The sequence below is a fragment of the Dendrobates tinctorius genome, unplaced genomic scaffold, assembly GCF_039654945.1.
Source record: "Dendrobates tinctorius isolate UK_male_01 unplaced genomic scaffold, ASM3965494v1 ptg000008l, whole genome shotgun sequence".
Taxonomy (NCBI): domain Eukaryota; kingdom Metazoa; phylum Chordata; class Amphibia; order Anura; family Dendrobatidae; genus Dendrobates; species Dendrobates tinctorius.
The window spans coordinates 70,117,981-70,262,159 of NW_027361676.1; the positions used below are offsets into that span (position 1 = coordinate 70,117,981).

A 144,179-nucleotide genomic window follows, 5' to 3' on the forward strand; every position below is an offset into this window, starting at 1 on the left:
CACCATTGTCTTAGCCAGTGGTTCGCATCAAGGATCCTGTTCCATCTTTTGGTGCCATGCCTGTCTACTGGAAGGATAAAGAGAAAACTACCTGTGCATCCAGTTCCTTTACTTTCTTGCCCAACTCTTCAAAGTCCTTGCAAATTGTTGGTAGGTCCTTTCTTGCTGTGTCATTGGTTCTAACATGTATCAGAAGAAATGGGTGGACATCCTTGGAACTGATGAGCTTTGGTATCCTATCAGTCACATCCTTGATTTTCGCACCTGGGAGGCAGCAAACTTGTCTTGCGGTTATGTCTGGTCTGCAGATGGCTGCTTCTGTGCCTCTCAGTAGTGAGTCTCCCACAACTACCACTCTTCTTCACTTCTTGGCTGTAATTTTTGTTGTCACTTCTGGGTGTTGCTGTGTGCCCTTTACTTCTTTGCTTGCTGGTAGTGCCTCATCCTTAGATGTGCCATCTTTGTCCTCCACAAGGTCTTGATATCGGTTTCTCAGTTGTGTGGTTGGTGATGTCTCCATGGTCTTCTTGCTTCTTTTGGTCACATGCTTCCACTCGTCTGCTTTTGGAGGTTCTCTAACACTTTCTTCACCTTCTGTGACCAGTAGAGATGCTTCTGTTCTGTCAAGGAAGTCTTCATTTTCTTTTATGATTTTCAAAGTTGCATTTCTTTCTTCCAGACCCCGCACATTTTCTTCTAAAAGGGCCAGTAGTCTACACTTCGGGCAGGTGAAGTTGAATTCTTCTTCTGGTTGATCTGTGAGCATGTAGCACATGTTGCAGCTCACCCTTGTTAAAGAAGTGGCTAATTTCTGTTCTGAATAAAATACAAGAAAATCGTATTGTGAAAGAATGGCCTAGTTATCGTCTGTCTATGTGCAGATTTTTTATAGCCCGATATTCCCAGAAATTGGTCAAGAACATATTGTTGTTTCCAAAATTCTGTAACTCAGTCCAAATTCTCTTGAGAACTTCAACTTTTGAACCAGGTCACTCTGACATATGAAAAGATCTGGAATGTTCCTCCACATTTTCTTGTGTAATCTATCTCGCATTTCAGGATGTGTTTGACAACCAATTGTATAACTCATATTTCTGCCAGATTATTGTGTAATGCCACATTTCCCTTTGATCTTATACTTTAAAAAAAATCACGCTGTCAATAAACTTTAGAGAATATTTGGAAAGACAGCGAACAGTCTGTCTCTATGATTATGCTTCACTGCATGGGTACCCATAAGAAAGAATATACCTGAAGAGAAATAGAAATCCCTTCTCCGGGTTCAATCCCCAGCATCTCGGACACCATGTAGGTTGTCACATCTTCCATGTTGCTCCTAGATCCTGCTGACTTGCTGTGTGTCTTCCTTCTTGTATAATCTGCTGTGTTTTTTCTTCTTGTGTAATCTAATCAATCAACCAAGCTTTCTTGCAATAATGTCCTAGAGGCAAAAAATTTGGTGTGCGGTTTGGCGATGCTTTCCAAGCAGTTGGTCCCGGCTGTACCCAACGATCTTCTTGCTGAGGGAGACTCTTCGCTTTTCCCAGAAGGCACCTGGAATATGCAAATTGGCCTCCTTGAGCTTCAATCCCTGGTTTGGCGATAATGTAATGTAAGAAGTGAAATCTTTGGCATTGTACAATACCTATATTTTTCCACTGTATCTGTGCATCATGAATTGTGGCATGTGTTAAAGGGGCCCACTGAGACTCTTTCGCCCGACGCCCAGAAAAACCTGGAGCCGGCCCTGTATATGAGAAATCTGTATTGATATCAACATTAGAAGTCACATTCTGATGTTCAATGACAAGTATATCTATTAACTAAAATTACTGATTGCTAAAGGGGTTGTCTCACCTTGGGCAACGCCATTAATTGAGTCCAGTTCTCAGCACAGCTACTGCCAGATATTTCACTTCCACAGCTGCTAATACATACATGGCTCTTGTACACCAGAGTGAGAGGTGCTGCTTGTCTGCTCTGGCTCTAATAAGGGGGTCCTGAGCAGTTTAACCCCTCTATGATATGGATATTTTAATGAGACATTCAAAATCCATACAAAAGGCCCATCACATCCACTATACAAGGTGGTCTTCTGATAAACTGATAGAACAAGCAAGTACAGAGTTATTTGTGCCGCTGGCCAAGATATTGTAAAAATGTGCAAACAATATAGATATACATATATATATATATACACACATATATATTTTATGAAAGATAAATATTTGAAAATGCCTTATAATCCTAAAAAAGAAGATCTAAATCCATAGTGTTACAAGTGGGAAGAGAAGAGATAGCACTGTGGGAGGGTTCAGGATACCAGTTTGTGCTCCACTTATTAGCATGCCCTCTACCCTGGACCATGATCCATTGTTAGGTTGTGGATCCATACCAAGAACTTTGCACATTACGTTGTAAACATCGACTGCTCTGATTGGTCGGGATCTAAAGTTCTTTCTAAAATCTGAAAAAGACAATTAAATCATTAACCTCTTTACGAACGTTTGTCTTTGTAAACAACTTAGGAGTCTGATGTCTCTAATATATGTTTCACCAACCAATTATATACAACTATAAAAGACTACTAAAATTGTATGATGAAAATTTATACCACTTTTGTTATACTTTGTGTCGAACCATAGTAAAGATATCTGCTTGTAGTCAATAAGTATTAAAAAATAGCCATTGAATAAATGGAAAATATTTGCCGTTCATTGTGTCATACTATCTGCCCAAAATAGAGACAGTTCCTATTCCTATTGTCATATTCAGAAGAATAAGGGTATATGCGCACGTTGCATATTTGCTGGTGTAAAATTACAGTACAATACTATATATATATATATATATATATATATATATATATATATATATATATATATATATATATATATATTATTCAGCCAGACACCCTCATTAATGAAATGGTACATATAGAGTTAAATAAAAGATGCACGCACACACAAAATTTGCGTGAGACACAATATCTATTTAAATTTTTTTTTTTTTTTATTCTTTATTTAGAGTTTTCAAAATAAAAGAAGTCGCAAATCAACAATGACTTACATCTGCGACAAAGCACAAAAAGGATCAGGAGGCTAGTCATAACCTCCAGAAATTCACGAAACAGCAGATTAGAGTCATACACTGAATGTAACACAAACAGAACAACTGTCAGGTATATAGCGATAGGTAGAGTTGAGTGACTTTGGTCGGATCGGGTTTCGTGAAACCCGAATGAAACAAAATAAGTTTCAGATGAAACTTGTCCGACTAGAGCAAAAAAAGTCGGAGTTTCGTCCGACTTTTATTTCCCATTGACTTGCATTGGGGTCGGGTTTCGGACGAAACTCCGACTTTGTTTTGCTCTAGTCGGACGAGTTTCAGCTGAAACTTATTTTGTTTCATTCGGGTTTCACGAAACCCGATCCGACCAAAGTCGCTCAACTCTAGCGATAGGCAAAAGATCCTTGACCAATGGTTCCGGGGAACCTGACCCCAAAAACCCGAGCAATTTACGGAATCAAGACATAAAAAATATAATGATGGACAAAGGATCTTTGACCAATGGCTCCGGGGAATATGACCTCAAAAACCAGAGCAAATTACAGATACGAGACATAATGAACCAAATAAGGTAGTGGAATCCAAGTTAAAGAACATGCCTAGTAGACAGAGCAACAGGAAAGCTAAGCTGAGAAGCAAATAAAATTAAGCGTTCGGGTCCATCCACCGTGGCCTAGGACAATATGCAAGGGCGTATGTAAACAGATCAATAGGGGAGGCGTGCAGGAATCATGTGGGCGCAGAAGTAATGCGTAGCCAGGGAAGCCATATATTAAGAAATTTGTCATGTGTGCGTGAGTCCCAACTGGACAGTTCTTCCATCCTACGAATATCATTGACTTTAGTTATCCATTTGCTCAATGAAGGAGGGGACGTTTGTCTCCAGTGTAAAGAGATCAGATGTTTGGCTGCGGCCACCAATAGAGGGAGCAAGTCATGTTTCTTAGGGTTATATGATTTAGTGGGAAGAGACAGCAGAACTTCTTGAGGAGTTAAGTTTTTTTTTATTAAACTAAACTGATGAAGGTATTGAAATATTTCGGCTCAATAAAGAGCAATTTTTGGGCACTGCCAGAAGATGTGGAAAAAGGAACCCACCGAACCCAAACATCTCCAACAGAGAGGGGAAGCAGCAAGGCCTAAGTGATAGAGTCTTTCAGGGGTTCTATACCAGCGTGAGAGAATTTTAAAAGCGTTTTCCTGTAGTAAAACACACCTGGAAAAACCGTGTGAATTACCCAGAACCTGCCCTGTCTCATGAGAAGACAAAGACAGTTTAAGTTCTGTTTCCCATGAAGATAGATAAATTGGTTTAAATTGCGCAGGGGGAGAAATAAGGTTGACGTATAATTTAGAGATAAATTTAGGGGGTATGGATTTTAACCTAAGGAGAAGCTCAAGCCAGAGCCACTCAGTGTTATGTATGACTTCGGACTTGAACTTTGAGACAACATGTCGTACGTGATATTTTTGTAAAAAGTCACACAGTCGTTTATTGGCCTCTCCTGGCCACATATCCTCGTACTGAATTTGATTAGAGAGGAGATGCGAGATAGGCACATTAGGTAAGGTTTCCCACAAACCATATGCATCAACATAGCTCGAGTCCGTAAGCCAAGGGATGATTTTTAAAGGGATGTTATCCAGAAACAGGCACTGCGGTAATCCATTGGGGATTAGATCTCTTCTAATAGCTAGAGTGTTACTTGTTATAGCTTCTATAGAGTGGGGCGGGGGGACACAAGAGGTCCATAGATAGATCTCCGCATTCTTACCCAACAGAGTAAGTTCGAGATTAGAAGTTTTGCGGTCAGGTCTAGGCTTAACCAAGTTCAACCACCGAGCCATGTGAATAGCGTGGTAGTATGCCCTGAAGTTGGGAAGGCCAAGGCCCCCGGCATTTTTTGGTAGGGAGAGTATTTTAAAGGGAAGTCTAACTCTCTTAGCTCTCCATACGAATTTGGATACCAGTCTATTCAGAAAGGAGAAAAATGATTTAGGGAGAGATATTGGGATCATGTTCATAAGGTGGAAAATTTTGGGGAGAAAATAGGATTTGATTATATTAATCCTGCCTATTCAAGAAAGGTAGGGCAAATCATATGATTTGAGTAGGGATTGCAATCTATCAGAGGAGGGAAATTATATTTGTAAAGCATGGAGGGATCTTTTGTTAGGAAGACCCCAAGATATTTTAGTTTCTCAGAAGGCCATTTAAAAGGAGTAATTTGTTTAAGTCTAGAAATAACCGAAATAACCCTCTCCGGAGCCGAGACATTTAAAGCTTCGGATTTGTCCATATTGACCTTAAAATTGGAAACCATTCCAAACTCATCAAGTAATGTCAGAAGTCTGGGAAAGGCCGTCTCAGGGTTCGAGACAAGGAGCAAGAGGTCATCAGCAAAGGCTGCCGTCTTAAATTCGGATTGTTCTATTATGAGGCCTCTAACCTCCGCCTCCTGTCTTAGTCTCTGAATTAGGGTCTCCATCACCAGCACGAAAAGGGTAGGGGAGAGAGGGCAACCCTGCCTGGTGCCATTTCCAATCGCGAAGGGGCCTGACAGCAAACCATTCACTCTGACCTAGCAGTCGGGGCAGAGTGCAGAGTCATAATGGCATCGACAAATGGAGGGGGAAAATCAAACTTTCTTAAGGTGCAAACCATATAATGCCAACTGATTCTATCAAAGGCCTTCTCGGCATCAGTTGATAGGATAGTCAGAGGAAGACCCGAGCGCTTCGCATAGGAAATGGCTAAGAGAATTTTCGTGGCATTGTCCTTACCCTCGCGGCCTTTAACAAAGCCAGCTTGATCAGTGTGGATCAGAGAGTCTAGAACAGTGTTGATTCTGGAGGCAAGGATTTTTGCCCATAATTTTATATCCGTATTAAGCAGCGAGATAGGTCTATAATTTCCACAAAAGCAGCCATCTCTCCTCTCCTTAGGGATAACAGTGATGTGAGCCTCTAAAGTCTGCTTAGATGGGGTGTCTCCTGTAAGAAATGCATTGAAGAGAGAAACTAGATGAGGGAGGAGCTAGTCCAAAAATTTCTTGTAGTAACCCACAGAGAAGCCATCTGGGCCTGGAGTTTTATTATTCGCCATTGATTGTAAGATATCCTTAATCTCTTGAGGAGTGATTTGGGAAAGTAGAGCTGTGTAATCTTCGGGTTGAACTTTTGGGAGGGAGAGGGGGGACAAAAATTTCTGAATCCTTTCCTCCGCGGTTGATTGGTCCTTCATAGGTTCAGGCGAGTCTAAATTATAAAGGGATTCATAATAAAGTCTGAAAGCCTCCGCAATCTTGTCAGACCTGTCCACCCTTGCATTAGAATTTGTATGTATGTGTTTTATAAATTTATTACCATTTTGGTTTTTGAGTAATCGGGAAGTGAACTTACTGCTCTTGTTCCCATGAACGTAGAATCTATGTTTACAGTGCAAAAACATTTTTGCAGAATTGGCATTGAGGAGATCTTTTTAGCTTACTGCGGAGGGAGTAGAGGTCTTGCTGAAACTTTTGGGCGCCAGACTTTTTGTGGAGTCGTTCTGCGATACCAATTTGGTGTAAAAGGGACATAATTTCTTTATCTCTTTGTTTTTTATTAAAAGAACCAATAGAGAGGAGTTCACCTCTAAGAACCGCCTTATGTGCTTCCCATATATTGGGTGTGAGCGTGCCCTCTAACATTCTCTGCGAAATAGTGAGATGATGGATTTTATTTTTTCGAATTTCTGTGGGGTGTCTAATAAAGATTCATTTAATCTCCAGGACGTTGCTGGGCGGGGTAAGGTATTAATGGTGATATCAATAAAGATCGGGGCATGGTCGGAGATTGTGATTGATCCTATATCGGCAGACCTAATTAATCGCAGAGCTTGGGATTGAACTAAGAGGAGATCAATTCGGTGATAAGAAGAGTGCGGAGCGGAAAAGAAAGTGTAATCCTTAGTAGTGGGGTGAAGAATACGCCAGGGATCAATAAGATGTAAAGAAGTCAATTTGTGTAGGAGACTCCTTCTTAAACCTTGGGAAATGGGTGATGAACCGCTAGAAGAATCTAATTCAGGGTTGAGAGTAAGATTAAAATCGCCTCCCACAATCAGTAGGCCCTCCCTAAATAACTGCAGTACTTCTAGCGTTTTGGTAATCCAATGGACCTGGTGACTGTTAGGAGCATATAAGTTAGCAAAAGTAACAGTTGTGTTAGCTAATGTCCCTTTAACAAATATATATCTACACTCATGGTCACATAAGCTATGCTTAAGCGAGAAAGGAAGGCCTTTCCTCACTGCTATACTAACACCCCTAGAGGAGGACGTACCACAACTATTAAACAAAGTGGGGTATGAGGAGAAAGATGTGTTAGGGACTCTCCCAATTTTGAAATGGGTTTCCTGGAGGAAAACAATTTTTGCGTGTTGTTTTTTTTTAAAAGTGAAAGAATCTGATTTCGTTTAGCAGGCGAGTTAAGCCCTTTGACGTTAAAAGAAGCCACAGTGATGGACCCCGAACTCATCTGTCTACTCCCACCCGACATGCTCTGTGAGTAAATCTGTCTCGACCAAATACCTGTTAAAAGAAAAGAACAGCAAAACTATCAAACTTTTTACAAACAGTAGCTCGCCTAACGCAGGGGGGGACATGTTAAACCCAAACATAGGCGAGGTAGTCCAAGTTGTGAATCAAAATTGGAAATAACGAATAAAGATCATGACATTGTAAAATAGACCAGCATAATGAGAATATGGTCCACAGAGATGAAGGATTTAAAAAAAAAAAAAAAAAAAAAAAAAAAAAAAGCAAGAACACGAGAAAAAAAATCAGTCAGTTAAGGTGAGATCAAGAAGACCAATTCTTCATGGAGGGTGTTTCTTGGAATCATATTTCTTGACTTTCGGCGATGTATGCTTTTTCTCCAGAGACCATTCCTGTGGTTTGGTAAGCGACGGAGGTTTACAGTCGGTGTCAACAGGCATCCACGATGGGATCTCAATTAGGGAGATATCGAGCGACTCCCGTTGACCGCAAGACCAAAAGGGAAAAGCCATTTATACGCCAAGCTCTTGGCTTTTAGGGCTGAGAGAAGGGGGCGTAGGATCCGTCTTATCGTTAAGGTGGAGGCAGCCAGATCTTGGAACAGCTGAATTTGAGAATTATCGTACATAATCTTTTCTTGGTCTCTGGCACTTGCTAGAATGGCTGCCGTATCAACATAGCTTAGAATGCCGCAAATTACATCTCTAGGCGGCTCATCTATTTTTGGCTTTGGTCTCAGCGCACGGTGGACTCTTTCAATTGTGATTGTCGATGCTCTTTCTAGGCTTTAGAGATTAGCAAAGATTTCTCTGGATACTTTCTCTAGGGTTTCATATGCGAAGGACTCCGGAATGCCTCTTATGCGAATGTTCTTCCTCCTACTCCTATTTTCCTGATCCTCCGCCGCTAAGAGAGCAAGATTAAGATGGCGTTGTTGGTTAAGGACTTGTTCTTGAAGACCAGTTAACGCTTCAACTGTTTCTGTGGTGGATGACTCTAGGACCTCCATTCTTTGCCCTAATTGTTGGAGATCCACACGCACATCGGACAACTCATCCAGAAGAGTTTTTATATTCTGGGCCATTAATTTCTTCATAAAGGCTCTGGAAATAGGCGCTGCATCCTCCAGAGCGGAATCGCTATCAGAATCTGCCACGCTGAGATCTGAATCGTCAATATTGTCAAGAGAGATAGACTTTTTAAGGGCACGTTAGAATCAATCTTCTTCTTTAGATACTTGTAAAGTTCTCCATGGGTATTCTTTTTCTGTTCGTCTACAATAGCTTTATTTGCTAATTTTTCACGTTCTTTTTGTGATTTAACCATGATGAGGCTTCTTGTAACGTGAATAGCTGTATTCACAACTTGGACAGAATAAGGATCGCTTATATGAACATACTGTGTAATTAGAACAAGCTATAAGGAATGGACACTAGGTGTCGCTGCAGGATCATTAATGAAAAATAAATGAATACTGAGCACCTTCCATGTTTGTTCTGAAGTAAGAAAAAATTGTTTAGTCTCAGATGATTTTGTTGTAATCACTAAACGAGAGAAGTTAAGCAGAAAGAGTAGGCAGTCCAGGCGGTAATTGAGGGGTTATAAATAATATAACTTCACTGCTTAATTAAACCGTATTCCGGTGTCACCGCAGACCCCCTATATTGTTTCTATGTCCACTTGTTTAAATGAATAGATCTTGCAGATAAGACTGGGTATGGGGCAACAGGAGGCAGCAGGGAGAAAGCTGTGGATAAAGGATGACAGGAGGGGGAATTGCGCAGTCTCAGCCCACTTTCCGACCAGACACAGACCTCCAGCCGCAGGAGAGGACCTAAAATGGCGCCGGCACTGGCGGTAAATCTTCAGCATCACCGCTACTCCACAGAGGCACCCCGGGCTGAAATCCACCACCGGAACCAGGGAGCCGCCAAGCGCCGCCGCAGACAAGGCGGCCGGTCTCTACACTGCGCCCGACTGCAGGCCCCCGTCTCCACCAAAGTGTTTAAATTTTTTTAATCGTTATATGGTAAATATAGACACAACCAGAATAAATTCCTTTATATGAAATAATCACACAGACTCCTTTATTGAATCTTAATTTACCATACTTACTGCATTGCCTAATCCTCGAATCTCTTGATCTCCTGCAACAAAACTAAAATAATAAATCAACAAAAATACTCTGTGTCCGACGTAGTCCATTTACTGAGAGTCCTACGACAATCTCACATGTAGAGCAGTCACATTGGAAGATGTGACCGTGCTACCTGGCCTCCGGTGATACATTGATAGGAGGTCACTGAGAGTTCCCCGGAGTTTGTGCTCTCACTTACGGCACTGCCGCTGTGTGAGAATTTTCTCACACAGCGGTGCCGCAAGTGACGGCATGACTCCGGTCACCTCTCACAGCGACGCAGTGATACAATGACAGGAGAATCTCCTGATGTGACTGTACTACACGTGAGATCGCCGTGGGACACTCGTTATTAAATGGACTATGGCAGAAAGGTAATTATATGTTGGTTTATTATTTTATTTTTGTAGCAGGAGATTGAGGGCATAGGGGATTAGGTGTTTGGTATGAACTTTTTTGTTTTAACAATTGAACACAGTCGCCGGATGATGGGACTACTACTGTCCCATCATCAGCTCATGCTGTCATGCCGGATGGGAGTAGTAGTCCCATCAAACGATGTCTGGCTACACACAGACACCCGCAGACAGACAGACATGCACATATTCTCCGATCACATACATATTTTCCGCTCACACACTTTTCCTCCTTCCTTTCTGAAGTGTTTTTGGCACGCAAATCTGCAGCTAATCCGCCAACCTTTTTACACCTGCGGTTTAGCTGCAGATTTTACTGACTTAATGTAAGTTAATGGGTGTAGAAACACGGCAGATCCGCAAAGAGAATTGACATGCTGCAGAAAATAAAATGCTGAGAATCAGTGCAGGATTTTTCGCAGCATGTGCACACCAATTCTGGGTTCCCATTGATTAACCCCTTAACCCCCAAGGGTGGTTTGCACGTTCATGACCGGGCCAATTTTTACAATTCTGACCACTGTCCTTTTATGAGGTAATAACTCTGGAACGCTTCCATGGATCCTGGTGATTCTGACAATGTTTTCTCGTGACATATTGTACTTCATGCTAGTGGTAAAATTTAATTCATATAACTTGCGTTTATTTGTGAATTTTCCAACTTTGAATTTTTATGCCCTTAAATCACAGAGATACGGCACACAAAAAACTTAATAAGTAACATTTCCCACATGTTTAGTTTACATCAGCACAATTTTGGAACCCAAATTTTTTTTTCTTAGGAAGTTATAAGGGTTAAAAATTTGACCAGCGATTTCTCATTTTTGCAACACCATTTTATTTTTACGGGCCACATCACATTTGAAGCCACTTTGAGGGGTCTATATGATAGAAAATACCCAAAAGTGACATCATTCTAAAAACTGCACCCCTTAAGGTGCTCAAAACCACATTCAAGAAGTTTATTAACCCTTCAGGTGCTTCACAGGAATTTTTTGAATATTTAAAAAAAAAAATGAACATTTAACTTTTTTTCACAAAAAAAATACTTCAGGTTCAATTTTTTTTATTTTACCAAGGGTAACAGGAGAAGTTGGACTGCAAAATTTATTGTGCAGTTTGTCCTGAGTACGCTGATACCTGATATGTGGGGAGGAACCACTGTTTCGGAGCATGGCAGAGCTCAGAAGGGAAGGAGCGCCGTTTAACTTTTTCAATGCAAAATTGGCTAGAATTCAGATCGGACGCCATGTCAGGTTTGGAGAGCCCCTGATGTACCTAAACAGTGGAAACACCCCACAAGTGACCCCATTTTGGAAACTAGACCCCCTAAGGAGCTTATCTAGATATGTGGTGAGAACTTTGAACCAACAAGGGCTTCACAGAAGTTTATAACGTACAGCGGTACAATTAAAAAATCATATTTTTTCCACAAAAATGATCTTTTCACCCCCAATTTTTATTTTCCCAAAGGTAACAGGACCCTAACAGTTATTGTGCAATTTGTCCTGAGTATGCTGATACCCCATATGTGGGTGTAAACGACTATTTGGGCGCATGGCAGAGCTCGGAAGGGAAGCAGCACCATTTGACGCTTTTGGCTGGAATTGAGATCGGACAACATGTCGCGTTTGGAAAGCCTCTGATGTGCCAAAACAGTGAAAACCCCCCACAAATTACACCATTTTGGAAACTAGGTCCCCCAAGGAACTTATCTAGATGTGTGGTGAGCACTTTGAACCCCCCAGTGCTTCACAGAAGTTTATAACGCCCGGGCGTAAAAATAAAAAAAATCATTTTTTTCCACAAAAATGATATTTTTGCCCCCAATTTTTTATTTTCCTAAGGGTGACAGGAGAAATTGGACCCCAAAAGTTGTTTTGCAATTTGTCCTGAGTATGCTGATACCCTATATGTGGGGGTAAAACAATGTTTGGGCGCATGGCAGAGCTTGGAAGGGAAGGAGCACCATTTGACTTTTTCAACGCAGAATTGGCTGGAATTGAGATCAGACGGCATGTTGCGCTTGGAGAGCACCTGATGTGCCCAAACAGTGGAAACCCCCCAATTCTAACTCCAACCCTAACCCCAACACACCCCTAACCCTAATCTCAGCCCTAGCCATAACCCTAGCCCTAATGGGAAAATGGAAATAAATACATTTTTTTATTTTATTATTTTTCCCTAACTAAGGGGGTGATAACGGGGTTTGATTTACTATTTATGGCGGTTTTTATATTTGGCAGCTGTCATAGGCTAATAGACGCTTTTTATTGTAAAAATAGTTTTTGCATCACCACATATTGAGAGCTATAATTTTTCCATATTTTGACCCACTGAGTCATGTGAGGTCTTATTTTTTGAGGGACAAGTTGACGCTTTTATTGGTATCATGTTCGGGCACGTGACATCTTTTGATCGCTTTTTATTCCGATTTTTGGGACACAGAATGAACAAAAACCAGCGTTTCATGAATTTCTTTTGGGGGGTGCGTTTACACCGTTCCGCCTGCGGTAAAATTGATAAAGCCCTTTTATTCTTCGGGTCAGCACGGTTACAGCGATACCTCACTTAGGTCTTTTTTTAATGTTTTGGCACTTTTATGCAATGAAAAAAATTTTATATAAAAAATAATTATTTTTGCATCACTTTATTCTGCGAGCTATAACTTTTTTATTTTTTCACTGATGACGCTGTATGGCGGCTCGTTTTTAGTGGTACCATGCATATTTATATGCGTCTTTTTGATCGCGCGTTATTGCACATTTTGTTCGGCGGTATGATAAATCATTTTTTGCTTCGTTTTTTATTTTTAATTTTTAAGGGGTTCGCTAGAGGGGTTAACTAATGGGACAGTTTTATAGGGCGGGTCATTACAGACGTGGCGATACCAAATATGTGTACTTTTGTTTTGTTTTTTTTATTTCCAAAAAATGAATTTATTAGGGAATTTTTTTTTTTTTTTTTTAATTTATTTAGCGACTTATAAAAAATTATTTTTACACTTTTCTTTTTTAACTTTATTAGGTTGTCCCAGGGGGGACATCACTGTCCTGTGACAGATCAGCGATCTGTCACAGGCACTGCTGCAGGTTTCCTCCTTGCCTGCGCTTTGCAGGCACTGAGGAAGCCAGCTCCCTGCAGGCCTCCGAAGGTCCCCGTCGCCATCTTGGATCCGGGAACCTGCAGGGAAAGAGCCCCCCACAGCAGTGCTGCACATTGCGCAGCTGTGGGGGGCTCAGGGAAGCACGGAGGGAGCCCCCTCCCTGCCGATGCTTCCCTTTAACCCCCGGTACACCGCAATCGTGTTTGATCATGGTGTGCAAGGGGTTAACGTGTCGGGGCGATCCGTGACCGCCCCTGACACATTGTGCCGGGTGTCAGCTGTGATAATCAGCTGACACCCGGCCGCGATCAGCGGCGCTCACCACGTGGGGAGCCGCTGATCGCTGTGATGTACTACCCTGTCCCTGGGAATTAAGTCCCAGGGCACATGGACGGGATAGTACGTCACATGGCAGTAAGGGGTTAACATTGCTTGAGCTACCCTTTATGGATTTGGTGCAATTCCGCGCGGAAAAAACACTGTGGATCCGAAACAAAATCTGCAACGTGTGCACATAGCCTGAGAGTTGTTCTGCAGTACCCAGCAGCCGCCACAAAACACGGAACGGAGCTGCGCTTTGCAGCTACATTCAAAAAGCATCAATTCCTCAAAGTTTTTATGCCATAAACTGTTGTAAAAAGCTTTGAAAATTTGCAACTGACTGATCGATATGCAAATTGTCTCTTCAGAGAGGAAGAGGACTAGAACTCTAGTGCCACCTATTGGAAGTAGCAATCCTAAAAGTCAATGTCGACCCTTTAACGAGCCTTGTCACATGACTTAGGATAAAAGCCAAACCAGAGTCTCAATTTGCAGACACTTTGTTTCGGGGTACCGCCCCTCATCAGCGCAAAGTGTGAGATCTGGCTTGGCTGTGTGAGAGGCGTCTGACCGATAATCAACTATCATTTCTCCTTGCGGAGATTGACATGCTAAGCATGCCGAGGTGAGGAGACTTATATCTGCAGTGCTCCTCTGGGAAATATGCATGTCAATCTCTGCAAGGAGAAACAATACTTCTTGTACAACTGACTGATCAAAATTTTGCAATTTTTGGTATTTTCATGTAATTTGCGCCCAGCTCCAACAAGCTGGGTGGGGCTGGGAAGCACAAGGGGCCGTTGTGACCCCGCTGATCAAAGTAAATCAAGCTGATCAGTAGGGGTGTTGGTATTTTACCCCCAATTATTTCATATTGATGACCTATGCTGTGGAAAGCTTTTCAATATGTCATGACTTCACAACCACATTAATCATTTGAGATGTTCAGAGTGGAAATGTGGACTCCACATGCACTGACAGCAAAGCTAATTTTAATGCGCACAACACAGTTGTACTATTCTGCTATATTGTGAAATAGAGAAACACAATTTAACAGGAAAAACAGCTACATGAATAGCTACCTGGGCCAGATGCCAAAAAGAATCCTCTCATATCTATCAACTCATTGTCATATCCATGCCACCCATGCTGCCAACCTTGATTAGTGGCTGTGCCATTATTCCAGTAGGGAAGTTTCTCTTTACTCTAAAGAAAACATAATTATTAGGAGCTACATAAAAAGTTCCATTATAAAGTAGAATCGCCCGCTTCATGCCCACCTGTGTTATGAACCAACCCTGTTCAGCTGTCAGAGTTATTGGTGGCACAAATCTTCCCTTCTTGTAATAAAATCGATCTGGTATCTGGTCCTTTTCACAGACATCCATGTGCTGCACGTTTTTCAACTGGTTGTACACCTGTCAAAAGGGACAAGATACCGTAAGATGGTGTCACACTAAACAATTGTCATTTGGACAGACAACAAACCCTTTTTTTTATTATTTTTTTCTTTCCACTTCAATAAGCTGCTGTAATTTCCTCCTATTTTAGGGTTTCTTAAGGGCTATGGTTCATGAGACACATTTTCAAACAGTATCAGAGAATTGTTAGCAGCGTCATAGGGATCGCGGTCGCAGAGGGATGAGATCAGTCATGGAAGTGAAGAGTGCCTGGTACCATTTTTAAATGTATCCACGTTTTCCAGACATCACACTGAATTATGCCACATGCGTCCGGCATGGGGACAAAACTATTCTAATGAAGCAAAAAGGAGACATAAATTGTACGTAGGCACAAAAAGGGGCAAAATAATTGTATAGGTCATAATTATGTACAGGGGGCCACAAATTGGGATCATTCTGATAGTTCAGAGGCATGTGGGAATCTAAATATATTACATGGGCAGAAAAAGGGAGTTTATTGTACAGGGATATAACGAGGGCGTTATGTTTAACTGTGATATTACAAGGAGTGCACTATTACTTTCGGGGGACACAAAACTGGTATATTGCAAAGAGAGTGAAATTATTACCATGTAGGAAATTAAGAAGTTTGTTTAGAGATGGGTAAAAATGAGGAGGTAGTAAAATAGCGATGAGCCAAAGATTTCTGCGTGTTACATTCTTCAGAAACAAGAAGAATTTGTCATGGCATTCTGGGCCAAATGGAGAACAAGGGAAATCGAGTATAGAGAGAAAGTCACTTTAACTGTACAGTATAGACATATAGGGTATACAGAGCGCCGGTGTACAACTGGTATCTACCACCTAGAAATATATAACTGTTAAATTATGTGTTTCCCCGCTTAATTGTAAAGTGCTGCAGAAAATGTTGTTGCAATACGAATAAAATAAAATATTTTAACAGCTTCTGCCACTGCTGAAGTTATCAGGGGAGTGATAGCAAAGTATTGCCATCAGGGGGCGTAGCCAAGACGCTAAGGAGAGAGGTCGCATACTACTGCGCTCCTGTCAGTAACGGCACAAAATAGCTCTCCTGACCGCTAAACGGAGCACTAAAGGCAGGCAGTGGTGAGGGAGCATACCGGAGGACCACCGGGAGAAGTTGGGACCCTGTCTGGCTCGTGATACAGAGCGCAGACAGAGCTGTGGCAGAGGCGCGTTGGACGTGCTGAAGCAGGCAAACATCAGCTCTGCGTGCCTCATGACTCACCTGCTGGCTGGCTTCCCGGTGAGTTGACAAGAGTGGAGGGGCTGCGGAGAGCGTCGGGAGGCTGAGCGCTGGTATCGGACCCCCCTGAAGTTGTGGAGCACCAGTGGCGGGAATGGAGCTGAGGGATGGTGGCCATCTTGGGGAACCCCCCCCAACACGTGGGTGAGGTGGTGAAACTTACCCCTGCTGTTGGTCACTGAAGGCAGGATGAGGATCATGGCCATTGTGTGAGGAACTACTTGTTTTGCAGATCACAGCTCTCTGCTGCCACCCTGTGTTCTTCTTATGTACTTTGTTTGTGGCACATAAGTATACACCACTGAATCAAACAGAATTATGACTCTGCAGCCCGTTTGAAATTAATTTCCGGACCACCAAAATATTCTGCAAAGGCATGCCACATTATTACTAATAAGTTGATCTTGGACCACGTACATATCTTGGAAGTGCATTATAGGCCCTCATAAATCACAATCTGCAGTTGACAAGTTGAAAACCTATGCTAGAGGGGCCAGCTCAACAACCAAAAAATCCTTAAATAAATCAAATCAAGAGGAAACATCGCTGTTACAGGAGCCAGAAGACATGGATTCGGAACCCACCCTGAAACAGGTCTCCGCACAGCTACTGGTCGCCATTCAGAATAGTACAGCCTCACTGACTGGGAAAATCGGCGAGGTAAAGACTGACTTGGGTCTCCTCCGCAATGACATGTCCAATTTGGGAGAGAAAGTCAGACAGGCGGAGGACAGAATTTCAAATTTGGAGGATCAAACAGCACCTTTACCAGAACGTCTCAGACTCATAGAACAAAAATTAGAGTTGTGTATCCAGAAACACGTCGATTTGGAGAATAGATCGAGGAGGAACAATATTCGTATAATTGGATTACCGGAGAGAGCAGAAGCTAATAATCCAAGCAGCTTCATGGAAAAATGGATGCGTGATCTATTCCTGGAGGCCATCTTCTCTGCTGCGTTCGCCGTGGAGCGAGCACATCGGGTGCTGTTGTGAATTCACTTTCTGGTCTACCTCTGGTTGCTGGTGAGGGTGTTGGAGCTGGTTGTATTGACAGAGGAGTCGTGAGTTCTCTTTCCAGGCTCCCTCTGGTGGTTGCAGGAGGTAATGAAGCTGATCTAGTTAACAGAGACCTGCTGTCATGGTCACGCGTGGCTGGACACAGCGCCTCCAGCAGGGCGGATTTAGATGACACGCGTGACCCTGGATACACCGCCTCCAGTTGGGCGAATTTAAATGATAAAACGTGCAGCTGGATACGCCGCCTCCAAAAGGCAAATTTCGGAAATACATGAATATCTGGAAACCCCGCCTCCAGTAAGGCGAATTTAAGCAATAAGGGGAAAACCTGGGTAACAATAACAATGGTGGACCTGCGATAGAGAACGGGGAAGTGGAGACCTCCTGCACTCCCCTGAGTCAGTGTCTCTACACTCCTAACGTTCCCTAGGCCGGTTCCGCACCAGGCGACGATCAGGAACCTTAAAACCCTGACTCGCCCTGCACCTAAACCCTCACTAGTGAAGTGGACGGTGCGGAAACTAATCCCACCACTGCACTAAAACACACATAAGGAAAAGAGACAAAACAGGGAAACACCACTTAGCTTTGCTCTGTTGCTTACGCTCCCAGCAACAGAGCCCACCACCTGCGTGCATCTTTTCCTCCGACTGGATCCAACACCATAGTGCAGCCTTGGAGCAAACAGAGTCCACCACCTGCGTGCAGCTGTCCAGCATATGAGTCCAGCTTTCCAGCAAAAGAGTCCAGCATCATGAGTGCAGCTCTACACCATAGCTGCCACTCCACCAAGCCATGCAAGAACTCCTTGCTGACACCATAGCTGCAACTCCACCAAGCCATGCCAGCCCTCCTCGCATACACCATAGCTGCCACTCCAGTACTCTCACTGAGCTGCCCAGGACTCTCCTTCAGCTCCATCCTTCACCCAGGCTTGCTTGTAACTGAGGATTATCACCACCCGTGATTATCACACCTGACACTTTTATAGAGCAATCACACCTGTTTTATAATTAAGTGCACAAAACTAAAGTAACCAAAGTGCAATGACCCTAATGGCCATCGGGGGAAACTAGAACTGAAACCACCACAGTGCAATGACCCTAATGGCCACCAGGGGGGAAAATAGAACTGAAACCACCACAGTGCAATGACCCTAATGGCCACCGGGGGCAAAAACCAAATTTTAGCACACAGCTAAAGGAAAAAAAAGGTTACTTGTGCATTTTCTCTGTCATATCCAACCTTGTTGTGAGTTAATTTTCCCCTTCACCATTGAGGTCTGATGAACTCCCTCTTCTGGTGAAAGAAGGTAGTGAGGCTGATTACAAAGCACCTGAGCAGAATGATGATGACTGGGTGACTGGGATTGCTGACTGGATATAAGGCAGCCGACGCCCTTCTGCCTTGCGGGTGATTACTCTGAGGGATTCTTGGAGACCAGTCTGATTCCTGCTCCTCAAAAGCTAAGTTTTCTGCTCTACTTTTTGCATTTGTGTTTTGGTTTTGCCTTGTTTTTCTGGAGTCCTGCCTTTCCCTGCTGGGTGAGTTGATTTCCTTTTTGCTCTGTCTTCAGATAATACCTGAGTACTGATATAGTCTTTTGAAGCCTAGCGTCTTCAGGGCCTTTTTCCCTATCAGTCTGTTGGCTCTTGTTTTTGAGAGGGTTTTGGCGGATTGCAGACAGCAGCTTTTCTATTCTGTCCTATTTAGTTAGCTTGGGCCCCATCATTTGCTCAGCCTATCTTTATATCTGTGTGAGTGTTTTTTCATCTGCTTCACCGTCATTATATGTTGGGGGCTGCCTATTGCTTTTGGGTCTGCTCTGGGGTAGTTTAGATTTCCCTTTCTGTCTTTAGGCTATGTAGTTCTCCGGCTGTGATCGAGGGGTCTAGGGCACGGTAGGAACCCCCCACGGCTACTGCTAGTTGTTGTTGTTGTTAGGTTCAGGGGTCTGCAATCCGATAGCTGCCAACTTCTCTGGTTTTCTGGACTTTGCTAGTATTTCTGTTTTTGCCTCCTACTGTGACTCATTCATAACAGAATCACCCGCCATACCGCAGATCCTAGGGTACTCAATAGCAGGAAAGAATTGTAAAAAAAAAAAAAAAAAAAAGTGTATATTTTTTCCTCTATATCTCTGAGGCCGTAAGGGGAATTTTTTTTTTCTCTCAATGGAGATAAAGCAATTGTCTGATCGTGTGGAGCAGCTCGCTGTGGAAGTGCGGGGAATTTCCGCCTACCTTGCTCATTCACATGCTGCTGAACCAAAGAACCCTACCCCTGATGTGTTTTTTGGGGATCAGTCTAAATTTTTGAATTTCAAAAATAATTGTAAATTATTTTTTGCCTTGAAGCCTAACTCGTCCGGGAGCTCCGCACAGAGGGTTAAAATTGTCATCTCTTTGCTGCATGGCGATCCCCAGGATTGGGCGTTTTCTTTGAAACCAGATGATCCTATTCTGACTAATGTGAACACATTTTTTCAAGCCTTGGGGTTGTTGTATGACGAACCTAATGCTATTGATCAGGCTGAAAAGACCCTGTTGGCATTGAGCCAGGGTCGAGATTCTGCAGAATTGTACTGTCAAAAATTCAGAAAGTGGGCGGTCCTTACTGCCTGGAATGATAATGCCTTGGCAGCTCTCTTTCGGAAGGGTTTGTCAGAAGCCGTAAAAGATACTATGGTGGGATTTCCTGTTCCCTCTGGTCTTGACGATTCTATGTCATTAGCCACTCAGGTTGATCGACGTTTACGTGAACGCAGGACTGCATGAGAGGTGTTGCCACCTGTTGAACAAGTGTCTGAACCTATGCAATGTGATAGAGTTTTGTCCAGGGAGCAACGTCAGGAGTTCAGAAGGCGTAATAAGCTGTGTTTTTTTGTGGAGATGCCTCACATATTATTTCTGTCTGTCCTAAACGAGAGAAACGTTTTGCACACACGTTTTCTGTGGGTGGTGTTCAACCTAAGTTTCTTCTGGCAATTACTCTGATCTGCTCCCTGTCCACATTTTCCGCCAAGGCTTTTGTGGATTCGGGAGCAGCCCTGAATCTAATGGACATGGATTTTGCTAAACGTTGTGGATTTCCGATGACACCTCTGCGGACGCCTATCCCTTTGAGGGGAATTGATGCTACTCCTTTGGCGAAAAATAAACCTCAGTTTTGGACCCAGGTGGTAATGCGGGTCGCCCCAGACCATCAAGAAAATTGCAGATTTTTGGTGTTGCATAATTTGCATGATACCATTGTTCTGGGGTTTCCCTGGTTGCAAATTCATAATCCAGTTTTGGATTGGAAATCTGTGTCTGTGGTGAGTTGGGGTTGTCGGTGTGCCCTTAGTGAGACTCCGGTTTTTTCCACCTCTCCTCAGTCGCATGATGTTCCTGACTATTTGGCGGACTTTTATGATGTATTTAGTGAGAATGAGTCTGCGTCTTTGCGTCTTCATAGGAGTTATGACTGTGCAATTGAACTGAGCCCGGGGTGTAAATTTCCTAAGGGTCGGCTCTTCAATTTATCTGTACCCGAGCATGAGGCTATGCGATCCTATATTAAGGAGGCGTTGGAGATGGGTCATATTAGACCATCCTCTTCACCCTTAGGTGCCGGGTTTTTTTTCGTGGCCAAAAAGGATGGTTCATTAAGGCCTTGCATTGATTATCGTGCCCTCAACAAAATTACTATTAAATATCAGTATCCGTTACCCCTGATTTCGGATCTATTCTCCAGAGTTAAAGGTGCTTGCTGGTTTACCAAGCTTGACCTCAGGGGGGCGTATAATCTTATCCGCATTAAGCATGGGGATGAATGGAAGACGGCGTTTAATACTCTGGAGGGACATTTTGAGTACCTGGTGATGCCTTTTGGGCTCACTAATGCCCCTTCTGTCTTCCAGTGCTTCATGAACGACATTTTCCGAGACTTTGTGGATACATTTTTGATTATCTATCTGGATGATATTTTGATCTTCTCCAAGGATTGGGATTCTCATATGGAACATGTTCGGACTGTGTTCCGGATCTTGAGGGAGAATTCCCTGTATGTCAAAGGATCGAAATGCCTTTTTGGGGTACAGAGGATTTCATTTTTGGGATTTATTTTGTCTCCGTCAACTATTGAAATGGACCCGGCCAAGGTACAGGCCATTTATGATTGGGTTCAGCCCACCACTTTGAAGGCCCTCCAGAAGTTTTTGGGTTTTGCTAATTTTTATCGGAAATTTATAGCAAAATTTTCTAGTATTGCCAAGCCATTGACTGATCTGACTAAAAAGGGTGCTGATGTGTTGAATTGCTCTCCGGAGGCTGTTTCTTCCTTTCAGGAGCTGAAGCGAAGATTCACTTCTGCCCCGGTTTTGCGGCAACCTGATGTCTCACTCCCGTTCCAGGTAGAGGTGGACGCTTCTGAGATTGGTGCAGGAGCTGTTCTGTCCCAAAAGGATCCTGTAACATCTAGAATGAATCCCTGTGCTTTCTTTTCCCGAAAGTTCTCTCCATCTGAACGTAACTATGATGTGGGGAATCGGGAACTGTTAGCCATGAAATGGGCATTTGAGGAGTGGAGACATTGGTTGGAGGGAGCTAAACACCAAGTCGTGGTCCTCACTGACCACAAGAATTTGATTTACCTGGAGTCGGCCAAACGCTTGAACCCTAGACAGGCTAGGTGGGCCTTGTTTTTTACAAGTTTTGATTTTGTGGTCTCTTTTCTTCCTGGCACTAAGAATGTCAAGGCAGACGCCCTCTCTAGGAGCTTCTTTGCTGATTCTCTTGTGGTGACCAAGCCTGCTACCATCTTAGGCGAAGGGGTAGTTCTTTCTGCCATCTCACCCGATTTGAGACATGCTCTGGAAGAGTTCCAGGAGGACAAACCTGAGCGTTGTCCCAGTGGAAAGTTGTATGTTCCTGACCAGTGGAAGAAGAGAGTGATGTCTGAAGTTCATTGCTCTGCATTGGCTGGTCATCCAGGTATTTTTGGTACTAGAGATCTGGTGAGTCGGTCTTTTTGGTGGCCCGCCTTGTCTCGTGATGTCAGGAATTTTGTGCAGTCCTGTGGGACTTGCTCCCGGTCTAAACCTTGTTCTCTCTCTAGTGGGTTGTTGATGCCTTTGCCGGTCCCCAGGAGGCCATGGACCCATATTTCAATGGATTTCATCTCTGATATGCCTGTCTCTCAGAGAATGACTGTTATTTGGGTGATTTGTGATAGGTTCTCTAAGATGGTTCATCTTGTACCACTCCCTAAGTTGCCATCTTCCTCTGAGTTGGTGCCCCTGTTTTTGCAACAGGTGGTTCGCTTGCACGGGATTCCTGAGAACATTGTATCTGACAGAGGAGTTCAATTTGTGTCTAGATTTTGGAGGACTTTCTGTTCCAAGCTGGGAATTCAGTTGTCCTTCTCCTCTGCTTTTCACCCTCAGACCAATGGGCAGACTGAGAGAACAAACCAGACCTTGGAGTCGTATTTGAGATGTTTTATTTCCACTGATCAGGATGATTGGGTTTCATTTTTGCCCTTGGCCGAATTTGCTTTAAATAATAGAGCTAGTTCTGCCACTTTGATGTCTCCTTTTTTTGTAACTTTGGGTTTCATCCTCGATTTTCTTCAGGGCAGGTGGAGCCTTCTGCCTGCCCAGGTGTTGACACTGTGGTGGAGAGAATGCACCAGATATGGGACCAAGTGGTGGATAAGTTATCTCTCTCCCAGGAAAAGGCCCAGCGGTTTTCCAACCGACATAGGACCATTGGTCCCCAGTTTAAGGTTGGTGATATGGTTTGGTTATCATCAAAAAATATATCGCTATGAAGGTGGCTTCTCCTAAGTTTAAGCCTAGATTTATTGGACCTTACAAGATTTTGGAGATTATTAATCCGGTCTCTTTTCGTTTGGCTCTTCCTGTCACATTTAAAATTCATAATGGGTTTCATAAGTCCTTGTTGAAGAGGTTTGTTGAACCAGTTGTTCCTGGGGTGGCACCTCCGGACCCTGTATTAGTTGAAGGTAACATGGAATATGAGGTAGAAAAGATACTGGATTCCGGTCTGGCTAGACGGAGACTCCAGTATTTGGTTAAGTGGAAGGGTTATGGTCAGGAGGATAATTCCTGGGTCTCTGCCTCTGATATTCATGCCAAAAGATTGGTGCGTGCCTTTCATCAGGCTCACCCTGATCGCCCTGGTGGCGTGGATGAGGGTTTGGTGACCCCTCCTCAAGATGGAGGTACTGTTGTGAGTTCATTTTCCCCTTCACCATTGAGGTCTGATGAACTCCCTCTTCTGGTGAAGGAAGGTAGTGAGGCTGATTACAAAGCACCTGAGCAGAATGATGATGACTGGGTGACTGGGATTGCTGACTGGATATAAGGCAGCCGACGCCCTTCTGCCTTGCGTGTGATTACTCTGAGGGATTCTTGGAGACCAGTCTGATTCCTGCTCCTCAAAAGCTAAGTTTTCTGCTCTACTTTTTGCATTTGTGTTTTGGTTTTGTTTTGCCTTGTTTTTCTGGATTTCTGCCTTTCCCTGCTGGGTGAGCTGATTTCCTTTTTGCTCTGTCTTCAGATAATACCTGAGTACTGATATAGTCTTTTGAAGCCTAGCGTCTTCAGGGCCTTTTTCCCTATCAGTCTGTTGGCTCTTGTTTTTGAAAGGGTTTTGGCGGATTGCAGACAGCAGCTTTTCTATTCTGTCCTATTTAGTCAGCTTGGGCCCCATCATTTGCTCAGCCTATCTTTCTATCTGTGTGTTTTTTCATCTGCTTCACCGTCATTATATGTTGGGGGCTGCCTATTGCTTTGGGGTCTGCTCTGGGGCAGTTTAGATTTCCTTTTCTGTCTTTAGGCTATGTAGTTCTCCAGCTGTGATCGAGGGGTCTAGGGCACGGTAGGAACCGCCCACGGCTACTGCTAGTTGTTGTTGTTAGGTTCAGGGGTCTGCAATCCGATAGCTGCCAACTTCTCTGGTTTTCTGGACTTAGCTAGCATTTCTGTTTTTGCCTCCTACGGTGACTCATTCATAACACAACCTGGATCATGCCACCTGCCACCTGATGAGGACGACAATTGGACATCTGGAGTCTCTGACTGGATTTGAGACAGCTGACTCCCTCTATCCCTGCTGGTGATTTTTCCTGCCTCCTGAGGTCTTAGTTTCCAGTTCAGTCCCTGCATTCTCAAGCTAAGTGTTCTTTGCTATTGCTCACATTTGATCTGGTTTTGCCTATTCAGTTTTTGTGGTCAGCCAGCCCCGGCTGGGGCTGTGCTGAATTTCCATCCTTATGTTACTGTTTGTGCCAGTTTGCTTTTTGTCCCTTATTAGATTGGCCTCTTTTTGCTCTGTTTTCAGAATATGCCAGAGTGCTGATATAGTGGGTGAAGTCTAGTGACTTCAGGGTTTTTTTGCTATCAGAAGTGTTGGACATTTTTGCAGGGTTTTTTGGCATGATTGCAGACAGTATCTTTCCTTTCCTGTCCTTTCTAGTTAGTGTGGGCCCCATCGTTTGCTCAGCCTATTTTCCTACCTGTGTTTGTGTTTTCATCTTGTCTCACCGACAATATATGTTTGGGGGCTATCTATTCCTTTGGGGTCTGCTCTGGGGCAGTTTAGATTTCCCCTTTTCTTGCTTTAGTGCCATTTAGTCCTCCGGCTGTGTCGGTGTCTAGAATCATCGTAGGTACACTCCACGGCTACTGCTAGTTGTGTGGATAGGATCAGGGGTCTGCAATCTGCTTAGTTACCGACCTCTCTGGTTTTCTGTGGCTTAGCTTGGTTTTGTTTTCCTCCTCGGTGACCCAATCATAACAGGGTGCCTGGAAAACCAAATCCTCCGGGGACTCCTCCTAGACCTCTAAACGCCAGATTCTTTAACTGGAAGGACAGAGATTATATTCTGCAGTTGGCAAGAAAGGCCCAAACAATCAAGTTCGAAAGTACTACTGTGATGTTATTCCCGGACTTTTTGGCAGATTTACATTTCTGTTAAGAGACGTTAGAAGAGCTCAAATATCTATTCAATGGCGTACCCAGCTAGACAGAGTGGTGGATGGGGATAAGGTAACTTTCTTCCAGACCCAGGCGGAGGCGGAGGAATGGATCTCCTTGAGAGAAAAACGCCGAAAGTGGTGATAATACAAGTTAATCTTGCCGAGTCTTTTGTTCTAAACCTTTCGCAATACCTGTGTTTCACACTTGTGTACGTGTAAGGGTTTGATAATTGTAATGGTAGCTTAATGCAATTCTGACAATAACTGCTCCCATATAGTTTTGTTTAAAAAAATTTAAGTTTACTGATTGGTTAGATGTTGACATATCTCCTCTTCTCTAAATGTTTATCTATGTATGCAGACATTTGGCTCCCGTTCCTTGGGGGATAATAACGATTGTTGAGAATTCAAATGGGGATGTGGCGGGGCGCTCATTTCTGCGGGCGTTTGTGCCGCATTTCGCGGTCCGGTGGCTCGGTTACCCTATGAGTTTAGTTAAAACTGAGTGGCCGGATCAACAGTCCTGGGGGTGTCTTCCTGGAAGGGGGATGGTGGAAGCTACTTTAGGAATATGCACTAAATCCGTTATATCTATTAATGGTGGTTCGGGTAAATGAAGAATACAACGACTATACTTATACTTCAGTTCGGAGAAGCTTATGGGCATCCCTTGTCTTGTTTTTGTGACCACTGTTGGTCAATAGTTATTAGTTTAATTGGAATTCCAGATAAGACGCAGCATTGCATCTATAATTTAGTGCGCATGAGTGATTTGTACTTGATGGAGCTGAATGAATCAAAAGTGAATACTGACCTGAGTAAAGATTTTCTATGCAATCTAAATGACATCACTTAAAGTCCTATCGTGGAACATTAGAGGGTTGGGGAGTGCTAGGAAACGAAATATGGTATTCTCTCATATACGTAGAACGCAAGCGCAGATAATATGCCTTCAGGAAACTCATTTGACACCAGAGACTATATCCAGGACGAATAAGCATTGGATACAATGGCAGAAACATTCTACACATACGTCCTATTCCCGGGGGGTGGTTGTTATGGTGCACAGGTCTTTGAGATGGTCAGTACAGGCAGCTAGGAGGGACTCAGAGGGAAGATATATCTTTCGATATGCATTTATAGATATGGTCCCTTATGTACTCCTTAATATTTATAGCTCCTCTTCGGCCAGGATGGACATACTCCATCAAGCTGCGATCTTTGTATCACAGCATCCAGATGCTAAGATATTGTGCCTCGGAGATTTTAACATGATTCTCAATCCTTATCTGGATAAAATGAGTGCCGCAAATCTCAGACCTGGCGGCCAGGGCACTACTGTGCTGGGTGCTTTTATAGAGGAGATGGGCTGGATTGATCTATGGAGACAGCAGCATCCCTTTAAGGAAGAATTCTCCTGTTACATGCCAGCTGCTCGCTGTTTATCCAGAATCGATCATGCATTTGGAAATAGTGCTGTATTGCCGGATCTGCGTGACAGAGTACTTTCCTGGGGCAATATCAGATCATTCTCCACTGGTGGTGTCCCTTCATCTGGATGGCCCTGGTAGACAAAAGAGATTCCATATACATCCATTTTGGCTATCCCTTATTGGGGAGCAAGATCAAGATAGAATAATAGACCAACTCAATGTCTTTATAACCGAACATGATGATTTCCCTGATAGGTTAGTGATGTGGGACACACTCAAAGCATATTTGAGGGGGATGTGTTAAATCCACAATTGCATACATTAAAAGGGAGTCATATACTGGGGAGCAGAGCTTGCAGAGGAATGTAAATCATTGGAAGACGATTATGTTAATAGCCCCTCTGAAAACTCTCTGCATAAAGTGGCTTGGGAAAGGGAGGGAATATATGTTATGCTTACAAGAAAAAGCCCAGAAAAAACTTTTTTTTACTAAACAAACCTATTTTGAACTTGGCAACCAATCAAGTAAATTTTTGACATATATAGTCCAGCAAAATCAAATGTCCCCATCCATTCTGTCCATCAATACAAAAGAGGGAACCCCATTACTCAAATCTGACCAAATTGCAAACAGATTTGAGGAGCACTTTTAAGAATTGTATGGTTCTCAATCGAATCATACTGTGGAAGAAATTGATGTGTATCTGGACAAGATTGAATTTCCAAAACTTTCTTTTGAGGAGAGGGCATTCTTGGACAGGAACATCACTTTGGAGGAAATCCGGGAGGCCACTATGTCCCTGTCAAATGGGAAAATTCCTGGCCCTGACGGTATGCCCGCAGAGCTATATAAAAGACACAGATCAGTTGGGACTGGTCCTGTTGCAGACCCTTTCTGAGGCACTTGCAGGACATTCACTCCCCCAGTTCTTTTATGATGCCACTATTGTGGTGATTCCAATGCCTGATAAGCCTACTGAGGAGTGTGGATCCTATCGTCCCATATCCTTGCTCAATACTGATTATAAAATTCTTATGAAACTTATTGCTAATAGATTAAAAGCTGTAATATTGGGCATTGTACATGAGGATCAAACTGGCTTTATGCCAGGAAGATCCACCTCCTCGAGTATTAGAAGAGTGCAGGTTCTGACGCAGATAGGCCATAAATATAAAAGATCTTGGGCGATAGCCTCTTTAGATACTGCAAAGGCCTTTGATTCCTTGGAGTGGAAGTTCTTACAGCGGGTGCTTCTGAGGTTTGGCTTCTCAGTTCAATTTTGTAGATGGATCGAATTGCTAATATACTGGTGAATGACGTGCTGTCGGAATATTTCAACTTGAGTAGGGGGACCAGACAGGGCTGCCCACTGTCTCCGATGCTCTTTGCGCTGGTGATTGAAACAATTGCACTTAAGATTAGACAGGACCATTTGGTGAAGGGAATCAATATTAATTCTAGAGTGGATAAGGTAGGATTGTATGCGGATGACCTAGTGCTCTTCTTGGATGGGATTGAACAGTCCCTTCCTAGAGCAATTGACCTTATTGATGGCTTTGGGAAATTTTCGGGTCTTAAAATTAATTGGAGTAAGTCGATGGTCATGCCAATATTGCATAATATAGCAGTAACCGTGTTGTTTGGTTTGCAGGTAATACCAAGATTTATTGTAAGTATTTGGGCATAGTGAATAAGCGGAATCCGATTAAAGACCTTGAAGACAATATATACCCCCTTGAGGATATGATGAAAAAATTTTTTTAACTATGGTCCCGACTCCCACTGTCTGTAGCAGGCAGAATTGGATTAATTAAAATGATAATCCTTCCAAAGTGTCTATATATGCTGGAACACATGTCAATTAAAGTCCCCAAGGGTTACTTTAAGAAAATGCATAGCTTGATAGCAGCATATATATGGGGCTCATCTAGGCCTAAAGTAGGTATTGGTACCATGCAGAGGCCCAAGAGGCAGGGTGGATATGCGGTACCTGATCTTTTTTTGTACTATCTGGCTGGCCAGTTACGATATTTAAGATATGGGTTGTTCCCTGACAGGCTTAATAACGTAGAGGCTCATCTCATTCATTTTCTGGGAGGATGTACACCATGGGCGGTATTAGAAGGTTCATACAGACCACCTCGAGGCCTGCTGTTTGCACATAGTTTGGCAATACAGGTTTGGCGGGAAGGTAAACAAACTTTAAAGTTTTCTGATCAGATTGTGGAGATTCAGATATGGGATAATCCTGAATTTTCCCATCTTCAGAATTTGCAGGATATAGGTTTCTGGAAGCAAAATGGTATAACAACACTCGATCAGATTTTTGAAAATCAAATTTTATCATTTGAACAATTTCATATAAAATTTGGAATCCCTCATAGAGAGTTTTATAGATATCTGCAGCTGAGGCATGCCATAGCATCTCAATTCCCGCTTCCCAGGATGCAAATATCTAAATATCCACTAATAGGAATATTGTCCACTCAAGGACCTACGGGTGTGATTTCCTCTCTGTACACCTTTCTGTTAAATTCCAAGATTGCTTCCACCCAATTGGCTGTGGAAGATAAATGGAGGCACCTAATCCCTTCCATCACCGATGACCAGTGGAGTGACGCACTGGAGGCGCATACGACGGTGTCTCCAGCAGCAAATAAATTGATTCAGTTACATATGCTACACCAATCCTATTTAGCCCCGAGTAAACTACATAAATTCGGCGGAAGAGTAAGTGATGAATGTCATAGATGCGGGGAGGTGGGAGCAGATTTTTGGCATCTCATTTGGGATTGTAGAATTATAAGAAGATACTGGAAAGATGTAATTTTTGCTCTAGAAAGGATAATTGAGATACCAATTGAATGTACTCCAGAGATGTGTGTGTTGGGTGCTGTGGATGAAGAAATGTGGACTCATTATGACAGAATATTTCTCGGGGAGGTTTTTTTCTCGCTAGGAAAGCGATTGCATTGAGGTGAATGGGGGGAAGGTCCCCTTCGGTTAATCTGTGGAAAAAATTGGTGAACAATGTAATTCCTTATGAGAACATACTATACAAATTTGGTAAAATTTGGGAAAAGTGGTGTGACTCGCCCCTGACACAACTAGCTCCTGATGCCATAAATTCCTCAAATGTGAGATATAATCCTTTAAGTGTTTATTTTTCAGTGCAAAATGTGATGCTTTACGTGGACTTAGGAATATTTGCTTACTATAACCCGACTTGTTGTTAACTCAGAATCCTGATTTAGAACTCTTTAATGATGCAACGTTACGGAAAACAGAATACACTATGTTTAATGTTCTATTTTATTTGTGCGGTTTGTCTACTTTATTATTGAAAGTATGCTTTTATAGCTGAGGTTGTGGATGACGACTAGATGGATTACTCTGTTTTCCTTCTACTGCAATGTCACATGTTTAATATGTTATTTTGTGGAATATTTCAATAAAGAGTTTAAAAAAAAAAAAAAAAGTATTGCCATCAGAAGGAGGTGATAGAAGCCGGGTGAGTGACAACAGCGTGGCCCTCAGATGATAATTTATTTGAGAAGCGATGCTGCTGTCACTCAGCCTGCATCAGAAGCAGGAATTGTGGTGGCGGTGAACAAAGATGCGAGGACAAAAACGTGGCGGTGGCCATTGAAGCTGGGGACAGCAGCCGTAAAAGAAGTCTGGCAGTGGGAACTGAAACTGCACTCACTTTTTCATTACCCCCTAAAACAGTACATGGCAGTGACAGAAGCTGTGCTAACTGACTGCAGTGCCACTCCCTTATGAAGTCCTGTTACAGCAGGGGTTGATAAAATCTGCAGAGAAGGGGTTGCAGGGCCATCCTCTGTGACTTCCAATTTGAGACTCAAATGAAACGTAACTGGAAGAAAAAAAAAACCACTCAAAAAGTGAACCTGTCATGCAGATTAATCGCATTCTGACACCATGAGTCTGCCACACTGCTGCTGGCAACCTTGCTCTTTCAGACACATGGGTGCTGCTGGTGAAGGGGGGCCATGGCATGGTGCTGTGGGACGGTTTTGGCTTCCCTTCACCCTAAAACCCCTCTTCTAAATAGGAACTTGAAATATGTGTGTTGTGCTGTGGGATTCGCACAGTACTCACTTGTTATTCAAGAAACCTTGTTACTTCTTATCTTTGGGCCAGGAAACAGCTGCACATGCAACAGGAGATATTTGGTCTTTTTCAACAAGTTCAGCTTTACAGTGTGATTTGGATACATATGGCTGCAGCATACACAAGGAGACATGAAAATTAGTCCCCTCCGGTTTGTGTTACCATTGCCCAGTATGCTACCAGATCTTGCCTCCATTTTGCCCTAACAGCCCCCACCTCATCATCTTCTGTTGGGGCTTCCTATCAGGCATTACAGTTTCCATGAGGCTCCCACCATCTTTCTCTCTCACTGTGACTCAACCAATTTCTTCCACTTAGGAGAGAAAGAGCTATGGAAACCGGTGCCTCTTCTGGGCTCTAGGCCGACCCGGGTTCTGCGCAAAACTTCATATATGACCTCATGCTGTTTGGGAGACTTGAAACTGATATGACACTTCGCGGCCTATGCATCCGCTGACCTTGAACCTGTCACTCCTAACATTGTGCTTCCCCTTTTTATCTGATCTAAAACTTCACAATGCGTGAAGCGGTTAGATCACCCTCTTACACTGGCACGGTTTCAGTCACGACTCAGCGCATAGAGCGTGCGCTGGTGCCACCCCTGTGACTGAAAGAGTAAGGGCCCCGTCACACATAGCGACTCACCAGCGATCCCGACAACGATATCAACTTGTCAGGATCGCAGGTGAGTCGCTACATGATCGCTGGTGAGCTGTCAAACAGACAGCTTCACCAGCGATCAGCACCAGCAACGCTGTGTACTTTAGTTACCAGCGCGCTAATGCAGGGAGCTGGTAACTAAGGTACACATCGGGTTTCTAAGGGGTGTGCGTCACTTAGAAACCCGATGTGTACCTTGGTTACCAGTTCCCTGCATCAGCGCGCTGGTAACTAAGGTACACATTGGGTTTCTAAGCACCACGCACTGCTTAGAAACCCTGCGTTTACCTTAGTTACCAGCGCGCTGATCGCTGGTCTCCCGCCTGTCACACGCAGCGATGCGTGCTGGCCAGCGGGAGACCAGCGATCAAAAAAATGTACAGGGCTTTCCAACAACGATCAGCGATACCGGCAGGGGGGCTGGTCGCTGATAGGTGTCACACACAGCGATCTCGCTGGTGAGATGGCTGTTGCGTCACAAAACTTGTGACTCAGCAGCGATCTCGCTAGCGAGATCGCTATGTGTGACGGGGGCTTAAATGTGCTTTTTTTCTTCACTTTGTGATGCTTCCTTTGTGTCTCAAATTGAACACCACAGGAGGATGGCCTTGCAGTCATTCTTCTTATTTTACATGATGGGTTCCCTTTAATAGCTTTACAGGGATAATTCTAAGATTTCTTTGTAATTAAGCAAATTACACAAGGGGTTAGGGCTTAAAGACAGATATTTATAAAGGTTAGTATGTTAGTTCGTATGATTAGTGTAGTGATATTAATTGGTTAATATGTGTTGATAAAATGTGATCATGATGTGGCAGTATTATTTGATTTGTTTAGTGGTATTGTTGGTTGTTTGCTCAGTTTTCTTTGGTGGCATTTGTTACTTGTATAACTGCATAGAACAAAAAACCTGACCTGCACCTCCATATAGTGTGAACAGATGCCTACTGCAATGAATACATAACCTGCAAAAAGGAGGAACACAGCAGCACTCTGTACTGTAGAGACAAATATATATATGCAAACACAAAATCTATCATAATTGCTGAGTAAACTGGGATAAAAAGTAAAAAAATTAAAAAATAAGAAAAAAATTACTTACAAAACTAAAGGTTCTTAGCACACAAATTGGCCAGTTCATGTGAGCCCATCAACTGCGACAAGGTGACACTTCTCTGATGGGTCCTATCATCTAATAAATGCCTCTCTTGTGCTTTAAACCGTTCATGACCCAGCCTCTTTGATCTTAATGACCAGGCCATTTTTTGCAATTATGACCAGTGTCCCTTTATGAGGCAATAACTCAGGAACGCTTCAACGCATCCTAGCGATTCTGAGATTGTTTTTTTCGTGACATATTGGGCTTCATGTTAGTGGTAAAGTTAGGTTGATAATTATTGTGTTTATTTGTGAAAAAAATGGAAATTTGGCAAAAATTTTGAAAATTTAGCAATTTTCAAATTTTGAATTTTTATACTGTTAAACCAGAAAGATATATGACACAAAATAGTAACTAAATAACATTTCCCACATGTTTACTTTACATCAGCACAATTTTGGAAACTTTTTTTTTGTTAGGAAGTTATAAGGGTTAAAAGTTGACCAGCGATTTCTCATTTTTACAAAAAATTTACAAAACCAATTTTTAGGGACCACCTCACATTTGAAGTCACTATGAGGGGTCTATATGGCAGAAAATACCCAAAAGTGACACCATTCTAAAAACTGCACCCCTCAAGCTACTCAAAACTACATTTAAGAAGATTATTCACCCTTCAGGTGCGTCACAGGAACTAAAGCAACGTGGAAGGAAAAAATGGACATTTTAATTTTTCCAAAAAATATTTTCTTTTAGCCTGTTTTTTCATTTTAACATGGGCAACAGGATAAAATGGATCCTAAATTTTGTTGGGCAATTTCTTCTGCGTACACCGATACCTCATATGTGATCATAAACCACTGTTTGGGCGCACGGCAGGGCCCGGATGGGAAGGAGAGCCATTTGACTTTTTGAATGGAAAATTAGCTCCAATTGTTAGCGGACACCATGTCGTGTTGGAGAGCCCCTGTGTGCCTAAACATTGGAGCTCCCCCACAAGTGACCCCATTTTGGAAACTAGACCCCTGAAGAAACTTATCTAGATGTGTGGTGAGCACTTTGAACCCCCAAGTGCTTCACAGAAGTTTATAAAGCAGAGCAGTGAAAATAAAAAAACAAAAAAATTTCCCTCAAATATGATTTTTTAGCCCGCTATTTTTTATTTTCACAAGGCTAACAGGAGAAATTGGACCATAAAAGTTGTTGTGCAATTTGTCCTGAGTACACCAATACCCCATATGTGGGGGGGACCACTGTTTGGGCACACGTCGGGGCTCGGAAGGGAAGGAACGCCATTTTGTAATGCAGACTTTGATGGAATGCTCTGCGGGCATCATGTTGCGTTTGTAGAGCCCCTGATGTGCCTATACAGTAGAAACCCCCCACAAGTGACCCCATTTTGGAAACTAGAACCCCCAAGGAGCTTATCTATATGTGTAGTGAGCACTTTGAACCCCCAAGTGCTTCACAGAAGTTTATAAATGCAGAGCCATGAAAATAAAGAATTTTTTAGCCCGCTATTTTTTATTTTCCCAAGGATAACAGGATAAATTGGACCCCAAAAGTTGTTGTCCAGTTTGTCCTGAGTATGCTGTACCCTATATGTGGGGGGGAACCACTGTTTGGGCACAGGTCGGGGCTCGGAAGGAAAGTAGTGACGTTTTGAAATGCCGACTTGATGGAATAGTCTGCGGGGCTCATGTTATGTTTGCAGAGCCCCTGATGTGCCTAAACAGTGGAAACCCCCCACAAGTGACCCCATTATGGAATCTTGACCGCCCAAGGAACTTATCTAGATGTGTGGTGAGCACTTTGAACCCCCAAGTGCTTCACAGACGTTTACAACACAGAGCCGAGAAATTAAAAAATCATTTTTTTTTCCACAAAAACAATTTTTTAGCCCCCAATTTTTTATTTTCCCAAGGGTAACATTAGAAGTTACGGTAGACCACCAAAGTTGTTGTGCAATTTTGCCTGAGTATGCTGATACCCCATATGTGGGGGTAAACCACTGTTTGGGCACATGTGGGGATACGGAATGGAGGGAGCACCGTTTGACTTTTTGAATGCAAAATTGGCTGGAATAAATGGTGGCGCCATGTCGCGTTTGGAGACCGCGTGATGTGCCTAAACAGTGGCCTCAATTCTAACGCCAACCCTAACCCCAGCACACCCCTAACCCTAATCATAACCCTAACAACAACCCTAACCCCAACACACCCCTAACCCTAATCCCAACTCTAACCCTAACCACAAGCCTAACCCTAATCCCAACCCACCCCTAACCCTACTCTTAACCCTAATTCCAACCCTAACCCTATTTCTAACCCTATCCCTAATTCCAACCCTAACCCTAATTCCAACCCTAATTCTAACCCTAATGGAAAAATAAAAATATTTTCTTTAATTTTATTATTTGTGTCTGCCTATGGGGGTGATAAGGGGGGGCGGTTTACTTTTTTTTTATTTTGAACACTATGAGAGTTTATCACAGTGATCAAAATAAATGAATGAATCTGCAGCTTTGCAGATTCCTGCGGGCGCACTGCGCATGCGCCCGCCATTTTCCAAGATGACGGCGCCCATGATCCGGGATGGCGGGACATGGGACGGCCAGAGGGACATTGGAGGCACCATGGAGGGTGAGGGGGGTGATCGGAAGGTGGGAGGAGCAGATTATGACGGCGGCGGCTGATCGGCACCATCAGTCGGTGGCGGCGGCTGATCGGTGCCGTCAGTAGTGGGGGGGGGGTCTGATCAGTGTCTCCAGCCATGGCAGATGCTATTGCAGCATCGGCCGTGGCTGGATTGTGATATTTCAAGAAATTTCATTGGTGAAATATTACAATCGTTCTGATTGGCTGTTAAAAGTGAAACAGCCAATCAGAACGATCGTAGCCACGTGGGGGCAAAGCCACCACCCCCCCGAGGTGAACTACAAAGGTTCCTCTGTGTATAGGTCAGGGGACCTTTCAGTGACTCCGGTCACCCGACTCGCAGGGGGGCTATGAATTCATGACACCACATAGGCCTCATGGGTCGGAATGGCACCACTTTTCATGACACCTACGTGGCATCAAAGGTCGGGAAGGGGTTAAAGTAAGCTGGTAGGAATCAGAGTATAGTAGTATTTGTAACTGTAAAACAATTTTGTCTGTATGTATTTGTGCTCTCTTTGCTTTTGATTGAGGAGGAAAGTATATCTTTATGGACCTGGAGCCAAGCAGAGCCACAAGGGTGAACGCATCAGAGCTACAAACTGGTTGTTGTAGGGGGACCCCCCCAAGGATTTTAGTTACACACTTGATAGCTAATCCAGGATTCTTATATATTAGGCCTCATTCAGACATCCATTTTTCTAATGTATGGGAAAAACAGAATGAATATTTTGATGAAATGTCGATCAGAGTTTGATCCGAGTGTCAGTTTTTATGAATGTGGAAGAAAAAAAGTTTCTCCATTGTCTCCCTTCTGACAGTCCATGAAAATCAGATCGCACTCAGATGATTTTTTTTCATGAACCCATAGACTTCTATTGCCAATTTTGATTTGACCCTTGGATCAAAATCGGACATGCCTCATATTTTAAAAGGACCACTCAGTCTAAGGTAAAAGTCGGACATGTGATTAGATTATCATAGGTACACTGGCCGTCCATGAAAGCCACAGATATCACTTGTATGAGAAAAAAAGACACATTAATGAGGCCTTAGCTATAGCGGCTACAAAGACCATCGCTCTCTCTCTGGATACTTGGCGCATTCATGAATTACACAGACAGCCCACCACTTTAAATAAAAATCATGTAATGAATAATTTCACCTGTTGTGGTGCTGTAGGGAAATTAAATAATTGTTGATAGGTTAACAAAAATTACATTCAATCAACATGAATTCTAGTAGCAGAAACCCCACGACCCACTTATTTTTGAGTACTCTAGGGACAAAAACTTATAAATTCATTATGGGGTTGCTACTTTGGTCACATATTTTGCATACAAACTGCTCTTGCTGTGCTTTCTTTACAATATCTGGTTTGTGATTTTATTTGTAAATTTAAAATAAAGTTCTTTTATTCTATAAAGAGACAACTGGGATAATGAAATAAGTCTCAATGTGCTATTCACACCGACGGAAGACTAAATAGCACCAAAATACCTTGAACATCAATGACAACCAGAATATGTGTGGCGCCCCCAGGAGTATGGTCGCCACAGTGGCTTTGCCTTCCTCCAGGGGAGGGTAATGCCAGGCTTGGAGGCAATGATGGGTCTCTCTCGCAGTCAATCCATACATGCAACACAGTTCCACTCCAGGCCAGCAGGGGGAACTCTGAACCAGGATTAAGGGGAGGAATGCCCCCTGAGGGCCAAGAGGAAGGAGTAGTCAGTTAGTCTGCGGAGGGTGAAGCTGGAGGTTGAGCTAGGAAGGAGAGCTCCCTCAGCTTGAGAGCGCATGAACTGGAGCCTGGTCTCCACAGTTGTATGGATACTAACGGTCCTACAACAGATACCAGAGGAATAGGAGGCTGTAAATACTCTACTCCCATCTAAGACTTGAGGCACAACAGCAGCTTGGATAGAGAGCCAGGACTGAGAGAAAGAGAGGCGTCCCCGAGAGAGGCTACAGCTGTCTGCCGTGCAAGTAAGGTTCTTGGGAACATCCGACAGGAGGAACTTCAGTGTAACTCTGTACTTGGAGTACTTCATTCAAATAAGAGCTAGGGAAGGAGACTGCACAGCCCGTCTGCTGAGAGAGAATCCCTGAGTTGCTTCCAGGCTAGCCTGCTCCGTTACCATCTGTAATCAGGACCCTGGTCTGCAGTTATCAAGTAAAGGTACAGAAATTGCACCCCGCTGTGTCTTGTCTGCTTCCTACCCTTTCGACACTGCTACATCACCATGCCATCCACCTCTACACTGCCCTGGAACTATAGCTTCACCTGTGGGGAGCTTTTACACCTTTGCTGCACCCTACCATCATTCCCAGTGGATCTGCATGCAGCGTCGGCTTAACATCTCACTTGCCGAACACCACAGGTGGCGTCACGAACTATTCCATTCCATTAACTACATTTCCCCATTACTTGGGCGCCCAGGGCTACGGACCGGGTCACCGCTGCTGTGACACATTCCCCTGACACCGGCCCGGTACCGAGTACCCCACAGCCCTGGGAGGGCGACCTATATGCCTGAAGTTAAAATGAAAGTAGTAAGGTGACCAAACAGTAATCTTTAATGCAATAGTACAGAGGAGGACCACATACCTTGTCGTATTTACCCTCAGCAGGCCACAGACTCACAACAGGACCTTTGTCTTTTATTTGCAAAATGTCATTAAAGTCAATATATTTTTCAAGTTCTATCACTTTCTCCATCCAGAATATATCAGTCATGCCATGATCAGAGAATAGAATAACATTTACTTTATCCTTTAGTCCACTTTCCTGAAAAAATAATATAACAAAATCATATGTAAGAGTAATTCTTAGAAAATTCTCAGTTGCTTGTCTAAATTCTCAGAATTCTCAGTTGCACATCCAAAAACTTGTGTACCTTGTTTTCATCTTACTGCTATGCAGCTATTTTAGAGGTGGGATTTGCACATTTTGCTTGTGGCCTGCATTGAATAGAATGCAAGTTTTTGCTATGTAATCTGACATGATGTTGCGGCAGAGCAGGGGCGTATCTAGGGGGGGGGGGCAGCCAGGGCAGTTGCCCTGGGCGCAGCCGGCAGGGGGCGCAGTCCGGGCCGCCTAATGCAGCGGTCCGCAGTGTCCTCCCTGGCGGCTGCGTTCTGCCGCCCCCCCCTGGCCTGAGAGTCGGCGGTTCTCTGTGTCAGCTGTCAAGCTGACAGCTGGCGCAGAGAAGGTGCGCGTGCCGGCTCCCAGGGAACAATTGTTCTGGCGTCTGTATAGACGCCAGTACAATTGCAGCTCTGACCGCCGGGCCAGAGCGACGTCAGCAGCGTGACATGTCATGTGATCACGCTGCTGACGTCACTCCCCGGCGCCCAGAGTGAACGCTCAGCGCTGGTGGTAAGTGTGCTCCATGTGGAGCTGAAGAAACCACTGAAGATGGGAGATGGGGTGGTGTTAATGTGTGGCGATGGGGGTTAATGAGTGGGGATGGGGGTTACTGTGTGGGGGGGTTAAAGAGTGGGGATGGGGGTTAATGTGTAGTGGGGTTAATGAGTGGGGATGGGGTTACTGTGTGTGGGGGGTTAAAGAGTGGGAATGGGGATTATGTGTGGGGGGTTAATGTGGGGGGTTAATGAGTGGGGATGGGGGTTAATTTGTGGCGGGTTAATGAGTGGGGATGGGGGGTTAATGAGTGGAGATGGGGGTTATTGAATGGGGATGGAATTAATGTGTGGAGGGTTAATGAGTGGGGATGGAATTATTGTGTGGGGGGTTAATGAGTGGGGATGGGGGTTAATGTGTGGGGGGATTTGGAGTGGGGGGTACATAATGTGTTGGGGGATTTGTGAGTAGGGACGGGGGGGTTAATGAGTGGGGATGGAATTAATGAGTGGGGATGGGGGTTATTGTTTGGGGGGGTTACTGAGTGGGGATGGGGTTAATATGTGGGGGATTTGGAGTGGTGGGTACATAATGTGTGGGGAGGGATTTGGGAGTGGGGATGGGGGTTATTTAATGTGTGGGAGATTTGGAGTGGGGATGGGGGTTAATGAGTGGGGATGGGGTTAATGTGTGGGGGATTTGGAGTGGGGGGTACATAATGTGGGGGGATTTGGGAGTGGGGATGGGGGTTATTTAATGTGTGAGGGATTTGGAGTGTGGATGGGGGGTATTTAATGTGTGAGGGATTTGGAGTGGGAATGGGGGGGATTTAATGTGTGTGGGGAGATTTGAGGACACAGAGTATGTGTGAGGAAACAGTATGGGGGTTGGGTGCAGACAGTATGGGGAGCGAACGGGTTAATGCATGTGGACACAGTATGGGGAGTCAGGGGTATGTGTGAGCAGACAGTATAGAGAGTGAGGGGTTAAATATATGATGAGACAGTATGGTGAACAGGGGGATGTTAGAGGAGGGAGGGGAATAGTGTGAGGCGACAGTATATTGCAGACATTTTTATTAAGGAGCATTATCATGACACTTCCATCTTTAAGGGCATCGTGTGGAGATTTGCTGCAGAGACGGCTGTGGATGAGAAAACTCATCATGGGGTCTGGACAAAAAGAAGAAAAGAAGGAGAAAGACTCCAGAGACATCATCTATAAAAGGTACCTGGATGTAAATATTATTTGTGATACTGACTTATTCTCATGATTTATTTTTTAGGAACATTAAAGGGGTTGTCCAGGTTTGTACGGAGTCTGCAGTCATTCTATGTGACTGCAGACTTCTGAATTCTCACAGTGCTCACTGAAAGCTGTCAGGATTCTCTCGTGCCGGTAATTTACATACATACGGTCACATGCTGACTAGACATGTGTGGCCTCACTCAATGAAAATGAAAGGAGCGAGGCCGGGCACGTCTAGTCGGAATGTGGCCAGAAGTATATAAATCACATACTTGTGCTGACATGACTGTACATCGGCAAGGGAGAATCCTAAAAGTGTGCAGTGCATTCATTGTGAGAATTCAGAAGCTGCAATGTCAGGATTCAGCTCTGCAGGTTCCAGTAGTCATCACACGAACACTTCACTCATATGCGATTTTCATACTTGACAATGAGCTTCTCTTCCTGCTTTCAGTTTTTTACTGAACATTGAGAGCATTAGGGAGAGCAGCTCGTGTGTACATGGCTAAGTGTGCAAGTCGCATATGTACTTGGTGTGGGGGGGCGCCAAACCAAATTCTTGCCCCGGGTGCCAGGAAGCCTAGATACGCCTCTGCGGCAGAGTGTCACAATATAGCAGTTGGATTTCCAGGGACAATGGGCTACTACCCTGTCTTTCAAACTAGGGGAACTCTAGACTATTCCTGAAGGTGGGGGAATGCCAGAGTCTCGTACCTTGCTATGCTCCTACTTGAAAGCTTATTTGTTTCCTTCCCACCCAGGGAAGTATGGGACAGAAGCACAAGGAATGCACATACGGTTAAATAAACAGCGCCAGAACATCTGGAATGTTTTTTTACTACATAATTTATCAAAACATTTTTCCCATAATGCACCAGAAGGACCTAAGATCACTATTATTGACCAAATATCAGATAATGTTTCTAATCGTTACAGGAGTTTAATTAAAAGAGAGAGTTATTGGATATTTAAATTAGGCACACTGGCTCCTGAAGGTTTGAACCTTACTACTGAAAATGTGGTGAAATAATACTATTGTATTTTAATTATTATTTTATCATCTTAACATGTTTTGTTTTTAATTTATTATAACTATTGTTTTTCATTTATTCCAATCATTACTTTTTTAATCACATTTAGTACTCATTGTATCTTATCAGTTTGATTCAATTTTATATTCCTTTGATCGTTTCATTGATTGTTATTGGTAGATTGGTTCTGTATTTTCATTGGTTGATCCAGCCTTAAATACCCCTTCCTGTTGTCATAATTATCTTGCCACCTGATGAAGACGGCGTCTGGCCATTTGACATAGTGTCCTGAGCGCTCCTTTGAACGTGGTCACTTGCAACTTATAGAAGCATATGGAATAACACAAACCAGACAGGGGAAAATAGACAGGGATAAGAGATAACTACTATCACACATATACACTCACAAACTACCAAAGTGAGAAACAAGGGAGGAGTAAGTGAGGATAACCAAATGCGGAAAAAGATTAGGAGAAAACACACACAAGCCAAATCCACGCAGATATCTCCTGAAAACAACTCTTAACCCTGTGCCCCAAACTCTGAACTTGCCTTCAACTCCAAACCAGGAAGTGGTAATCTATCACTGGCAAAGAAAGAAACAAGAAGGAACTTGCATGGAGTAACAAATTCAAAATAGCTGATACAATAAAGACAGAGCACTCCAAGAGTCGAACTAAGCAGTTTAACCCTTGCAGCAATAGAGCAAAGAAAACCAGAACTGCTCATAGAATGGTGAAGCTGATTTAATTGCCGCAAGTGTATGCGTCACTGGATGCTGCGAGCGTCTGACCCCACTCTGTTGCGGTATGCCTGTAACAGTACCCCCCCTCATAAGAGGGGACTCCGGACCCTAAGAACCCAGTTAGTCAGGATGTCAGGTGTGAAAGGCCCGAATCAACCTGGTCGCATGAACATCAGACGCTCGTACCCACATTCTTTCTTCTGGACCGTATCCCTTCCAATGCTCTAAATACTGAACAGACTGGCAAACTAATTGAGACAACAATTTAAGCTACCTGGAATTCCAGATTTCCATCAACAGGGGAAGGTGGTGGTAAGATTGGTGAAATACATTATGGATCTTGAAAGCAGATGGTTGAGCAAGAATGTTATAGGTACCAATGAACCTAGATCAAAAGGTGCCACCACTTTTGGCCATGACTATAGATACAGTGGCATGTAAAATTTTGGGCACTCCTGATCAAAATTACTGTTATTGTGAACAGGTAAAGGGAACCTGTCAGGTCCGCGTGCCTCCCGAACCACCAGGAGTAGAGTATGCATATGTAAATACCCTGCCTAACAGTCCCTTTATTATATTACATACATAAACAGATCTTTATAAAAAGTATTTTTAAAGTCGGTTTACGATATGTAAATGAGGGCTTTGTCTAGTCGATGGGGTGTTAGTCTCCCCAGACTAATCGGCCCACTTAGATGCTATCACGTAGAAGACTTCCGATCATGCGCAGTGTGCCTCTCTGAAACCGGCACACGTACACCCAGCTTCAGAGGATTAATGCATGGAGGGAAAGAAGCAGAGTGCATGCGCAAGGCTATCGACACCATAACTTATAAGCTCCAGCATCACGCCCACAAGAAAAACTATGTTATTGATGAGAAAGTGTGTTTAGCCATAAAATGGGCTGTGGATAAGCTGAAGTATTACCTACTAGGCTGTAGGTATAAACTAGTGTCAGACCAAACACCTCTGAGATGGTTAAGGGAATAGAAGGGTAAGAATGCCTGGGTGACTCGGTGGTCCTAAAGCCTCCAGGACTTTAGTTTCCACATAGAGCATAGACCCGGGAAGTTACACGGTAACTTGGATGCTCTCTCTCAAATTCCAAGTTTGGTGTCTGAAGGTGCCAAAACCCCCAGCTTTGGGCAGAGGGTTGCGGAAATGTGACAGGGGCACTGGCGTTGTATGTGAGGTGATAGAAGCTTCACGAAGGTTACCATCTGTCGTGATGTGAAACCCAGAGTTTCGCTCCAGCATGTTATGTGATGAGGGGTTAATAGGCCAAGACAAGGTTAATTTTTTTGTGGGTGGCTGTAAAGCAAGAGATGGGTGGGATGGTCACTCACTATCTCCTCTGGAAGGGTGTGGTTGGGGAATTTAAATGTGCTGCAGCCACTGTTTTTTTTTTTCTCTGCAGTGTGTTTGGAGACAGGGAAGACTCCAAGGCAGTAGCTCCAGTGAGATCCTGAGTGGGTGAATGCTGTAGATACAGCTCTGGCAAAAATTAAGAGACCACTGCAAAATTTTCAGTTTGTCTGATTTTTCTCTTTATAGGTATACTTTTGAGTAAAATGTAAATTTATCTTTTATTCTATAAACTACTGACAACATGTCTTCGAATTTCCAAGCACTAAAATTTGTATTTATTTTCAGAAAATGAGAAATGGTCAAAAGAGCAAAAAAAATGCAGCGCTTGCAGACCTCAAATAATGCAAAGAAAACAAGTTCATAATAATTTAGAAACAACAATACTAATGTTTTAGCTCGGAAAGAGTTCAGAAATCAATATATTGTGGAACAACCACGATTTTTAATCCCAGGTTTCATGCGTCTTGGCATTCTTCCACCAGTCTTTCACACTGCTTTTGGGTGACCTTGAGCCACTCCTGGTACAAAAATTTAAGCAGTTGTTCTTTGTTTGATGGCTATCCTTCTTACTCTTGATTACATTCCAGAGGTTTTCAATGCGGTTCAGGTCTAGAGGTTGGGCTGGCCATGACAGGGATTTGATGTGGTGGTCCTTCATCCACACATTGATTGACCTAGCTGTGTGGCATGGGGCATTGTCCTGCTGGAAAACCCAGTCCTCAGAGTTGGGGAACATTGCCTGAAGGAATCAACTGTTTTTCCAGGATAACCTTTTATGCGGCTTGATTCATACACCCTTTGCATATATTAACCTGCCCGATTTCCAGCCTTGCTGAAGCATCCCAAGATCAGCACCGATCCTCCACCAAATTTCACAGTGGGTGCAAGACACTGTGCCTTGCACGCCTCTCCAGGTCTCCGTCTAACTATTAGACGACTAGGTGTTGGGCAAAGCTGAAAATTAGACTCATCAGAGAAGATTACCTTACTCCAGTCCTCTATGGTCCAATCTTTATGGTCCAATCTTCATGGTCTTTGGCAAACTTCATCCTGGCTCTCCTTTGCTTCTCATTGATTAAAGGCTTTTTTCTAGCTATACATGACTTGAGCCGGTTCCGAACTGTTCTTACCGTGCACTTCACCCCAGCTGCCATTTGCCATTCCTTTCATAGATCACTTGATGTCATCCTGCAGTTGCTGAGTGACATTCGAATAAGATGATGGTTATCCCGGTCAGTGGAGAGTTGTTTTCGCCCTCTGCCGATGTAGCTTTGTTATTCCCAATGTCTGCTGCTTGACCTTGTTGTAATGGACTGCCATCTTAGAAATTTTAAGAATGGAGGCAACGTGATGCTCACTGTATCCTTCTGCTAGTAAAGCCAGAATTTAGCCCTTCTTTTCCTCACTCAAGACTTTTATTTTCAACTCCTTTGACATGGTTAAACATTATGTTTTAATTTCTATTACTTTTGAGATATTACTAGCACTTGTTTTGCCATCCAGCTTGTACTATTTCACGAGGAACACCACAGCAAGGTTTTTTATGATTTCCTTCGTTAAATAAGATTTGGTTCAGGTGATCACCTAATGAGAAGCACATTAAGTAGAATGAGGTGTACTCTGGTTGGAATTCAACTGGCACTGGAATGGAATGGCTGTCAGACATGTAGAGAGGCTGATTTTTATAAAACTGTGCAGTAGTCTCTTAATTTTTGCAAGAGCTGTGTATGGACTGTGCTATAAGTCAGTCATCTTTTGTTTTGCCGTTATACCAAAAAGACCATGTTTATTTTGTTACATCCTGCAAAAGTTTATGCCATGCTTTAATAAACTAGCAGACGATAAACCCAAGAAGTGTTCCTGTGTCTACCTGAAGCAGCTGAGTGAGTCAACTTATCACACAGTATACAGTATATAAAGAGCATCTAGTTTCAGACACAGTATTCTATGATGGTATGTAAGCAGGTAGCGGGGATGCAGTTGTAAGGGTATGACAAAAATGTTGCTATGGTACTGCTACACATAGTGTATTACCACTCATATTAAGGGTATTACTACACCTACTGGTGTATTACCTTAGAAGTTAAATCTATAATGTGTATATATGTTTTGCTATGTCTATGTATACTGTCTTATATCTTGTTGCTGTCATGTATATAAATTGTGCACTGTGGTTGATAGGGAGAGTGTATTACCTTAATTTGGCCACAAGATGGTGGGCATTTCAGTGCACACCTCTCTCTCTCTCTTCCGGTATCTTTCCTTCCTCATATAAGCATGCCATCATATAGCCATTACTTAAAAAACCATCCCTCAACCAAAACTGTGCCGCTAACTATAGACCTGTCTCTAATTTTCCCTTCATCTCTAAACTCCTGGAACGCCTGGTCCACTCCCGTCTTATTCGCCATCTTTGATAACTCTCTTCTCGACCCTCTCCAATCCAGTTTCCGCTCTTTACTGAAACTGCCCTCACTAAAGTCTCTAATGATCTACTAACAGCTAAATCAAATGGTAATTACTCCAAGCTAATTCTCTTGGATCTCTCTGCAGCATTCGACACTGTGGATCATCAGCTCCTCCTTACTATGCTCCATTCCATTGACCTCAAGGACACCGTTCTCTCCTGGTTCTCCTCCTATCTCTCTGACCGCTCCTTTACTGTATCTCTTGCTGGCTCCTCCTCCTCTCACCTTCCCCTTACTGTTGGGGTTCCTCAAGGATCAGTCCTAGGCCGCCTTCTCTTCGTACACTGCCCCTATTGGTCAAACAATCAGTAGATTTGGTTTACAGTTCCATCTCTATGCTGATGACACCCAATTATACGCTTCTTCTCCTGACATCACGCCTGCCTTTCTAGAAAACACTAGCGATTGTCTAAACGCTGTGTCTAACATCATGTCCTCACTATAGCTGAAACTGAACCTGTCAAAGACTGAACTCCTTGTGTTTCCTCCCGCTACTAATGTACCTATACCCGACATTGCCATTTCCATGTGTGGTTCCACTATTACTCCCCAGCAACATGTCCGCTGTCTCGGGGTCATACTTGACTCAGAGCTTTCCTTTGCCCCCCACATCAGATCACTGGCTCACTCTTGTTGTCTGCACCTCAAAAACATTTCTAGAATTCGACCTTTTCTTACTTTTGACTCCTCAAAAACTCTTACTGTTTCTCTTATTCATTCTCGTCTCGACTATTGCAACTCTCTTCTAATCGGTCTCCCTCTTACCAAACTCTCCCCCTCCAATCTGTCTTGAATGCTGCAGCCAGGATCATATTCCTCGCCAATCGATACACCGATGCCTCTACCTTGTGCCAGCGATTACACTGGCTACCCATCCACTCCAGAATCCAGTACAAACTTATTACCCTCACCCACAAAGCTCTCCATGGCTCAGCACCACCCTACATCTCCTCCCTTGTTTCAGTATACCACCCTACCCGCGCCCTCCGTTCTGCTGATGACCTGAGGTTAGCATCCTCAGTAATCAGAACCTCCCACTCCCATCTCCAAGACCATACACATGCTGCGCCAATTCTTTGGAATGCAGTTCCCAGGTCAATACGATTAGTCCCCAATCCCTACAATTTTAAGCGTGCCCTGAAAACACATTTATTCAGACTGGTCTACCGCCTCAACACATTAACCTAATCTATCCCTGTGTGGCACAGTCAAAAGGTTTACCATAACCAGGTTCCCTGCATCATGTTCCCACATACTTTATCCATCTATTAGCCCTCTGTGTCTGTACTGTTACACACTTAACATTATGGCTGGTCCATACAATCAGGGCAACTGTTACCATCCACCTTTTGTGTCTACCTTTTTTCCTCATAGATTGTAAGCTTGTGAGCAGGGCCCTCATTCCTCTTGGTATCTGTTATGATCTATGTGCTTATTGTTATGCTGTAATGTCTATCGTCTGTACAAGTCCCCTCTGAAATAAAGGGCTGTGGAATATGTCGGCGCCATAGAAATAAAGTTTATTATTATTATTACTACTACACACAGTTCTTAGAATAATAGACATATTAGGATATGTTTAACTTAGGAGGGGCTTGCTGCAAGTTAAGCTGAAGGATTTCCTGAATTGAGTCAGTCGGGCTAGGGAGCTGGAGAAGCTCAGTTGGAGCCAGAGAGCCCCTCACCGTCCAGGGGGCTAATGCCCTGGGGACAACGCAGTGGCCCCATAACGTTTGTAGCTTAAGCCCAGCTATCCAGGGCCAGTGGGAAAAGACTGCAGCAGTGAGAGCAGTGTCAGTGCATGGAGAGACTGGTGCTCTAATTGTGGACACAGCAGAAAGGACAGACAGATCTCCCACCATGTGGCAGATCGCAGACTGGGCACATTCTCTCACACCCAGGGTGAGATGGCTAAGGGAACCACCAGTGAAAGTGTGTCTGGACAGGGAGGACGTTGAGGGGCCGTGTGTCACAGTCCGACCCGGGTACGTGCTGTGCGACAGTGAGAAAAGTACAGGGAAAGTGGAAGATATGTACTGCTTGAAACGTGATGCTAATGCTGTAACAGAACTGGATGTGCTGTGTCCTGATGTCAGTAAAGTTGTTCAGTTGAAAGTTGATATGGACTGTGTCTCAATTCTTGCAAATCTGCCAGGAAAGGGTATCCTGCAGCAGAGGGAAGATCCTGAAGGAGCTGGATCTGGAGACACAGGTATGCTGATTAATGGACATTTTCATGTAAGAGGAGGTCAGGGCACAGAGATGAATAAGTGTGCGGCCATGACTACAGCCCTGGCACTCCCTTACACAGTAACGGACAAAAGGCAGTCCAAGGGTTAACAAAGGGTTTAATTCACAGTAGGATACTCCTCACAGGGAGATATTTAAATAGGGGAGAGTTCTTCCCTAATACAAAGAACACTTCTAAGGGGGTGTTAACTAATAGGGAAAGAAAATGTAAACTATGCACTTATCACTTTGCGCTCCAGTCATAGATGCGCCCCTCACTTTGACTGGGGCCACTTGGAATTAGCCACAACGGGGATCTGTAACAGTCTTGTGGAAAATGGGGGAAGCATTTCTGATGTTGAGCATGTCCTCTTGTGGTCCTGACGGTGTCTTCTTTCCAAGCCTGTCACTGGCGGTGATTGACCGAGGTTCTAGCATGGGCACTGGCCCCAATGGATGCAGGGCAGAAGGGGCAGCATCTTCCCTCAGCGGTGAGAATCCTTGTACTATCGGGGCCTTGGAGAAGGTCCCGAAACCGTTCACGGTAGCCTGTTTGGTCTGCTAAGTTGTACCGTTGAGCACCGTTATCCCTCACACAGACCTTGCCTTCCCCAGTCCCTACCGTCGGCCGGGGCAGTAGTGTCAGCATCGTTGGCCGAGTTCGCAGTCTTGTCAAGGACCTTGATGTAGGCGGGGACAGCAGTACATGCGGCCTGTCAGCGGAACCCCGTCAGTCAGTTCCTGTCAGCGCGTCCTCTCGTCTCTGGCTCCCTTAGCTCCGCCCCCTCTCCTCACAGCTGAAATTACCTCACACCACTGACACGCGCTCAGCGTTCCCGCCTCCAAAACTTGAATTTCTGCACATGCATTTTCTGTCTGCTTAGCCACACCCCCTTTTCTTGAGCACAGGGAACATCCTGTTACTCTAAGCGCTCCCCCTGTAACTGAGGTGACAGATCCGACAGTTCTGGGCCCGTTACAGATGAGACAAGCCTTGTTTGCGTCTTTTTACAGTTATACGCACAAAATGTTAATATGGGGGACACTACACTCTAAACAGGAGTTGTGCTCTGGTCACACAGTAGGTGTTCAGTTACTCCAGGAATGTGCTATGAAAGCATTCAAGTGATTAAATATTTAACAGAGATTCAGTGTAAAATACCAAGTTATTTTCTAATCTTGCACTAGGCCTAATAATTACTTCCTAAATACAACAAATTTCGAACAAAAAAAATAGGGAAGTGTATACTATAGGAATGAAAGACTTTTTATTATGTTAAAACAAACATTAGATAGGTAAATGTTAAAAATAGTACTCGTAAAGTAAATCAGAAACAGAGATACAAAAATGCAAAGAAATGGCTGCCAGCAGTAGGATCACTGAAGACACGACTTTGGGATAAGAATGCAAATAGCTAGGTGCATTCAATATGGATATACATTGTATGTAGAGTAATTGAAAACTCAAATAATTTTAGGTAAATATGCACAATAAAATTATGAATAATTGCTATACTTCCCAAAGTACATGAACATCAATAATAGTAAGTACAGAAACAAGGCAATCTGAGATGAAGCTGTTTAAATTTCAAATGTGTATATATATATATACACACTCACTGGCCACTTTATTAGGTACACCATGCTAGTAAGGGGTTGGACCCCCTTTTGCCTTCAGAACTGCCTCAATTCTTCGTGGCAGAGATTCAACAAGGTGCTGGAAGCATTCCTCAGAGATTTTGGACCATATTGACATGATGGCATCACACAGTTGGCGCAGATTTGTCGGCTGCACATCCCTGATGCGAATCTCCCGTTCCACCACATCCCAAAGATGCTCTATTGGATTGAGATCTGGTGACTGAGGAGGCCATTTGAGCACAGTAAACTCATTGTCATGTTCAAGAAACCAATCTGAGATGATTCGAGCTTTATGACATGGCGCATTATCCTGCTGAAAGTAGCCATCAGATGTTGGGTACATTGTGGTCATAAAGGGATGGACATGGTCAGCAACAATACTCAGGTAGGCTGTGGCGTTGCAACGATGCTCAATTGGTACCAAGGGGCCCAAAGAGTGCCCAGAAAAAATTCCCCACACCATGACACCACCACCAGCCTGAACCGTTGATACAAGGCAGGATGGATCCATGCTTTCATGTTGTTTACGCCAAATTCTGACCCTACCATCCGAATGTCGCAGCAGAAATCGAGACTCATCAGACCAGGCAACGTTTTTCCAATCTTCTACTGTCCAATTTCGATGAGCTTGTGCAAATTGTAGCCTCAGTTTCCTGTTCTTAGCTGAGAGGAGTGGTACCCAGTGTGGTCTTCTGCTGCTGTAGCCCATCTGCCTCAAAGTTCGACGCACTGTGCGTTCAGAGATGCTCTTCTGCCTACCTTGGTTGTAACGGGTGGCAATTTGAGTCACTGTTGCCTTTCTATCAGCTCGAACCAGTCTGCCCATTCTCCTCTGACCTCTGGCATCAACATGGCATTTCCGGCCACAGAACTGCCGCTCACTGGATTTTTTTTCTTTTTCGGACCATTCTCTGTAAACCCTAGAGATGGTTGTGCGTGAAAATCCCAGTAGATCAGCAGTTTCTGAAATTCTCAGACCAGCCCTTCTGGCACCAACAATCATGCCACGTTCAAAGGCACTCAAATCACCTTTCTTCCCCATACTGATGCTCGGTTTGAACTGCAGGAGATTGTCTTGACCATGTCTACATGCCTAAATGCACTGAGTTGCCGCCATGTGATTGGCTGATTAGAAATTAAGTCTTAACACACAGTTGGACAGGTGTACCTAATAAAGTGGCCAGTGAGTGTATATATATATATACATACATACATACACAGTATATATATATATATATATATATATATATATATATATATATATACACACACTGTGTATATATATATATATATATATATATATACACACACTCACTGGCCACTTTATTAGGTACACCTGTCCAACTGTGTGTTAAGACTTAATTTCTAATCAGCCAATCACATGGCGGCAACTCAGTGCATAGAGATTATATATATATATAATCTCTATGAAATGTCTAAAGTGCACAGAAATAGAGACCACATGGCTGCCAAGGAAAAACTGTTAAGTGCAAAGTGCATACAAAATAAATGTCTATTAGCAGGGATAATTAAATCTCCTATTAGCCATGCATAAAAAGATCTCAGTAAAAATATTACCAAATGATAAAATAATGAGCTTTACGACCTGATTTATATTTGGTAAATCTCATAGGTAAGTTAGCATGTGCTTGCTGTGCAAAAAGATAGGCAGGGATAAAATCTGTTTATCAGAAGAGATTGCATAGTTTAAGTAAGCATAACAGCTGACACTCAAATACCTGACCTGCTGGTGGCAAGGGCTCCCCGACGCGCGTTTTGCGTAAGCTTCTTCAATGGGGGGTGTTAGTAGATGGCTTTACTCACAGTCTGGTGCACACAGATGCCCGCTTCTGTACTGAGTCCTCCAGGTGAGGGGTCCAAATAACTTCCAGATAGGTTGGGAAGGTGCATTCCATCCTTCCCTGTCAGTGTGTTCCTTTCCTGGCCGTCTCCAAACAATACGCTGCTTATACTTCTTCCACTTCAGCGCCTCACAATTAGCAGTCCGGGCCAGCAACTGCGAGTCCTGTTCAGGCAACAACTCACTGTTCCTGTGACTCTATATAGCCACCTTTCCAGTTAGACTAACTGTGGATGGTGACTGTGGCCCCTAAAGTGACCACAGCTGTCGGCTTTGCTAGTTAAGTCCTTAGTTCCACTCCACTGGGCTAAGGGGCCGAGTCCCTTCTGCAAACAATGCAGTTTCTTCCTCCACCTGATGACGGTCAGCGTGGAATCAGACTCACGGGATCACTTTCCAACTGTGGCCCTGGAAGAACCGCTCTTCCTACGGGGAATCTGCTGTTTCTGTCCAATCTGTCTGGCACTCCCCATGCAGTTGGGAGCTGCGCAGACCACGTCCTTCTCCTTTCCTCCCTCTCAGGGGCTCACCCAATCTAACCTCAACCTAGGATTCTCCCTCTTTGCTATGCTCCGCCCACCTCCCAGCACACTTCGTGTTTCAAGCAGGGAGCCATGAAGGATGCTCTGCTACACTACTGAGTGTGAAATGTGGGGTGTTGTAGTCTGGTTAGGTGCTTCCACCCTACCTGGTCGTGGGGTACCACACCTCTGGTTGAGGTGCAGTACCTCTGTGGTGTCTGGACCCACAGGGGCACCACACTCCCCCCCGTTAAACCCAGCATGTCTGTGGGCTGCAAGTGAAACAAAGGATGTTACATAAGGAACATACAAAATTTTATTTTAACAATACTGCCAGCAGTAAACATTACTTATATCACTAAATAAACTTCTCCTAAGAGAGGCATTTTTACTTTTAACGTTACCTAAGATAACTTTATATTTACTACTACAACCTGAAGTGCTGCCTTGGTGACAACCGCGAGCTCCTGGTTCATCACCTGAATTCAAATTTTTATTCAAAACTTCACATTTTTATTAAGCATTGCTACTAAGCTAGATTTTGCAAGATATTCACTCCTAATCAGATAGCGAAACATTGCTACCAACATTTTTTTTTATGAGGCACAATATAAAAGACTTCACAGTAAAACAGTAATAATTCTTGAAAGTGCTGGACACTGCTCCCAGCCGGGATTTCTTCCAATGTCCCTGGTGCTGAAGCAGAACTCCAGGTCTGAGGTAGTCCTTTGTTGAGGTTCAAGTAAAACCAAGATAGAGCACCTTAAGAGGTGCAGAACTATATACAAGCAAAGTCTGTGGATCACTCCAAGTTCATGACCACGGAAGTTTTTAAACTTTCAATAAACTGCTGCCAAACGGAGGCAGAACTGAAGGAAAAGCAAACAATGAGGGCACAACGGTGCCCATACCCTCCTAGGTAACAGTTCAGTTACTTGAGAATGTACTTAGTGGTTTCCCCCCCCTGGGGTGGTGGAAGCAGATTTCTTTTGCTTCCAGGGAAGACTTTCAAGGTGACCACTGCTGGGTGGCATCACCCAACGACGGTAGTCCTCCGGTGGTGGTTGGGCGCCTCCTGGTGGTGCAGGAATGATGACTGCCTGAGCTGGTGAGGTTGCAGCCTGCTGAGGAGTTGCAGCTGCCAGTGGGGGCAGCACAGCAGCTACCGGTGGAATGACAGCTGCCCTTGTTTTGGGTCTGACAGCCGGTGGAACTACTGCCTGTTGCACAGCAGGGGCAGCCACGTGGACAGGAGGGTGCTTCACTTCAGTGGATGTGGCCTGCTTTGCCTTGGTGGGTACATACACCACGGTGGGAAGTGCCTCCGCTGGAAGAATGTAAGCCTGCTCTTTTGCATAGGCTGCTATGAACTCCACCGGGATGCGGCGCACATTCAGGGCATACCAGCCGCGCAGCCCCTCATGGCGGATAAATGTCACATAATCCCCCCGGTGTAGATCACGGGCGGGGTGTCCCCTCCGGAGGTGGGACTCTACATCCCTGCGACTCACGAAGAGGTCAGAGATTCTCTGGGGGTCCGAGATGAATCCAAATCCCCTTTCCAAATTGAAATTTAGGACCCGACCCCACCCTGCAGAGTCCCTGGGACCGTATTGCCAGGCACGGGCCTTTTGTTTCTTGTCGAGGTCAGGGCCCAGTACTGCCAGCCTCAGCCTCCTTTGCTCCCTCTCCCGCTGTTCCGCTGCCAGCTTACAGATCTGCTGCTGGCAGTAGGTTTCTTTCTCCTCCTCTTGGGGCCGGCCTCTGCCAACAGCGGACAGAGGCACCACTGCCAGGGGTTCTGGCGTTTCCCCCCAGGGGCTAGTGCAAAACACGGAGACATGTCCGTTTAAACACGGACACACGGCCCGCAACACGTGCTGTACATGTACACTATCCTCCGTGAGCACGGACGGCCGCAGGGGAAGTAGCACTACTGTAAGCCACTGTTCCCCTGCATGTAGTGCTGAACTTGGCTGTTATTCTTCCCTGCTCTGCTGGCAACAGCTTGACCAGGGAAGTATGAATGAAAAAAAGAAACGACGTGGGGTTCCCCTTATTTTTTTAACCAAGCCTGCAAAACTATACTGGTGCGGGTTGCTATTCTCAGGCTGTTAAGGGGCCATGAATATAGGCCCCCCCAGCCTAAAAACAGCTGCCCGCAGCTGCCCAGAAAGGGTGCATATATTAGATGCACCTATTCTGGAGCTTTGTCGGGTTCTTCCCACTTGCCCTGTAGCGGTGGCAAGTGAAGTCATAAGGGGTTAATGTCACCTTTCTGCTCTGGAATTGCAAAAGAAGTGCAATTCCTCAATTGTTTATTTTTTACCATGTTCACTAAATGCTAAAACTGACCTATTATGATTCTCCAGGTCATTATGAGTAGACATGGGTGAACCCGAACAATAAAGTTCGGCGTCCATACCGAACACCTACTGTTCGGGCACAGACACCAGACATGGACTTCACCAGGTAGTCTGTGTTACTGTTCGGGTTCAGCTGCCCAGACACCGGGTGTTTGTCATGAAGTCATGTGCATGAAAGCGCAGCAAACACCACTTCTAATCAGCGGTAAAATCATCACCGCTGATAAGACAGCTGCGATCAGATGTATAAAGTTTACCTCCGGTCACTGGTGTCAGCGGATGGGACTACTGCTCCCATAAGCTGACACCTGCTACCGCTAATAACAGTGAGAGCAGGAGCGGCTGATGGGAGTAATCAGCCAGCTCCTGTGCTGTAAATAATAATTTAAACAAAATGGCATGGGTTACCTTGTATTTTTGATAACCAGTCAGGCAAAACTCACAGCTAGAGGCTGCAACCTTCAACTGTCAGCTTCAGCAAGGCTAGTTATAAAGAATAGGGGGGTCACCACGCACTGTTCTGGTAGCGAACCCGAACTTTTTGCAACTATTTGGCTGAACCAGGCGGACCCAAACATCCAGGTGTCCATCCATCTCTAAATATGGGTTCATAAATACCAAACATGTATAGGTTATTTTTATTTAACCCCCTCTCTGCCATCCGACATATGAACTGGGCCTGTCTGACCATAGTACGTCAACGCTATCGGCGGCGCACAAGGGGGTGACCGCTCCCGGGACTTTAACCCCCGAAATGCTGGGGGTGAAATTGGCAGCGCACACGGGGGGTGACCACTCCCAGCACTTTAACTCCCAAAATGCTGCAATCAAATACAATCGCAGCATTCCAGGAGCAGGCAGAGGGCTGACAGCCCCTCTGCCTTTGGATCAGAGACCCTGCGGCGTGACGCGGGGTCCCGATCGCTGCCATGGTAACATCCAGGTCACCAGAGCTAAGAAACTTCCTGTCATGTGCAGCGCATGATCAGGAGTAACGATGACAAATTCTAGCGCATGTAGATGCTGCTATAGAAGCGATCAGCCTGCAAAAAATGATTGTCCCATAGTGGGACAAAGTAAAATATCAGGAAAATTAAAAAAAAAAAATAATTGTAAAAATATTATTATAATAATAATAAATCAATATATATTTTATCACTAAATAGATATTTGAATGAAAAAAATCTAAACAATGAAAGTTAAAAGTACACATATTTGGTATCACCGCATCAGTAACGACCCGACCTATAAAACTATCCCACTAGTTAACCTCTTTAGTGAACACCATAAAAAAAACAATGCAAAAAACAATTCTTTATAATCATACCGCCGAAAAAAATGTCAAAAAGTGGAATAACATGCGATCAAACAGAGGGATATAAATAAACATGGTACCGCTGAAAACGTCATCTTGTCCCGCAAAAAAAAAAGCCCCCATACAGCTCCATTTTTGTGCACTTCAGACATTTCATAGAGAATATATATATGTACACAACAATATATGCACAACAATAAAATTATGAATAATTTCCATACCTCCCAAAGTACATGAACATCAATAATAGTACAGAAACAAGGCAATTTGAGATGAAGCTGTTTAAATTTCAAGTGTGTGTGTGTGTGTGTGTGTGTGTGTGTGTGTGTGTGTGTGTATGTATGTATGTATGTATGTATGTATGTATGTATATATATATATATATATATATATATATATATATATATACACACACACACACACATACATACATACATACATACATACATACACATTTGAAATTTAAACAGCTTCATCTCAAATTGCCTTGTTTCTGTACTATTATTGATGTTCATGTACTTTGGGAGGTATGGAAATTATTCATAATTTTATTGTTGTGCATATTTACCTAAAATTATTTGAGTTTTCAATTACTCTACATTCAATATGGATACATATTGTTTGCACCTAGCTATTTGCACTCTTATCCCGAAGTCGTGTCTTCAGTGATCGTACTGCTGGCAGCCATTTCTTTGCATTTTTGTATCTCTGTTTCTGATTCTGATGTTTCTAATGTTTGTTTTAACATAATAAAAAGTCTTTTTCATTCCTATGATATACACTTCCCTATTTTTTTTGTTCGAAACAAGTTATTTTCTAGCGAGACACAAAACTTTGACAAAAGATGGTTTGCATTTGATTCTTTTAGAATGTCACAAACATTTAAAAAAAAATCACGATTTTGCAATATTTATCAGGGTGGATGAAACTGATTTTCTGCTTTTTAGGTTAAATAGGTAAAGCAAGATGAACAGCCTAGACGGAAGATAAAACACACATTGTAGCAAACTACCAGAGATTATTTGTGCAGCTGCTGCATTTACAATAGTTGACTGAGCATTGCCTCGCAGGTCTTGATGCTTGTGTCTGCACCCAATTGCCCCCCATGTCTATGAGAGGACCCCAGCTCTGTCACTGATTTATCATAGTTTGGGGCCATATTGGAAGGTTTGCACTGGGGTCCTGAATCTTTATGGTATTTTATGCCTCAGACTATGTTCACGTGTTGCGTTTTTGCTTTTTTTTGCAGTGTTTTTATATCTAAACTAAAGGCTGCTTCTTACCAGCAACAGTTATGGGATATCAGAAATCTCTTGCACGCGCTGGCATTTCTTTCTTGACTGAATTGAAAACTTTTTTTCTTTATTTTTTTAAATCTTCAGCAAGTCAATTAGGTCGGCATTTTTCCACCATAGAAAGCAAAGAGAGCAAAAACATGACAAACAACGCAACCATGTGTTTTTAGTGAATAAAACTAACTTTATTAAACATGTACTGCAGACAAATGACGTGATCTGCACCGAAAAAAATGCAAAAAAAGCGCCAAAATTTTGCTTTGTTTAAGGCTGGTTTCACGTTAGCGTTTTTTAGCGCAGTGCATGGTGCGCGTCCATGTGCCCCTATGTTTAACATGGTGGGCACATGGTCTAGCGTTTGCACGCATTCGTATGCCTTTTCGTGCGCATGCCTTTTTTTGTAGTGTGCGCCTAGGCGTACCAGATGCAGCCTGTTGCATTTTTTGGGTCCGTCCAACGGCGTAAAAAAAACGCATGTGGACGGTTGCACACCGAATACGACAAAATAACACATTACAGTCTATGGGAACGCAGGCGTGTGCATGGACAAGCGCACGCCTGCGTTTGAAATTGCATGCGATTTAAGAGTTAACATGGATAGAAACTGGTTAAAACGCATGCGCCTAAAAAACACAAACGCATGCAAAACGCATGATGCGGTTTTTTGCATGCGTTTCTATTGCGCACGAAGCGCAGCACTAAAAAACGCTAATGGGAAAGTAGCCTAAGCTGTTTCTTTATTGCCAAGAGAGCAGGTTTTGCTTGCAGAAAAAAGCAAATAGCAACATGTGAACATAGCCTAACAGTCATGTGGAGATGTCACATAGTAAAAAGAGCTGTTCTCATCTTTAGTGTCAGTTCATGAATAAACCAATATATACTCATAGTTCTTTCAGTTTTTCCATAAAGATATAAATATAGAAATATAAAGAAAAATAATTACTGTAATTTGTTGGTCCAAGATTTGTAACATTTGATCTACTACTCTAGTGGCATTTTTCCTTTGCTCAGACCAGGGTCCATAGTGATGACCTTCTATATCAATGCGTTCATAATATACGGCAGCTAGTTCAGCATTACTATTCCTGTAAAATAAAGAGTTACATTGTAAGTATAACAAAATTTATTGTGCTTAATTAGCTGATCAATAATACAATTACACCTTCAAGATGATATTCAGTAGATACATGCAATATATACCAGTACATTATCTATCTCTTCACATTTATACCTTTGTTATATGTAATTTCTCTAAATTATATACCAAATATAAATTTTAGAATAGAATGTCCTATTGGGCATGCATCGGAGATTTATTCTTTATCCAGCAAATCGTTCATTTTTTTTTTACTACCATCAAAGCACAACAGTTGAAAATTTATATATATATATATATATATATATATATATATATATATATATATATATATATATATATATATATATATATATATATATATATATATATATATATATATATAGAGTCTTCCCAGCCTGGTGCAGGGCTACAGATTTGCTTCTGGTGTCCTTCGACAGCTCATTGGTCTTCACCATAGTGGAGTTTGCAGTGTGACTGAGGTTGTGGACAGGTGTCTTTTATACTGATAACAAGTTCAAACAGGTGCCTTTACTACAGGTAATGAGTGGAGGACAGAGGAGCATCTTAAAAAAGAAGTTACAGGTCTGTGAGTGCCAGAAATCTTGCATGTTTTTAGGTGCCCAAATACATATTTCCACCATAATTTGAAAAATAAGGTGATTTTCTGGATTTGTTTTCTCACTTAACTCTCATAGTTGTGATCTACCTATGATGTCAATTACACACAGGCCTCTCTCATCTTTTAAGTGGGAGAACGTGCACAATTGGTGGCTGACTAAATAAATTTTTTCCCACTGTATAATAATAATCTTTTTGCTTATATAGCGCCAACATATTCCACAGCGCTTTACAGTTTGCACACATTATCATCGCTGTCCCCGATGGGGCTCACAATCTACATTCCCTAGCAGTATGTCTTTGGAATGTGGGAGGAAACCGGAGAACCCAGAGGAAACCTACGCAAACACAGGGAGAACATACAAACTCCTTGCAGATGTTGTCCTTGGTAGGATTTGAACCCAGAACTCCAGCGCTGCAAGGCTGTAGTGCTAACCACTGAGCCAACGTGCTGCTCATTTACCACACTGTAATAAAATATGAAATGTGTTTTATGGTACCTCAGAGTTTGAACAGCATCATTTACCGCCCTTGTGAAATTAGCATCTGAGGGAAAATTATAATATTCACGGCAGTAATTTGGTCTAACACCAAGAATTTCAACTTCACAGCCTGCAAATAAATGAAAAAAATAATTCTTTTAAATAATATATAACTTCTCACCATTAATAGAGATATGAAAATAATACACAAATCATTATATATACACATGCATTTTATATGGCAGGCGTGGGCAATTAATTTTACCGACGGATCAAATGAGTGACCATCACTGTTGTGGAGGGCTGAACTAATAGCACAAAGTGTTTTGGCCTCACTATTAGTATAAACATATTTTATATTAAAGAGACCCTCCCATGAACTTTTTTCCTCTAAATATGTTCGTATGTAGTGTATTAACATACTCACTTACCCCTGACTTTTCCAGTATTCAGTGCCATTATGCTCTTCGTCTAAGTCTTAACATTGCAAAAAAAAAATTTCTGTGAACTGAAACAGGTAAATACTGTTGCCCTTTTTTGTTATGTTAATTTTTTAATTATTGAGGAATATTAAACAGTGCAGGTTTCTGTTGGCAGTTGCAGGGGTTAAACTGTAACGCTTAGAGTCTCAGAAACTTTCCTGATTGGATAATCTCAGCTGTGCAGTATTGGCCACTCCTCTCTCCTATATATACTTGTCTCTGGCAATCTGGATTGCCAGTATTAGTCTTATACTGCCTGGTGTGGAGTGGAGATGTCTGTTTTCGGTAGAGGAGTTTGGAGGGTTGATCTGTGACTATTGCCTGGTATTTGGTACTCACACTTTTCACATTGCTCAACTGCACAGATCCGTTCAGTCCCACCATCCAACAAAAGAGACGTTCTCACAAATCACTTAACCATCTGCTCACTCTTTCAATCCTCCTTCTCCGAGACTCATGAGATCTCTCTCCCATCCCCGTCCCCTCATGTTATAGCAAGTCGAATCCCCCAACTAGTACACTCAGAAACCCCTCTAATCTTATTAATATTCTCTGCATGCCTTCTGTCTCTTAATTGTGCCCTTTGGAATTCTCGCTCAGTGTGTAATAAACTCTCCTTCATCCATGACTTCTTCCTTTCTGATTCTCTTAACCTTCTGGCTTACTAAAACCTGGATCAAGCAGTTAGACATCACCGCTGCCGCTGCTCTTTCATAGGGTGGACTACACTTCTCTCATACACCAAGATCGGACAACAGAGCAGGTAGAGGTGTTGGTCTGCTTCTATCACCCAAATTTACCTTTCAAGTTATCCCTCAAGTACCCTCACTTATCTTCCCGTCTTTTGAGGTCCATGCGGTCAGACTCTACATCCCCTTCTCCATGCAAGTGGCGGTGGTGTATCGTCTTCTGGGCCCCTCCCATCAGTTCCTAGATCACTTTGCCACCTGGATTCCACATTTTCTCTCCTGTGATATCCCCATCCTTATTCTGGAAAACTTCAACATCCCCATTGCTTTTCCCCTCTCCCCATCTGCTACTCACGTTTTATCGATCTGGTCTTCTCACGGCTTTCATCAGGGGATGATTTCACAAACTACCCTCTCCCACTCTCTGACCACAACCTTCTTTCATTCTCTATCAAGAACTGCCATCCCGCTCAGGTCACCCCCACTTTCCATACTTATAGAAATATACAGGCCATTAACACCCTGAAATTTATGATGGATTTGCAGTCATCATTGGTCCCTCTCATGTCCTGATTCTGCACTGAAGCAATATAATGAAACACTGCAAAGTGCCCTGGATGAAGCTGCACCTCCTATACATAAAACAACTCTAAACAGATGGCGACAACCCTGGCACATGATGCAAACACGTTTCCTACAGCGGTGCTCCAGGTGCGCTGAAAATCCAATCTACCTGAAGATTTCATCCAATATAAGTTTATGCTTAAATCATACAACACTGCCCTTCACCTCTCCAAAGAAACCCATTTCAACACCCTCATCACCTCACTATGCAATAACCCTAAATGTCTCTGACACTTTTCATTTCCTACTCAATCCAAGAGTTTAATATAACCGATACAATAGGTGATAGAAAAATTCCATACTCCCCTAAGGGGATGGGCAACTCCCAGCATAGTCAAAATTCACACATGTAAGGAGCATCCAGCCCTACATTAGCCATAGCACAAAGATATATAGTGTTAAAAATAATTTTTATTCAACATCGCATAAAAACACAATAAACATAGTAATAGATGCAATGGTTGGTTATAGGAGACAAACAGAATTCCCCGGAACCACTCAAAGCTTAGCTACAGTAATGTGCACCGCAGAAGAGACCTACAAAAGGGAGAAAAATGTATATAATACCGCAAGCCACAAGCCTAAGTGTACTATTGCTCATAATCAAAACCTCACCCTGCAGATATATTCAAGTAATACATCGGCTAGACTCCGGTATGAATCAGGGATAAGGGGCCAATACAGAGCAAAGGGGCCCATAAAAGGGTAATGAGTGTGGCTGACCACACGTAAATAACCCTGAGGTAAATCCATGTATGAGGGTAATATCCCTTAATACATAAAGTGACAGTGCAGATTAAAGTGCCCTTTAGTGCTTACCCATGTAGGCGAGTATCCCGGTTCCAGCAACGTGCCCCGACGCACGTTTCGCCTATTGGCTTCCTCGGGGGGCAGTCACCGCAGATCTCCAAGCTGACGATCTGGCCAATTACTTCAAAGAAAACATTGACCATATCCACCATTAAATTTTCTCCCAATCCCCTCATACCATGCACTGTCCTCCCTCCCCCACTGTTAGGCATCGGGTTCCTGTCGCTGAACAGCAGGAATCCCAAGCCTTACCTTCGTCAGTCTCCCATTCCTCTCCGGCCGCAGAGGAGGCTGCTCAGCAGACTGGTCGATCTTGGCGCTCTGCTCAGAGCAGCACTGTGGGTTTGGTTGCTTCTGCCACCTCTGGTCCAGCTATAGCAATGCATGCTGGTCAGCAGCGAGTTACTCCAGGGACTACGGCCTCCTTTCGGTTCACCTGAGGGGTCTTAACGCCATTACCGTTAAGAATAAATATCCTCTGCCACCGATATCGGAAATGTTTGATAGGCTATGGGGAGCAAGAGTATTTACCAAACTTGATCTGCGGGGGGGCTTACAACCTGATTCGCATCCGTGAGGGGGACGAATGAAAGATGGCATTTAATACCAGGGATGGGCACTATGAATACCTGGTGATGCACTTCGGGCTCTGTAATGCCCCGGCTGTCTTCCAAGACTTTGTGAACGATATCTTCCGGGATATGCTTACTACCTCGGTAGTAGTTTATCTGGATATCCTCATCTACTCTCCAGATATTCACTCCCACCGGAGAGATGTTTGCAAAGTTTTCGACCTCCTGCGGGCAAACTCCCTCTATGCCAAGTTGGAGAAAAGTGTGTGTTTGAGCAGGAGTCCTTGCCTTTCCTGGGCTATATCATTTCCACCCAGGGATTGGACATGGATCCTGCCAAGCTACAGGTGGTGATGGATTGGCAAGAACCCCACTCCCTTAAAGCGGTGCAGCGTTTTATGGGGTTCATAAATTACTATCGCCAATTTATCCCCCACTTCTCGACTTTGGTAGCCCCCTTGGTGGCCTTCACCAAGAAGGGTGCAAATCCCAAGTTGTGGTCAGAACCTGTCTCCTTCATTAAGGCCCATTTCGCTAGCGCTCCCATTCTACATTGCCCCGATGTAGATAAACCCTTCTTTCTGGAGGTGGATGCCTCTTCCGTCAGTGCTGGAGCGGTCCTGTTCCAGAAGGAGTCGCAAGGTCGGAAGCACCCATGCTTCTTTTTCTCCAAGACCTTCACACCGGCGGAGAGGAATTATTCCATCAGGGACAGGGAGTTGCTAGCGATGAAGTTGGACTTCTCGGAGTGGAGACACCTCCTGGAGGGGGCTCGCCACCCTTTCCAGGTGTTCACTGCCCACAAGAACTTTGTGTATTTGCAGACGACCCAGCGGCTAAATTCTCGCCGGGCCAGATGGTAATTGTTCTTCTCCCGGCTCTATTTCACCCTCCATTTCCTGTCCGGTGAGAAGAACGTCCGGGCCGATGCGCTCTCCAGCTCCGTGGTGTCATCGGAGGAGGAGGAAGAGCCTCGGTTGATCATCCCGTCTGAAAGCCTGAGGACCGTGGCTCCGGTCGCACTTGAGTCAGTACCTCCGGGCAAGACGTTTGTCCCTGCTCGTCTGTGACCGGAGGTCCCTCTTGGGCTCATTCGTCCAGGGTGGGTGAACATTTCGGGACAAAACAGAACTCTGAGCTTCCGGTGAGGACGTACTGATGGCCGCATATGGCCCGTGACGTCAGGGACTATATTCGGGCGTGCGTCTCTTGTACTCAGAATAGGTCCTCTCGGCTGTGGCCTGCTGGGCTACTTCACCCCCTGCCGGTAGTGGACAGGCCCTGGGAGATGGTCAGTATGGACTTTGTGGTGGGGCTGCCCAAGTCCAGTGGCAGCACGGTCATTTGGGTTGTTACCGAACATTTCTCCAAGATGGTGCACCTGGTACCTCTCTCTCGGTTACCTTCTGCACGGGGCCTGGCAGCGTTATTTATTAAGAACGTTTTCCACATGCACGACATGCCGGACAAGATTGTCAGCGACCATGGTCCCCAGGTTGCGTCTCGGTTCTGGAGAGAGCTCTGTAGCCTGCTCAGCATTGAGCTAAATCTCTCCTCGGCCTATCATCCTGAGACAAACGGATTGGTAGAGAAAGCCAACAAGACCTTGGTCACATATCTATGACATTTTGTCTCGGCCATGCAGGATGGCTGGGCATCTTTGCTGCCGTGGGCGGAATTCGCTATGAACAACGCTGTGGCTGACTCCACCGGTCAGACCCCATTCCTCCTAAATAGGGTGGCAGACTGGGCGGTGGAGGCACGTGACATTTGGGGTCGCACTCAGAATGCTATCCGGGCCTCCAAGGAGAGAATGAGGGTTTCCGCTGATGCACACCGGCGCCCTGCTCCGACCTTTGCTTTCCTGGCGACTTAGTGTGGCTCTCCGCCCGTAACATCAGGCTGTGAGTTGAGTCCACTAAGTTCGCACCTCGCTACATTGGCCCCTTCAAGGTCGTTGAACAGATCAACCCTGTGGTCTACCGTCTGGCCCTTCCACCACACTTGGCTATCACTGACACCTTCCACGTGTCCCTCCTTAAGCCTGTCCAAATGTCCCAGTTCTCCGAGTAATCTGCTGAGACATCAGACCTGTCCTCGGACGAGTTTGAGGTTAATGCCATCGTGGGATGCAGGGTGGTATGTGGAAAAAAGTTTTATTTGGTGGACTGGAAGGGTCATGGTCCAGAGGCTCGGACCTGGGAGTCAGCTTCTCGTTGCGGCATGAGCGCCGCAGTGCTTCCAGCACCTCTCACATGCTAGCGCCAGAGTGCGTCACTCTACCTTAGGCGCTACGCTACTGCAGGTATTGCAGCATCTGTTAGAGCGGCGCTGTGCGCATACTAAGAGCTTTCCAGTCCTGAACTTAGGCTGGTTAGTGGCGCCCGCCAGAGCTGCTCTGTACACATAGTGCGGTACGCTAAGTGCAGCTGCTCCCTGTGACTTCTAACAGGGCACAGCATTCTATTAGTGTCTGTTCATACATCACTGATGCGGTGCTGAGCGCTAGTTGGACTAGAGGGGCTCTAACCCTGTGTCCTTTGGGCAGAGTACTGTGTCTTAGCACTAGCGCTCTCCTGCCGAGTCCTGTGAGGATAATCAGGCTCTCACACTCGTCCCAGCGGCTCAGTGAGGTAACGGAGTTCGCTCCTATACACACACACACCGGGTCAGCAGTTATCCCGCCGGTGTCTAGTTAGTGCTCCGCCATTACTAGGCAGCAGTTAACATCTCTGCACAGTGGACCCCGGGCTGCAAACACTCCTCTATACCATCTTATATTATTTGGTATGTTCCGCAAGCGCATAACACCCACTGCATCTAGCTCACGCTCTGATTTTGAACCAGTGACAAAAGAAGAAGTGATCAGGCTCCTCACATCTTCTCCAGTCCCTTTTCCCCTGCTGTCACCACTCGCCTAACAAAAATATTCAACCTCTCTCTCTTACGGTATCTTTCCCTCCTCATTTAAGCATGCCATCATTCATCCATTACTTAAAAAGCCATCCCTCGACCAAAACTGTGCTGCTAACTATAAACCTGTCTCTAATCTTCCCTTCATCTCTAAACTCCTCGAACGCCTGGTCCACTCCCGTCTTATCTGCCATCTCTCAGATAACTCTCTTCTCGAACCTCTTCAATCCAGTTTCCGCTCTTTACACTCTACTGAAACTGCCCTCAAAGTCTCTAATGATCTACTAACAGCTAAATCTAATGGTCACTATTCCATGCTAATTCTCCTAGATCTCTCTGCAGCATTCGACACTGTGGATCACCAGCTCCTCCTCACTATGCTCCGCTCTATCGGCCTCAAGGACACCGTTCTCTCCTGGTTCTCCTCCTACCTCTCTGACCGCTTCTTCACTGTATCTTTTGCTGGCTCCTCCTCCTCTCATCTTCCCCTTACTTTTGGGGTTCCTCAAGGATCAGTCCTAGGCCCCCTCCTCTTCTATATGTATACTGCCCCTATTGGACAAACAATCAGTAGATTTTGTTTCCAGTACCATCTCTATGCTGATGACACCCAATCATACACCTCCTCTCCTGACATCACGCCTGCCTTTTTATAAAACACCAATGATTGTCTTCCCACTATCTCCAACATCATGTCCTCCCTCTATCTGAAACTGAACCTGTCAAAAACTGAACTCCTTGTGTTTCCTCCCTCTACTAACCTACCTATGCCCGATATTGCTATTTCCATGTGTGGTTCTACCATTACTCCACAGCAACATGCCTGCTGTCTTGATTCAGAGCTTTAATTCACCCCCCACATCCGATCACTGGCTTGCTCTTGTCATCTGCACCTCAAAAACCTTACTTTCAAATCTGCAAAAACTCTTACTATTATTCATTCTTGTCTGGACTATTTTACCTCTCTACAAATCTGTCTCCCCCTTGCCAAACTCTCCCCTTTCCAATCTGTCTTGAATGCTGCAGCCAGGATCATATTCCTCACCAACTGTTATACCGATGCCAGTCATTACACTGGTTACCCAACCACTCCAGAATTCAGTATAAACTTATTACCCTCACCCACAAAGCACTCCACGGCTCAGCACCACCCTACATCTCCTTCGTCTCAGTCTACCACACTACCCGTGCACTCCGCTCTGCTAATGACCTGAGGTTAACATCATCAATAATCAGAACCTCCCACTCCTGTCTCCAAGACTTTCACGTGCTGCGCCAATTTTTTGGAATGCACTACCCAGGTTAATTTGATTAATCCCTAATACCCACAGTTTTAAGCGTGCACTAAAAAAGCAATTCTTCAGACTGGCCTACCGCCTCAACACATTAATCTAACTATCCCTGTGATGCCCATTCAAATTTTTACCATAACCAGGTTCCTTTTATCATGTTCTCATATGCCTTATGCATTTAATAGCCCTTTGTGTCTGTACTTTTACGTATTCTGGCTGATAACCGGTTCATGCAGCATTACATGAACATCTGATTTCCTACATTATGGCTGATCCTAACAACAAAAGCAATTGTTACCATCCACGTTTCGTGTCTCGTCTCCCCTATTTCATCATAGATTGTATACTTGCGAGCAGGGCCCTCATTCCTCTTGGTATCTGTTGATCTATGTGTTTATTGTTATGCTTAATGTCTATTGTCTGTACAAGTCCTGTCTAAAATTTAAAGTGCTGTGGAATATGTTAGCACCATAGAAATAAATTATTATTTCAGTTGCGTGCATAGCCTCTTCCTCTTCTATTTGGTGTTGCTACTTTTTCTTCTCAGTGTTCCTCTCTGTTGTCTGAGAGTGCGTATTTGTATGTTTGGTATTTTCATTTATCTCTTCCCCACTTCTTTGGGTGGCAGAGGGGGACAGATATAGGGCTGATTCGGGAGATCACCATCAGAAGTAATCTGGGGAGTAGGGATAGCTAGGGTGCCCCTAGCATTAGGGACAGGGAAGGAGCCCCTGCCCTGGGAAATTTCCAAAAACATAGATGTGACATCAACCCTGGCTTAACCTATATTTTGATCCATCATGGATCCTATTACTACTCTGGCTGGGCAATTGCAGCCTGGAAGTGGCAGATCTACACAACACTGAAGCTCGACTGGTCTGGGGACCATTACCACCAGCCCCTGGTGGAGCCCAAAATCGCTTTGCCAGACAGGTTCTCTGTGGAGGCAAGACAAGTTTGTCGTGTTCAGAGAGGTCTGTAAGTTATACATTAAGTTATGTCCTCCCTTCTATGGAACTGAGGCGAAACGGATGGGCATTGTAATTTCGCTTCTTCAGGGTGACCCTTAAGCCTGGCCGTTTTCTCTTCCAGCCAATTCTCTGTTGCTTCGGTTGAGGATTTTTTTCAGGCACTGGGTTACATATGCGATGTAGTCTTCACTACATCAGCTTCGGCAGGGAGACCGGCCGGCGGCGTATTGCTCAGAATTTCGGAGGTGGTCCACCGATACTAAGTGGAATTACAGCGCACACTGTAGTCAGTTCTATCAAGGGTCATCTGTAAAGGTAAAGGATGCCTTTGCCCTGCATAAGACAACGGTATCCCTTGAGGCGGCCATGTTTCTGGCCATCCGTGTGGACAGTCGTCTTCGGAGACATAAAGAGACACTCCAATCTGCGGGGGGCCCAGAGTCAAGGTCTACCAAGGGACCCATGTAGTTCGTTGGTGTGGCACGTTCTGTTGGTTCAGCATAAAGTGAAAGTGTTTCTTCTATGGCGGAAAGGGTAATTTTGTGGATGCTTGTTGTCATGGAAAATGTTAAAAATACTTGAAGTCACTCATATCTCCCCCCTGTTTTTCTCCCCTCTCCCATTTGCCATAACAAAACAGGAGCTAGCACTCAAAGCTGCCTGTATGTAAAACGGAAGTGCAGAAAGAGATGTGAAGCAGCTTAAGTAACACGCAAGGAGTCCTCTTTATGCCCAGGTTACTGAAGAGGATGCGTATTGTGCATAGACAAAGAGCTGTACAAAAGATAGGTAACTGAGGCAGGAAACTTCCTTTTCAGGGAGAAGAGAAGCTACTTATATTAATTGTGTTTAGCTATTTACTCTGTTTGAGCTATTTTCTTTATTTCTTATTTGATTGGATGACAAAGTTTGGAAATTGTGTTGAACAATTTTGAATGCAAATGTATGAAACCTGCCATCCAACAATAATAATCACCATTAGATCTAGCTCTCCATAAGTATATAATCTTATATATTGCATATTGTGCCATATAATACAACTCATTGTAAAGCTAAATACCAATAAGATTAATAAAAAAAAAACAGTTACCTGGCCAATAGTACATAAAAACTTTCCTTTCAGCTTTTTCCATTGTGACCCAGAGTGGCTCTGATCCATCCCACCACATTGGTAAAAGACTATCTTTGTTAGCTCCAATATCAAATGACTTGTTTGTCTCCTGATCCCACATATAATTTCCAGTCATGTGATGAACTTCACAGTGTCGTCCTGCAGAAACAAAACTTGTATTGCAGTTAGACAGTGAAGAATGTACTTTTTCTCCTTGTTTTTTCAGTATTTATGTGGCGCTCTAAATACAGTTGAAGTCATAAGTTTCCATACATCAGTCATATTCCTTAAACCTTAGTATTTCACATTTTCTAACCTTTACTGCTAGTACACAATCCCTTTATTAGGTCCGTTGGGATTGCTACTGCTTCAAGAATGTCAAAATAATAACAAAATTAAATGATTTATCTCAGCTTTTGTTTCATCACATCCCAAGAGGGTCAAAAGTTTACTTACACATGGTTAGTATTTGGTAGTATTGCCTTTAAATTGTCTAACTTGGGTAAATAGTTTTGGGAAGCTTCTTCCTCATGGACACTTTCATTTTGCACTATAAATTTTCTACGGGATTGAGGTCAGGACCTTGTGATGTCCACACAGTTACATTCATTTTGTTGTACTTAAGCAATTTTTCCATAACTTTCTAAATTATGCTTGTAATCATTGTCTATTTGGAACATCATAACTGATGTCTTGAGATTTTGTTTCAATACCTGCACATAGGTACTTTTCATTTCTCATAATGCCATATATTTTCTAACGTGGACTAGACCTTACTGGCAGCAAGGCACCCTAACAATATTATGCAGAAATACTCATGCTTCATGCTTGAGATGGTGTTTGTTACGTGTACGCCGCTATTTTCAGATATGGGTGGAACAGGTCTCATGAATTCTTTGGAACTCTGGGGGAACCGCTACTTAGGGCAACCATGTACTGCAGCTTCCTAAGGCACAAAATGGATCCTCTTGCTCACACAGATACAACTAATAGAGTCCTCATGAACAGTGTAGTTTAATGTCACAGCACATTCAGTACAATTCAAGTCTCTTAAGCACAGGCTTTATAACAGTACAGCTGCTTCTTAAGGCACATTGACTAAGTTTCTTTTGTTAGCACAGATCAAGACCCTACAAAGGCACAGCAGTACACAGCATTCCTTCTAGGACAGTGAGATGGAGGAGGGTTTGCTGAGGGAGATTATCCCTGTAACACAATTTATCGTACTTATCTTCCTGTTCCTGATAGACTTTCACCAGTAGCAGTATAGGGATTAGCCCAGCTCCACTCTGTAATGGAATTCTGTGTCCCTTTGGTTCACTTGCCTGAACATATTTTAGAGACAGATCATACACCACTCATCCCTTTCGGCTGCTGCCAGAATGTAAACAAGTCTCCCACAATCCCCATGAGGCTCTGCTAACCACTCCCTGTCTCCTTTGACTGTGTTAATCCCACTAGTTGCTGGATGCTTTTGAAGCAACAGCAGTTAGCACTATTTCTGCATGTCACACTCTTCCCTCCTTTTTGAATGTCGTCCTCGACATTTGCCACAATTGATCGATCTGACCAATTCTAAGACAGTGGTGGAAGTCATGTCACTTCATATACATATTGGCATAACATTCATAAACATTAATAACAACCTATTCTTATGACCTTTTACTTGTCGTACTCCTGTAAGAAACAATTAAAACAAACAGCATCTCTTCAGTTGGAGCTTTTCGTACATCTTCAATCAGCTCTCTCTCATACTACTATAGACCTTAACAGTTCTTTGTTTCTACAAAGCCATTAAAGGAAAATGAGAGCGTGAAAACAAGTCTTTCCATCAGGCAACATCTTCCATACTTCCTCTCGGTGGTGAATACCACTCAAGTGGGCTTACTTGGTCTGTAGGCAGGGATACCTGTTTTTAATTGACAGTCATTGGGACTTGACTAGGTTCACCAAGTGTCTCATGTCAGCATCACGGGCCTCCTCACTTCTCAAGTTGAAATCCTTCTGATGGGTTGTTCCTCAGATACCACAGGTTCTTCTGTTGCAGGAATTTCTTCTGCTGCACTCATATCTCGTACTTCCTCAGATGCTCTTGGAACTGACTCTAAGTTCCTGTACTTCTCCTGAATCATCTGGTTCTGCACAGTCAGGTAATACCGCTCCTTCTGAATGATGATCGGTCTCTGCAGTGATCGGTGTTCGATCATTAGAACTGAATTGGACTTCTTCTGTACTCCTTGGTACAAACTCTGGAGCCTCTGGACTTAGTACATCCCTCTCATTGCCAGTCCACGAGATACAACAATGTGCTCTTCTTCATCAGAACTCTCAAGGTCACTGTCCACCTCTGGAGCTTCAGTCGGGGTAGTCCCGTAGTCGATCTCGATCTATGTTGGTCTACTTCTGGGGAGACTTGTTGTGGTGGGAGATAATCACAGGATAGCAGTAAATTCTGATGAACTATTCTGGTTTTCTTGTCCTCCGTTTCCAATCGGATTTCATACACTGGACTGTCATCTGCTTTCCTCCTTACGACCACATAGACCTTGTTTTTCCAGTATGAACAAAGTTTTCCTGGACCACCTTTTTCATGTACGTTCTTGACTAGCACCTGAATTCTCGGTGTGAATTCTGCTCCAAAACATGTTCGATCATAGTACTCCTTACTCTTGCTCTGCCCTTGGGTAGCCACTTTGGAGGCTATGTTGTATGCCTCTGTCATTCATTCCTTCCATTTCCGAACGTACTCCGGATATGTTCTGTATGTCTCTGACACTGGAGTGTCGAACATGATGTCGATTGGCAGTCTTGACGATGGTCCATACAATAGGAAGAAAGGAGAATAACCCATTGCCTCGCTCTTGGTACAGTTATATGCATGTACCACTTTTAACATAGAACTCTTCCAATCTTTCTTCTCATCAGCTGTTAAAGTGAACAGCACTGACAATGTCCGGTTAAAACGTTCCACTTGTCCATTACCCTCTGGGTGATAGGGTCTTGTATGGGATCTCTGAATTCTACAGTACTTCCCTAATTTGGCAAAGAGCTGGTTCTCAAATTCTCTTCCTTGGTCATGGTGTAGCCTCGTTGGGAACCCAAACTTCAAAGCAAAATCATTGAAGATCTTCTCTGCCACTGGTCGACCAGATTTATTAGTGGTGGTATATGCTTGAGCAAATCGCGTAAAATGGTCCATCATCACCAGGATGTATTTGTAACCTCCCTTGCAAGTCTCGAAATGTAAAAAGTCTATTGAGACCATCTCAAATGGATACGTAGTCTGGATGTTGTCCATAGGTGCCTGGGTTGATTTGTTGGGATGTTTATCTTTCAGGCACCCACACTCACTCACTAGTCACGTATCGCTCTGCATATACTGCCAGAAGAAACATTCATGGATCAAGTTTGTTGTTCAGCGATATCCTTCATGCGTTGCTATGGGTTATCTCAATAATGGGCAGTTCATAAGGCCACGGTGGGGTTCAGCAGGCCTTCATTTTTGTACAGTAATTTGATGGCAGATTTGTTTTTAACACTCATACAAAAGAGCCTTCTTTGGTAAAATGCAAAGAGTATAAAGTTGGTTGTAAGGGGCCAGCCAGGGCCATACTGGCCATCTAGCAATTTTGGCAAATGCCAGAAGGGCCTGTCTGGCCATGGGCCGCCTTGTCTGCGATGTTGTTAACAGAATCGGTGTTCTCAAGACACCCATACTGTTATGAGCTATGAGGAAGCACAATGTTGCTGAAGCCGTCACTTACCCCAGCAGGCCACAGGTATAATTAGAAATATTGGTCTTGTAGTAAATCTTGCTTTCCTCCATCCAGGGTAATAATAATATATCCCATCTGGTGTTTGGGGACAGGGACATGGGCCTGTGTGATTTCAAATGCCAGGGCTGAAGTTCAGTCCCAGTCCGTACCTGTGGTCAGCACAGAGATGGCTGATTGGGCTCATGCATACAATGCATTCCAGGAATTCAATCTAGATCCAGAGAAGCTGGCCAGCCATAAATGTGTTGTCATTTAACTGTGTCTTCTCTATTACATTAGTGGGAATAGCTTATCACTGTTGTCATACCTAGAAAGTTCTGTGCAAGTCTGCAGATTCCAAGCAGTGGAAATACCAGCTGCTTGTATAGTACAGATATGCTGAGGAAATAAACAGATAAACTCTAATAACGTTGTGTGAAATAAGCAGTTCTGTAATGCCCAACATCAGCTAAGTCAATGGTCGTCAAAGTGTGTTCATGCTGCATCAATTTCTGCTTTTTTTGAGCAGGTCTGCTCAAATAAAAAAAAAAATGAAGTTAAAAAAAAAAAGTGCTAACAAAACAGAAGAATGGTCTTGATAAATGGAAAGGGAAAGCCATTTGATATTAAGGTTTTAGAGTGTCTTTTAAACACTTCAGACTTTCAAAGACACCAAGCATTTTAAAAAAAGTGACATATCCTTTTGGCGTTTTCCGCTAGGACGGCATTCAATACTTTACAATAGAAGTCAAAGAAAATTCATTTGAGTGTCTGTTTGAACATACTGTTAGGGTGTGTGCACATGCTGCGGATTCTGGTGTGGAATTTTCTGTGTGGATTTGCCTAAATCGGCAGGTTTATCTGCAGTTTTTCAGCTGTTTAGCCTGCGGGTTTCCCCTGCGGTTTGACACCTGCCATGGAGCAGGTGCCAAACCGCAGCGGAATCCACACAAAGAATTGACATGCTGCGGATTTGAAACCGCAGCAAATCCAGCACCGTGTGCACTGCGGATTTCATTTTCCATTGATTATAATGGTGCTGTTCTGGATCCGCAGGACCAAATCCGCTGCGGATGCGCAGCGTGTGCACACACCCTTAGTGTTTTTACTTAAAAAAAAAAAATGCTGACATCTTCATTGTTTAATGGGAAAAAAAAAAATAGGGAAAATACTGTACAAGTAAAAGCACACCCAAAAGACACTGAAAGAATGCTTCAGAATAAAAGGCCAGCAGAAAAAAAAATCTCTACCTGAAAAGTCCTAAGTTAGGGCCCCTTAAGGACATAGTACGCGATAATACTTCTCATCCATGTGCTGTCCATTTTAAAAGCAGCGCATGGACCCATTTAATTTAATGAAACTATTCCTGCATGTCCTGACTTGATCCATTTTTGTGGATCAGACTCATTTGATGGGTGAGGCTGTGGATATTTTACTATGTGCGCGCTGTCCTTCAAGAAAGAGCAAGGGAGTGAGCGCTACTGGCACAGGGAGAAGAGAGCTGGCAGGGGACCACGCCGCGCAGCCAGGCAGGTGAGTATGTCGTTGGTCCTGCATGGAGGGAGAAAGGGAACCATGCTGGGACGCCAGCATGAGGAACGGCCACCACTATCAGTGTTTGGTCAGTATTTTACCTCAGTATTTGTAAGCCAAAACCAGCTGAGGAACAATCAGAGGAAAAGTATAATAGAAACAAGTCACCACTTCTGCACGTTTGACACATTCCTGGTTTTGGCTTACAAATACTGAGGAAAATTACTGACCAAAAATGGATAGTGGGGCCGTAGTCTCAGTGTTACATAATCCGTGAAAAACACAGAACCTGTACAAGAAAACTGCCATCTGAATGAGTCCTTAGGGTATGAGGGTATGTGCACACTGCGTCTATTTATTGGAGAGGAAATAAAGCATGAAGTCAGGTTTTTGAGGACAATTTGGAGAGTTTCTGCTGAAAAAAATCCTAAAAAACCCCCTGCTAAAATACCCTTAGGCTATGTGTACATGTATGCCGAAAATTTCTGCATAAAAACCGGACTCCTTCCCAGAAAACGCGCGTTTTTGCCGCGATTTTTGCGCATTTTTTCCGCGCGTCCCCTGACACATAGAAAATAGCTAGAAATGCTGAATTTTCCGCGAAATTAATGAGCATGCTGAGTTTTTTACCGCAAAGCGTTTTTTTCGTGGAAAAAAACGCATCAATATGCACAAAAAGTGCAAAATGCATTAAAATGAATGGGAAGCTTCTTTTAAGCGCTTTATGAGTGGATTTTTTGGTAAATCCGCGGGGAAAACGCGAAAAAAAAAACACTGTGTGTGAACACAGCCTTAGGCTATGTGCACACGTTGCGGATTCCGCTGCGGGTTTTTCCGCACGGAAACGCAGGTAAAGTGACCTGCGGTTTTCCTGCGGTTTTGCCCTGCGGTTTCACACCTCTACTATGTTAAAGGTGTGAAACCGCTGCGGAAACCGCCCAAACAATTGACATGCTACGGTTTGTAAACCGAACGGAAAAAACCGCAGCGTGAGCACAGCATTTTTGAAAACCCATAGGCTTTCATTGTACTGTACCATGTCAGCGGAACTGCTGCGTTTCCGCAGGGCCAAAAACGCTGCGGAAACGCAGCAGAATCTGCAACGTGTGCACACAGCCTTAGGATATGTGCACATTGCAGCTATTGAGTTTTTCCAGGCAAAGCCATTTCAGAAAAACACCAGTGGTCAATTTCCCAAAGAATGAGCATTTCCACTCCATGGTTTCCAAACCCCAAAGCAGTTAAAAGTGCCCTAAAATGGAACATTTTCATTTTATGGGTTGCTTCTTAAACACTTTTTCAAGTGGATTCCATGTTGAATCGGCCTGAAAAAGATGCTGTGTGCACACTTATCGCTATGGGTATATTCAGAAGTAGCAGTATTTCCCTGGTAGTCTTAAAACAGAATTTGCCCATGTCTATGTTATGGGCAGTATTTGTGTCAGCCCCAATCAGATGAATGTGAGTTCTGACACAAATCTGTCATGTGATAATATATTCTTACCAAATGATTTTCCATGTTTAGTTTAGCACACAGAAGATATGTTACGACAAATATACAAAAAATACTTTCACACCTGGATATCAATCAGGAATTTCTAGCTGCTTTAAACAGCATCTCTCTAGTTTACAAGAACTTTATCAACCAATGTAAAAAAAAAGCATTGGTTGAGGTCTATTTAAGCAAGTTTTTTACATTTTCTCAGAAGTGAAACAAAATCATCATTTCTTTTTAAAAATATAACAACGGTCGCAAAAAAACATGAATGTGTTGCAAGAAGTAAATTCTGCATTTTCTTAATTTTTACTAAGCTGCAGTTTGGAAATAGGAGAATGGAATGATTAATCATGTTTTTAAAGACTCTGTTTTGCCATGGCATACCCATTAAAACCCATAGCTTTAATAGTCTCCATGTACGTTCTGCTATTGATAACAAGAATAGAGCGGCAGACTGAACTTTTTTCAGTCTGCAGAAAGCCTGAAAGAAACCAAGAAGAAACAGAGCCTTAGGGTGTGTGCACACGTTGAGGATTCTGCTGCGGATCAGCAGTGGAATTGGCCCTGCGGATCCGCAGCAGTTTCTGCTGCGCTGTACAGTACCCTTTTAATCTATGTAAAATGAAAACCGCAGTGCACACGGTGCGGAGTTTTCCACGCAGATTTGCTGCGGTTTCAAATCCGCAGCATGTCACTTCTTTGTGCGGATTCAGCAGCGGTTTGGCACCTGCTCCATGATAGGTGTCAAACCGCAGGGGAAAATCGCAGGCTAATCCGCAGGTCTTTTGACCTGCAGATTTAGACAAATCTGCACAGAAAACTCGGCAGCAGAATCCGCAACGTGTGCACACACGCTTAATTTCCATATTTATTATATTGAAACTAGTATTAATAAAATCAGTAGTCAACACAAATACTACAAGGCGCAGCACTCACCTGTCATGAGAGTGTAGTAGTTGGGATAGGAGAGGCTCGGGAAGTCAGGGGTCATATAATCCACTTTGACTCCACTCTGGACAAACTTTTTGAAGCCAGGAAGGGCTTCAAGTTCTTTCTCATTAATATAATCATATCTGAAGCCGTCGATCAAAAACAGCAAAAGTTTGTTGCTCACTGTGGATGGGGTGGCCAGACTGAGGGTGAGCAGCAGGACAGAGAGGGATCTGTATGGGGCCATGGTTGTAGCTGGATGTTCTCCAATGTCAGTGCTGCTGGTCACTGAATCAGAGAAGAGAGCTACAAGCTGCTCTGCAAAAAGGGATGGGCCTGACTTTGGCTCAGCAGAAGCTCTCACACAAGTCTGATTCTACAATGCGTAACCCTTTGTGATACAGGTGACTGCTGACAAGTTTGTATATCATACAGCATTGTTTCGGGAATTTGTACAATAGACTGAGGAGAATTCCAGAAACTTACATAAAACCGGAATGCCGGGACTTTCATTTCATGAGTTTCCATTGCCGCGCAACTACATGGTAGCCTTATCACCACGCATGATGCCAAGCATCAGATGCAATGGCGTAAAGCAGCCACCTCTGGACCCTGGAACAATAAAATCATTGTATGTGGAGAGATGAAATCACACTTCTCTGACGTGTCCAGACCATACAACCCTTTCCCCTTCTCCTTCTGACACAAAAGAATCACACCTGTATTTTTTTTTTTAAATAGCACAAATTTATTGGAGAGGTAAAAACAACTCTCATCTTCTATATAAAACCCTTTTGTTGGAGGGGTAAGGTCGCAGCTCTCTCTCAATTAACCACCGGAAGTTGTTGGGATATGCCGCCGGACTCCGGGCACATGTTACCCGTCTTGCTCTTCTGCCAAGGAGTAGCTATGACACCTCAGAGCTACGATCCCCCCACGCAAAGCAAACAATGCCTCCTCAATCCCATCTTGCAAACCAGACAAAAATATGTCTAATCCAATGTCTGTCAAATGTACCCCGTCCGGGCGCAACATCCTGGCGTTATTACCTTCCACCTGTTTATGTCTCACAATAATCCCACCCTTAAAATGCACGAACCGAGAAATACGATGGTTGACCGCTCTTCATGCTCGCTCAATACCTGCCCAATCACGCGCACCACGCCACACAACCCTGGGGATAATCTCCAATCAAACAATGTGAGAAAAAACCCGGGAACTTATCAAGATCTGCCCGCATTAACGTGAGGAGCTCAGTCAGCTGTAACGAACCCAAATCATTTCCCCCTACATGAAGAACCAAGATAACAGCCTGGGTCGCCATCCTTGATATTTGAACCACCTCAATCAACACCTGAGACCATGTCAACCCACGGATGCCTCTCCAATTTACAACCACATTGCGGAAACTGAGTGATCTTCCGCCGGGACGCAATTCATCTCTCTGCTCAGCCCAAAACACATAAGAGTGACAAAGGATCCAAACATTCGGCCTGGGACAACCTAAAATGAGAAAAACTGAAATATAAATGCATATCAAGCTATTATGACAAACAATTCAGGTCTGATATAGCGAGAGAAACATGTTGAACGCCACCTACCAATCCTCATGATCTCATCATCCATAAAACCCACTCGAGCAGCCTCGGTAGCTGCACCAATCCTGAAGGAATGAGTACCGAAAACATTAAATTTGCCTTAATAGAGCCAAAAACTGAAATCTGGTCAACAACGATCCATCCATGTGCGCGAAAAAACGAGAAACGAGCGACTATCCGGCCTTATTGCCAAATACTGCTGGGTCGCCCCTCACACCCAGGGCAGCGGGGTACTCAGAACCGGGCCGGTGTCAGGGGGATGAATGTGTCACAGCAGCGGTGACCCGGTCCGTGGCCCTGGGCGCCCAATATCAACGGCGGTGATGTTTGTGCTGTTGTGTCCCAAGTCTATGATGGGAGTAAGGCGTTAGTGGCTCACTACTCCTCCGGTGTCAGTTGCTGGACATAAAGATCCAATCAACCTCGGGGACCGGGCCCCGGCCTTTGCGCTCTGGACTGGAAGGGTTCTCTCTATTTCTCAACCTGCTTCCCACCGTCCTTCTATTCTCCTTCGTTCCGATCTGTTCAATCTCTATTATGGAATCTGTAGTCTCCAGTCTACGTCTCTTTCTCCTTCTCTTCCTTCCCATGCCAGCTGGCACAGTTCACTGGGGCAGCTGCAGCACTCCTTCCTCCATCCCTTATTCCAGGGATCACCACTACTCACCGAGTGTCTGTCCTCTCCTACTCCGCCTGCCTTCTTCTGCGGACTGACCTGTAATCCTACACCTTCCCTCTCTTTTATATCTAACTCCACCTGCCTCCCCAGCACCTCTCGTGTTACGAAGCCAGGGACCACAAAAGGCACTCTGTGACCTTTCCAGCATAAAGCATGGATGGGTCCCTGATGAACTATCCTGTGTGTGGGGTGCAGGTGTTGGAATGTGGAAAGGGAGCTCCCACCCTACCTGGATGGTGGGGTACCACACCTTAGGAGAAGGTGCAGTACCTCTGTGGCGACTGAAGCCTCAGGGGCGCCACACTGCTAGACCAATTTAATGGTGCAAACTGGACCAGTAATGGAAAACAAAGGAAACCATAAGCCATTACCCAAGGCGACTTTTTTTGAACGCCGAATCCGAACACAGATCCCACCATTGCAAAATGAAACGTCATTATGTTGTAAGTCTCCAGGCATGCGTGCTGAAGGAGCTACCAGCTCACTAACCCGCAGTGCCCCAGAAAAGGCGATCCTGAAAGCCGCCGAAAACAATACAGATTCAAAATGAGAGCTGCACACTGAATTTGTGCTAGCAATAATACGAGACAAAAGCGAAAAAGAAATTGGCCGTCTAACAAAGCTCTGATCTCGAGCACTTTTCCAACCCTTTAGGGCCTGGCAAAAAATTAAACTTTTCATAACATTCTCCCATCCTCTCAATTTAAAATGAAAAGACAACCCTGATAACCTATTCCTGGCAACCGCTGCCGAGCAACCACAGGCGTGCAAGTGTTGCAAATAAATCTCCGTTGCCACCAACCTTTCCCCACTAGAAGTATGTACAGGAAGGTTACCCACAAAAACCCACCAGTCCTGCCACACCTTACCATAGGCATTCCAAGTTGACGGAGTCACTGACGCCCGGACCAGCAGCATTAGAAGGTTTCCGGCACTTCCCATAGGTATCCAGGGCACGGAGTTCCCCATTGACTGCCAGCTGGAGCAAGATCCTAGAACTTCTGAAAATCAAAACATGAAAGAGATTCAGCCAACGCATTTTGTAAACCCGGTATATGAAGAGAACGGAACCAAATATTCAAATGCAAGCATTTCAACACTAAAAACCGAATCATCTTAATGACTGGGATCAAAAAAGAGGACAAATGATATAACGCATGAACCACACTTTGTCCGACTAAAACAATTGCGTGAATTACTCAACTGTTCACCCCAAATGACAACTGCCACTACAAAAAGGAATAACTCAAGCAGTGTAAGATTTTTTGTCCATCCATTTGCAACCCAATTTTCTGGCCAAGGCTCAGCGCACCACTGGTCACGTAAAATCACACCAATACCCACTGACCCAGCAGCATCTGCAAAGAGGGAAATATCCTGACCCGACTTCTCCTCACTTTGAAAACAAGTGCCACCATTATAATTCAACAAGAAACTCCTCCACACCCGAAGGTCTTCAAGTAACGGAAGACCAAGCCTAATTCTGTGGTGAGGAAGCTTGACACCACGCGTGGCCATCGCTAATTGGTGGGAAAAAATTCTGCCCATAGGCATTACACGACACACAAAAGCCAATAAACCCAAGAGAGATTGCATCTGCACCAGGGTAACTTTTTTATGGAAAGGAAACCATCTTTTCCAAGAGCTTAGCAATCTTTTCAGAAGGCAAATGGAACAACATATTTACAGAATCAATCTCAATTCCAAGAAAAGATAGACAGGTCAACGGACCAACCGTCTTTTCTTCTGAAAGCGAGACCCCGAAAACCCTCATCATGCTGCGAAACCTAATCTGTACCTGCGCACAAAGGTCTGAATCTGCCGAACCAACAAACAAAAAATCATCCAAATAGTGAGTCACCCAATTGGAGCCTGTCTCAAATTTGACTACCCATTCAAGGAAACTAATAAGTAATTCAAAATACTTACATGAAATGGAACAACCCATGGGTAAACTGGTGTCATAAAAATAGTCACCATCCACAAAACATCCGAGAAGATGATGACAATTCGGGTTAACTGGAAGAAGACAAAAAGCCGACTCAATATCAGAATTGGCCATCAGGGTCCCGAGTCCTGCCTGACGCAGCAGCATCAACGCATGATCAAAGGACGCATAAGCCACCGAGGACTCTTCCTGACTAATTCTATCATTCACCGAAGAATGCTTTGGGTGCGATAGGTGATGAATCAGTCTAAACTCGCCCGCCTCTTTTTTAGGAACCACACCTAATGGGGATACCCGCAAATTGGAAAAGGGGGGTGAAGAAAAAGGTCCAATCATGAGACCAAGTGCCACTTCTTTCTAATGTTTTTCATCAAAACTAAAGGAAGCTCCCTGGCTGATTTTAGATTGGAAGAAAACACCGGGTCCTTGGAAAAATTGAAAGTATTGTGAGGTAGCGCTGTCTTACAGGTTGGGGGACGCACGCTTAGCAGCGATAAAACAGTTCCGGTACAGGTTTTCATCAACCATAACACAGTCCTTTCGGTTTATTAATCCTCATAAACCAGGACAGCAACAGAAAGTTCACTTAACAGCACAATCAGCATAGCGTCCATGTTAGCAATGTCCTATAGTTACATAAGCTGTGCAGTATTCAATGTGCAGGGTTCCTAGCCCCAAGTTATCTCACCCACGTCCGGGTAACCTCACGGTTCCTTTATCATGCAGCAGGCATTCATTCCCTCCAGGGAACTAACAGGTGCTGGCAGCCATTACACACAGCGTCCACCCGTGCTGTCACGCAGGAAGCCCCATCTCAGCAGACCTTCCACACTGGACCTACCGGGTCCAAGCATTCACTATCATGTGACCAGACATAGGTACCTTATATGGTCCATAACCACACCCACAGGTGATCACATGGCTATGACCTCACTAAAGGTCCTATTGCACACAGCCACACACAGGCTTCCCTGACACCTTGTAACGGAACCGTCATCAGTACCTCTGCTAATCATTATGATCATTCAGTATCCTACACCCATTAGGACAATGGAAACGCTTATACGGCTGTCCTGGGACACCCACACAGCGCCCCCTAGCTGACACAGTGGTCACTACACCACAGTATAAAGAAAGGTGTTTGAACTCGACACGCAACTGCGTTGCAGCCACTTTATTATGATATTCACTTAGCCACAGCTCCATCGCGGTGATACTCACTGGGGTCCTTATCTTCGTGTTGGCTAATCGGCCATGCGAGAGTGGATTTTGTGGATGGACGAGGGCATTTAGTGACTGAATGCGATCCCCCACATGCCTAGCACTCATACCTATATTTATATAATCCGTAATATTTACAGTGGCCTTCGTTGAACAGCCAACAAGTTCCGGGTGTCTACGAACCGGGACTGGCACTGAGCCTGTCTGCTGGCCAGGGGCGCCATAGTGAAAGGGCTGCATGCTCCTCTGGGACATCATAAGACGTAACCAAGAGCCCATAGCCTTAACTCCCCAACCAAGGTGCGGGTTGATGGCAAAACGCCGCCAAAAATCCTCGTCATACCTGCACCTCGCGGCAGAACCCCTGTGCGTCTTATACGAATTATATATGGTGTCCATATATAGGAACAATTCTGAACAGCGCTCCGGGTGTTTCCTACCCATACCACAGCCTTAAACAAAAAAGGCCTGAAGCCAATTATTTATAGTTTTTGCCACTTTCAGACAACGCTTATACAGCCTGTCAGCCTTTCTCCGCTCACGATCTACTGAACGTTGTTCAGGAGACAGAAGTGACCAAACATCAATGTAATCATTAGACCAAATTTTTTCTATTGTCTCCTGATCTAAATGAGAGCCCAAAGGAGCAACACCACAATAAAATACATCCCTATGAATATCAGAACGTGAAGGAGGAAGGGGAGGGGTAGCAATCTTGACACGGGACAAGAATTTTGGGTTCAAAACCAATTTATCTCCACCCAATATGCTCTTCAGATTAACCAAAGTTACCAAATTGTCACCTGAACCCCCCCATGCTCCTGCATAATTGAACCCCCCAGTCTGCGCCTTGGGCAAGAACCACCTCAATATTGTGTCCTCTGTTCCTCATGAGAAGTTCTAGGAGATTGCTGATTCCTTACTTGACTACAACCACGAGACCCTGATGAAGATGAAGATGAAGAATGATAACACAAAGACTGTGAACGCCGACTGCATCTAGAAACTTATCTCTTCCTTCTTCGATGGGTGTGACGACTATGGCATCTAGAAGATCTTCTACCAGAATCAGAATAAGAGGAAATGGACCTGTAACTTCTCCATCTTCTGCAACTCCTCTGCCTTGTACGGCCATCTGGCCTTCTAGTAGGTGCTAATACTGAAGGGTCTGCCCCAGATGATGAAGCAGCCATCATTCCTGTATGCTGGGAAATACCCTATGACCATGCATTACCAGCCAGACCCGAACTGGCCACCAGGTCCCCCCTGGAGCCCCCGGCTGCAAGTGTGTATCAGACACCGGTGGTAAAACACCAGCAATTGAACAGAGGTACCCAAACCTGCTGACAAAGGAAGTAACTTGGCTGTATAGGGATAGACAGGTGGGACACCAAAGACATGGGAGGGGGTAACATCTGCTGGCTGCTGTTGTAAAGGAGCCGACTGTGAGGTAACCATGCCCAAATTATGAGGAAGGGGGGCTATATAATGGTTAACTGGTACTGGTTCACTCCCTTCAAGCGCTGAATCAACTAACATGCGCTCACCAGTTGACTGAGGTAAAGAACATGGCTGCTGACTAGACCCCCTCCCGTGCCCAGCCTCCTCCATAGAGGAAGAACTGGCACTGTGAGTACCCCCCATTGTAATATATTGACCGGTTACACCGTGGGATAACAAGGCATTTGGTTCCACAGTGGCTCCTAATACACCAGTAGCCGGTGCCCGGCACTGTGACACAGTCTGAGAGGGAACAGACCCAGGACCTCGCTGACCAGGTCCACTGCGCCTCACTGTGTTCCCGCCCCTCCTGCCTCTAACATGGCCGTGGGTGGGGAACAAAAGAAGCACCCGCATCATCCGCAGGTGATAACGTCAGGCCAGAAGACCATGCTCCCGCGATACTCGGGCAAGATGGCCGATGAGGGGATGGGCTAAGACGCTCCGGGGGGCGCAGCTTACGCCGCAACCGCCGACAGCCAAGCACCATATGAGGAGCCGCGTTACCCGCACCCAGCTCTGGTAAGATGGCTGCGAGCAAAGCAGCTCCCTCCCTTTGAACCATCTCCCTAACCGCAGACTCCAGCGAGGACGACATGCCTCACCAAGATGCACGCCAAACCAGGTACCAGCTCAGCTCGCTGCTCCAGGTTCAAAGCGGCAGAAAACGCCTCAGGCAAATCTTTATATACCCACCAGGGGGAGCGGGGAAAAAGAACCTGGAAGTGACACTGCCAGCATCACTCTATCACACAGCAGGAGGAAAAATTACCATTAACCCCTTCCTCACGTCCCGGAGGAAAAGGGGGAAGAAAGGGGTGAAAAACCCCATCATAACCGGGCTGGCCAGTCAGGGGGACCCCGGCAAATAAAGCCGGACCCCCGCAATCTGGCAATCTGATGAAGTCTAGAAATGGTGAATTGCTGTCTGACTCAGGGGTGGAATTCAAATTTATAACAACAGGTTCTGTGTTTATGTGTAGGAAAACCACAGCCATTTAAGCCACACCCATTTTTTAAGCCACACCCATTTAAAGACACCTTTTCCTCAAACATATACAAGTAGGGGCATAGTCAAACAGTTGAAAAAAAATAAATTGGAATGAGATCAGAACAGTGCACATTCTGGCCTGCGGCTCTCCTGACCCGAGTGTGACAGCTGCATATATTTCTATGCAGCTGTCTCACTTGACTGACCGGCTGGCCAGGCTGTGCACTACATTCTGATATTAACAGTTCCCATCAAACACAAGATGACACATATTGTAATGATCACGTGTGACTGGACACAGCGCCTCCAGCAGGGCGAATTTATGACACGTGATCCTGGATACAGCGCCTCCAGCAGGGCGAATTTAAACAATAATGGGACGTGCAGCCGGATACACCGCCTCCAGCTGGCGAATTTAAGAAATACACGTAAAACTGGATACCCCGCCTCCAGCTGGCGAATTTAAAGAATAAGGGTAAACACAGGGAACAATTACAGTGGTGGGCCCTGCGATAGGGAATGGGGGACGTGGAGACCTCCTAAGCTCCCCTGAGCCAGAGTCCCTACACTCCTAACATTCCCTATACAGGCTCCTCGCCTGTCGCCGCACGCGTGCCTCAATACCCTATCTCGCCCTAAACCTAAACCCTCACTAGGGAATAGGTCGGTGCGGAGACTAATCCCACCACTGCACTAGAACACACATAAGGAAAGTCACAAACAGGGGAAACAGAAAACTTAGCTCTCTCTGTGCTAAAGCTCCAGCACAGAGTCCAGCGACCGACTGCAGCCTTCCTCCTGAATAGTTGCCAAGAACTCCCTTCTGTGACTCCTTCCACACCAGGACTCAGATTGAGCTGAGCACTCTCTTCAGCTCCTTCCACCACCAAGGTTGGTTGCAAATGAACAACTATCACCAACAATGATTGCATCCCCTGAGCACACCTTTATAGGGTGTCACACCTGATCCATAATTAAGTGAACATTAACCTAAACCTAAGGTGCGATACCATTCCCCACCACCGGGCAACTTAGAATGAACGACACCACGTGTGATAATTCTAATGGCCACCGGGGGCTATCACGACACACTTTGGAACCAAAGGAAAAAAAGTTCACTTAATGCATTTAACACCGCCAGATCCAACACTGGATCATGACAGTACCCCCTCCTTAATGAGGGGCCTCTGGACCCTCAAGACCACCCCTCCTTAGGGAAACCCCTACAGCGGGGACGCCCAGACCCTGAGTTCACCCCACCCTCACCTGAATTCAAATTTATGACAAACACGCAGCTGGTAATGGCAATAAAGTTAATTTTGGAGGCACCACTCATCTCCACAGCGCCGACCTGGGGAACGAGTTTATGTATGTGTATGTTTGTTTGTTATGAGCTGATCAGGCTCCACAACACACTTCCACAAGATGTTTTTTGGTGGCACCCATACACGCTCGTTCACACACAGGTCCGGACCTGAACGTTTATTGCACACATTCGTTTGTCATAAAACTTGGTGAACTCATTCTGGACCTGATAACAGAGGCGTCCCCCTGTGTCACCACACTCACACCCCCGCATTACACCATAGGGTACACCACCCTCCAACCCTTTCCACCACGAGGTCTGCCCCTCACAGGGTTTGCTAGTGGCGAGGGCTGGAACTTGCCCCTACTCCCCCGCCGCACAATCGCTGCTCTCACAGGAGAGGAAGGGGTCCCCTGAAGAGAGATGGCAGAGACAGTGGTCTCAAGGCAGCAGCCCCCACACGACTGCCCCCAGCTGACTACTTCCCTAGCTCGCCAATCTATCCCCGGGTTGTGTTTTTTCAGCCAAGGGAAGCCTAAAACGATAGGTACTGGCATTCCCTCCAAGACGTAGCATGACAAGGACTCCTCATGATGTCCTATACGCAGATGGATGTTTTCTACGACTTGGGTGAGGCTCCCCTGACTCAGTGGAACAGAGTTAATGGCCTGGACGCTTATAGGTTGGGCCAGCGTCCTACACTTCAGGCCATGAGTCTGGACAAAACGAGCATCCACCAGACTGACTCCTGCTCCGCTGTCCACAAGCACCGTTACCACCTCCGGTACCCCGCCAGCTAACACTTCTGCTGACATAATACCTTGGGAGGGCAAAATGGAGGAAATGTACACTCCCTGGTTGCCTCCCTCCAAATGACCAGGGGTCTGCGGCTTCTGAGATGACACAGATATTTTGGCACGTAATGGGCACGCCTTAAGGAAATGACCAGTCTTCCCACAGGAAAAACATGCCAACCCCACTCCCTGAACCGTAGGCAGGCCTGAACACAACCCAACACCTCCTACTTGCATAGGTTCGTCCGGAGACTTGGCACGCCCTGGGCAGATTCCCATGAAATGGCCCGGCTTCCCACAGGAAAAGCATACCCCCCACCACGGCGAACCCCAGGCAACCCCCTATTTGTACCAACAACACCGGGCTGCCTGGGTTCCACCAACCGTACTGGGGGGTCCTCACCCCCGGAGAGAACTACAGGGGGCACATTTTGTGTATGTCTTTCCCTAAGGCGTCTATCCACCCGGATGGCGAGGGACATGGCGGCCTCCAGCGACCTGGGGGCGGCGTACTGCACCAGAGTGTCCTGCAACTTAGGAGACAGACCCTGCACAAATTGACTCCTAAGTGCAGGGTCATTCCACTGAGTGTTAGTGGCCCATCTCCTAAACTCAGAGCAGTACTCCTCAGCAATCCGGGCTCCCTGTTTACACCTACGGAGTCGGGATTCCGCCAGAGAGACGCCATCAGGATCCCCATACACAAGCGCCAAAGCCGCAAAAAACTCGTCCACGGACTCTAAAGATGGTGAATCGTCCGGCAGGGAGAAGGCCCAGGATTGGGGATCCCCCTTCAAAAGGGACATAATGATTCCCACCCGTTGCTCTTCGCTCCCTGAAGAACGAGGGCGCAGCCTGAAATATAATTTACAGGCCTGCTGAAAAACCAAGAATTGATCTCTCCCTCCAGAAAACCAGTCTGGGAGAGATATCTTGGGTTCTGGCTGAGCCTGTGCCTGAATCAAACCTCCAAAGCCCACCAACAGCTGCAGTTGCTGCACCATCTCACCGCGCAGCCCCCTAATCTCTTCAGTAAAGGTCTGCAGTACCTGGGTAAAGGTTTGCATTAGGTCCATAGCTCAGCAGAAAAGAAAAAATGTTTCGGTTGGTGATAATGTAATGATCACGTGTGACTGGACACAGCGCCTCCAGCAGGGCGAATTTATGACACGTGATCCTGGATACAGCGCCTCCAGCAGGGCGAATTTAAACAATAATGGGACGTGCAGCCGGATACACCGCCTCCAGCTGGCGAATTTAAGAAATACACGTAAAACTGGATACCCCGCCTCCAGCTGGCGAATTTAAAGAATAAGGGTAAACACAGGGAACAATTACAGTGGTGGGCCCTGCGATAGGGAATGGGGGACGTGGAGACCTCCTAAGCTCCCCTGAGCCAGAGTCCCTACACTCCTAACATTCCCTATACAGGCTCCTCGCCTGTCGCCGCACGCGTGCCTCAATACCCTATCTCGCCCTAAACCTAAACCCTCACTAGGGAATAGGTCGGTGCGGAGACTAATCCCACCACTGCACTAGAACACACATAAGGAAAGTCACAAACAGGGGAAACAGAAAACTTAGCTCTCTCTGTGCTAAAGCTCCAGCACAGAGTCCAGCGACCGACTGCAGCTTTCCTCCTGAATAGTTGCCAAGAACTCCCTTCTGTGACTCCTTCCACACCAGGACTCAGATTGAGCTGAGCACTCTCTTCAGCTCCTTCCACCACCAAGGTTGGTTGCAAATGAACAACTATCACCAACAATGATTGCATCCCCTGAGCACACCTTTATAGGGTGTCACACCTGATCCATAATTAAGTGAACACTAACCTAAACCTAAGGTGCGATACCATTCCCCACCACCGGGCAACTTAGAATGAACGACACCACGTGTGATAATTCTAATGGCCACCGGGGGCTATCACGACACTCTTTGGAACCAAAGGAAAAAAAGTTCACTTAATGCATTTAACACCGCCAGATCCAACACTGGATCATGACAGTTATAACCAGCAGCTTTTGTTCTGGCCAAAATAATTTTTAAGCTGATACCATGACACGGTAGAATCTTTCGACCATGCCCTACTCTACTCTAAACTAGAGTTGAGCGACTTTGGTCGAATCGGGTTTCATGAAACAAAATTTGTTTCAGATGAAACTGGTCCGACTAGGGCAAAAAAAGACGGCGTTTCGTCCGAAACCTGACCCCAATGCAAGTCAATGGGGAATAAAAGTCGGCATTGAGCGGATGATTGTCATCCGCTCAATGCCGACTTTTATTTCCCACTGACTTGCATTGGGGTCGGGTTTCGGACAAAACTCAGACTTTTTTTGCCCTAGTCGGACCAGTTTCATATGAAACAAATAATTTTGTTTCATGAAACCCGATCCGACCAAAGTCACTAAACTCTACTCTAAACTATTAAAAATAAATATATATTTATGTATTTTTCTTTAAGGGAATGAGTCACATACATTTACATTTTTTTAAACAACCATTAATACCACATACAAGGGACAAATATTGTCACACCATGACCAGACTACATGTTAGCACCACATAGTCACCGAATAATACCACATACAAAGAACAAACAATGCTGCACCATGGCCAGACCACATATTACCACCACATAGTCACCGAATAATACCACATACAAGGAACAAATAACGCCGCACCATGGCCAGACCACATATTACCACCACATAGTCACCGAATAATACCACATACAAGGAACAAATACCGCCACACCATGGCCAGACTACATATAACCACCACACAGTGACTGAATAATACCACATACAAGGAACAAATAGCGCCACACCATGACCAGACCACATATTACCACCAGATAGTGACTGAATACTACAATACTGATCATTAATTAAAAACACAATACTAAGTGCAATTGTATACAGGAACGCTGTATTTACTGTCAGTGTACAGGTAACACACTGACTCACCAGTGATGTCTCTAGCTGAAGTCCTTTATCTTTGCTTTTCTTTTTCATCCAGCACAGACAGCCATCACTTCTTCCAGCCAGGACTCGTCCCTGCATAAAATAACACAGTTACCTAGAGCATGGCTTCCAGAACACATTCCCCACTTTTTCCCTTTCTTCTACACTACACATCTGAATACAGACGTGAACCCACCATTAATACATAATTGGTTATTATGCAACACACCATTCCAAATATAAATTATAATCCACCCACTGTGCACCCACTAACTATAAATGCCACTTTCCCCATTTAATGTATAAGTTAATTAACACCTGTACTCTTTCCCCCATTTCATTACCAGGCACTTCAACCTCAACACCCCCTACTATGTACCTCCCGCTCTAACCCTAACTCCGATTCATTATATTTACATGCCCCTCCCGCCTCAATTCATTGTCATGTCTTTCTCTCCCATCCTCTATTAATTATCAACTGCTCTACCCCACATTCAATACATCACTTACTCCCCCACACTCAAAATTCTTTATTTGTTCTCCAGATAGATCATTTGCTCTCCTCATCCCCGACCTTCAATTCATCATTTCCTCTCCTCACCCCCCACCTTCAATTAAATTCCTGTGCCCTGTCACTCACACTGATTTCTTCATTTGCAGTCCCCCATCCTTTCCCCCACATCATCATTTGCAGTCCCCACACTTTAATTTGAAGTCCCCTTACTTCATCCGTTGCAGTCCCCTATCACCCCTCACTTCATCTGCAGTGCCCCTTCATCATAGGCAGCCCACTATCCCCCTTCCATTTCATCATGTGCACTCCCCCTTACCCCCACTTCATCATGTGCAGTCTCCCTTACCCCCCACTTCATCATTTGTAGCCCAACTCCCCATCATCATGTGCAGTCACGCTTACCCCCACATCATGTGCAGTCCCCTTTATCCCCAATTCATGTGCAGTCCCCCTTACCCCCCACTTCATCATGTGCAGTCCCCCTTCATCATGTGCAATACCCCTTACCCCATCATCAAGTGCAGCCGCACTCCATCATGTACAGCCCCACTCACCCCACTTCATCATGTGTAGCCCCACTCCCCCTTCATCATGTGCAGCCCCACTCCCCCCACTTCATCATGTACAACCCCACTCCTCACTCCATCATGTACAGCCCCACTCCCCCTTCATCATGTGCAGCCCCACTCCCCCTTCATCATGTACAGCCCCACTCTTCCCACTCCATCATGTACAGCCCCACTCCCCCATTCCATCATGTACAGCCCCACTCCCCCATTCCATCATGTACAGCCCCACTCCCCCTTCATCATGTACAGCCCCACTCTTCCCACTCCATCATGTACAGCCCCACTCCCCCCATTCCATCATGTACAGCCCCACTCCCCCCATTCCATCATGTACAGCCCCACTCCCCCTTCATCATGTACAGCCCCACTCTTCCCACTCCATCATGTACAGCCCCACTCCCCCCATTCCATCATGTACAGCCCCACTCCCCCCATTCTATCATGTACAGCCCCACTCCATCATGTACAGCCCCACTCCCCCCACTCCATCATGTACAGCCTCACTCTCCCCACTCCATCATGTACAGCCCTACTTCATGTGCGGCCTCACTCCCCCCACTCCAGCATGTACAGCCCCACTCCCCCCACTCCATCATGCGCAGCCCTCCTCCATCATGTGCAGCCCCACTCCCTCACTCCATCATGTGCAGCCCCACTCCATCATGTGCAGTCCCACTCCCCCCTCCATCATGTACAGCCCCACTCCCCCTTCATCATGTGCAGCCCCACTCCCCCCACTCCATCATGTAAAGCCCCACTCCCCCCCACTCCATCATGTACAGCCCCACTCCCCCATTCCATCATGTACAGCCCCACTTCATCATGTACAGCCCCACTCCCCCCACTCCATCATGCACAGCCCCCGCACCCCCCTCCATCATGTACAGCCCCCGCATCCCCCTCCATCATGTGCAGCCCCATTCACCCCCCTCCATCATATGCAGCCCCGTTCACCCCCCTCCAGTACAGGCTCTTCCCCCGCACCGCTCTCCATCATGTACAGCCCCATAAACCCCCCTCCATCATATGCAGCCCCATTCACGCCCCTCCATCATGTACAGCCCCCGCACCCCCCTCCATCAGGTACAGCCCCCGCACCCCCCTCCATCATGTACAGCCCCCGCACCCCCCTCCATCATGTGCAGCCCCATTCACTCCCCTCTATCATATGCAGCCCCATTCACCCCCTCCATCATGTACAGCCTCATTCACCCCCCTCCATCATGTACAGGCTCAGCCCCCGCACCCCCCTCCATCATGTACCGGCTCTGCCCCCGCACCCCCCTCCATCATGTACAGCCCCCGCACCCCCCTCCATCATGTGCAGCCCCATTCACCCCCCTCCATCATGTACAGCCCCCACACCCCCTCCATCATGTGCAGCCCCATTCACCCCCCTCCATCATGTACAGCCCCATTCACCCCCCTCCATCATGTACAGCCCCATTCACCCCCCTCCATCATGTACAGCCCCTGCACCCCCCTCCATCATGTGCAGCCCCATTCACTCCCCTCTATCATATGCAGCCCCATTCACCCCCTCCATCATGTACAGCCTCATTCACCCCCCTCCATCATGTACAGGCTCAGCCCCCGCACCCCCCTCCATCATGTACCGGCTCTGCCCCCGCGCCCCCCTCCATCATGTACAGCCCCCGCACCCCCCTCCATCATGTGCAGCCCCATTCACCCCCCTCCATCATATGCAGCCCCATTCACCCCCCTCCATCATGTACAGCCCCCACACCCCCTCCATCATGTGCAGCCCCATTCACCCCCCTCCATCATGTACAGCCCCATTCACCCCCCTCCATCATGTACAGCCCCATTCACCCCCCTCCATCATAGAATCATAGAATCATAGAATCATAGAATCGTAGAGTTGGAAGGGACCTCCTGGGCCATCTGGTCCAACCCCCTGCTCAAAGCAGGATTCGCTAAATCATCCCAGTCAGATGTCTGTCCAGCCTCTGTTTGAAGACTTCCATTGAAGGAGAACTCACCACTTCTCGTGGCAGCCTGTTCCACTCATTGATCACTCTAACTGTCAAAAAGTTTTTTCTAATATCTAATCTGTGTCTCCTCCCATTCAGTTTCATCCCATTGCTTCTAGTCTTTCCTTGTGCAAATGAGAATAAAGTTGATCCTTCTACAATGTGACAGCCCTTTAGATATTTGTAGACAGCTATTAAGTCTCCTCTCAGTCTTCTCTTTTGCAAACTAAACATTCCCAAATCCTGCAACCTTTCCTCATAAGACAGGGTTTGCAGACCGGTCACCATTCTGGTCGCTCTTTTCTGAACTTGCTCCAGTTTGTTGATGTCTTTTTTAAAATGTGGTGCCCAAAACTGGACACAATATTCCAGATGAGGTCTGACCAAAGAGGAGTAGAGGGAAATAATGACTTCACGTGATCTAGACTGTATGCTTCTGTTAATACATCCTAGAATTGCATTTGCCTTTTTTGCTGCTGCATCACACTGTTGACTCATATTCAGTCTGTGATCTATTAGTATACCCAAGTCTTTTTCACATGTGCTGTCACTTAGCCCTATTCCTCCCATTCTATATATGCTTTTTCCATTTTTATTGCCCAGATGTAGTACTTTGCATTTCTCCCTGTTAAAAACCATTCTGTTAGTTGCTGCCCACTTCTCCAGTTTATTTAAATCTTTTTGAATCCTCTCTCTCTCTTCTCTAGTATTAGCTATCCCTCCTAGCTTTGTGTCATCAGCAAATTTAATCAGTTTACCCTCAATTCCTTCATCTAAATCGTTGATAAAGATGTTGAACAATACAGGGCCCAGGACAGAGCCCTGTGGTACCCCACTTGAGACATTCTTCCAACTGGATGTGCAGCCATTTACGACCACTCTTTGGGTCCGATCACTAAGCCAGTTATGAATCCACCTAACAGTTGCCTTGTCCATTCCATACTTAATCATTTTTTCAATAAGGATTGTATGAGAGACTTTGTCAAATGCTTTGCTGAAGTCAAGATATACTATATCTACAGCATTTCCTTGATCCACCCAATCAGTGATACCGTCATAGAAGGAAATTAAGTTAGTCTGACATGACTTATTAGTTACAAACCCATGCTGACTCTGTTTAATCACTTCATTCTTATCCAGGTATTGACATACATGTTGTTTAATAATTTGTTCAAAGATCTTTCCTGGTATAGAAGTCAGACTCACCGGCCTATAGTTACCTGGGTCCACCTTCTTCCCCTTTTTGAAGATAGGAACAACATTTGCTCTTCTCCAGTCTTCTGGCACTTCTCCTGTTCTCCAAGAATTTTCAAAGATTATAGAGAGGGGTTCAAAAATTTCTTCTGCTATCTCCTTCAGTACTCTGGGGTGTAATTCATCTGGACCTGGAGACTTGAATTCATTTAGGCTAGCTAAGTGTTTCCTCACTATCTTTCTGTTTATAGATATCCTGGATTCTTCTATTCCCTTAATAGGACAGTGAATAACAGTTGATGTTACATTTCCTTTCTGAGAGAAAACAGATGCAAAATAGGAATTTAAAAGTTCAGCCTTCTCAACATCCTGTCTTACCAATTCATCATTTTCATCCTGTAAAAATCCTATAGCATCTTTGACTTTTCTTTTACTTTTGACATATCCCCAAAATCCTTTATTATTGCTTTTGACATCTCTTGCAAGCCTCAGTTCATTTTCAGCTTTAGATAATCTGATTTGTGCCCTGCAGGTTCTGCAGACAGCATTATATTCTTCTTTAGATATGCCTCCCTCTTTCCATTTTATAAACATTTTTTTCTTCCTTTTTAGCATGTGCTTAAGTTCTGTGTTCATCCATCCTGGTTTCCTTAAATGCTTCCTATTCTTCCCTCTTTTCGGAATTGTTAACAACTGTGCTTTGAGAATTTCATTTTTCAAGATTTCCCATCCTTCCTGGACATTTTTGTCTTTAAGGATATCCAGCCATTGGATCCCTCCAATTCTCTTTCTGAATCCCTTAAAATCTGCCTTTCTGAAATCTAACCTTGACGTCTGAGTCTTCACAGGTCTTCCGCCTCTAGTTATCCAAAATTCTAAAATAGCATGGTCGCTACCTCCTAGGGTCCCAGCCACTTTTACCTCCTCAACCATTTCCTCCCTGTTTATAAGGATTAGATCCAAGGTAGCAGTTCCCCTTGTTTTCTCCCTTACCTTTTGGAAGATAAAGTTGTCAGCAAGAGAGGATAAGAATTTCCTTGACCTGTTAGTTTTGCCTGAGAGAGATTCCCAACAAATGTCTGGATAGTTGAAATCTCCCATGACAACTATGTCATATTTTTTGGAGAACTTGGCCATTTGATGCATAAAGAGTTCATCCATAGCTTCAGCTTGCACAGGCGGCCTGTAGTAAATGCCTACAATGGTGTCCTTTCCATTGTTCTGTCCTTGTATTCTTACCCAAACAGTTTCCACAGAACTCCCAGTCTCTGAAGCTTCAATCTCTGTGCAGATATACGCGTTTCTAACATACAATGCGACACCCCCTCCTCGTTTATCAAGTCTACAGCCCCTGCACCCCCCTCCATCATGTACAGCCCCAATCACCCCCTCCATCATGTGCTGCCCCCGCACCACCCTCCATCATGTACAGCTGCCCCATTCACCCCCCCTCCACCCGCGAGGTACATTTCCTCCATCATGTCTTCATTGTACATTAATCTATTGGACTATAGATTAATGCAGACTGAAGAGATGATGGAGCTCATGAGAATCAACCATAAGACTGACACATAGAACAGGTGAAGTGTAAAGCATGGGGACATCAACAAAGTAAACAGGTGTTGTTCTAATTTTTTTTTGTTTTATTAAAAATTCATTTAAACATTCAAAGGCCATAACATTACATACAATTTCAACATTAAGACTGTGTGCCCACATTGCATTTTTTAAAGCGTTTTTGATGCGTTTTTCGGGGTCAAACCGCATCAAAAACGCTTAAAAGAAGCATCCCATTCATATTAATGCATTTTGGCCTTTTTGTGCCAATGGATGCGTTTTTTACCGCTAAGGAAACGCTTAGGCTGGTTTCACACTTGCGTTTTATTGCGCTGTTTTTTAGCGCAAAAAAAGCATGCATTTTTTCCCCCTATCTTTTACATGGGTGCGCGTAGGTGCGCATGCACATGCGTTTGTATGCGTTTGTACAGATAATACTCAGTTTCTTCCTGAAAATTATTGCAAACACAAATTCTTTGTTATTATTATCTTCATTTAATTTGTCTTAAATGAAAAAACACAAAAAGAATTGTCCTAAAGCCAAATTGGATATAATTCCACACCAAACATAAAAAAGTGGGTGGACAAAAGTATTGGCACTGTTCAAAAAATCATGTGATGCTTCTCTAATTTGTGTAATTAACAGCATCTGTAACTTACCTGTGGCACCTAACAGGTGTTGGCAATAACTAAATCACACTTGCAGCCAGTTGACATGGATTAAAGTTGACTCAACCTCTGTCCTGTGTCCTTGTGTGTACCACATTGAGCATGGAGAAAAGAAAGAAGACCAAAGAACTGTCTGAGGACTTGAGAAACCAAATTGTGAGGAAGCATGAGCAATCTCAAGGCTACAAGTCCATCTCCAAAAACCTGAATGTTCCTGTGTCTACCGTGCGCAGTGTCATCAAGAAGTTTAAAGCCCATGGCACTGTGGCTAACCTCCCTAGATGTGCACAGAAAAGAAAAATTGACAAGAGATTTCAACGCAAGATTGTGTGGATGTTGGATAAACAACCTCGACTAACATCCAAACAAGTTAAAGCTGCCCTGCAGTCCGAGGGTACAACAGTGTCAACCCGTACTATCCGTCGGCGTCTGAATGAAAAGGGACTGTATGGTAGGAGACCCAGGAAGACCCCACTTCTTACCCCGACACATAAAAAAGCCAGGCTGGAGTTTGCCAAAACTTACATGAAAAAGCCTAAAACGTTTTGGAAGAATGTTCTCTGGTTAGATGAGACAAAAGTAGAGCTTTTTGGGCAAAGGCATCAACATAGAGTTTACAGGAGAAAAAAAGAGGCATTCAAAGAAAAAACACGGTCCCTACAGACAAACATGGCGGAGGTTCCCTGATGTTTTGGGGTTGCTTTGCTGCCTCTGGCACTGGACTGCTTGAACGTGTGCATGGAATTATGAAGTCTGAAGACTACCAACAAATTTTGCAGTATAATGTAGGGCCCAGTGTGAGAAAGCTGGGTCTCCCTCAGAGGTCATGGGTCTTCCAGCAGGACAATAACCCAAAACACTTCAAAAAGCACTAGAAAATGGTTTGAGAGAAAGCACTGGAGACTTCTAAGGTGGCCAGCAATAAGTCCAGACCTGAATTCCTTAGAACACCTGTGGAGAAGGCACCCTTCTAATATCAGGGACCTGGAGCAGTTTGCCAAAGAAGAATGGTTTAAAATTCCAGCAGAGCATTGTAAGAAACTCATTGATGGTTACCGGAAGCGGTTGGTCGCAGTTATTTTGGCTAAAGGTTGTGCAACCAAGTATTAGGCTGAGGGTGCCAGTACTTTTGTCTGGCCCATTTTTGTGTGAAATGATCAATGTTTTGCTTTTTGCTTCATTCTCTTTTGTGTTTTTTCATTTAAGACAAAATAAATGAAGATAATAATACCAAAGAATTTGTGATTGCAATCATTTTCAGGAAGAAACTGAGTATTATCTGACAAAATTGCAGGGGTGTCAATACTTTTGGCCACAACTGTATGCGCATGCGTTTTTTTGTAGTGTGCGCTCGGGCGCACAAAATGCATCATGCTGCATTTTTTGTGTGTCCGACTTGCCCTAAAAAATGCATGCGCATGCAATGCGTTTTTTTAAAGCCAAACACCCATTATAGTCTATGGGTGCGCAAAAAAAGCATGCGTTTTTTTAAAAAACGCACCCAAACCCGCAAAAAAACGCACACAAACGCATGATGCGCTTTTATGTGCGTTTGCACTGCGCACGGTGCGCAGCGCAAAAAAACGCAAGTATGAAAGTAGCCTAAGGCCGGTTTCACACTAGCGCATTTTCAGCGCGCGCACGGCCGGGGGTAGCTCCGCCCCCGATCCGGCTCTCTGCCCGGCGTGCCCGCCCCTTCCTTGTAGCGCCGCCTCCTAGCGGACAGCGGCGCCTGCGATCGGCGCACCCTATCTTTAGCATAGGGTGCGCCGATCGTGCGCAGGCCGTGCGCTAGTTGCGCTTTGACCTGCGCTGCACACTTTTGACGGTGCGCCGTGCGCGCCAAAATCCGAAAAGTTTGATTTTGGCGCGCACGGCCCACCGTCAAAAGTGCGCAGCGCAGGTCAAAGCGCAACTAGCGCACGGCCTGCGCACGATCGGCGCACCCTATGCTAAAGATAGGGTGCGCCGATCGCAGGCGCCGCTGTCCGCTAGGAGGCGGCGCTACAAGGAAGGGGCGGGCACGCCGGGCAGAGAGCCGGATCGGGGGCGGAGCTACCCCCGGCCGTGCGCGCGCTGAAAATGCGCTAGTGTGAAACCGGCCTTAGCGGTAAAAAACTCAGCACGTTCATTAATTTCCGCTTAGGTCCGCGTTTTTGGCTATTTCCTATAGTCCAAAAGACGCGCGGAAAAAAACATATCAAAAACGTGCGTTCTTTGGGCAAAAAATGTGCAAAACTCGCGGCAAAAACGCGCGTTTTCTGGGAAGGAGACCCGTTTCCTGAGCGTTTAAAAACGCTAACGTGGGCACATAGCCTAAACCATTGCATCTTGCCATGCCGCACGTCCAACCTCAGAAACAAAGTAGTTCGAGATTGTATCCTCAGAGAGTAATGCTGGTAATCTGGCAATGGGTTAGCAACTGGTTCGTCTAGTTTGAAGGATTGTCGCTGTTTAGCCATTATGTAATTGTGGAGAACCACACACGCCTTGACCACTTCATCGACTGTTTGAACTTTGAGATTAATGGCTGTCCCATCAATGCGCTATTTTGAGACAAGAATAACAAAGGCACACTCAACAGTTCTGCGGGCCCTGGTCAAATTAAATTAAATTAATTAATTAAAAATCCTTTTTGTGTGGTTCAAGTCCCGACTGGAGTAGGGCTTGAGTAGGTTACCACACCTCTGAAAAGCCTCATCACCAACCACAACAAATGGCATTTTCGGGCCTTGAGTGTTGGGAAGAGGTCGTGGGAGGGGTAAATTAAAAGTATTGGTATACAACCGTTGGCCCATGTCCAAGTTTTTAAAGGTCTATGAGTCATTGCCACGGCCAAAAGAACCAATGTCGACGACAATGAAACTGCAGTCTGCAGCTGCTATGGCCATCAGCACTATAGAAAAGTATTTTTTATAGTTAACCCCTTCACCCCCAAGGGTGGTTTGCACGTTCATGACCGGGCCAATTTTTACAATTCTGACCACTGTACCTTTATGAGGTCATAACTCTGGAACGCTTCCATGGATCCCGGTGATTCTGACATTGTTTTCTCTTGACATATTGTACTTCATGATAGTGGTAAAATTTCATTCAAATAACTTGCGTTTATTTGTGAAAAAAATGGAAATTTGGCAATAATTTTGAAAATTTCGCAATTTTCCAACTTTGAATTTTTATGCCCTTAAATCACAGAGATACGGCACACAAAAAACTTGATAACTAACATTTCCCACATGTTTACTTTACATCAGCACAATTTTGGAACCAAATTTTTTTTTTGTTAGGAAGTTATAAGGGTTAAAAGTTGACCAGTGATTTCTCATTTTTACAACACCATTTTATTTTTAGGACCACATCACATTTGAAGCCACTTTGAGGGGTCTATATGATAGAAAATACCCAAAAGTGACACCATTCTAAAAACTGCACCCCTTAAGGTGCTCAAAACCACATTCAAGAAGTTTATTAACCCATTAGGTGCGTCACAGGAATTTTTTTGAATATTTAAAAAGAAATGAACAAAAAAAATACTTCAGGTTCAATTTTTTTTATTTTACCAAGAGTAGCAGGAGAAATTGGACTGCAAAGTTATTGTGCAATTTGTCCTGAGTACGCTGATACATGATTTGTGGGGGGGAACGACTGTTTCGGCGCATGGCAGAGCTCAGAATGGAAGGAGCGCCGTTTGACTTTTTCAATGCAAAATTGGCTGTAATTCAGATCGGACGCCATGTCACGTTTGGCGAGTCCCTGATGTACCTAAACAGTGGAAACCCCCTACAAGTGACCCCATTTTGGAAACTAGACCCCCCAAGGAACTTATCTAGATATGTGGTGAGAACTTTGAACCCACAAGGGCTTTACAGAAGTTTATAACGTACAGCGGTACAATTAAAAAATCGTATTTTTTCCACAAAAATGATCTTTTCACCCCAATTTTTATTTTCCCAAGGGTAACAGGACCCTAAAAGTTATTGTACAATTTGTCCTGAGTATGCTGATACCCCATATGTGGGGGTAAACCACTATTTGGGCGCATGGCAGAGCTCGGAAGGGAAGCAGCGCCATTTGACGTTTTTGGCTGGAATTGAGATCGAACATCATGTCGCGATTGGAAAACCCCTGATGTACCAAAACAGTGGAAACCCCCCACAAATGACACCATTTTGTAAACTAGACCCCCCAAGGAACTTATCTAGATGTGTGGTGAGCACTTTGAACCCCCCAGTGCTTCACAGAAGTTTATAACGCCCGGGCGTGAAAATAAAAAATTTGTATTTTTTCCACAAACATGATCTTTTAGTCACCATTTTTTTTATTTTCCCAAGGGTAACAGGAGAAATTAGACCCCAAAAGTTGTTGTCCAATTTGTCCTGAGTATGCTGATACCCCATATGTGGGAGAAAACTACTGTATGGGCACACGTCGGGGCTCGGAAGGGAAGTAGTGACGTTTTGGAATGTAGACATTGATGGAATGGTCTGCGGGTGTCATGTTGCCTTTGGAGAGCCCCTAATGTACCTAAACAGTGGAAACCCCCCACAAATGACCCCATTTTGAAAACTAGACCCCCTAAGGAACTTATCTAGATGTGAGGTGAGCACTTTGAACCCCCAAGGGCTTCACAGAAGTTTATAATGCCAGGGCATGAAAATAAAAAAATCGTATTTTTTCCACAAACATGATCAATTAGTCCCCAATTTTTTTATTTTCCCAAGGGTAACAGGAGAAATTGAACCCCAAAAGATGTTGTCCAATTTGTCCTGAGTAAGCTGACACCCCATATGTGGGAGAAAACTACTGTATGGACACACGTCAGGGCTCGGAAGGGAAGTAGTGACGTTTTGGAATGCAGACATTGATGGAATGGTCTGCGGGTGTCATGTTGCCTTTGGAGAGCCCCTAATGTACCTAAACAGTGGAAACCCCCCACAAATGACCCCATTTTGAAAACTAGACCCCCTAAGGAACTTATTTAGATGTGAGGTGAGCACTTTGAACCCCCAAGGGCTTCACAGAAGTTTATAATGCCAGGGCATGAAAATAAAAAAATCGTATTTTTTCCACAAACATGATCAATTAGTCCCCAATTTTTTTATTTTCCCAAGGGTAACAGGAGAAATTGAACCCCAAAAGTTGTTGTCCAATTTGTCCTGAGTACGCTAACACCCCATATGTGGGAGAAAACTACTGTATGGACACACGTCAGGGCTCGGAAGGGAAGTAATGACGTTTTGGAATGCAGACTTTGATGGAATGGTCTGCGGGTGTCATGTTGCCTTTGGAGAGCCCCTAATGTACCTAAACAGTGGAAACACCCACAAATGACCCCATTTTGGAAACGAGAACCCCTAAGGAACTTATCTAGATGTGTGGTGAGTACTTTGAACCCCCAAGGGCTTCACAGAAGTTTATAATGCCCGGGCATGAAAATAAAAAAATCGTATTTTTTCCACCATCATGATCAATTAGTCCCCAATTTTTTCATTTTCCCAAGGGTAACAGGAGAAATTGGACCCCAAAAGTTGTTGTCCAATTTGTCATGAGTACGCTGACACCCCATATGTGGGAGAAAACTACTGTATGGACACACGTCGGGGCTCGGAAGGGAAGCAGTGCCATTTTGGAATGCAGACTTTGATGGAATGGTCTGCGGGTGTCATGTGCGTTTGGAGAGCCCCTGATGCACCTAAACTATTGAAACTCCCCACAAGTCACCCCATTTTGGACACTAGACCCCCCCACGGAACTTATCTAGATGTGTGGTGAGCACTTTGAACCCCCAAGTGCTTCACAGAAGTTTATAACGCTCGGATGTGAAAATAAAAAAATCATTTTTTTCCACAAAAATGATATTTTTGCCCCCAATTTTTTATTTTCCTAAGGGTAACAGGATAAATTGGACCCCAAAAATTGTTTTGCAATTTGTCCTGATACCCTACATGTGGGGGTAAAACACTGTTTGGGCGCATGGCAGAGCTTGGAAGGGAAGGAGCACCATATGACTTTTTCAACTCAGAATTGGCTGGAATTGAGATCAGACGCAATGTTGCATTTGGAGAGCCCCTGATGTGCCCAAACAGTGGAAACCCCCAATTCTAACTCCAACCCGAACCCCAACACACCCCTAACCCTAATCTCAGCCCTAACCCTAGCCCTAACCCTAGCCCTCACCCTAACCCTAGCCCTAACCCTAGCCCTAACCCTAGCCCTAACCCTAACCCTAACCCTAGCCCTAACCCTAGCCCTAGCCCTAACCCTAGCCCTAACCCTAACCCTAATGGAAAAATGGAAATAAATACATTTTTTTAATTTTATTATTTTTCCCTAACTAAGGGGGTGATAACGGGGGGTTTGATTTACTATTTATGGCGGTTTTTATTTTTGGCAGCTGTCGCACGCTGAAAGACGCTTTTTATTGTAAAAATAGTTTTTGCATCACCACATATTGAGAGCTATAATTTTTCCGTATTTTGACCCACCGAGTCATGTGAGGTCTTATTTTTTGCGGGACGAGTTGACGTTTTTATTGGTACCATTTTCGGGCACGTGACATTTTTTGATCGCTTTTTATTCCGATTTTTGGGACGCAGAATGAACAAAAACCAGCGTTTCATGAATTTCTTTTGGGGGAGTGCGTTTACACCGTTACGCGTGCGGTAAAATTGATAAAGTGGTTTTATTCTTCGGGTCAGTACGGTTACAGCGATACCTCATTTAGGTCGTTTTTTTATGTTTTGTCGGTTTTATGCAATGAAAACTATTTTATATAAAAAATAATTATTTTTGCATCGCTTTATTCTGTGAGCTATAACTTTTTTACTTTTTTGCTGATGATGCTGTGTGGTGGCTCGTTTTTTGCGGGACAAGATGACGTTTTCAGCGGTTCCATGGATATTTATATGCGTCTTTTTGATCGCGCGTTATTACACTTTTTGTTTGGCGGTATGATAATAAATCATTATTTTTTGCTTCGTTTTTTATTTTTATTTTTTAAGGGGTTCGCTAAAGGAGTTAACTAATGGGACAGTTTTATAGGGCGGGTCGTTACGGACGCGGCGATACCTAATATGTGTACTTTTATTGTTTTGGGGTTTTTTTATTTTCAAAAAATGAATTTATTGGGGAATATTTTTTTTTTTACTAATTTAGTTGGCGATTTTTTTAAAATTATTTTTACACTTTTTTTTATTTTTTTTTTACTTTATTACATAGTCCCAGGTGGGACATCACTGTCCTGTGACAGATCGCTGATCTGTCACATCACAGATCACTGTGACAGATCAGCAATCTGTCACAGGCAGTGCAGAAGGCTTCCTCATGCCTGCGCTTTGCAGGCACTGAGGAAGCCAACTTCCTGCAGGCCCCCGAAGGCCCCCGTCGCCATCTTGGATTCGGGGGCCTGGAGGAAAGGAGCCCCCCCGCAGCAGCACTGCACATTGCGCTGCCGTGGGGGGCTCAGGGAAGCACGGAGGGAGCCCCCTCCCTGCTGATGCTTCCCTTTAACTCCCAGTACACCGCGATCGTGTTTGATCGCGGTGTGCAAGGGGTTAATGTGTCGGGGGCGGTCCGTGACCGCCCCTGACACATTGTGCCGGGTGTCAGCTGTGATAATCAGCTGACACCCGGCCGCGATCAGCGGCGCTCACCACGTGGGCGCCGCTGATCGCGGTAGACGTACTATCCCGTCCATGGGCATAGGGGCCCGGGTCCCATGGACGGGATAGTACGTTTCATGTCAGGAAGGGGTTAAAGTACTCGGATCCACTTCGAGACGGTTTTGTTATCCTAATATGTTTCCCATCCACTGTTCTCACACAGTTGGGGAAATTACAAATTTCCCAGAATTTTTCAGCATTTTCCTGCCATATTTCCGTGGTGGGTAGAGGGAGGGATACATTTATGATGAAGCACGTCCCACAAAGCCCGGCAAGTGTCCGCAACAATCTCAGAAAGGGTGGAAAGGCCTATCCGGAACTGGAAATGGAGCAATGTTAGGCTCTCTCCGGTAGCCAGGAATCTGCCAAACAGAGAATAATTATGACAGGCGTGTGTTTAGTTTTAAATATTACACACCTTAGTGTAACCAGCAGACGTTCCTCAGCTGGAATAGCTCTACGGAGCTGGGTGTCCTGTCTGCTGATGGCTCCTTCTACATGACCCAGCTCTCTTGAGACATCCTTGTGTAATCAAAATATTTGTCCGGGTTTTCACGGAGCTCAGTGAATAAGGAGTGGTAGGCTCCAAGGCTCTCCCGGACTTCAAGGGGGTGCTGCCAAAAGCGCCGACGCTGTCTTCTTCTCTGTCTTTTTCTTTCCCTTTCTTGCTCACAAGCAAAGGCAAAGGAAAGAAACAATTTGACATCCAAATCCAGTTTTAATAGGAAACTCTCCATGCTAATATCGATCTTGACGCAGGATAAAGTATCAAAATCTGAGGAATTCAGCTCTATAAGGGTCTATATAATGGTATTCCTTGAGACACGGCCATTGGACGTGGCTTGTGTCCCAGAAAATGTCCTGGAATTTTTCCTAATGGGAATCATGCACATAAAAACCGCAAAGCATGCAAAAATGCACACAAACGAGTATAAACGCAGAGTTTTTATAAATTTTGCATACGACGATGCGGCTAAAAAACGCTGCGTTTTTATGCATTTACATACGTTTTGGAATGCGTTTCGGGATGCGGACCGCAAATGTGAACATAGCCTAAGACACGTGTGCTCTGTGTCAGGGTCCTGACAGCGCCGGCGTACAGCCTCCGCTAAGCAGGGACTCACCCGCACCGTAGGGACCCCTGGGGACAAGAACAGCCGGACAATAAAGATGCACGGGACCTGAATGTAGAAGTTTAGAAAGCCGGCACAGGACCTTGTTAGAGTGTTAGCGACTCCTGGAGTGGACCCTCTGGGTCGCAGCACCAACCCTCAAAGGGCGAGCTAGCCTAGTGAGGACCACACCTATACAGGGAGTGTCAGGAGCAAGCCCCAGGGGATACGATACCACGACTGCTGGCACCAGGTGGCCGGCTCACAGGAGATACGGGACTGTGTGACTGGAGGGTGCAGGATACTAGGGAACACAGGAGAATACACAGGGGTGCGCTGAATACAGGATAGTGCAAGACGGGTACACGTGGGCATATGAGGCGTGTAGCGAGTAACACATCCGGAGGTAGACAAAGCAGGACGCGTGCAAGGAGCACGACAGGGTACAGAGTGAGGCAGCAGTCGTGCCAGGAGGTGTAACAGAACACAAGAATAGATTGAATGCCAGGAGGCGCGACTGAGCAAGAAACAAGGGACAGGATACGAGAGGATGTGCCAGGAGGCACAACTGAGCATGAAGCAACAAGGGTTCAGAGCAAGTGCTAGGAGCACCACAGAATAGCAGACAGAGCAGAGGACCTGAGAACAGCGCACAGCCAGACTGGGACACAGCTGACCCAGCCAGGAAGAACAACAATAATAAGGCACCTCCCCTAGGGGGAGGTCGTCTGATATAGCACATGACTACTACTGGTTCCGGGTCAGGACCTAGCCAGGAAGCACATGACCACTACAGGTTCCGGGTCAGGTCCTCCATTACCATAGGGAGGACCGAGCCGTATACAGCACTGACAGGAGCGCGCAAGCGCAAACGTGACATGGAGGAGGAGACCCGGGGATGAGAGCTGCGCATGCGCACCCGACGGGGACCCCCGAGGGACCGCCGTACCGGAGGGAGTGACGTCGGGACCGAAGCCCCACCTCCTGGTGAGCACGGCATAACAGTACCCCCTCCTTTAAGCCCCCACTCTCTAGAACTGGAAAATAGCACCTTGACACTAGGAGCGGGATCCAGACACTTCCTAACTGCATGAGGACCAATCAGATCCAGAGTCCCAATACGAGAAAATTCGGTCTCCTGCCATACCCTGGAGAACTTCACGGACAGAGAGTCGGAGGCAGGTATTCCCGAGACAGGTCGAACTGGCAGAGGCACACTGACATGATCGGAGGCCGAAGCGGTGGTGCAGTCATTGGAAGTCAATTCATCCTTAAGAGGCGAGCTGTCGGAGGATGGTTGCTTGGGAAGTCTCTTCTTGGCACACGATGGACAAGCAGCCACGAAGTCTTTGACGTCCTGAGCAATAGACGGCCACCAGTAATCGTGGGATAAATGGGAGAGTGTCCTCTTGGCACCAACACGGCCGGCAGCCGGAGAAGAATGTCCCCAGGAAAATACACCTTTACGGTTACCTTTAGACACAAAGGTCTCCCCTGGGCGCTGGGGCGTCAACTTGACGGAAGCCACGGTAATTACCTTGGGCCGGTCACTTGACGGAGGTGGAGACTGACTTTCAGCCCCCCTGTTGATAATGTCACAAGTCACAGACCGGTTGCTTGATAGATGTGGAGACTGACTCTCAGCCTCCTTCTCGACAATGTCCCAAGTCACAGACGGGTTGCTTGACGGATGTGGAGACTGACTCTCAGCCTCCTTCTCGTCAAAGACAGAAGTCACAGACGGGATGGCGGACTGCGGACCTGTAACCGTCGAAGACGAGCAAGCAGGGTTCTTCGGATGAACGAACAGCAGGCAACTCTTTTGACAGGACGGTCCCCAACGGAGTATGTCACCGGATTGCCAGTCTAGGGTCGGCCCATGAATACGTAACCAAGGAAGGCCAAGAAGAAGGGTATGAGGTGAAGTCGGCAATACGTGGAAGGAGATCCGCTCCCGATGACATGTGCCAATCTGCAACTCAACTTCCTCAGTGACCTGGTTAACGGTGTCCTGCAAGGGCTTACCGTCGACCGGAACTACTGACCTAGGAGACTCCAGGGATCTGACAGGAATACGAAACTTCTTAACTGCCTCGAGACTAATAAAGTTACCCACTGCGCCAGAGTCCACAATAGCTTTCACAGTAAAAGTCTCAAAACCAAAATTCAGGGAAACAGGCACGGTCAGGGGCAGAGAGGAATCACATATACTGGAGGAGACCTCACTTAACAGTCCCAGGCAGAAAGACTTCCCCGATCTCTTGGGACATGAGCGTAAAAAGCGGGAGGCATCCCCACAATAGAAACAGAGCCCTTGTGCCTGCCTTTTCACACAACGCCGTTGAGCTATCTGGAGGCGATCCACCTGCATAGGCTCAGGTACCGGATCTGCCGAAGATAACTCGGGTAACGGCTGAGAAAAACTGCGAGTGGACGAAGAGAGGCGAGAGGACCCTCTCTCTCTGGCTGACTTGCGGGTGCGCTCCTGGAAGCGCAAATCAATGCGTGTTGCGAGAGAGATAAGATCCTCCAAATTGGTAGGGGTATCTCGGCCCACCAATTCATCTTTGATCCGACCGGACAGACCACGCCAAAAGGCCCCTACGAGGGCATCATTATTCAAACCTAGCTCAGAGGACAAAGTGCGAAAACATATCGTGTATTGTCCAACCGATAGAGAACCTTGACGAAGATTAAAGAGGGACTCGGTGGTGGAAGCAAGGCGACCCGGCTCATCGAACACCTTACGGAAAGTGTCCAAAAAGATGAAAAGCTGAGCAACGAGCTGGTCATCACGCTCCCAAAGGGGATTCACCCACACAAGCGCCTTACCCTCTAAGTGCGAAACTATAAATGCTATTTTAGCACGATCGGTGGGGTAATGCTGCGGCAAAAACTCAAAATGCAAACGACACTGGTTCAAGAACCCGCGACACAACACAGGGTCACCACTATACCGGGGTGGCTTGCATAGGCGCGGAAGCGAGTGTGGAAGCATGGCCTGGGCAGGTTGTATGGAAAGGAGCCGATTATCTACTGACCCTATATAGTTGAGAATCTGAGCTTGGGACTCGCGTTGCTGCTCAAGTTCCTGCTGGAGACTAGCCAACTGGGCAGCATTCCCAGGCTCAGAGGACTGAGAGGCAGATAAACCGGACTCCATGGACTTGAGAAATGCCATAATCCTAATCTGGTTTTCCCGGAGGAACGTCAGCTCCTTTTGGACGGAAGCCGCAGTACCAGCGGGGTCCATGGCCTGATTATACTGTTAGAGTGTTAGCGACTCCTGGAGTGGACCCTCTGGGTCGCGGCACCAACCCTCCCAGGGCGAGCTAGCCTAGTGAGGGCCACCCCTTATACAGGGAGTGTCAGGAGCAAGCCCCAGGGGATACGATACCACGACTGCTGGCACCAGGCGGCCGGCTCACAGGAGATACGGGACTGTGTGACTGGATGGTGCAGGATACTAGGGAACACAGGAGAATACACGGGGGTGCGCTGAATACAGGATAGTGCAAGATGGGTACACGTGGGCATATAAGGCGTGTAGTGAGTAACACATCCGGAGGTAGACAAAGCAGGACGCGTTCGAGGAGCACGACAGGGTACAGAGTGAGGCAGCAGTCGTGCCAGGAGGTGTAACAGAACACAAGAATAGATTGAATGCCAGGAGGCGCGACTGAGCAAGAAACAAGGGACAGGATACGAGAGGATGTGCCAGGAGGCACAACTGAGCATGAACCAACAAGGGTTCAGAGCAAGTGCTAGGAGCACCACAGAATAGCAGACAGAGCAGAGGACCTGAGAACAGCGCACAGCCAGGCTGGGACACAGCTGACCCAGCCAGGAAGCACAACAATAATCAGGCACCTCCCCTAGGGGGAGGTCGTCTGATATAGCACATGACTACTACTGGCTCCGGGTCAGGACCTAGCCAGAAAGCACATGACCACTACAGGTTCCGGGTCAGGTCCTCCATTACCATAGGGAGGACCGAGCCCTATACAGCACTGACAGGAGTGCACAAGCGCAAACGTGACATGGAGGAGGAGACCCGGGGACGAGAGCTGCGTGTGCGCACCCGACGGGGACCCCCGCGGGACCGCCGCACCGGAGGGAGTGACGTCGGGACCGAAGCCCCGCCTCCTGGTGAGCACGGCATAACAGACATACGGTCATGTGAACGGTCATGTGACTGCAAGGGGGCGGGGCTTAGCGTCCTGTTTTCAGAGGAGGAAGAAAACTCAGAGTCGGGCAAAGCAGAGGTCAGGCACAATACAGGCAAGCGAGGTACTCAGGTACAGGAGGGATAAACAGACCGGAGGTCAGACAAAGCCAAAGGTCATACACAAGATGTCAATACAGTACCAGGGATGAGACAGAACGGACAGTCAGGGCCAAGCAGAGATCAAAAACCAAACGGATATAGAAGGTACCAATCAGAATCCAAAGCGATATCCAGAGAACAGACCGAGTCATACACAGGGAATCAAGCAACCAGAACACAGCACTAACACACTCAGGGGTCACCACACAATGCCAAGGGCGAAAGTATAACTGACAGGGGATGGGAGCTTCCTGAGGCTATAAGAAGCCTCCCCAGAACCAATGAGAGGCCACCCTAATAGGTCCCAGTTGTGCAGGTGAGAGTCTGCACTGCGATCAGAACATTAATCCCAGAAGTGCCGGTCACCCAGCACTGGTATCATGACACTCTGTGCTCGTACCTCGGCTCGGTGGGAGGCCTCCTTTGGGTGATACTTGCGTGCTACTCATCTCTTTGGAACCCTTTTCGCTCTTTCAAGTAGAACTTTCTGATTTGCCAGCTCTGTTCCCACTGGTGCCCGTGAATAACAGCAGGGTAGATGAGTGGGCCCAGGGGCCTCTTATTATATGATGCATGGCATCAGGAGGGAGCCATCACTACACCGCCGCTGTCATTCCACCCCTGACAACCTCTCATGCAGATGTGTACTTGGCCTTACAAGTTGTCAGTGGGCTCAGATTCCCCTGCACTCACTGCTGGCACCTCCGCCAGGCTCATGGAGTTGTGATCGCTGCCCATTGTTATGGTTTCAGGCTAATACATCTCTCCTCCACATTCCTCCTTATTTATCTGTTAGTTTTTCACCATCCATGTATCATTTATTCTTTTGCTCTGGAAAAATGTAAAAAAAAACCTATTGGAGATTTCCCAAACTTTTAGACTTCTGAATAAACCATAAGACTCTTTATTAAAGGGAACCTAACAGCAACTAGTGCTGCCGACCTATGGGCAGCCTAAATCTGAGTCTGGCTCCCTATGTTTTCCTGTATCATTTCAGAGAAATCATATTTTTAAAATTCAACATTGCGATGGTCCCCTTGGGTGACAGGTCTTTCCGTGTGTGTGTGTGTGGCCTCATTCCGGTGTCTGTGTTGCACATATGTATTTTATCATGTTTTTTTCATTGATATAACACGTACCCATTGTAGTCTATGATGCTATTCACATGTTCATGTTTTTTTCACAAACCATGTGCCCATGCCAAACACATGTCTGTATCTTTTGGCAGCATGGATGAAAAGGGTCAATACAAGTGTGTGGGTCCGAATAAAATATAGAACAAGACAAAAGACTAGCTATATGAAGTGGGATCACCAGACATAATAGATAAAGTGTAAAACCTTTATTGATGCAAGCCAAACATAAAAATGTAAAAACAATTAAAGTCTAAGACTTGACTCAAAACTTGATTATCCACAATAGGGTGACAAGCCCTGTCCAGCAAGGTATAAGGAGTTGCATCACTATATCAATATGACCTAGGGAAAAGGAGTAGTTTGGGTAATGTATGAACCTCTTCTAATAAACACAATATAAGAACCCCCCCAAGGCCAGGTGATCTAGCCAATATAAATAATAATAAGGCTGTATAGCTTAGTAGATCCGTTGCAAACACAATTTCAAATGGGATACATCTAGTATCATAGAATCATAGAATCATAGAATCGTAGAGTTGGAAGGGACCTCCTGGGCCATCTGGTCCAACCCCCTGCTCAAAGCAGGATTCGCTAAATCATCCCAGTCAGATGTCTGTCCAGCCTCTGTTTGAAGACTTCCATTGAAGGAGAACTCACCACTTCTCGTGGCAGCCTGTTCCACTCATTGATCACTCTAAGGCTGGTTTCACATTAGCGCATTTTCAGCGCGCGCACGGCCGGGGGTAGCTCCGCCCCCGAGCCGGCTCTCTGCCCGGCGTGCCCGCCCCTTCCTTGTAGCGCCGCCTCCTAGCGGACAGCGGCGCCTGCGATCGGCGCACCCTATCTTTAGCATAGGGTGCGCCGATCGTGCGCAGGCCGTGCGCTAGTTGCGCTTTGACCTGCGCTGCGCACTTTTGACGGTGCGCCGTGCGCGCCAAAATCCGAAAAGTTTGATTTTGGCGCGCACGGCGCACCGTCAAAAGTGCGCAGCGCAGGTCAAAGCGCAACTAGCGCACGGCCTGCGCACGATCGGCGCACCCTATGCTAAAGATAGGGTGCGCCGATCGCAGGCGCCGCTGTCCGCTAGGAGGCGGCGCTACAAGGAAGGGGCGGGCACGCCGGGCAGAGAGCCGGATCGGGGGCGGAGCTACCCCCGGCCGTGCGCGCGCTGAAAATGCGCTAATGTGAAACCAGCCTAACTGTCAAAAAGTTTTTTCTAATATCTAATCTGTGTCTCCTCCCATTCAGTTTCATCCCATTGCTTCTAGTCTTTCCTTGTGCAAATGAGAATAAAGTTGATCCTTCTACAATGTGACAGCCCTTTAGATATTTGTAGACAGCTATTAAGTCTCCTCTCAGTCTTCTCTTTTGCAAACTAAACATTCCCAAATCCTGCAACCTTTCCTCATAAGACAGGGTTTGCAGACCGGTCACCATTCTGGTCGCTCTTTTCTGAACTTGCTCCAGTTTGTTGATGTCTTTTTTAAAATGTGGTGCCCAAAACTGGACACAATATTCCAGATGAGGTCTGACCAAAGAGGAGTAGAGGGAAATAATGACTTCACGTGATCTAGACTGTATGTTTCTGTTAATACATCCTAGAATTGCATTTGCCTTTTTTGCTGCTGCATCACACTGTTGTCTCATATTCAGTCTGTGATCTATTAGTATACCCAAGTCTTTTTCACATGTGCTGTCACTTAGCCCTATTCCTCCCATTCTATATATGCTTTTTTCATTTTTATTGCCCAGATGTAGTACTTTGCATTTCTCCCTGTTAAAAACCATTCTGTTAGTTGCTGCCCACTTCTCCAGTTTATTTATATCTTTTTGAATCCTCTCTCTCTCTTCTCTAGTATTAGCTATCCCTCCTAGCTTTGTGTCATCAGCAAATTTAATCAGTTTACCCTCAATTCCTTCATCTAAATCGTTGATAAACAAATAACAGTATCTCATAAAGGTAAATGTAAAGTAGGGGAAAAAAAACACCATTTGAAAAGGTGTCCTGCATTGTGAGTCATTAGTAAACAGACAAGCTCAGCAAGTATTAGCACATATAAGGCTATGTGCACACCTTGTGGATTCTACTGCGCTGTACAGTACCATTTTACTCTATGAAAAATGAAAAACGCAGTGCACACCGTGCGGATTTTTCAGCATGGATTTGCTGCGGTTTCAAAACCGCAGCATGTCAATTCTTTGTGCGGAAACTGCAGGGGTAAACCGCAGGCTAAACCGCAGAATATCTGCAGATGTACCGCAGGTATTTTGACCTGCGGATTTACCTGCGGATTTTCCAAAATCCACGCGGAAAAATCCGCAGCACAATCCGCAACGTGTGCACATAACCTTAAGCAAACTGGAGGGGACTACTGGAGATAAAGAGGGAGAGCCATACCTGCAAGTTGCACATAATTATCTCAATGGTGTATGTTGAAAGTGAAGGCATAATAGTCTAGGTCAGAAACAGGTCTATACACTGGACAAGGCAATGTGCCCAACACGTGTCGCCACTGGCATGTGGCTTCCTCAGGGTCCGTATAAAACAAATACAGCACAAGGATGGTATCAGTGTACTGTACGTATTTACTATTGCAAACTAAAGGAGAAGCTTTGAAATTTCATTTTTTATCCATCCATTAAAAATGGATGGTAAAAACAGACACTGATGGTTAAAACAGACACAAGGATGATACACTAATGGTAAAAATGGACTCACTGATGCTTAACATGGACACACGGATGGCACTTGTAAAAACATTCAAGCAAAAAAGGAAGCACACTGTAGCGCCAAACCATGCAAACATGAAAAATGAATAATGAATTGCATTACTGCATTAGAAGTATGAAAAATTGAGAAAGTTTAGCACATAAAATGGCCAATTTATGTGTACCTGGAAGCCACGTTAAGGCATTTCTCGTTTTCCAGGTCCCTATTCTATGCCAATCCTCACTAAGACTGTAGTCTCCATCTGAATGGGAACCTATGAAAAATCCTTTGTTAGGACTGAAGCCTATATCTCTGTGGATGTGAAATGGCCCTGGTTTGATTAAAAATTCCTGCAGCTAACAGGTGGCGTACTCAGTTAGAAGGTAAATGAATACAAATTTCAAATACTGACCGTCACATCCAAGCATAAGCATAGTGTGAACAGGTGCTTAACCTAGAGTCACCAACTCATATACATTCAAGCAAAAGAGGAAGCACACTGTAGCGCCAAACCATGCAAACATGAAAAATGAATAATGAATTGCATTACTGCATTAGAAGTATGAAAAATTGAGAAAGTTTAGCGCATAAAAAGGCCAAGTTATCTGTACCTGGAAGCCACGTTAAGGCATTTCTCGTTTTACAGGTCCCTATTCTATGCCAATCCTCACTAAGACTGTAGTCTCCATCTGAATGGGAACCTATGAAAAATCCTCTGTTTTTAATCCAACCAGGGCCATTTCCCCTCCACAGAGATATAGACTTCAGTCCTATCAGAGGATTTTTCATCCACTTCATCCACTTCCCAGTAAAAAGACTGTATGGATTCTTAAGTCTGTATTTATTGAGATGATGATGTGAATGTGGTAACAGTGAACAACAATGGTGGATGATAACGGGTAAAAACTACAAGGGAATAAACAGTGTATCAGTACTGGCAGATAACAGAGACAACAGTATGATACAGAGTGCAATTACATCAGTAACTAACATTACAGAGGCTTGTGAGAATCATGTGGGAATAGTGGATGAGGGCAGGTATATCTCGCCCAGATTCCTTTCCTATGTGGCCTAGTCTGGTCAGTATCGCACCTGCTTGCTAATGAATAATGGGAGGTAGATATAAAAGGATGCCAGGTGGTTGTGTGAGTGTCTCAGCCTGGGAACACAGAGAGCCTGTATGTGTGAGAGACACACGTGAGTGGAAGCAGTGCCCACTGCAACTGTGGTTTGGCTGGACGGGAGAAGCCCGCCAGTTGGTAGTTAGGTTGTCCATTGTTTAGTTAGTGCCGGACAGGCAAGGATTTGTTTTATGTTTTATTTCCTTTTGCATTGCTTTCACCGTTAATAAACCTGACCCAGGGTCAGTTACACCCGAATCCCAGCTCTGCGCCTGAGTTTCATGCTGAATGCACGTGACCTTTGACCCCAGCAAAGGCGATACCGGAGTGTTTTATCACATTGTGGTGGAGAATGCAGGCATCACGTTGCAAGCATGAGCATGGAGGACGTGGTGAAAGCGCTGGTACAGTCCACCGCCGTCCAGCAAGAAGCTAATCGGGTGATGATGGCCCAGCTGAAGGAGTTGGTGGACATGACAGTTACCGATCGTTCGCTTCTCCAGCAGGTGGCGCAGCGCTTGGCAAACTTACCTGAGGTTAACCTGGAAGCCGAGTCGAGAGTGATTCACGTGAGTCGGTACTGGCAGAAGATGACGACAGAAGATGACGTTGAGGCATACCTGACTACGTTTGAACGGACGGCGTTGCGAGAAAAATGGCCGAAGGCAAGATGGGCCGGCCTGATTGCCCCGTTTCTTTCCGGTGAGGCCCAAAAGGCTTATTATGACTTAGAGCCTGAAGCTGCGCAGGACTTTGACAAACTGAAAGCCGAGATCTTGGCCCGGCTGGGAGTGACGACCGCTGTCCGTGCACAGAGAGTGCATCAATGGACTTATCAGCCGGATAAACCACCGCGGTCACAGATGTTCGACCTGATCCACGTGACGAAGAAGTGGCTACAACCCGAGGTGCTGACAGCGCCAGAGATAATCCAGAGAGTCGTCATGGACAAGTACCTGAGAGCTCTACCGCCAGCCCTGAGGAAGTGGGTAAGCCATGGAAATCCTACGACGGCAGATCAACTGGTGGATCTGGTTGAACGTTACTCCGTGGCGGAAGGACTCCGAGACGACGCTACCCCACCTCGTTCTTCATCATCTCCACGTGGAACCGTTAAGACTGTTCCAGGGAGTAGGGGAGATGGAAAAATCCCTAAGACAGTGGGGGAGGAAAACGGGACTGCCCGCCCTGCGAGGCCGAGAGTAACGAACTATGGTCTAAGCAAGGGGCCCGTTAGGTGTTTCCGCTGCCAAGAGATGGGACATATTGCTGCGAACTGTCCGGTCACTACTGAACCCATGCAGTGCGACGTCACAGACTCTAAAAACCGCATGTCTATGGTTGCACGGGTAGTGAGTGTGAATGCCGGTCAAAAGGATGTGGAAAAACACTTGTGTGATTTAACTGTTGATGGCAAAAATGTGGTGGCATTGTTAGACTCGGGAAGTGTGGTGACTCTGGTGAAGGCCAGTCTGGTGTCAGCCCCGACTGGACCATCAGACAAATTTTCTGTAACGTGTGTGCATGGAGACACCTGTTCGTACCTCACCACGGTCATATGCATTACAACTTCCTATGGGTCTGTGCAACATAAAGTGGGACTCGTCCCGGCGTTATTGCATGATGTTATCCTGGGCTGGGATTTTCCCCACTTCTGGCAATTGTGGGAGAATCAGTTGATGCCTTCGGGTAATAGTGTACATGATTCTTCTCCCAGGGCGCGTGTGGGTCCCGAATCCCGGGAAGAGGTCTCCCCGGAAGACTCTGGGGAAGAGTCTGCGGGAAATGACCTGCAGTTCCCGTTTTCAGTCATGGCGGGTGATACGGAGGAGACCGGGGAAGAGGAGGAGGCTGACAGCCGTCCACCTCCCCGTTTGCCGGATTTAGAAGTTCAGAAAGATGACTTCCAAAGCGAGCAAATAAAGGATCCTACCCTTTCTCAGGCTAGGACAAATGTAAAAGTGATAAATGGGGTACTCGTAGAACCTGGCTCTAGGCTGGCATATCCTTACATGGTTCTGGAGAATGATTTACTCTATCAGATAGAGAAAAAGGGGGAAGATACGGTGCAACTATTAGTCGTGCCAAAACCCTACCGGTGGCAGGTGCTGGACCTGGCCCACGGACATGTGATGGGAGGTCACCTGGGAGTCCAGAAAACCACCGAAAGGATATTACACTGTTTTGTTTGGCCAGGCATGCATCATGATATCCGTGTATATTGTGAGTCTTGTCCTGACTGCCAAGCCTCTGCACCTAAGCCCCGGTTCTGTAGCCCTTTGGTACCCCTACCTATTATTGAAGTCCCGTTTGAGAGGATTGGGATGGATTTAGTTGGGCCCCTTCCACGGTCTGCACGTGGACACCAACATATCCTGGTCATCTTGGATTATGCCACTCGTTACCCGGAGGCCATCCCTTTGCGTAACACGGCCACCAAGACGATTGCCAAGGAACTGGTGCATGTGTTTAGTCGGGTCGGTATACCAAAACAGATACTCACCGACCAGGGGACCCCCTTTATGTCCAGGGTAATGAAGGAGCTCTGCCGATTGTTACAAATCGAACCGTTACGCACATCAGTGTATCACCCTCAAACAGACGGGTTGGTCAAACGGTTCAATAAAACTCTGAAGCAGATGCTGAGAAAGGTGATAGACAAGGATGGGAAGAACTGGGACTATTTACTTCTGTATTTGCTTTTTGTCATCAGGGAAGTACCCCAGTCTTCCACGGGATTCTCGCCTTTCGAGTTATTGTACGCCCGACGTCCTCGCGGACTGTTAGACGTTGCAAAAGAAACCTGGGAGGGTCAGGTCACTCCGTTTAAAACAGTGATAGATCACGTCACACAAATGCAGGACCGTATTGCGGCTGTTATGCCTATCGTCAAAGAACACATGATACAGGCTCAAGGAGCCCAAAAAAGAATCTATGATAGGGGCGCCAAGATCCGTACATTTGCACCCGGAGATAGGATGTTGATCCTGGTCCCCACGGTGGACAGTAAGTTCCTGGCAAAGTGACAGGGCCCCTTTGAGATCAAGGAAAGAGTTGGTGAAGTAAACTACAAAGTATACCAGGCAGGTAAACGGAAACCTGAACAGATTTATCATGTAAATCTGATAAAGCCCTGGAAGGATCGGTCTGCCTTGTCAGCGGAGCTGGCCTGTCCTGTCTGCTCGCATACCGTACCGGAGGTACGGGTTGCAGAGACTCTCTCGGAGCGGCAAAAGACTGAGGTCAGGCAGTTTCTACTTCACAACCAAAAGTTTTTCTCAGAAAAACCCAGGCAGACTACGCTAATAAAGCATGACATCGTAACGGAACCTGGTGTCACAGTTCACGTAAAGCCCTACCGAATCCCGGAAGCGCGCCGTGAAGCCGTTTCCCGAGAAGTGAAGGCAATGTTAGAGTTAGGTGTCATTGAGGAATCGCACAGTGCTTGGTCCAGCCCGATTGTGCTAATTCCTAAACCGGACGGCACCATCCGGTTCTGCAATGACTTCAGGAAACTGAATGCGGTCTCAAAATTTGATGCCTACCCCATGCCCCGGGTCGACGAGTTGATAGATCGGTTAGGAAAAGCCCGGTATATTACGACCCTAGACCTAACAAAGGGGTATTGGCAGATCCCTCTGGTGGAGGCTGCCAGAGAAAAGACAGCATTTGCTACCCCAGAAGGTCTATTTCAGTATGTGTATATGCCGTTTGGTCTGCACGGAGCACCGGCGACCTTCCAGAGACTGATGGATCGAGTCCTGAGGCCACATAGGCAGTACGCTTCGGCCTATTTGGACGACATTGTCATTTACAGCTTGGACTGGGAGACTCATCTCCAGAAAGTACAAGCTGTGATTGACGACCTGTGGGAGGCAGGTCTAACCGCGAACCCCAAGAAATGTCACATCGGGCTAGAAGAAGCCCGGTATTTGGGGTATGTAATTGAGAGGGGTGTTGTTAAACCCCAGGTTGATAAGATTCAGGCGGTTCAGGACTGGCCACAACCTGTCAACAAGAAGCAGGTGCAAGCCTTCCTGGGGATCGCCGGTTATTATCGCCGGTTCATACCCAATTTTGCAGCCATCGCTACCCCCCTGACGGATCTTACAAAAGGGAAAGACTCCGTCATGATGGCTGGATATCCTTAAAGACAAAAATGTCCAGGAAGGATGGGAAATCTTGAAAAATGAAATTCTCAAAGCACAGTTGTTAACAATTCCGAAAAGAGGGAAGAATAGGAAGCATTTAAGGAAACCAGGATGGATGAACACAGAACTTAAGCACATGCTAAAAAGGAAGCAAAAAATGTTTATAAAATGGAAAGAAGGAGGCATATCTAAAGAAGAATATAATGCTGTCTGCAGAACCTGCAAGGCACAAATCAGATTAGCTAAAGCTGAAAATGAATTGAGGCTTGCAAGAGATGTCAAAAGCAATAATAAAGGATTTTGGGGATATGTCAAAAGTAAAAGAAAAGTCAAAGATGCTATAGGATTTTTACAGGATGAAAATGATGAAATGGTAAGACAGGATGTTGAGAAGGCTGAACTTTTAAATTCCTATTTTGCATCTGTTTTCTCTCAGAAAGGAAATGTAACATCAACTGTTATTCACTGTCCTATTAAGGGAATAGAAGAATCCAGGATATCTATAAACAGAAAGATAGTGAGGAAACACTTAGCTAACCTAAATGTATTCAAGTCTCCAGGTCCAGATGAATTACACCCCAGAGTACTGAAGGAGATAGCAGAAGAAATTTTTGAACCCCTCTCCATAATCTTTGAAAATTCTTGGAGAACAGGAGAAGTGCCAGAAGACTGGAGAAGAGCAAATGTTGTTCCTATCTTCAAAAAGGGGAAGAAGGTGGACCCAGGCAACTATAGGCCGGTGAGTCTGACTTCTATACCAGGAAAGATCTTTGAACAAATTATTAAACAACATGTATGTCAATACCTGGATAAGAATGAAGTGATTAAACAGAGTCAGCATGGGTTTGTAACTAATAAGTCATGTCAGACTAATTTAATTTCCTTCTATGATGGTATTACTGATTGGGTGGATCAAGGAAATGATGTAGATATAGTATATCTTGACTTCAGCAAAGCATTTGACAAAGTCTCTCATACAATCCTTATTGAAAAAATGACTAAGTATGGAATGGACAAGGCAACTGTTAGGTGGATTCATAACTGGCTTAGTGATCGGAGCCAAAGAGTGGTCGTAAATGGCTGCACATCCAGTTGGAAGAATGTCTCAAGTGGGGTACCACAGGGCTCTGTCCTGGGCCCTGTATTGTTCAACATCTTTATCAACGATTTAGATGAAGGAATTGAGGGTAAACTGATTAAATTTGCTGATGACACAAAGCTAGGAGGGATAGCTAATACTAGAGAAGAGAGAGAGAGGATTCAAAAAGATTTAAATAAACTGGAGAAGTGGGCAGCAACTAACAGAATGGTTTTTAACAGGGAGAAATGCAAAGTACTACATCTGGGCAATAAAAATGAAAAAAGCATATATAGAATGGGAGGAATAGGGCTAAGTGACAGCACATGTGAAAAAGACTTGGGTATACTAATAGATCACAGACTGAATATGAGTCAACAGTGTGATGCAGCAGCAAAAAAGGCAAATGCAATTCTAGGATGTATTAACAGAAGCATACAGTCTAGATCACGTGAAGTAATTATTTCCCTCTACTCCTCTTTGGTCAGACCTCATCTGGAATATTGTGTCCAATTTTGGGCACCACATTTTAAAAAAGACATCAACAAACTGGAGCAAGTTCAGAAAAGAGCGACCAGAATGGTGACCGGTCTGCAAACCCTGTCTTATGAGGAAAGGTTGCAGGATTTGGGAATGTTTAGTTTGCAAAAGAGAAGACTGAGAGGAGACTTAATAGCTGTCTACAAATATCTAAAGGGCTGTCACATTGTAGAAGGATCAACTTTATTCTCATTTGCACAAGGAAAGACTAGAAGCAATGGGATGAAGCTGAATGGGAGGAGACACAGATTAGATATTAGAAAAAACTTTTTGACAGTTAGAGTGATCAATGAGTGGAACAGGCTGCCACGAGAAGTGGTGAGTTCTCCTTCAATGGAAGTCTTCAAACAGAGGCTGGACAGACATCTAACTGGGATGATTTAGCGAATCCTGCTTTGAGCAGGGGGTTGGACCAGATGGCCCAGGAGGTCCCTTCCAACTCTACGATTCTATGATTCTATGATTCTATGATTAAATGGAGTTTAGCAGCTGAAGAAGCCTTCCATAGCCTAAAACAGGCACTTTGCTCTCAGCCTGTACTGGTGACTCCGGACTTCCGCAGTGAGTTTGTGGTACAAACGGATGCCTCTGATACTGGTATCGGGCCGTAGTCTCACAAGTGAGGGACGGAGTGGAACACCCAGTCCTCTATCTCAGCAGGAAGCTGAATAAACACGAGCAAAGGTATGCAGTCGTAGAAAAAGAGTGCCTCGCCATTAAGTGGGCTCTAGAGGCCCTCAAATATTACCTGGTGGGCCGAAAGTTCAGGCTGATCACTGACCATGCCCCTCTCAAGTGGATGCACTTGAACAAGGAACGGAATAGCCGGGTGACCCGGTGGTTCCTTGCCCTGCAGGCCTACACTTTTACGGTGGAGCACCGCCCAGGGGTACAGATGGGAAATGCAGATGCCCTGTCCCGAGTGCACTGTTTGGCGGGTGTCATTGCTCGACCGGAGTGGTCTGAGCAGAAGGGGGTGATATGTGAGAATCATGTGGGAATAGTGGATGAGGGCAGGTATATCTCGCCCAGATTCCTTTCCTATGTGGCCTAGTCTGGTCAGTATCGCACCTGCTTGCTAATGAATAATGGGAGGTGGATATAAAAGGATGCCAGGTGGTTGTGTGAGTGTCTCAGCCTGGGAACACAGAGAGCCTGTCTGTGTGAGAGACACACGTGAGTGGAAGCAGTGCCCACTGCAACTGTGGTTTGGCTGGACGGGAGAAGCCCGCCAGTTGGTAGTTAGGTTGTCCATTGTTTAGTTAGTGCCGGACAGGCAAGGATTTGTTTTATGTTTTATTTCCATTTGCATTGCTTTCACCGTTAATAAACCTGACCCAGGGTCAGTTACACCCGAATCCCAGCTCTGCGCCTGAGTTTCATGCTGAATGCACGTGACCTTTGACCCCAGCAAAGGCGATACCGGAGTGTTTTATCACAGGCTGCACAGTAACATTACAACACAGCTATGGCAAAGTACATGCTGCAACACTAACCTGCTCTATACAGAAATGCAACCTATCTGTAAGCAGTGTAAAGAATTAAACTAAGAGATACAGACTACACCGAGTCTGTCTAACACAGTCACATTAATGCATTGGAGTTTCACCAGAATCCGCTGGTCAGGAGGAGAGATTGAAGTGAAGAGAAACCAAGGACACTAGTGTATCACTAAGAAAAGCCCCGAGGGAAATATGTGAACATATCTCTTCCTGCCTGGGAAAACTAAGGGGGCAGTTCTATGCATAGCACACTATTCCTTAAAGGAGACATTCTCTCTCGTACACTACTACAGACCCTCTCATCTCTTGGTATCACAGACTTGGCCCTATCTTGGATTGCGCCATACCTAGCAGACCGGACATTCAGCGTCTCCCATTCGCACACCACCTCCTCACCGCGCCCCTATCCGTTGGAGTCCCGCAAGGTTCAGTCCTAGGGCCCCTGCTCTTCTCCGTTTACACCTTCGGCCTTGAACAGCTCATAGAATCTCATGGCTTTCAGTATCATCTATATGCTGATGACACACAGATCTACATCTCTGGACCAGATATCACCTCCCTACTAAACAGAATCCCTCAATGTCTGTCTGCTATTTCATCCTTCTTCTCCGCTAGATTTCTAAAACTTAATATGGACAAAACAGAATTAATCATCTTTCGCCCATCTCACGTGACCCCCCCAACAGACCTATCCTTTAAAGTAAACGGCTGCCCACTCTCTCCAGTCCCTCAAGCTCGCTGCCTCGGGGTTATCCTTGACACTGATCTCTCCTTCAAACCACATATCCAAGCCCTTTCCGCTTCCTGCCAACTTCAACTCAAAAATATTTCACGTATCCGTACATTCCTCAACCAAGAATCTGCAAAAACCCTAGTCCATGCCCTCATCATCTCCCGCCTTGACTACTGCAACCTCCTGCTCTGTGGCCTCCCCTCTAACACTCTCGCACCCCTCCAATCTATTCTTAAATCTGCTGCCCGACTAATCCACCTGTCCCCCCCCCGCTATTCCCCGGCCTCTCCCTTCTGTCAATCCCTGCACTGGCTCCCCATTACCCAAAGACTCCAGTTCAAAACCCTAACCATGACATACAAAGCCATCCACAACCTGAGTCCTCCGTACATCTGTGACCTAGTCTCCCGGTACTTACCTGCACGAAACCTCCGATCCTCACAAGATCTCCTTCTGTACTCCCCTCTTATCTCCTCTTCCCACAATCGCATAAAAGATTTCTCCCGCGCATCCCCTCTACTCTGGAACTCTCTACCACAACATATCAGACTCTCGCCTACCATGGAAACCTTCAAAAAGAACTTGAAGACCTACCTCTTCCGACAAGCCTACAACTTGCAGTAACCACCGATCCACCAAACCGCTGCATGACCAGCTCTGCCCTCGCCTACTGTATCTTCACCCATCCCGATGTAGATTGTGAGCCCTCGTGGGCAGGGTCCTCTCTCATCCTGTGCCAGTCATGACTTGTATTGTTTAAGATTACGGTACTTTTATGTATTATGTATACCTCTCCTCACATGTAAAGCGCCATGGAATAAATGGCGCTATAATAATAAATAATAATAATAATAAAGTACACAGAAACAAGATAAATGAGTAACTAATGACCTCTAAAGGCTGTAACTGGTGCTACATTAAGAATATTTAACTTACTGCACATGAATGGGCAGAACACTCCCCGCTTGGCATCAATGGATGCCTGTTGTGATTCCGCTTTCTGGCCTCCCTCTGGTTATTACTGAAGGTAGTGGAGCTGGTCAGATTGAGAGAGGGGTTGCAAGTTCTCTTTCTGGGCTCCCTCTGATGGTTACTGGAGGTAATGGAGCTGATCTGATTAACAGAGGCTTGCCACCTGATAATGAGGATGACGATTGGAGATCTGGGGTTTCAGATTGGGATTTAAGACAGCCGACTCTCTCTATCCCTGCTGGTGATTTTCTTCTACTTTCTGAGGTCTGGGGTTTCCAGCTCAGTCCCTGCATGTTCAGCTAAGTGTTCATTTGCTATTCTGTTTGCATTTGATCTTTTTGCTCTGCTTTCAGAATATACCAGAGTGCTGATATAGTGGGCGAAGTCGTGCGACTTCAGTGTTTTTTGCATCAGAGATGTTGGACTTTTTGCAGGGTTTTTTTGTGTGATTGTAGACAGCGTCTTTCCTTTCCTGTCCTGTCTAGTCAGTGTGGGTCCCATCATTTGCTCAGTCTATTTTCCTGCCTGCGTTTGTGTTTTCACCTTGTCTCACCGACAATATACTGTATGTTTGGGGCTATATATTCCTTTGGGGTCAGCTCTGGGGCAGTTTAGATTTCCCCTTTCTTGCTTTAGGCTTATTTAGCTCTCCGGCTGTGCCGAGGCATCTAGGATCATCGTAGGTATGCTCCACGGCTACTGCTAGTTGTGTGGATAGGATCAGGGGTCTTCAATCCGCTTAGTTACCAACCTCTCTGGTTTTCTGTGGCTTAGCTTGGGCTTGCTCTCCTCCTCGGTTGCCCATTCATAACAGATGACACTATTCGGTTCTTTTGTACAACACAAAGTATTGTAACCTTGGCTCTTTCCAGGTTGGTAGCAGTAAATGCATGCTTGCAGTGATGCCAGCTTTTATAAGGTCTCTGGCTTGCAGGTAGTGCTGATTTGTAGGACTGGGCCACTTGAGGTAGACAAGCTATGGCTTGAACAAGTGACTTCCAGGATGAGAACCTGCTGAACCATTAAAATTTCGAGGTGATGACATGAAACCACTGTATGTAGAGCTAACACCTGAGGATGGACCTGTTTGTTGGTATCTGGATCCACAAATTCAAATGCATCAGGCCTATTGATGTGGGACATTGAACGGTTCAAAGAGGCAGGGCCTGTGAACCCTATAGTATCCTTAAGATGACTTGGTGCAAAGGATATAGTCGCATGGTCTGCAGGAATGTGGTGAGTAGATATGTAATGCCACTGATTAGGGCAGGTGGATCTCCTTATCCTCAGTACCTGGTTGCTGATGTAGACATAGAAGCGTAGCATCTCGTTCCAGAGGTATCCCAGTACCACCTTGCTATCTGTGTAGAACTCTGCATCTTTGATCTCCAGATTCATCTCGTCTGAGATAAGTTCGGCCAACTCAATTGCGAGGACGGCAGCGCAGAGTTCCAGTCTGGGGATCGTGTGTACGTGGAGTAGCGCCAATTTTGTCCAGGTTATAATGAACCCGAAATGGCATTGTTCATTCACGTCCATAGTTTTGAGGTACGCTACTGCTGCGATCGCGTTGACTGTTGCATCTCAGAAGATACAAAGTCTTTGTGGTTTCACTTCTGTGGATGGCACAGGAGCATACGGTCGTTTCACATGAAGGTCAGTCAAGGCTTTGAGAGACTTCCTCCACTCTACCCACAGGTCAGCCTTTTCTGCTGGAAGTGGATCGTCCCAATCAGACGTGTCTTGGGCAAAGTCTCTTAGCATTACTTTTCCTTGAATGGTTACTGGAGCTACAAATCCGAGGGGGTCGTTTAGACTTTTCACGAAAGAAAGAACTCTACGCGTGAAGGGTTTCTCATCTTTGCTGATCTGGAAGGTAAAGGCATCCATCTTCAGATCCCAAAGCAATCCAAGGCTCCGTTGCATGGGAAGGGAGTCGATGCTTAGGTCTAAGTCCTTTAGATCGCTGGAATAGTCTTGAGAGGGAAAGGCTGCCGTCAACTCTCAGCTGTTGGAGGAAATCTTGTGTAACCTTAGGTTAGACTGAGCCAGCATTTCTTGAGCTCTTTTTAGTAGACTGACTGCAGCCTCATTTGTCGGTGTGGACTTCAAACAGTCGTCTACGTAGAAATCTTTTTCTATGAAGGATCTGACATCTGACCCGTACTCTTCTTCGCCCTCTTTGGCGGAATTGGCACTCTGGTATATTCTGAAAGCAGAGCAAAAAGAGGCCAATCTAATAAGGGACAAAATCAAACTGGCACAAGCAGTAACATATGGATGGAGATTCAGCACAGCTCCAGCCGGGGCTGGCTGACCACACAAAACTGAAGTAGACAAAACCAGATCAAATGTGAACAATATCAAAAGAACACTTAGCTGAGCATGCACCTTCCGGTGAAGGTATCTCGGAGCTGTTGTCGGGAATCTGGTTACACTCCAGGATGGTCGGTAGTGATAGGCTGGTCTGGCCATCTATGGGCTCCACCTTGTACCCGGTTGCTTTCCTCCCCGCCATCTCAACATTACCTGAACATGTCCTCAAGGAGTAGGGAGAACCAGGGCCTACGATGAGGAAGTTGTCAAAGAAGATGGACCTGGCTAAAGACCTATTTCTTTGGTCATCCAGGATTGCATATATCTTGAAGGCTCTGTCCCTGTGGCCTGCTGGGTAGACTCGGACAAGGCAGATTTTTGAACAGGATCTTCCTCCTGTGAGTCCCATACAGATCTCCGTACATTGAGAGGTGACCACAGGAGTGTCTTCATCAGTTTTCTTCTGCCTTCCATCGTGCTCCTATGCTTGCGACAACTCTCGTGGAGGCGGTCCAGGGTGCAAGGCTGTATTGTGATCCATGCTGCTGCACTCTGCACATTTCACACTAGCTTCACAGTTCCTGGCGAGGTGAGAGGTTGTGGCACAGCATTTGAAGCAGATGTTGTTTTCTTTGAGGAAAGGTCTGCGATCCTCCAAAGACTTCTCCCTGAAGGCTCTGCATTTCAGTAGAGGATGTGGTTTCTGTGTAGAGGACACTGCTTACTGACATCTTGAGGTTTGTTCTCTTCTGGGTCTTAATTGTATTGTGAGGAGGACCCGAGGAAACAATATTAGTTTTGTGGACTGCCACTGGTGTCTTACTGGGTTTGACACCGGGGGCAGTGGAACATGACAGAGTGAAGTCAAAACTAGGGTCATTTCTGATCTTAGCTTGTTGGGTGACAAAATCAACAAATACAGTGAAAGTAGGGAATGGTACATTATGAGTTTGCTTATACCGTGAACCATATGTAAACTATTTTTCTTGTAAGTTGTAAGGAAGTTTCTGTACTATCGGATTGACACCCCTAGCAGTATCTAAGAATGCCAATCCAGGCAAATGACCTTCCTTCTGGGCAACGTGTAACTCTATCAATAAATGGCTCAATTCTCTAAGTTTTTGATAACCTTTGGACCCTATATTAGGAAAATCATCAATTCTTTTGTATAAAGCATTCTCTATGGCTTATATGAACCCATAGCATTTATCAAGTCTTTCCCATACTTTGCGTAGACCTATGTGTGGGTGTTCTATATTAATGTCTCTTAGTCTTTTGGCGTGCTCGACTGACTCACTTCCGAGCCACTTTACCAGGAGGTCTAACTCCTCACTACTAGAAAGGTCCAGACCATGAATGGCATTCTGGAATGAGGCTCGCCATGACCTATAGTTCTCAGCTTTATCAGTGAACTTTACAAGTCCTTTTGTAACCGGTTCTCGGCAGGCAAAGAACTTTGTAAAGTCCATGGTGGCTTGGTCAGTGCTGGTACGAGCCGGTATGTTATAGTCATGTCTATTATGTGGCTTATCACCATATCTGTAAGATGCTTCTAGCTTCGGATAGTCTGTGCAGTACCTTTCCGGTGAAGAAGGTGTCTCTTTAAGGTGGGACGGGAGCTGTACCTTCTGCTCAGTGAAACAGTAGCTGAGGTCAGCGTCTCTTCGATTGTGGTAGCGAAGTTCGGGGTTGGATCGCTGGTATTTGACATAGGCTGGGCGATGTGGTGCGTCAGGGCTGTCATCCATGCCGGAATGTTGATGGATGTAATCTGGGATGCGCTACGCTGGATCTTGCTGCTCTAGATCTGTTCCGAGAATGTTGCTGCGTATCTCATAATCAGGATCCTTCATAGCTTCCAAATACTCTGCGTTAGCTGTTGCAGCTGCTGTCTCTTTGTCTGCTGCAAGTCTTTCTAGAGACGCTCACAGGTGCGCACTCTCCGCCTCTTGCTCTGTCTGCCAATGTGCGGCTTCGGCTTCTCGCTTTGCCTGCAGACGTGCAGTTTTGGCTTGCAGGCGTGCAGTTTTCGCCTCTCACTCTGCCTGCAAACGTGTAGCTTTGGCTTGCAGGCGTGCAGTTTCCACCTCTCACTCTGCCTGCAAACATGTGGTTTCTGCATCTTGCTCTGCCTGCAGACGTACCTTTGATGCAGGCAGATATATATATATATATATATATTTATATTTCATAGAGTTCTACATAGCATAATAGCTGCTAAATCAATTGCCGGCTTCTGTAAAATCATTACAAAACCTGACATGAAATGACACATGGTTTACATATAGTAAACCATTTCATTTCATTTATTTTTTATATGTCTTTGACTAATAATTAGATTAGTGTATGTGTGTAAAATTTTGGACAAGTTGGTGTTAAATTAACAGGTAAATTCATTGAAAAAAATTGAGTGTGCTCCTGCGGTAATTTCTCTACCAGAGAGGGAAAGCCAGTGAGTGAGGGCAGATATTAATAGCCTAGAGAGGGACTATTGTTTTTGCCCCTCGGCTAAAAAAAATCTGCCCCCAGCCACCCCAGAAAAGGCGCATCTATAAGATGCACCTTTTCTGGCACTTAGCCTCTCTATTCTCATTGCCTTTAGTGGTGGCTCATGGGTTAATAATGGGTTAATGTCACCTTGCTATTGAAAGGGGCATTAAGCCTGGATAATACTGGAGTGGTATCAATAAGACACCTATCCATTATTAATCCTACAGTATTAAAGGGTTAAAAAAGACAAACACATTGATTACAGATTTTTTTAATGAAATAATGACACCATGTTTTTGGCAAAATTTATTATGCTGCCAATCCAACAAAAGCCCTTGTTCTGTAAAAAAAAAATAGAAAAACAACAATATCCATACCTCTCCACCATTCAGTCAGGTCCCACGCTGCAATCCATCACAAGGGGTTTACTAGTTTACAACAGGGACCGGTGCTAATGCTACTGGCCCAGCTGTAAACCGCTGCAGAAAGAATGAAATCGGGGATAAACTAATTAGCATGGGAAAGTTTCTGCATATTTTCCCACGCTGTCAAGTTCACCTCACTCCGCGCAGCCTCAGTGACGTCAGCGGTAGTATTTGTATTTGTAGGGCTCTGTGGGGGCATGATAATACTTGGAGGGCTATGAGGGCACTGCCCCCATCTCAATCTAGGAAAGTTCTCTGCACCCAGCTTGTGCATAGTATTAGATTGCCATGGTAAGTTGCTTTTTGAATTTTTTCTGTGGTTTAATAATGAGGGCTATGAGGAAACCTGTATACTTTATGGAGGGCGATTTGAGGGCTGTGTTGGGGGCCATTATACAGTATGAAGAGATGTAGGGGCCATTATACTGTATGTGGGTCTATTTTACCACATGGAGGGCTGTGTGGGGGTCACAGTTGGGAATCATACTGTGCCGGAGTAGATGACGGGGAGTACAGTAGGGTCATCATGCTGTGTGTGGAGGGTTCCGTGGAGCAATTCACTGTGGGGGTATCACAGTGTTTGTGGGACACTCTTGTTGGCATCACACTTTATGGGGGCAATGAAAGAATGAAAGAGGAATCTAGGGGCTTCAATAGGAGGAAAATTACTTTGTAACGGCAGCAAAGCCGTGAGATATTATGTGACCCAGCCAAATATTCTTTTGTTGGAGGCGGGGCCCAATTAGAACTCCCACATCCATTGCTAAACCAATTTGAAAGGCCCCTGCTATTAGCTGTAGTCCCAGGGCAGTGTAGATGTAGCTGGCACGGGGTTGTAGCAGTGCCGAAAGCGTAGGGAACAGACAAGACACAGCGGTTGTAGTTTCTGTACCTTTACTGAGTATATGCAGTCCAGAGTCCTGATTACAGATGGTATTGGAGCAGGTTAGCCTGGAAGCAGATCAGGATTCTCTCTCAGCAGAAGGGTTGTGCAGTCTCCTTCCTAGCGCTTTGTAGTGTGAAACACTCCAGTACTTAGTTAATCTGAAATGCCTCTCTTTAGGTGTTCCTAGTCTTTACTTGTATGACAGACAGCTGTAGCCTCTCTCGGGGACTTCTCTCCTGAGTCCTGGCTCACTAGTCAATTGCTGTTGTGTCCCAAGTCTTTGCTGGGAGCAGGGCATTTACAGCCTCCTACTCCTCTGGTATCTGTGGTAGGACCGTCAGTATCCGTACCACCGTGGAGACCAGGCTCCAGTTCTGTGCGCTCTCAAGCTGAGGGAGCTCGCCTTCTGCAGCTCAACCTCTCAGCTTCGCACCTTCCGTCTGCACACTTCACCCTCCACAGACTATCCAACCTCTTTCCCTCCTGGCCCTCAGAGGACACCCCTGGAACCCTTTCCAGAATCCTGGTTCAGAGTTCCCCCTGCTGGCCCGGAGTGGAACTGTGTTGCATGCAATAGGTTAATTGCTGGAGAGACCCATCACTGCTTCCAAGCCTGGAATTACCCTCCCCTGGAGACAGGCAAAGCCAGTGTGGCGACCATACCCCTGGGGGTGCCACATTCCCCCCTAGTGAAAGTCAGCACTCCTGGGCTGAACAAAAACATGAAAAACAACATATAAACATTTAAACAACAATAATTGTACAAGATTTGAAAAAGAGAAAAATGTACAAAAACCAAGAGCTCAAAAATGGTCCTATGATGATAAGTCCAGCATCAATGTCCATGGTCCATCCCTGGGCAAATGGTTAAAGTTTTTGACCACGCACAAGTCCTGTGGTTCAGTGTCCATAAAACAAACCAAAGAGAACTCTTACAGGTCACCTGTAGGTACAAAACTTGAAAAACAGTTACATATTTACACAATTTCAACAATTACATTACTTTATATACGATATCTAACTGGTAGTATGCCTTGTGTGGTGCGGGTAGATCTGCGTAAGACTGGTGCAGTGGGTAATGTACTGGATAAACTGCTGGGTGTTCCACATGGCACAGGAATTCTAGATTGTCTAGTAACTCTTGGACTCACCATGGGCATAACAGGTTCACCACTGGCAGGGCGAGGGTTCTCTGGCTCCACTGCTGGTGTGGCCTCTGTTGCCTGATTTTCTCGATCTTCAAGGTCTTCTTGAGTCCTATTCTCCTGTGCTTCTACTTGGGGAAATAACAACACCGGAACCACGATTGCATCATTAACTCTAGTCCAATTCGCAGGGAACTCTCCCAGCACGGTACTGACTGTCTTTTCTTCCTCTGTAGGTGGGATGTTATCTGATCCTCCCACTTTTTCTTTCAACTGATCAGGGCATAACTTCAAGTGATCCCTGGATACCGCTGCTGAGGTCTCTCCTCCATCTTTGCTAACAAGGCACACTTTAGCATTATCAAAGTTCGAGGGCAGAATTGTTTAGGGCTCCTCTTCCCATTGATCATCCAGCTTATGCAGTCTTCTTTTTCTCTTGAGAACTTGTTCTCCCGGCGAAAAAGGAACAGCAGGTGCATTTTGGCTATAAAGTCTCTCCTGCTTCTGCCTTGCCTGGGCCAGACTCTTCTCCACACACTCCTGTACCCTTCTGTACTGCTGCTGCCTCTCCTTGTCCCAGTCAGCATCTGGTGACGTTACTTCAGGCGTCAGGACTCCCATGTCCAAGTCAATAGGCAGCTTACCAGGCCATGCTCTCATCAGGTATGCTGGAGTACAGTTGGTAGAGTTCACTGGGATATGGTTGTAGAGATCTACCAGATCGGGTTACTTTTCTGGCCACAGATTTCTTTCCTCCAAGGGCAATGTCTTCAGTAAATCAATCACTACCTGGTTCATCTTCTCGCACATGCCGTTGGTCTGTGGGTGATAAGGTGTTGTCCGGATCCTCTTACAACCATACAAGTTGCAGAACTCATGGAACACTTCTGCCTCGAAAGCTGGACCTTGATCTGTGAGTACTCTTTCAGGATACCCATGTGGCCTACAGAAGTGCTGTTGGAAGGCTCTGGCCACTGTCCTGGCCGTTAGATCTTTGACAGGCACAACCACCAGGAATCTTGAATAGTGGTCCACAATGGTAAGGGCATTGAGGTAGCCTGACCGGCTTGGAACCAGCTTCACATGGTCCAGGGCTACCAACTCCAGGGGCTGTTTGGTGATGATTGGCTGTAAGGGAGCTCTCTGGCTGTCTCGATCCTTTCTGCGCAGGTTACACTGTCCACACTCCCAGCACCACCTCTCAATGGCCGTCCGCATGCCAGTCCAGTAGAACCTCTCTCGGAGCAATGTTTCCAACTTCTTCCAACCAAAGTGTCCAGCTCCATTGTGGTATGCTCCTAGGACCATTGATGCATCTCTCTATGGGACCACCACCTGCCAGACCAGCTCATGTGTGCGGGAATTGATACTCCTCCGACACAGCTTCCCTTCATAAATGAACAGCCGACCTCTTTCCTTCCACAACTGATGAGTTTCTTCAGGAGCATTCAACTCTGGGCGTGAGTCACCTTGTGTCAGCAGCTCTTTCACCAGGCAGACTGCAGGGTCATTATCTTGCTCTTCTGCCCAATCATGATGGGGCAACCGATTCAGAGTGACTTCCTTCAAGCCAGGCCGCCTGTTTCTCACTCCTTGAGCACATTGGGCCACTGTCATGATCTGAAGTGGATCTGACAGTTTGAAAAGCAGAGTGAACTTTTTTTCCTTTTGGCAAGTTGCCAAAGTGACTTGACTGTCCCCGGTGGTGGTTAGTGGTATCGCACTTTAGGTTTAATGCGCACGTAATTATGAATCAGGTGTGGGGCTCTATAAATGAGTCTCAGGGTGTGCAATCACTGCTGGTGATATTCATTCATTGATTGATTCTGAGTTGGTGAGAGCCTGGTGGAAGGATGGAGCTGAGTAGGAGTCCTGTGCAGCTTAGCCAGGGGGGACGTGTGTCAGTGATAATGTCACGGTCACGCGTGTCTGGACGCAAATGTTACCGCAAGGCGAACCCAAATCACACGTGACCCAGGATACAGCGCCTCCAGTGGCGAATTTAAATAATAAGGGGGAACCTGGGAAGCATTAACAATGGTGGGCCCTGCGATAGGGAATGGGGACATGGAGACCTCCTGCACTCCACTGAGCCAGTGTCCCTGCACTCCTCACATTCCCTATACAGGCTCCGCACCTGTCGCCGCACGCGAACCTTAAACCCTTGCTCGCCCTGACCCTAAACCCTCACTAGGGAATTGGGCGGTGCAGAGACTAATCCCACCACTGCACTAGAGACACACATGAGGGAAAGAGACAATACAGGGGGACACCACTTAGCTTTATGCTCTGTGCTTATGCTCCTGCAACAGAGCCCTCCACCTGCGTGCGTCTTCTCCTCCACCCGGATCCTTCACCATAACAGGATCCTTCACCATAGTGCAGCCTTGGGGCAGAGTCCACCACCAGTTGCTGCTGCTTAGTAACAGAGTCCCAAAGATGAGTTCAGCTTCTGCCACGAAGTCAAGCATGCTTGAGTCCAGCTCAGCAGCCAAGTCCCACATGGTGAGTGCTACTCTCCATAGTCGCCACTCCACCAGTCCATGCAGACACTTCCTGCCGACACCATCACTGCGACTCCTCCACGCCATGCCAGCAATTCCTGCAGACACCATCACTGACACACGTCCCCCCTGGCTAAGCTGCACAGGACTCCTCCTCAGCTCCATCCTTCCACCAGGCTCTCACCAACTCAGAATCAATCAATGAATGAATATCACCAGCAGTGATTGCACACCCTGAGACTCATTTATAGAGCCCCACACCTGATTCATAATTACGTGCGCATTAAACCTAAAGTGCGATACCACTAACCACCATCGGGGACAGTCAAGTCACTTTGGCAACTTGCCAAAAGGAAAAAAAGTTCACTCTGCATTTAAAACTGTCAGATCCACTTCAGATCATGACAGCCGCAAGTGACCGGTGGAAGGGAGGCAATTCTACCTCTTCCTGAGCCTCAGGGTCTTCTCCTGCATCTGGCAGATTAGGCATCCTGGATAGCGCATCAGCATTGGCATTCTTGTGCCCTGCCCGGTTTTTGATGGTAAACTCATAATTGGATAACCGAGCCATCCATCGCTGCTCCAGTGCTCCTAGCTTGGCAGTGTCCAAGTGGGTCAACAGGTTGTTGTCCGTGAAGATTGTAAATGTTGCCGAAGCTAGGTGATGCCTGAACCTTTCGGTGACAGCCCAGACTATGGCAAGGAGCTCCAGCTAAAAAGAACTGTAATTATCAGGGTTCCCCTCAGTGGGACGCAGCTTCCTGCTGGCGTAGGAGATCACTCTCTCTTTTCCATTCTGTACCTGCGACAGTAATGCTCCTAATCCCACGTTGCTGGCATCCGTGTACAGCACAAAGGGTTTATTATAATCTGGGTAGGCCAGAACTTCGTCACCTGTGAGAGCCATCTTCAATCTGGTGAAAAACCTCTCCAACTCTTCAGTCCATTCAAATGTGGAATTCTTCTGCTTGCCTTTCTTGGACTGCCCCACCAGAAGGTTTTGCATCGGGGTGGCTATTTCAGTAAAGCCTTTGATGAATCTGTGGTAGTAGCCTACCAGTCCAAGGAATTGGTGTACCTCATGGAGGTTGCTGGGCTTTGTCCAGTCCCGGATGACCGTGACCTTGTCAGGATCTGGTGCCACACCTGCACTGACCACATGACCGAGGTACTGTACCTTAGGCTTCAGGAGGTGGCATTTTGAAGGCTTCACTTTCAGGCCAAAATTGGACAAAGCTTCAAACACTTCGGCCAGGTGTTCCAGATGCTCTTCATAGGTCTTGGAGAAAACAAGAAAACAATGACATCATCCAGGTACAACAGGACTGTTTCAAAGTTCATGTGTCCCAGGCAACACTCCATCAGCCGTTGAAAGGTTCCTGGAGCAGTGCAGAGCCCAAATGGCATATAATTGAACTCACAGAGACCCATTGGAGTGGTAAATGCGGTTTTCTCCTTGTCTGCCTCTGCCACGGGAACCTGCCAATACCCACTGGTGAGACCCAAGGTGGAAAAGTAGTTCGCAGTTTTAAGGTCAGCTAATGACTCTTCAATTCTAGGCAGTGGGTAGGCATCTTTATGTGTGATACTGTTTATTTTCCTGTAATCAACACACATTCTCATAGTACCATCCTTTTTCTTTACAAACACTATTGGAGCTGCTCATGGGCTACAACTGTCCCTAATGACCCCAGCTTCCTTCATCTCTTTCAACATACTCTTAGCACATTGGTACTGTGTTGGGGGTATAGGTCTGTACCTCTCCTATATGGGTGGATGGTCTCCGGTGGGGATATGATGTTGGACCCCTTTTGCCTGCCCAAAATCTAGTGGGTGTTTGCTGAATACCCACTCACACTCTTGTGTCACTCTGTAAACCCCATTTCTCTGGTATGCAGGTGTAGAGTCAGTTCCCACCTGCAGTTGCTGGCACCACTCTTCTAGCTGCTTCACAGGGCCATTGTCCTCCACTGGATCGGATGAGACCAAAGGCTCTGCTGCCTGCAATGAGTTGTAATTAACAGTGAGCAGTTTAGCAACTGTGGCGTACGGAGGTATTGTGGCTTCCTCCTCCCCACAATTCAGAAGGCGTACAGGTACTCTCCCCTTTTGTACATCAACCACCCCTCTGGCTGTCAGGACAGTGGGCCTGCTATCTGAATATACTGGCACTACCAATGCCTGGTAATCCTGCCCTCTGAGCCCTATGGCTGCCCGACACCAAACCAACATTTCACATCTGGGGGGTATTACAATGGGAAAAGCATCACTCAATCTGACGCTGCCAATCTCTCCACCAGAGAGTTCTACCTGTGGCCTTTGCATCAGGGCTCGAATCTCCTTCTGCAGGACTCTTTGTTCTCCGGAACCAGCAGTCTCAGCCACCTGATGCAACAAGACAATAACCTCGGACAGACAGTTTTCAATTACATTTGTACCAAGAGTCATCATGGGATTACATTCACGTCGATCAATATCAACAATTATCAGACCTTGTGATTTTAGCTCCACCCGGCCCACTTTAACAGTAATTTCCTTGCATCCAGTCTGTGGCAAGGTATGACCATTACTAGCAACTACTGTTGGTTCTTCAGTTGGGCCACGGGTGAGTTCAGAATCAGCCCAGTACCTCTTGTACAAAATATACGGCATAGTGGTCACCTGGGAGCCAGTGTCCAGCAAAGCGTTCAAGGGGATGCCGTCAATCACCGCAGGAAGGATCGGTCTCCCTCCCACATACTTGGCTCTCCAGTTCTTTGGGCCTGGTGATCCTACTCCTGGGGGTTGGCCCTCTGCCCCAGGGGTTGCTCGTTTAAAGGACAGTACCTTGCAAGATGACTTGCCTTGTAACAGCGGCGACAGATGGGACATCCGTTCTGGTCGTAGCCATCGTTGTTCCTTCCTCGAAGTGGCGGGGTTCTCCTCCTCCGGAGCCACGGGACATCCTCTGGACTGGAAGCAAGCTGGACCTTTTCTTTGGAGGAATCCTGCAGGGACTGCACGGTTCTGGTGAGTGCAGCCATCCCTTTGGTCAGCTCCTGGACTTGAAGACGCAGCTCCTCAGTTGGATCTTTATCCAGGGTCTGGGCATCAGCCTCCACAGGGATGGAAGGAAAGGATGTAGCTTCCTGATGGTAGGTGATCGCTGGGCGCCTAGGGGGCGCTGGACGGCTGTCAGAGGATTGCTGTAGTACCCGGATAGCCCTGTCCTTGAAATTAGCAAAGTCCAGATCGGGGTCTTGCAGGGTTAAATACGTAACTGCCCTTTGTGGGTACTGGACAGGAGCCCTTCAATGAACTGCTCCTTTAACAGTTGATCTTCTTCCTTTACACTGTCATGGTCAACTTGTTTAACTGCTCGCAGCGCCTCCTGCAGGTTGAGAGCATAGTCTCTGATACTGTCCTGTGCCCTCTGTTTACAGCCAAAGAACCTCATCTTGATTTCAGCTGCAGTGTGGGTGTCAAAAGTGCTCTTCAGCTTGGCCAGGACCTTTGCAACAGTCTCTTTATCGGTGTCCTGCCAGGCTTTCACCTCCCTCAGTGCTGCACCCGTTAGCTGTCCAATCAGGATATTCATTTTCTGGCTTTCAGATAGGGGGTAAACTTTAAACAAGCTGCACAGTCTCTCTTTAAATTCACTCAGGGTATGTGACTCACCCGAGTACTGCGGTAGCCAGGCCGCTCCCGGTATGTAGGGCATGGATAGCGGCATTATGGGGACCGCTGCGGCGGGTCTCCTCCTGGCGGCACCGCGGGGTTGGCAGCAGCGTCCGCCGCTGCATTGGCTTGTGGCGCAGAAATTCTCTCCCCCCCAGTTAACGTTAGCCAGGGCCGGGGGTTGCGGGAGCTCACCGGCGGCCGCTTCGCAGGCCCGACGCTCCGGGCTGTAGGCCACAGCTCCTCCTCGTGCGCTGTCGTCTCTTCCCGCGCGGCACTTCTCTTCTTCGCGCTCTGCGGCAGGCTCCGCCCACGAAGGCCGCCCCTCTTTCTTCCCGCACGCGCCAAGCAGCGCGGCAATGGCGGCAAATCGCGCTAAATTCACACAGTTCACAAACAGTCTATGGCACACAGGACCCAGGGATAATGGGCTGTTCGTGACGCCAAATTGGGTCGCCCTCCCAGGGCTGTGGGGTACTCGGTACCGGGCCGGTGTCAGGGGGGATGTGTCACAGCAGCGGTGACCCGGTCCGTGGCCCTGGGCGCCCAAGCAATGGTGAGATGTAGTTAATGGTAGGATAGTTCGTGACGCCACCCGTGGTGTTTGGCAAATATGGTGTTAGGCCAACGCTGCATACAGATCCGTTGGGACTGATGGTATGTGCAGCTTAGATGGTAAAGCTCCCCACAGGTGGAGCTGTAGTCCCAGGGCAGTGTAGATGTAGCTGGCACGGGGTTGTAGCAGTGCCGAAAGCGTAGGGAACAGACAAGACACAGCGGTTGTAGTTTCTGTACCTTTACTGAGTATATGCAGTCCAGAGTCCTAATTACAGATGGTATTGGAGCAGGTTAGCCTGGAAGCAGATCAGGATTCTCTCTCAGCAGAAGGGCTGTGCAGTCTCCTTCCTAGCGCTTTGTAGTGTGAAACACTCCAGTACTTAGTTACTCTGAAATGCCTCTCTTTAGGTGTTCCTAGTCTTTACTTGTATGGCAGACAGCTGTAGCCTCTCTCGGGGACTCCTCTCCTGAGTCCTGGCTCACTAGTCAATTGCTGTTGTGTCTCAAGTCTTTGCTGGGAGCAGGGCATTTACAGCCTCCTACTCCTCTGGTATCTGTGGTAGGACCGTCAGTATCCGTACCACCGTGGAGACCAGGCTCCAGTTCTGTGCGCTCTCCAGCTGAGGGAGCTCGCCTTCTGCAGCTCAACCTCTCAGCTTCGCACCTCACGTCTGCACACTTCACCCTCCGCAGACTATCCGACCTCTTTCCCTCCTGGCCCTCAGAGGACACCCCCTTCCAGAATCCTGGTTCAGAGTTCCCCCTGCTGGCCCGGAGTGAAACTGTGTTGCATGCATTAGGTTAACTGCTGGAGAGACCCATCACTGCTTCCAAGCCTGGCATTACCCTCCCCTGGAGGAAGGCAAAGCCAGTGTGGCGACCATACCCCTGAGGGCACCACACAAACATGCCTGATGAGACACTACAGCTGGTGCTGATACACGCTGCACAAACCATGAGCAGCCTCTATCTCCTGTCACTCTCCCTTTAACCCCTTAACTCCCAAGGGTGGTTTGCACGTTCATGATCGGGCCAATTTTTACAATTCTGACCACTGTCCCTTTATGAGGTAATAACACTGGAACGCTTCCATGGATCCAGGTGATTTCTGACACTGTTTTCTCGTGACATATTGTACTTCATGCTAGTGGTAAAATTTCATTCATATAACTTGCATTTATTTGTGAATAAAACGGAAATTTGGAGAAAATTTTTTAACATTTCGCAATTTTCCAACTTTGAATTTTTATGCCCTTAAATCACAGAGATACAGCACACAAAAAACTTAATAAGTAACATTTCCCACATGTTTACTTTACATCAGCACAATTTTGGAACCCAAATTTTTTTTTCTTAGGAAGTTATAAGGGTTAAGTTGACCAGCGATTTCTCACTTCTGCAACACCATTTTATTTTTACGGACCACATCACATTTGTTTATTAACCCTTCAGGTGCTTCACAGGAATTTTTTGAATATTTAAAAAAAAAATGAACATTTAACTTTTTTACACAAAAAAAATACTTCAGGTTCAATTTTTTTTATTTTACCAAGGGTAACAGGAGACGTTGGACTGCAAAAGTTATTGTGCAGTTTGTCCTGAGTACGCTGATACCTGATATGTGGGGGGAACCACTGTTTCGGCGCATGGCAGAGCTCAGAAGGGAAGGAGCGCTGTTTGACTTTTTCAATGCAAAATTGGCTAGAATTCAGATCGGACGCCATGTCAGGTTTGGAGAGCCCCTGATGTACCTAAACAGTGGAAACCCCCCACAAGTGACCCCATTTTGGAAACTAGACCCCCCAAGGAACTTATCCAGATATGTGGTGAGAACTTTGATCCAACAAGGGCTTCACAGAAGTTTATAACGTACAGCGGTACAATTAAAAAATCATATTTTTTCCACAAAAATGATCTTTTCACCCGAAATTTTTATTTTCCCAAGGGTAACAGGACCCTAAAAGTTATTGTGCAATTTGTGCTGAGTACGCTGATACCCCATATGTGGGTGTAAACTACTATTTGGGCGCATTGCAGAGCTCAGAAGGGAAGCAGCGCCATTTGACTTTTTTGGCTGGAATTGAGATCGGACACCATGTCGCGATTGGAAAACCCCTGATGTACCAAAACAGTGGAAACCCCCCACAAATGACACCATTTTGGAAACTAGACCCCCCAAGGAACTTATCTAGTTGTGTGGTGAGAACTTTGAACCCCCAAGGGCTTCACAGAAGTTTATAACGTACAGTCGTACAATTAAAAAATCATATTTTTTCCACAAAAATGATCTTTTCACCCTCAATTCTTATTTTTCCAAGGGTAACAGGACCCTAAAAGTTATTGTGCAATTTGTCTTGAGTACGCTGATACCCCACATGTGGGGGTAAACCACTATTTGGGCGCATGGCAGAGCTCGGAAGGGAAGCAGCGCCATTTGACGTTTTGGGCTGGAATTGAGATCAGACACCATGTCGCGTTTGGAAAGCCCCTGATGTACCAAAACAGTGAAACCCCCCCACAAGTGGCCCCATTTTGGAAACTAGACCCCCTAAGGAACTTATCTAGATGTGTTGAGCACTTTGAACCCCTCAGTGCTTCACAGAAGTTTATAACGACCGGGCGTGAAATTAAAAAAATCATATTTTTTCAACAAACATGATCTTTTAGTCCCCATTTTTTCATTTTCCCAAGGGTACCAGGAGAAATTGTACCCCAAAAGCTGTTGTCCAATTTGTCCTGAGTACGCTGATACCACAAATGTGGGAGAAAACTACTGTATGGGCACACGTCGGGGCTCGGAAGGGAAGTAGTGACGTTTTGGAATGCAGACTTTGATGGAATGCTCTGCGGGTGTCATGTTTCCTTTGGAGAGCCCCGAATGTACCTAAACAGTGGAAACCCCCCATAAGTGGCACCATTTTGGAAACTAGACCCCCCACGGAACTTATCTAGATGTGTGGTGAGCACTTTGAACACCCAAGTGCTTCACAGAAGTTTATAACGCCTGGGCGTGAATATAAACGAAAACATTTTTTTCCACAAAAATGATATTTTTGCCCCCAATTTTTTATTTTCCTAAGGGTAACAGGAGACATTGGACCTCAAAAGTTGTTTTGAAATTTGTCCTGAGTACGCTGATACCCTATATGTGGGGGTAAAACACTGTTTGGGCGCATGGCAGAGCTTGGAAGGGAAGGAGCACCATTTGACTTTTTCAACGCTGAATTGGCTGGAATTGAGATCAGACGCCATGTTGCATTTGGAGAGCACCTGATGTGCCCAAACAGTGGAAACCCCCCAATTCTAACTCCAACCCTAACCCCAACACACCCCTAACCCTAATCTCAGCCCTAGCCCTAACCCTAGCCCTAACCCTAACCCTAATGGGAAAATGGAAATAAATACATTTTTTTATTTTATTATTTTTCCCTAACTAAGGGGGTGATAACGGGGGGCTTGATTTACTATTTATGGGGGGTTTTATGTTTGGCAGCTATCACACGCTAAAAGACACTTTTTATTGTAAAAATATTTCTTGCATCACCACATATTGAGAGCTATAATTTTTCCATATTTTGATCCACTGAGTCATGTGAGGTCTTATTTTTTGCAGGACGAGTTGACGCTTTTATTGGTATCATGTTCTGGCATGTGACATCTTTTGATCACTTTTTATTCCGATTTTTGGGATGCAGAATGAAGAAAAACCAGCGCTTCATGAATTTCTTTTGGGGGGTGCGTTTACACCGTTCTGCATTCGGTAAAATTGATAAAACCCTTTTATTCTTCGGGTCAGTACAGTTACAGCGATACCTCATTTAGTTCTTTTTTTATGTTTTAATTATAGAAGGATAGGGAAAATGAAGGGAGGTCAGCTCACCAGTCTCGGTTGCGATCCATAATCCTCCTGCGCACGGAGTCACCTTGATCAGGGGTGTTGACTGAAGCAAAATAAAGGATGGAATCTCCAGCGCTGGACTTCAGTTAAAAATACATCATTTATTGTAAATTCTTAAAATCGAACAGAAAAAAGTATGGATAAGGACATACAGGCAGATGGGGTCTCTGGTAGTCTCCAACCAATGCGTTTCAACCTAGAGGGTCTTACTCATGGTTTTTTATGTTTTGGCGCTTTTATGCAATGAAAACAATTTTATATAAAAAATAATTATTTTTGCATCGCTTTATTCTGCGAGCTATAACTTTTTTATTTTTTCACTGATGATGCTGTACAGTGGCTTGTTTTTTGCGGGACAAGATGATGTTTTCAGCAGTACCATGCATATTTATATGCGTCTTTTTGATCGCGCGTTATTGCACTTTTTGTTCGGCGGTATGATAATAAATCATTATTTTTTGCTTTGTTTTTTATTTTTATTTTTTAAGGGATTCTCTAAAGGGGTTAACTAGTGGGACAGTTTTATAGGGCGGGTCGTTACGGACGCGGCAATGCCAAATATGTGTACTTTTATTGTTTTGGGTTTTTTTTATTTCCAAAAAAAGGATTTATTAGGGAATTTTTTTTTTTTTAATTTATTTAGCGATTTTTTTAAAATTATTTTTACACTTTTTTTTTAATTTTTTTTAACTTTATTACATTGTCCCAGGTGGGACATCACTGTCCTGTGACAGATTGCTGATCTGTCACATCACAGATCACTGTGACAGATCAGCGATCTGTCACAGGCACTGCACAAGGCTTCCTCCTTGCCTGCGCTTTGCAGGCATGAGGAAGCCAGCTCCCTGCAGGTCCCCGTCGCCATCTTGGATTCAGAGACCTGCAGGGATGGAGCCCCCCGCAGCAGCGCTGCTCATTGCGCTGCTGTGGGGGGCTCAGGGCAGCACGGAGGGAGCCCCCTCCCTGCCGATGCTTCGCTTTAACCCCCGGTACACCGCGATCGTGTTTGATCGCGGTGTGCAAGGGGTTAACGTGTCAGGGGCGGTCAGTGACCACCCCTGACACATTGTGCCAGGTGTCAGCTGTGATAATCAGCTGACACCCGGCCGCGATCAGCGGCGCTCACCACGTGGGCGCTGCTGATCGCTGTGACGTACTATCCCGTCCCTGGGAATTAAGTCCCAGGGCACATGGACGGGATAGTACGTCACATGACAGAAAGGGGTTAAAGGGGTAATCCAGACTTGGAATAAAAGTCTGCAGTCAATCTATGTGACTGCAGACTACGATATCATGACAAGGTGCAGTGCGCCTGCTGCCATGAATCCGATCGGGTGCAATCAGGCGGTCATGCAAGCTCATGTATGCTATTTGCATGTGCTGACTAGATACATTTGGCGTCTTTCAATAAAAAAGGATTGCAAGAAGCCGAAAGAGTGTAGTCGACAGCCTCGACAAAGACTGCAAATTGTATACCCACATCACCGATACTGGGACCATTATTACTGTACATGGGGCAACTCAGGGGATATTATTAAATGTTAATATACGGTAAGTAGAACTCAGCACCAAGAGGAATGTGTGGCGCCTCTGAGGCTCCAGTCGCCATAGAGGTACTGCACCTTCTCCTAAGGTGTAGTGCCCCACCATCCAGGTAAGGTGGGAACTCCTGACCACGCTCCACACCTGCATTCCACACACAGGATAGTTCAGTGGGGCCACCTAACAGCTTCAGGCTGGGGGTTAGCAGAGCACCCCTCGTGGAACCCTGCTTCGTAACACGAGATGTGCTGGGAGGCGGGTGGAGTGAGATGATACAAAAGAGTGGGAAGAGTGAAAGTTAGTTAGTTGGAGAGAGGAGAGAGAAGAGAGAAGATGGGTGTCTGAAGGACGTGCTGCAGCAGGTCCCAGTGAGCTGGGCTGCTGGCACGAGAAAGACAGAGAAAGAGACTGATAAGATTGATAACCTAACCTTCCATAAGAGAGATAGAACAGATCGGAACGAAGGAGAATAGAAGGACGGTGGGAAGCTGGTTGAAGAAAGATAGAGAACCCTTCCAGTCCAGAGCGCAAAGGCCGGGGCCCGGTCCCCGAAGTTGATTGGATGTTTATGCACGACAACAGACACCGGAGGAGTAGTGAGCCACTAACGCCTTGCTCCCCTCATAGACTTGGGAAACAACAGCAACTGAATAGAGAGCCGGGACGAAGAGAGGAGTCCCCGAAGCTTGCTACAGCTGTCTGTCATACAAGTAAAGACTAGGAACACCTAGAGAGAGGCATTCCAGGGTAACTAAGTACTGGAGTGCTTCGCACCTAAAGGCGCATTGGAGGAGTCGTTCAGTAAAGGTACATATTGGCGGAGTGTGGAAGGGAGAATCCTATCTGGCCTGGAGGTTGGCTGGAGCCCTGACCTGGAGAACACAGTACGGAGGCAGGTGTGTGTGAACTGCAAACAGTGAGTAAAGCCTTGGAACCGCACACCCTGGCGTCCTCCAGTTATTCCGCACCGTTACACCTGAGTACCTGTACCTACATCATCTATACCTCCCGCCATTACTTCATCTACACTGCCCTGGGACTACAGCTCCGCCTGTGGGGAGCTTTACCATCTAAGCTGCGCATACCATCAGTCCCAGAGGATCTGCCCGCGGCGTCAGCCTAACATCACACTTGCCGAGCACCACAGGTGGCGCCACAAACTATCCATATAAACTATATTACAAACATCACCGCCTTTGATATTGGGCGCCTAGGGCCACGGACCGGGTCACCGCCGCTGTGACACATTCCCCCTGACTAATTAAATTCACAATTTAATTAGTCCAATGTGAATACAATTTCAGGGGGCTCTCATATAGTGTGGGGGCCATTATATAGCATGGGAGCTAATGTAGAGGCCATTATACAGTGTGAGGACTACCAGGGGCGGGCTGGGCCGGGTGGCAGAGGGGCATATGCTGCTCCTCCAGCAGCTGTGCAGGGCCAGACTGACTGCTTCTTCTGCCGGGGCAGCACTGCGCCTTTAGTGTAGGTGCACACGCTGCGGATCCGCAGCAGTTCCTCAGGCAGTGTGCGGTATAATGTTATCCTATGGTTTTTCAAATCCGCAGTGCACATGCTGAGGATTTTTCCATGCGGAAAAGCTGCGGTTTGAAATCCGCAGCATGTCAATTCTTTCTGCGGATTCCGCTGCGGTTTGACATCTATTCCAATGTCCAGATGTCAAACCGCAGGAGAAAACCGCTGGCCAAACTGCAGGAAAACCGCAGGTCACTTTACCTGCGGATCTGCACAGAAAAATCCGCAGGGTGTGCACATACCCTTAGGCTATGTTCACACGCTGCGGTTTTTGCTGCGGATCAGCTGCGGTTTTGGCTGCTACGGATCTGCAGCAGTTCTGCAGACAGTGTACAGTAGCATGTAAATCTATGTGATTTACAATCTGCTGTGCGCATGCTGCGGATTTTTAACTGTGGAAAAGCTGCGGTCCGCAGAAAGAAATGACATGTCACTTCTTTTCTGCGGATTCTGCTGCGGTTTACCATCTCCTCCATTGTAGAGGTGATAAACCGCAGGGGAAAACCGCAGGCCAATCCGCAGGTCATTTTACCTACGGTTCCGCAGATACAAATCCGCAGACAAATCCGCAGCGTGTGT

General features: G+C 45.6%; 1 protein-coding gene across 1 annotated transcript; it reads right to left on the reverse strand.

Moving 5' to 3' along the window:
- Nucleotides 1-1,750: 1,750 nt before the first annotated feature.
- Nucleotides 1,751-76,475, reverse strand: ENPP6 (ectonucleotide pyrophosphatase/phosphodiesterase 6). The gene is made up of 8 exons (XM_073578270.1): nucleotides 76,107-76,475; nucleotides 68,364-68,543; nucleotides 58,939-59,050; nucleotides 57,665-57,806; nucleotides 37,878-38,057; nucleotides 14,871-15,008; nucleotides 14,673-14,796; nucleotides 1,751-2,467 (listed from the first exon to the last, which is right to left on the reverse strand). Exons 1-8 carry the CDS (start codon nucleotides 76,345-76,347, stop codon nucleotides 2,262-2,264), a joined length of 1,323 nt encoding a protein of 440 aa, XP_073434371.1. The 5' UTR covers nucleotides 76,348-76,475; the 3' UTR covers nucleotides 1,751-2,261.
- Nucleotides 76,476-144,179: the final 67,704 nt, after the last annotated feature.

What these genes read in the sequence shown, in the direction of transcription:
- ENPP6 (XM_073578270.1), bottom strand. Translation starts at nt 76,347, where the DNA reads ATGGCCCCATACAGATCCCTCTCTGTCCTGCTGCTCACCCTCAGTCTG. An exon ending in AGGGTTGGTTCATAACACAG is followed by an intron (nt 14,797 to 14,870) that starts GTGGGCATGAAG and finishes TGTTTTCTTTAG; the next exon opens with AGTAAAGAGAAACTTCCCTA. An exon ending in CTTTTTGGCATCTGGCCCAG is followed by an intron (nt 2,468 to 14,672) that starts GTAGCTATTCAT and finishes TGTCTTTTTCAG; the next exon opens with ATTTTAGAAAGAACTTTAGA.